The sequence below is a fragment of the Hippoglossus stenolepis genome, chromosome 17 (assembly GCF_022539355.2).
Source record: "Hippoglossus stenolepis isolate QCI-W04-F060 chromosome 17, HSTE1.2, whole genome shotgun sequence".
Classification (NCBI taxonomy): domain Eukaryota; kingdom Metazoa; phylum Chordata; class Actinopteri; order Pleuronectiformes; family Pleuronectidae; genus Hippoglossus; species Hippoglossus stenolepis.
This window is the reverse complement of record NC_061499.1, coordinates 10,288,910-10,405,516: the sequence shown is the minus strand read 5'-3', so window position 1 is coordinate 10,405,516 and position 116,607 is coordinate 10,288,910. Positions and strand designations below refer to the sequence as shown.

At 42.4% G+C, this 116,607-nt stretch overlaps 10 protein-coding genes across 26 annotated transcripts; 3 read left to right on the top strand and 7 right to left on the bottom strand.

Moving 5' to 3' along the window:
- Positions 1-2,454: 2,454 nt before the first annotated feature.
- klhl38a (kelch-like family member 38a) lies at positions 2,455-11,632 on the top strand. Of its 2 annotated transcripts, none has more exons than XM_035182872.2 (4): positions 2,455-2,577; positions 4,663-6,019; positions 6,488-6,593; positions 7,068-11,632. In XM_035182872.2, exons 2-4 carry the CDS (start codon positions 4,664-4,666, stop codon positions 7,355-7,357), a joined length of 1,752 nt encoding a protein of 583 aa, XP_035038763.1. In that variant the 5' UTR covers positions 2,455-2,577; position 4,663; the 3' UTR covers positions 7,358-11,632. The 2 variants fall into 2 exon arrangements, with proteins under 2 accessions (XP_035038763.1, XP_035038762.1); XM_035182871.2 differs by lacking the exon at positions 2,455-2,577 and adding an exon at positions 2,589-2,877.
- On the bottom strand, positions 10,580-41,334 carry spire1a (spire-type actin nucleation factor 1a). Of its 14 annotated transcripts, none has more exons than XM_035182854.2 (21): positions 40,825-41,334; positions 36,515-36,546; positions 29,359-29,400; positions 27,573-27,833; positions 25,294-25,419; positions 21,844-21,918; positions 21,551-21,724; positions 21,272-21,367; positions 20,867-20,996; positions 19,623-19,664; positions 18,267-18,314; positions 17,549-17,706; positions 17,142-17,223; positions 16,900-17,042; positions 15,717-15,740; positions 15,161-15,190; positions 14,187-14,324; positions 14,038-14,108; positions 13,454-13,481; positions 13,149-13,306; positions 10,580-12,961 (listed from the first exon to the last, which is right to left on the bottom strand). In XM_035182854.2, exons 1-21 carry the CDS (start codon positions 41,171-41,173, stop codon positions 12,688-12,690), a joined length of 2,481 nt encoding a protein of 826 aa, XP_035038745.1. In that variant the 5' UTR covers positions 41,174-41,334; the 3' UTR covers positions 10,580-12,687. The 14 variants fall into 14 exon arrangements, with proteins under 14 accessions (XP_035038745.1, XP_035038746.1, XP_035038747.1 ...); XM_035182855.2 differs by having other exon boundaries at positions 21,272-21,358; XM_035182856.2 differs by having other exon boundaries at positions 21,551-21,715.
- A 1,102-nt stretch (positions 41,335-42,436) lies between these two features.
- Positions 42,437-46,085, bottom strand: si:ch211-215i13.3 (brain and acute leukemia cytoplasmic protein). Its single transcript, XM_035183118.2, has 3 exons — positions 45,669-46,085; positions 45,265-45,389; positions 42,437-43,853 (listed from the first exon to the last, which is right to left on the bottom strand). Exons 1-3 carry the CDS (start codon positions 45,805-45,807, stop codon positions 43,728-43,730), a joined length of 390 nt encoding a protein of 129 aa, XP_035039009.1. The 5' UTR covers positions 45,808-46,085; the 3' UTR covers positions 42,437-43,727.
- An 870-nt stretch (positions 46,086-46,955) lies between these two features.
- Positions 46,956-53,848, bottom strand: atp6v1c1b (ATPase H+ transporting V1 subunit C1b). The gene is made up of 13 exons (XM_035183563.2): positions 53,666-53,848; positions 52,134-52,297; positions 51,970-52,037; positions 51,726-51,811; positions 51,388-51,482; positions 51,173-51,264; positions 50,765-50,863; positions 50,397-50,465; positions 49,398-49,490; positions 48,925-49,018; positions 48,491-48,588; positions 48,262-48,385; positions 46,956-47,866 (listed from the first exon to the last, which is right to left on the bottom strand). Exons 2-13 carry the CDS (start codon positions 52,263-52,265, stop codon positions 47,768-47,770), a joined length of 1,149 nt encoding a protein of 382 aa, XP_035039454.1. The 5' UTR covers positions 52,266-52,297; positions 53,666-53,848; the 3' UTR covers positions 46,956-47,767.
- A 4,067-nt stretch (positions 53,849-57,915) lies between these two features.
- Positions 57,916-65,108, top strand: azin1b (antizyme inhibitor 1b). The gene is made up of 11 exons (XM_035183117.1): positions 57,916-58,121; positions 59,477-59,620; positions 60,041-60,239; positions 60,434-60,607; positions 60,829-61,001; positions 61,102-61,315; positions 61,438-61,512; positions 61,968-62,133; positions 62,368-62,477; positions 63,246-63,457; positions 63,550-65,108. The coding sequence occupies exons 3-11, from the start codon at positions 60,138-60,140 to the stop codon at positions 63,623-63,625; spliced, it is 1,302 nt and encodes a 433-aa protein (XP_035039008.1). The 5' UTR covers positions 57,916-58,121; positions 59,477-59,620; positions 60,041-60,137; the 3' UTR covers positions 63,626-65,108.
- A 2,910-nt stretch (positions 65,109-68,018) lies between these two features.
- Positions 68,019-74,355, top strand: adnp2b (ADNP homeobox 2b). The gene is made up of 4 exons (XM_035182056.2): positions 68,019-68,322; positions 69,157-69,278; positions 70,364-70,468; positions 70,653-74,355. Exons 2-4 carry the CDS (start codon positions 69,171-69,173, stop codon positions 73,368-73,370), a joined length of 2,931 nt encoding a protein of 976 aa, XP_035037947.1. The 5' UTR covers positions 68,019-68,322; positions 69,157-69,170; the 3' UTR covers positions 73,371-74,355.
- A 599-nt stretch (positions 74,356-74,954) lies between these two features.
- On the bottom strand, positions 74,955-80,594 carry ggcta (gamma-glutamylcyclotransferase a). Its single transcript, XM_035182057.1, has 4 exons — positions 80,347-80,594; positions 76,515-76,660; positions 76,277-76,409; positions 74,955-75,574 (listed from the first exon to the last, which is right to left on the bottom strand). Exons 1-4 carry the CDS (start codon positions 80,563-80,565, stop codon positions 75,440-75,442), a joined length of 633 nt encoding a protein of 210 aa, XP_035037948.1. The 5' UTR covers positions 80,566-80,594; the 3' UTR covers positions 74,955-75,439.
- Positions 80,595-81,334: 740 nt separating this feature from the next.
- Positions 81,335-84,220, bottom strand: snrpd1 (small nuclear ribonucleoprotein D1 polypeptide). Its single transcript, XM_035182059.2, has 4 exons — positions 84,070-84,220; positions 83,412-83,488; positions 81,901-82,092; positions 81,335-81,667 (listed from the first exon to the last, which is right to left on the bottom strand). The coding sequence occupies exons 1-4, from the start codon at positions 84,081-84,083 to the stop codon at positions 81,591-81,593; spliced, it is 360 nt and encodes a 119-aa protein (XP_035037950.1). The 5' UTR covers positions 84,084-84,220; the 3' UTR covers positions 81,335-81,590.
- An 824-nt stretch (positions 84,221-85,044) lies between these two features.
- LOC118124374 (ankyrin repeat and IBR domain-containing protein 1) lies at positions 85,045-106,377 on the bottom strand. Of its 3 annotated transcripts, none has more exons than XM_035182054.2 (22): positions 105,723-106,377; positions 100,951-101,299; positions 97,680-97,851; positions 97,417-97,548; positions 96,552-96,743; positions 95,553-95,670; positions 95,201-95,421; positions 94,312-94,400; positions 94,057-94,201; positions 93,734-93,894; positions 93,085-93,173; positions 92,674-92,804; positions 92,381-92,515; positions 91,999-92,019; positions 91,536-91,622; positions 91,334-91,400; positions 91,042-91,187; positions 90,511-90,689; positions 90,317-90,368; positions 90,095-90,148; positions 89,855-89,978; positions 85,045-89,520 (listed from the first exon to the last, which is right to left on the bottom strand). In XM_035182054.2, exons 2-22 carry the CDS (start codon positions 101,136-101,138, stop codon positions 88,055-88,057), a joined length of 3,969 nt encoding a protein of 1,322 aa, XP_035037945.1. In that variant the 5' UTR covers positions 101,139-101,299; positions 105,723-106,377; the 3' UTR covers positions 85,045-88,054. The 3 variants fall into 3 exon arrangements, with proteins under 3 accessions (XP_035037945.1, XP_035037943.1, XP_035037946.1); XM_035182052.2 differs by having other exon boundaries at positions 106,162-106,377; XM_035182055.2 differs by lacking the exon at positions 91,999-92,019 and having other exon boundaries at positions 106,162-106,377.
- A 1,142-nt stretch (positions 106,378-107,519) lies between these two features.
- On the bottom strand, positions 107,520-110,234 carry LOC118124378 (receptor-transporting protein 3). The gene is made up of 3 exons (XM_035182058.2): positions 110,076-110,234; positions 108,709-108,880; positions 107,520-108,380 (listed from the first exon to the last, which is right to left on the bottom strand). Exons 1-3 carry the CDS (start codon positions 110,089-110,091, stop codon positions 108,026-108,028), a joined length of 543 nt encoding a protein of 180 aa, XP_035037949.1. The 5' UTR covers positions 110,092-110,234; the 3' UTR covers positions 107,520-108,025.
- Positions 110,235-116,607: the final 6,373 nt, after the last annotated feature.

Genomic DNA, 116,607 nt, shown 5'->3' with positions numbered 1-116,607 from the left:
AATTTGTTTTATATGACTCAACATTTTGGGGTTTTTGAGTTTAGTTCAGACAAACCAAAGCAATTTGAGTATGTCAACTTGGTGGTGATCATCATCAATCTAATAATGTATTAAAATAATAATTGTTAGATTTATTAATAATGGAAATAATCACTGGCTACAGTCTTATAGTGTGTCTATGATGGAATGATACCGCCTTTCTTCAGGTTTTCTGTGTTTTAATGACTGCACAGAAAAAACATAAAAGCAATTTGATAAATCACAACTTTGCGACAAACAGTTCAAATATAAACTAAAACAGTAAAGGTCTTGAAAGTAGATTTTGACCCATGGTCCCTCTACACGACCAGGGTCACTAGATAGAGGTCCGAGAATCCATCGTCACTTACGTCACATTTTAATGGTGCAAATTTCCAACAAATTTGCGTTTAGTCGAATTTTGTAAGTGAAAGTCCACACATCCCTCTCCCCAGCAATGTTTTTCTCCTTGGGGATCTTAACGCATTCCAGGTGAGATACTGTATAATGTCTCCAGCATGACCTCCAGAGTAAGACGACCAGGAGGCAACTTGATCAGATGCTGAAACCACCTTAATCTGCCCCTGTCATCATGAAGGAGGCCACAGCTCTACTGTGAACTCTCTCCTGATGGCTGAGCTCCTTGACCTACAGAGGAGAATCTTTTCAGCCACTTCTATCTGTTGGAACATTCTTCCAGTCACTGCACAGCTCATGACCACGGTGTTGGAATATTTTTATTCTTTAAAAAGGCAAAGGCCACAGCAGAGCAAATCTAGGTCTTAAAAGTATGACATCGGGACCTTCTGGGTACGGACCTATAGGGACCCACTTTAACATCCTTACTTAAATTGTTCTAAAGTTGTATTCTAGAACAACCTTTCAATCATCTTTATTTCTTCACCTACCAAAAAAACATTTAAAACATGAGAGCATAAAACATACTCACAAAATAACCCTAACCCTAACATATAAAAAGTGCTGAATCATTCACACTTTTTTTCGGCCTGAGCTCCGTCATCTTCAAATTTATTGCCCCAGAGGGAAATTTGTTTTGCAGCCAGGCAAAAAAACAAAAACTCACAGGAAGCACAGGCACAAAGACTTTTTTCTTGGAAACTGCTCTTTGTCAGGTTTTCAGCTTCTTCCCTGCAGGAGTCTGCAATGCGCACGATGACCTACGAGCAGGAAGCCGTCACTTGCTGACTGGAAACAGAGTTTAGGGTTTCACTGTGTGACAAAGTCCACCAAAGCTGCTTATGCTCACATGTCATGATGTCTGGGTTGCTGACAGCTCATCTTCCGCTAGATACTGTGTGTCATTCAATCTGTCCACATGTAACTCTGGTTTCTCGTCATACGCCACTAAACAAACCCGACAATAATTCATCTCAGCACCTCAGGAGCAGCAGCGGGTGCAAGAGAGGGAGAGAGGCTGCAGATGTTCTCTCTTTGTGAGATTCAATTTATAAATTTGAGATATGAACCATGAGGAAAAATAGTCCTTAACAATTCAGAACTATATCTCTCTGGAATTTATCGGTGGAAACTAAAATATATATTTTATAACTTTTTTTCTCCTAAAACTGTTGGATTTAAGAGGCCTGAAGAGGTGAAGGTAACAAGTATTAACAACAAAGGAAACGTAAAAATAAAAATAGAACTTAGGGAACATAAAGCTGTTAAACATCCTTATTTTTTATCTTTGAATAAATCATAAACAAATTATAAAACAAGAGTTTTAATTTGTTCCCAACAGAAAGCCACTTGTCTCAAGACTTTTAGTATCTTGAGACAAGAAAGAAGACATACATCCTCATTTATAACGAAGGAAATAACAAACTTTTGGCTTCAAAATACTTAGCATTAACCAAATCACAGTACTCACATTAACATTAGAAACATTAATATGACAAATATGTTAAAGGTCACAAGCTAAATTAACTTAATAAGACAGTGATTATTATTGTTTGCTTTTAAAGTGTTGCCTTTAATTTTTTTACTTGTAAAGCACCTTGTGACTGTGTTTTGAAAAGTGCTACATAAATGAAGTTTATTATAAAGTTTTACTCTAGATCAGTCCTCAATGCCGTATTGTGTCACTTTTGACTGGGCGGTATTTCCTCTAACTCTAACAATAAAATATAGACAATGAGACAATGTTCTAGGACAAACAGTAAATCTCCACTACAGGATTCAGGGGAGTGGGTGACACACACAATGCCCCTGAAGACCTGGCACCTCACACAGGTGACTGGTAGCAGTAAAGCAGCAGCACACCTTGAGGTAAACTGAGCCCAGATCTTACAGCTGTTTCTCCTGATCAAGCTGCTCCATCAGCGCTGCTCTATATTTACCCTCATCTTGTGTTACACACATGAGGGATGGGAGGAGGCAGCTTATAGGCAGCACAGGGAGATGGACAAGGGTTAGCAGCTCAGGGACACTTTGATTAAACCCCAGCCTGGGTGGGCCCGATGGTTAACTCAGGACCCCTTGATGACTCTCCCTCCCCTGGCTATTATAAACCCTCCCTCCGCCGGACCCTGGCAGAAGCTGGTAAGCCGGCAACTGGGTACCAAACAGCTCTGTGTCACATGAGAGGCCTGGCTGGAGTCACAGTGGCCCAGGATACTATTCTTAGCTGCAGGAATGTACACAGTGGCCTCATGGCGAGCGCCGCAGCTCCTCACTGCAGAGCCTCGTCGTTTCTGTGTGTCGTGCTCCTTCTCGCTCCCGGAGAACACGACCCACTCTCTCTTTCTGAACCATGTTTTTTATTGTGTGCTCGGAGATGATTCTTTTTCAGACCACACTGACAAGATATCTTGGATATTGTTGACTTTCTGAGGGCGGGAGGTAAGGATTCACCCAGGCACAGATGTTGCTGATGGGCTGACAGCAGCTTCACCAGGGAGAGATTTGACTCCAATTTGGAGTTTGACACAAATCTTATTTCATTGAAAATAGGCAACAACAGTAAATGATCACAAACAAATATGTTATAAGAATAAATATATAAATATGTACTTTTAAATTAGACACTTCTACTGTAACATGACTGGAAGGAGTCTGTGCCACATGTTGATACTTAATAATAATATAAATAATAATAATGATTATAATAATAATTGGATTTTGTGATGATCAATTAATAAATCAGACTATTTTTCGGACACATATTATCGTGATACTTTTGAAATAAAGGAAAAACTGTTATTAAAAGTATTTTGAAAAAGTAAAAATTGGTAGAATTCTACCTGAATAATGTACAATAACATTATTGATAATTTGACTTATGGTAACTTGTAAATTCAGATGCAGTTTATTAAAATGAGCCCTCAGTTTCCACCTGTAGTTCTTTCAAAGCTCTGAGAGAAAACTGCTGGTGGAAAAATGTCACTCACAGCCTCTGGCATTTCATTGTATACAATAACGATTAGTGGTCCAAATATATCAGACAGGCCAGGACCGTAAGTGGGGGTAAACCAGTAGCTGTCCTGGGAGTGATTAGAAGACTAAGTGTTGCTAATAGCCCAATGAAATTTCTGCTATTTTAACAGCAGGGTCGTCACAAACCCGACAACCAGGGAGAGACGGACTGAGGGGAGGGGGTAGGGTTAATCAAAAAGAAAACACTACAAATAGAAAATAACATAGAAAGCTCCAGAAATATAAGTGATGGAAGAACAAATACAGATAAGTGTGTTGATGCAGCCCTGATAGTGTTTTGCAGTAATGAGCAGCTTCATAACACGAGATCTGGCTTACTTGGATGCATCAGGGTAAATTAGAAGGTGTTTGAAATAGAAACGTGTGAGTCAGTAATTCACATTAAGAGCAGCTGCCCGGCAGGAGCAAATAAATAAATGTGTTTACCATCCCAGGGATCCACATGGTTAGTATGAGGAGCCAGATAAAAGTCACACGAAACAAATAGACCAAATAGTTCCACAGTGTATGTTGACATCCATTTTTTAATAGCTTACAAATTAAACTGGTAAACAGCACATGACTCAACTTGAACATAAAGCCCTTCAGGACACAGGCACAGGTCAATAAGATGTGTGAGGGCTTTGGTATGTGCAGCTGTAGCAGCATTAAATAAGAACATGAGCCGGCCACTAACCCAGCTATTTACTGCATGTCAGTGTTTCACATTAATGAGATGTCCTTGTTTGTTACTGTTGTTATTGTGTAAGGATGGACGTGGTTTGTCAGGGAGAACGTGAACGTGCAGAGCTGTCAAACTGAATTTCCCCTATCTGGAACAATAAACTGACTAATTAACTAACTTTAATAATATAGTAATTCACTATAATCATTTCTTCATTACTTGAGAGCATAACCCATTATACACAGTTTGAAATAACAGAGACATACCTGTATTGATGAAACACAAGATGTGTCATGCCAGGTTTACAAGCAAAGTAGCATTTTAGTAGATTTGCCATTTGATAGATAGACAGACAGACAGACAGACAGACAGACAGACAGATAGATAGATAGATAGATAGATAGATAGATAGATAGATAGATAGATAGATAGATAGATAGATAGATAGATAGATAGATAGATAGATAGATCCTTATCAACCAACAACCATTTTTTTTAACCATTCTAACTTTTTCCTCTGTCCACAGAATGGCCTGTGGACCATGTGAAGTTTTCGCTTTCAAAGACTCAGAGCTTCCCTCCAACCTCCTCGTCCAGCTCAACATCCTGCGGCAGGAGCGCATCCTGACCGACGTCCTGCTCTGCACCGAGCATCAGGAGATCCCCTGCCACAGGAACGTCCTGGTGTCCAGCAGCCCGTACTTCCGCGCCATGTTCTGCAGCAACTTCCTGGAGAGCAGCCAGGCCCGGGTGAACCTGAAGGGAATCTCCTCGAGCGTCATCAGTGGCATCGTGGACTACGTCTACACGGGCTGCATCTCCATCACGATGGAGATTGTGCTGCCGCTCATGCAGGCAGCATCCATGCTTCACTACGGAGGTCTCTTTGAGGCCTGCTCACTGTTTCTCCAGGGGCAGCTGAGTCCAGAGAACTGTCTGAGCATGATCCGCCTCTCTGAGATCCTCCACTGTGAGAGCTTGAGGGAGAGGGCCAAGGAGATGGCCGTGAGGTGCTTCTCTGACGTTGCTGCCACAGAGGACTTCTGCGAGCTGTCTCTCCCTGAGCTCATGTGTTACCTCGAAGATGACCGTCTTTGTGCCGAGGAGGAGCAGGTGTTTGAGACCCTGCTGGCGTGGATCCACCATGACCCGTTCTCACGACGCGGCGCGATCCACGACCTCTTCAAGAAGGTCCGTCTTCGCTACATCCATCCAACGTACCTCTTCCAGTTCATAGCCAATGACCCCCTGGTGCAGTCGTCCACGCTGTGCACCGAGATCATCGACTCGGTGCGTCGCCTGATGCTTACAGTCAGCACTAAGTGTAGCCGTGAGCTCAAGCCGCTGTGGACCACACCTCGACGCTACACCTGCAGAGAAACACTGGTGGTGGTTGGAGGACGCAAGAACAACGAGCAAACCTCACGTGAAGCACTGCTGTACGACGAGAGGACCCATCGTTGGCAGTGGTTGGCCAAGCTCCCTCTGCGGCTCTACAGAGCTGCATACGTGTGCATCCACAGCATCCTCTATGTGCTCGGCGGCCTGAGCCTGTGCATGCCGTCGGGCGACAGCTCGGTCAGCGCCACAGTTTACACACTCTCCCTCAAGACAAACCAATGGAGGACTGCCGAGCCCATGTCGGAGCCACGGTACGCCCACCAGAGTGTGTCCTATCAGCACTTTATTTTTGTGTTGGGAGGCATCGGGGTAGACAAGCGGATCTCTCAGTCGGTGGAGAGGTATAACAGTATGTTTAACCAGTGGGAGGCGATGGCGCCGATGCCCACAGCCGTGCTGCATCCGGCCGTTGCAGCCAGTGATCAGAGGATCTATGTCTTTGGAGGGGAGGACGCCATGCAGAACCCAGTCAGGCTGATTCAGGTAGATAAGAGCAATGGATCAACACTCAAGTGCCAGGGATCGTTGCAATACAAATTCAGACATGGCCTACATAATTTAATTGTCAGTATATCTGCAGTTATTTAAAGGGATAGTTCACCGAAAAAAGAAAATTCACTCATTATCTACTCACCCCTTGGGCTTACGGACCCTCGGATGACATCACAGGAGCAGTATGGAGTTATTTTATGTTTATTTCTGTTGTTTTTTTGCATTTAAAGAATTGGTCGCCATTTATATCAATTGTATTGGATTTGGCTGCAACTCTGTTTACCTCTGAAACTCCAAAAGTGTTTTGTGGACTCAAACACTTCACCCACCCTTCCATCGGCATAGTGGAGAGTGGATAATGAGAGAATTTTCATTTACTATCCCTTTAAGTTCTTAAAAGTCAGCACATGTTGAATGTAGAATGTAGAATGAGTGTTAATTTTTGTCGTCTGTCAAAAGGTTTATCACATCGCTCGCAATTTGTGGTCGAGGCTGGAGACGAGGACGGTGAAAAACGTCTGTGCCCCAGCTGCTGTCATAGAGGACAGGATCTACATCATAGGAGGTGAGTTCAGACTTAATAAGTTGTTGTCCCCAGTGTTTACAAAGTGAAAGGCCAGATATTATATTACTTACTTTAGGGCTGTTGGAGAAGCAAGAGCTCGGAGAAAAAAACATGTTTTATTTCCTAATTCCCCGACATGGGACACCTGAACTCCTCACAACCAAAGTGGCACATCACATCTTCCCTCATATCACTTCGCCAATGTTTAGCAACACTCGAATTACATGCACTATTTCCAGGACTATTTTCAGCTTTGTTCTGATACACATTTGTTGTCTTGTGAGTATTTCCCCACAGTGTAATCAGGGTTGACTGATATTAACAGCAGTGCCCATATTAATTGCGCTGATGACACTCCGATGTTGTGTGTTTGATCGTTTTCAAACAACAGTGGCTCAGAGGAATTAGCCACGACCAGGCAAACAGGCGTTGTAGGTTTAAACACCTGACCTCACCTGACAATCTCATTTCCAGGGTACACCAGGCGAATGATCGCCTACGACACCAAAGCCAACAAGTTTGTCAAGTGCGAGAATCTGAAGGAGCGAAGGATGCACCACAGCGCGACCGTGATCAACAACAAGCTCTACGTCACCGGCGGACGCATCCTCAACGGCCAAGATGTCATCGAGGACTCGGACTGCTTCGAGTGTTACGACCCAAAGACGGACGTTTGGACGTCAAAAGGCTCTTTGCCGTACAAGCTGTTCGACCATGGCTCTCTGCCACTGGTCTGTGTATCCAACAGACCCAACCCACCATGACCTTTCATCCAATCTGCCACTTTTGGCAAAAATTGGCTACAAGTTCTCCACCTCCCTTTCGCCATGATCTATCGGCCTCTAGCTTCACAAATGGGAAACCATTTTGTAACAGACTGCATTGTCTCACGCAGCTCAGTCTCTGCCACAGCTTAGCGGCACGTTAATCCAGGCTGACTTCACCGTGTCAATCAAAGAAGAGCTCGGACCGACGTGCAGAGCCGTCACGTCTGAGGCACCTGGGGTGGAACCGAACCCCGGAGATGACAAGAGGCCGTCTGCACAACAAGCAGCTGCTCGGACACAAAATCCAAAAAGCTCTCTCCGCAGACGGCTGCACGCGTTTGATACTAACTTAACGTGTTAATGTGTTTATTTCACCAGACGTTTACACACAGCAGAGGACTCACTGAACTGAACACATGTTATATATCTGTTCGTGTGTTAACTCAATATGTTTAAAATGTCCAATCAGACATTCGCACTTTGAAGAAAACACATTCCTCCATGACCCTCATGCTTCTAACAGGGTTAACATGACGATGATGAAGTGTGACAAGCTCCCATGGCAAAGTCCATCATGGTCGATCTTTATTGGTGTATATGGCTGACATGTTGCCAAGAAGAACAGTTTTATTGAAATGACATTATCCTGTTTTGTTGGTTTAATCCATGAAGCTGAGATCTATTCCTATTGCCCCCTAACAAAGCGTGTTCTGTGTTTTATTCTTCATCGCGTGTCATTGTTACATGAAGAAAATGGCTTCTCAGGCAGCTCCGATGATGTGAGGGAATGTGACACTGCTATATTTGAATGTAAAGTGCCTGGTGGGTATGCAGTGACCTGCTACGCGCACTTATAACTGAAAAAGGGTTTTGGGGAGATCAGTGATCTGACATCAATCTTCCAATCGCCTGAGGAAACAACGAGACAACACAGGAAGATGCCAGATGTCCCAGAGGAAAGGAGAATTCAAAATAGCATCTCTTCTATGTCTTTCCTTTTCCTCCCTCGACATAACTGAGCTCCATTTAAGGATCAATATGAGATTTAGACTATTTTCTCATACGTCTTAAATTTAGCTCCTGAGAAATAACTTTCCTCTTGTCTCAGCCTGATCCTCAGTTCAGATCTTCAAATGCTCCCATTTCTGTCGCCCTCCGGGTTGGGAGAAACGGATCAGAATTGAGTAATACTCAAAAAAGAATGTATTTATTTCTCATGAGACAAAGAAAAGACAGTGAGCCAATGAGATTGTGAAGACATATCTTACCCAGGGGCGTTTCACAAAACCTGGGAGGCCGAACACAATTGTTGTTGCTGTGGAGAAACGTAATCAGTCGTTCTCGGGGGCCCCCTTCTCAGTTTGGGGGCCGAGGTAACTGCATGGCATCTGTACCCTGTTGAAACGCCCCTGGTCTTATCATCACTGCGTCTACTTCCTGTACCGTGACCCCAGGTGATGGTTTACATGGAAAACCTGTTGTCACCCCAATGGATCATCTGTGTGTTTGAGACTATTTAAGACCCTGATCCTCTGCATCGTGCACAATGTGCTGCTGTTACTTGCACAAGTGAAAGAACTTTCTTTTTCTTATTTTACTTCTATAAATGATCATTGATTTCCCTGCGTGTGTGTGTTGAAATGCTGACGTAGGTTTTTACAGAACGTGGTGACAAAACAAACACAATCCTGTTTTGAATTTATTGCTTTGAATGTCCCAACGCACCAGAACAACTGGTGGAGTCTCTGCTTACTGGTCCCCAGTTGAACTTAAACGCTCCCCCAGTTGTCTGCAGAGCGTCTGAGTCATGTTCCCTTCATACACAAGAACACATGGTTGACACAGACACACGTTGCTATCAGGTGACGCGTTTGCTCGCCGTTCATCCCGAAGCCCCGCGGGCCTTATATTTAACTTTGGTGTAATAGTGTAAGAATTATGACAGAAAGTTTGTCTTAGAGGTAAAGAACACAGGGTTTATGTTACAGTGAGACTGACATGTGGCGACCTCTTGATCCTCCAGAGCACATTCCTCTCATACGGAGCGTCGGCCAGCATGTAGGAGCTCCACATGTGGGCTAAATATGTAGCTACACCCCCAACACACACAAACAACCACCCCCAGGCTCAACATGTATACAGTCCTTCGGTGAAGCGGACTTAAGGGGAAGAGATCTAGGATCAGATTTCTGTCTTAGCATTTTAAACCACTGCCTGTCAGTGGGTTTAAGTCGCCCCTCGTTAGCCTGGTCCCTCTGAATGTCTCAGAACAGCCCCTCTGTGTGTGTCCATGTGCTGGCCTCTGGACCCAAAACATCATCTGGACAAAACTAAGACTTAAAAAATCTGAACACTACTGAGTCAAGTGTCATCTGCAGCGTTTAGGACCGACACTGTGGGACTTTTCACTGAGCTGCTGCTGAATGCGAAGCCTATTCAGACTTTTTATTGAGTGTGTTTGCGTCGCTGTCTGAAAACAGTCATAGAAAACAGTGTGAGGGTCACTGCTCAGCCAGGTTATTTTCAGGGTCTGTTACTAACCCATCATGGGGTAACATTTCATTGCTAGGCTGCACAAACACACACAGGCGCAGCATGCATGAAGCAACACACACACAGTACATACAAACCAATCTACCACTATAAACATTATACTGTATAACAACTCATGTTTACATTTGAACTTTTTTACCTGAATCTGAAAACTCCTTTTTATATTTAGTTGCTGGTTGTAAAATCAGTTCTACTTTAACAGAACAGTTGAGTTTTTTTTGTTGTGTAAAGAGAAATGTTACAAGCAGAGGAACCACGTGTTGCCAGTCTGGACCTTTACCATTGCCCCTGTGTCATTGTGATGGACCGGGCTTTTAAGCCGGTTGCACCTGTACGGCTGGGAATGATTTAGAAATGTCAAGAAAGTCCCACAATGATCAGATTATTACATTGGTCACCTCAAAAGTTTTTCCTCAACTCATTTTGAGCATCAGTACTAAAATGCCTGCACAAACAAGACAATTACAATTCACTTAATTCAGAATTTAACAAGGAAGGCACTCACTAGAGTACATACCTCCAACAAGACCCAACCATCATTCAATCAAGTGGCACCCAATTACACACACTCATCAGTTCATCAAGATCCAGGATTTATTCTCTGAGAAATCAAGGAAAATGTTAAAAACAATCTCACCAGAGGAAATAAAAGAAACGCACACAACATTTTAGTGAAAATAAGCAACAGGTTTAATTTTATTTTCAATACCAGAGTAAAACTACATAAAAACCATGTCACCCATCATGAAACCAGGAAATTCTTCAGGCGATAGCTTCAGCTGATGAATCTAGAGCTACTTGCAGGTGAAGGTCATACATGTAAAGTATTTCAGTTTGAATGGACACATTTTTAAATGATTTCTATTGTAGTTAGTCAGCTGTAAAGATAGATTTTGAATGGCAGCATTTTTACAGTGTCAACATTATCCAATATATCAACTCTGGAGAAGTGGTGCAATTTAACATGGGTGCAGTACACAACTCGTACCACAAGATGTCGCTAAGACAACAGGATGAGGCGAGGACAACAGAGGTTTCCCATCACTGCCCTCTGCTGGCGATATCTTTGAAATTCTGCATTAGGGTACGAATGATGAGGATTTTATTATAATTTCTTTGATAAAAACAAATAGGTCACAGTTCAGCATGCACACATTCATTACACAGGTCCAAAGTAAAACTGATCAAAGGGACTAATCTACTGGAACATGGCATCGGTGGACAGGCGGGTCAGGCTTTGTGATCATTTGGTGAAAACTGTCACAGGTCGGAATATGAACACGAGATGTTTTAAATGTGTACTTTATATGCAAGTTGGACTATAATGTTCACGGAGCTCATTCAATGACAGTTATTAACTTAAACGTTTCCTACAATCAAGTCAGTGGAGTGTTTTGTTTAAGCCATTATTCTTCCTTTGGAAACAAACCGCAGACATTCACACACATACCTTCATTCATGAGGAACCCTGGGAAATGGCACTATGGACCCAGATGTAACAAATAAAGATTAATTATTATTATTATTATCATCATCAATTAATTAAGACAAAAAAAAACTCAACATAAACAATAAATTGGTCCAATAAAAGTGCTATTTGCGATTTAGGAGTATCTTAACACTGAGGAGTTTATGAACAATACAATAGAAATAAAATAAAAGTACTATCAACACAAATATAAGGACACTAATAATAAAAAAGGTCTGAGAAAAAAAAAAAAAAAAAGAAACCCCAGAGGCAGGAATCCTAGAACATGGTAAAATTATATTTCTACTTCATTTGAGTTTATTTTTATATTAAATTTTGGAATAATTAAGATATACAGCATGTACACATTCACAACCCACGTTTCTGTGCTTGATTTGCGCAGCTTGGAACATGGAAGGGTGAAGACACCAAGAACAATGCAGTACCCTCAAATGTCCCCCATTGAGTTTATATATCACACATATGTACAGTAGGTCCATGACTACAAAGGCATTCAAAGAAAAATACATTTTGGCACCAGGCACAGAATTTGAATATACATTACAACTAAAAGCTGAACCCCCCACCATGAAAAATAAACCTGACTCTTCTTAAACCCACAGTGTGTTTGTGATAACAGTGATTAATGCATTAAATATGACTAAAAAGGGAGTGATGATGTAACATTTGGCATACTTGTTGCTGGAAGAATAAAGGAGGGGAGGGGGAGGGGGCGGGGATCGACCCCGGCAGACCTGACACGAGGATCAACAGTGCATTTCTGTCACAAAAGACAATCGGTTGTTCTTCCTGAGTGCTCCAAGTAAACAGGAACTGGAAAACGTATTGAGCGCTAAGATCAGGATCAGGTTCAGGGTTGGGCCTCGATGCTATTTACACAAACATCACTGCAGCTTTTGGCTTTCTGTGTCGTCTAACCCTGCTCTCGAGTCACATATACATTCTCTTACCTGGTTCACAACCGCGACATCGGCAGCTCAGCGTGTCCATCACTGCCGCTGTTAGAAACATGGCTCTCCTTCGTGATCTGGCAGCTACTGTGGAGTCCTGACTATTCAAGACCAATCAGAGCGTGCCATCTTTTCCTGAGATGGGGAGGGGTGGTTAGGTATAAGAACATTTTCTACCTTTGGGGTGGGACAGACTGGCTTCATGGCTTCATTTTTTTTTTTGAAAATCACTATTTACATAAACTGTGGTAAACCAGTCCGTGTCGAGTATGAGGAGATTTTTATTCTTCATGGAATGAATTAACTCGGCGTAACAAAAGTGCACAGGAGCAGTGCTACACCTCGCTGATGGTGCGCTCCGAGGGCCGGAAGTTGACGGAGTTGGACGATGACATGTAGAAGGATTGAGTTTTGCGATTGCGATTGAGGCGGGCGCGCTTGCTGGCCACGCACAGGCTGCGCCTGCTGGAGGAGATGATCTCCGTGATGAACTTCTTGCAGTCTACACACACCTCCATGGCGACCCAGTCCTCCGTCAGCTCCTTGGGCAGCTCCGGCTCCTCCTCTGACCGGTCGTCTTTGCTGCTGCTGCCGCCATGTTTGGACAACCTGAGGATGAAGAGAGAAAACGACGACATTTGTGCCACACTGCCATTGTATGTGTCTGCCAACCAGTGCAGTTTCTGTCTACACATTTTATGAGATCACCGTGACCTTTGACCACTGAACTCTAAATTATATAACAATCTGAAGAAATCCCCTAAAGGCAGAGTTTGCGAGCTCCACAGTAACATACTTGGAAACACTCCTGCGTAGGCTGTGTCGACTTGGTCCGGAACCGAACGGGTTCTTCTCGGGCTCGGCAGACGCATCCTTTGCCTCTTCTTTAGCCATAGCGCTGGGGCCCAGGGAGTAAATGGGCAAGGTGGAATAAGGCTTCGATGGAAGACGCATCTGAAGGAGAATGATAGACAAAATGATGAAAACCGTTTATTCAGTATTTATAGAAAAACACGACAGTTCTCATGACTCAGTCTCAATCGTTTTTACAGCAAAGTGATTGTGAGTGTGTTAAATATACACGAGTTGACAGCCTCCTACCTTTTTACAGCACTGGGAGCACACAGGCCTGGAAAAGATAAAAATTAACCGTTAAGTTAGATATTACTGAACAGTAGCTGTACTTCAGACGAGTGCAGGTTGCAACAAGTTACACTTTAAGACCATGATGAAAATTGTTTAGACCTGTGTCAAGTACGACAGATACGAAGGAATATCGGAGTCACAGAATTTTTTTCACTTCCCTATTATTAAAAATAAGGTGAAGCAATAACCCTTGAAATGTGATGTTATTTCTCAAACTACAGGCAGAGGCCACTCAGTCGTTCCCACAAACAAGTGTACTGAGATAGATTCTGACCAGGGTGACTGGAGATGATCAGTTATTGAGACGATGGTCTTGTTTGTAGTTTTATTACAGCGTCCTTCATCAAATAGAAAGAACTACAACACAACGCCGAAACGTTTCAACTGTTCATTTAAGAGCCCTACAGAGGTAGCACAACATAATTAGGACCTGCCTTAACATATTTATGACACTGTACATAATACTGTAAAGTATTTAGTATTTCTAAGATCCTGCAGGACCCATGCAAGTGGTTCTGGAGAAAAATTATTCAATGTACCTTTTGCAGAATTGGCAGGTGTAGGACCAGGTGAAGAGGGAGAACCTCTTGGTCCGACATGAGAAGCAAAGCTGGAGAGGAAAGAATGAGGTGAAGTCACTGACATTTAAATGAGTCCGAAAACATCCGGCTGAGGGAAGACAACCTACTTTTCCTTTCTTCAGAGCGTTGTAGATTTCTTTGTACTGCTGGAACTTCTCCAGCTCCGCCTTGACCAGAACCTGTCTGATGTGCATCACCTCCTCCACCGTCAGGGCCAGACACTCCGCCGGGTAACAGAACTCCTCCTGGAAGAAGAGACGCCACACTTCAGCAAACTCCCTCAGTGTTCACAGATCAGTGAACAGATGATGTGAAACAGATGGCTAAATGCAAAACTAAAAAAATACTGAGAATCCCACAAAACACAAGCACCAAGCAATCACCACTTGACCAGAAAAGCAAACATGCAGTGAGATGGTGCAGGTGAGAGCAGGCGACAATGTGAAATGATGCCTCCAGCGACACACACAACACCTGCCATGTTGGTGGTCCACAGCTTTTCACAATAAGTTTCCTCCCTTCTCTTCACTCTAGTCCTGACTAAAGCTCCATTTAGCTCCAATCTAAAATAAGACTCGAGAGATCTCCTGTTCACACAAATGGTCACGACGCAAGGTCTCATTTATACGTGAGAGAGAATAAGACGAGAGAGAAGAAAAGGATGTAGAAGAGAGGAGGAAGAAGAACAGGAAGAGGAAAAATAAGAACAGGAAATAGAAGACGATGAGGAAGAAGAAGAGCAGGAAGAGGAAGAAAAAGAGAAGAGGAAGGAGAAGAAGTGCATGTAGATGCGATTATCCCTGACTGATTGGAATTTAATAAACTGGTGTGTGAGAGTGCACGAGAGAATAAGGTAGTGAGAGAGTTTAATAAACCCAACCAGTGGTTATTAACCCCCCCCGATGTGCCTCCTACTTTCTCTGCTGCATTGTTACTGTTCATCCTTGATTCTGCCTTGATTCACCTAACACTTAAGTCTGCTGCGTTACGTCTGTACTGTATTCTGGATGAGTTCCCCCACACAGTGCTCTGAGCGTTTGATGGTAACATGGGATCACATGCAGTTAAAACAGTCACATACCGAGCCCTGCGCACCACTGGCAGCTTCCACCTGACCAGAGGGAACAGGACATTCACACAGGAGCACGGCCTTGGATTTTAACAAGCTAATCACTTCATGAAATTTAATACAACTCAATGAGCTCGTTAGGGTCTTTTTCTGAGAGAGAGACTGTCAGTTATTTCATTATTTACAGGAAAAACTGTTTAATGATATAAAAAAAAAAAATCTACAAAAAAGACAAGATCATCAGCCTCTACCCCAGCATCTGCTCATAACATTAACTAACTGGTATTTTTTTTCACATGCGGCATGAAGCAACAGTCAGTGAGTAACAGAGTCTCATGATTCATCATCTGACAGCGTCCATCTCAAAAGGAAAACTGCTCGCTAACATGGCAGCCGTCATCCTTCATCTCATTTCTTCTGCTCCTTCATGGACATCACACATCACAGCTGGTGTCGACTAATGCTGCAGAAACATCCCTGTTCCAAATATCTCCTGTGTGGACCCTGAGACTAATCCTACACAAACAATATGGATGGTGATGGATAAGGAGGGTTTTGACCAAGTTACCTTGGCGCTGGGATCCGCCATCAGCTGCAGCAATTTATAAAAACAGAAAATAACTGCGAGTAAGTCTTTGGGACACGACAGTCGAGCAGTGTAAACACGTTATTGAGACATGAGCACCACAAGGGGGGGGGGGCGGGGGGCTGCAACAAAGATCTTACTGTTCAACAGCAACTAGAGAAACACAACACCTGGTATCAATGTGAGACCTGAGCTTGAGCTTGAATCACACAATTAAAAGATGCCAGACTTATTGTGAATTCAAACATTCTGAACTAGAAAACTGTAAATGCTATTTTTAGACTAGAGCCTTTCACAGACATCTGTGTTTATATTTGCAGATGTGAAAACTTTGCAGAATAAACCCCAAAAATCGGTCGGGCTCCACTTTAGTCTACTGAGATCTTTCAAAAGTTTAATTATTCTCATTCTTGACTGGTAAGTTGTTTTAAAGTTAATCATCAGCAATATCAGACTAATAAAGTAAAACAAAAGTACATAAGACAAGTGGTACTCAAGAGCAACTTTCCTCTGGATCATAATTTAAAATAGCAATAGAAGAGAAATCTATTTTAAAACTTAAAGTAGGAGATACTGTGAAATTTCAAAAACAGCAAGTTTATGTCCATGAGAACCGTCTTATTCTTCTGATGAGACGACCTTCAGCTGCTTGGAACTGGGGCCTCGGCCATTTAACTAACAAGTGGTGAGAACGAACCAATTCCCTCTAAATCTCCTTCGCAGCAGCGGCCTGTCCTGTGGTTTCAATTACATGCATCAGCCTCAGTAGAATCATACGACCAGCACAGAGCGGCTCAGAGAACCAGTGACCTCATGCCAAACAAATGACCAGTCACAGGACGGGAGCAGCTTCAACAGACATATATTGTGCGTCCAGTGTTGTTGGGAGACGTAGCCATGGTAACAGGCTGCGTTATATAATACACGATGTCCCTGTTCAGGACTAAACCCCTGCTTTTTATAGAGATACATCTTATTATTGACTACTCTGATCAGATTAGTGGATAATCATTGGTACAACAGTAAAGAATGTAACATCATATTATAGTTTAATAATGCAACAAAGTGTTTTTCAACTGGTGCAGTAAAATCTGAAATGTAGAAGATTAAACACCTTCATTCATTTATTCTTTCAGGTCTTATTAGAAATTGTTGGTTAACGTACCAGAGACTTGGAGCTCTGTCTGGATGGAGGCGCAAAGGGCCGGACGCTGGTGGGGGCCTCCTTCTCGAGGGTGTGCCTCCTCTGTGGAAGCCGACGCTTGTCTGGCTGCGGGGTGGCGGAGATGGGCAGGAAGTTTGGAGGAGCTGGAGACACGGGGACAAAAAAGTGAAGAGAATACAATGAATATCTGGCAAAAAGTTAAATATAATGTTGATACAGTATATTCGAGGTAACACTCCTACCCTTCTTCCCTGTGACGGACTCGGGCGACGTGTCCTCTATTAGAGACGTGGACATACTCGAGCTGCTCCGTGTGGTCTCCTCCTGTTACACAGAACATTTAACACAGTCAGTTTCCGCTGTCAATCATGACGTTTCACCTTGTTTTTTTTAATGGCGTCAAATAACAAATTAAAACCAAAATTACCAAGAAAATGAGGTAAAACTACGTAAAATGAAAGAAATAATCTTTGAGAGACACTTTGGCTTCACTTTAGAGGAGCAGTCATGTCGTCCATCTTTATGAGCAGTCCAAGAGTTAGAAGATTATAATTTAAGTCCAGAGTGTCCTATTTCTTAACTGAAATTTGCTGTAACTTCATAGGGTTTGATCTTCTTGTAGAAATTAATATTTTAGCCATCATCTTACGTCCGAGTCGGAGCTGTCCAGCTCGGCCAGCGTGGGCGCCCTGAGCAGCCTCTTCCTCTGGCAGAGCGGCTGCACGCCTCCACCTTGACCGGGTCCCTTGGTGCCGCTGGCCAGAGACTGGGTGCTGACAGCCAACTTCCTGGGTGCGTCAGGAGTGTCTGTGTGTCAAAGGGGGAACAGGAGAGGATTCAGGCTTCGGTTTCACGAGTGAACCAGAAATGAGCTGTCTCCTTATCTGAACAGCTGGCCAACGCAACTACTGTGTAAACTATGGCTGTCTTTGAAATGTTAATATATGATACCACACAGAGTCAGTCTACACAGACCACATGTCCCGAGTTAGAGTTCTCCTCAAGCAAACAAAACTAAAAAGCCTCGAGTACATTGGGTTACAAAGAACAAACTAGAATTTCTGCCATGCGGTTGTATGCCATCGCCAGCCAGTGCAGTTTCAGTCTACATACATTTTTTTCCAGATTCATGAGACCTGTCAACTTTGACCCCTGGAATTTAATCAGTTTCTTTTAGTCCAAGTGAACATCTGCAAATTTGAAGAAATTCCCTAAAGGTGTTCTTGCGATATCGTGTTCACAAGACTGGGACGGACAGCCTGAAAATATAATAAGTACTAATGAAAATGTAAAGCCAAAACAACAGATCACAGCGTTGATGTTCACTTTAGTTTAAACCACGAGTCGCTGCTTCACGTGTATTTTACCTGAGCTCCGGAACAGGTCCTGAGGAGTGCTGATGCTTTTCCCTGCACCTGAAGAGGAGAGAAGAGAAGACAGTCTTCATCACGACCACACACACACACATTAATATCAAAGTCCCTAACAGCAGACTGGAACCACAGGGAGGGCACGACAGCAAGCATCTGTCAGAGCAGGTGTGAAGTGAGGGGCGACAGGGACACACAGATGTTTTGTGCACAGCTGCGAAGCACAGAGGGAAGTGAAGGTAAGACGATGAGCCACAACACAAAATAAAAATATATTATTATTCTCACATGTCCGTCTGGATTAGGTGTCGTTCTGTGAACTGCGGAGCCACAACCAGACTCTCGTCTGCCGGTCAACTATTTATCTGAGGTGTTATGTAACTTTTCATATTCCACAGTGAGAGCGGATTAGGGTGACGAGCAGGTCACACTGGCTGCAGACTGATGATCTGTGATTTCACTCTACTGGCTCAACGACTCATCACCAAGACCACAGATAGTGACTGTGAGGAACTACTACACCCAGAGCTTTTCAAACTCTTAATATAAACCACTCATAACATGCTGAATATGCTGCTCTTTTGAAGAAGGGACTAAAGGGAATTTCTGATCCGAATATATCAGCCGATACAAATACATCAAAAACAGCATTGGTTCCCAAGATGACGTTATCAAACCCTTATGACGAAATATAACAGAGGCTTGATATTGTACAGTTCAGCCATAATACTTTATTATAAATAACTATAAATACAACCAAATATATAGAACTTGAATTTAGAAAATAAATATAATTTTTAATGAGAAATATAATATATTTCTCTAATCGGCACATATCAGCAAATATAAACGCCGCTCTAATCAGATGTGATATTTGATATTTTATAGGGAGGTCATGTTTAAATTTCTGTCACATTTAGTGTGTTTATTCGTATATTGTTTGAAGGTACATTTTATGTATTTTTACATTTAAAGAACTTTGTTACCATGTTTTGAGAAGTGCTATATAAATAAAGATATGATTATTATTAGTAGTAGTGCATTTTTATCTGCCAAGCAATAAATCATTTGGGCTCTAATAAATAACAACAAAACAATTTCACACAACCTGAGATTAAGTCGCACTCTCCGGACCCATGTTTCCTTTTGGGTAGAGTAGCTTTACGCATCACAACATCTAACAAGTGACAGCAGTGTATCATACACACAATTTCTATGACACAAGCATGAAATGAAAAAGGAGGTGTGTGCGTGTTTAAATCAGGGAGGAGCAGGTGACTTGACCTTAATACAGCCTGGAATGAAACACAAAGGAGCAACAGTAGGAGCACAACGGCTGACGTTCAACTTTACCTGATGAGTCAAAACTGTAAGACATGCTAAGAGGCCGCATGACTGGCAGAAATGCCCATGTTTGGAAAGAAAAATGGAGGCAGAGAGGAGGAAAAGAAAATCCACGAGAGTTAAAATGGATGGAAGTCAATGAGTCATCCAAGTTTATAAAACATCATTCAGAAAAATAATAATGTTCACCCACTGCACATGAACTCTGATTGGCTTTCTGACAATTCATCATTTTCTTAAAGCCAATTGCTTGTGTTAGAATTGGCGACACTAGCATGAAATATCATCAAATTGCTGAGATTTGAGTCTAGTTGTCATGTAGTCATGTCTACTTCCTGATTTTAAAAATGTTGCATTCATTACTTCAACATTCTACAGCTATAACTAATGGGGCAAAACACCACACTATTACTTCCTGGAATATTGCTTTAGAAGAACGGTCTCAAAAATGTAAGATCCCTGTATTTTACCTAATGCATTTGACTTCTTTACTTTTGCACCTCTCTATTGACCAATAAAAACTGTGAATCACATAAAATGGTAGTCCTAAAGAGTAATACTCTTTAATATCAGCTTTTCAGACAGTATTTCGGGGGTACACGCGTACTGTCTCCTACGTATCTGATTACAAAACAACTGCTGCATGTTTCCCTCCTTAAGCTCCCAACAAAAGGCGTCTTGTGTACTGCAGAGGCACTGTATGGTACTGACTGCTGAAATATTCTCTTGTTTTTATCTGATTAAAGTTCAAATGGTTTAACACATTATCTACATACCCACAGAGCCTCTCGTGCACTGCTGGGTTTTATCGAGAATACCACAAAGGCTGCATTACATAATGGATTAATTTTAGACAAAAGGTCAATGGAGTTGAAACTAGACAACACTAGTCGGTAACTTTAGCGGAGCACATGTAGCTGCTGTAGACAGTCGGCCTTGTTTAAACACTGTGACACGTCTGATTAGGTGAAGAGATCAACGTGGGGAGAGAGCTGTTAGAGTAAATGTCAGAGTGTTTAAGTAAACAGAGTAATGATGGATGCAGTTAAGAGCAGTGAAGTCATGGTTAATGGTTTTTTGCTTTGAGTGGAGCTTCCATGCAGTATGTAAACAGCCACACTCAGAAACAACTGAGGCTTGTTTCAGATAACAGATTTAGTTTGGGAGTTTGAACAAAAAGAACCAGAAAAGAGTTTCACTTCTATTCTTCATGTTCATTTGTGCATGTGTGCTGGGATGTGTCGGCGTCTCACCCAGGCGAGTCCTGCGGATCATGTCCGGTGAGACGGGCCTGAGCTTCCTCTCAGCTTTGACTTCCTCCAGCAGGCGCTCATGGAGGCTCCGGGGTCGCACAGGGTGGGGTTTCAGTTTACGGGCGGCAACCTGCCATGACAACCAAAGAAGTGAGTGCTCGGCTGCAATTACCATGGAGACCAGAATGAGATTTGCGCCCCCCCTCCCTCCTAACTGCCCAGAGAGACTGCATGTTTTGTAACTGATCAATCATTCTCTAAATGTTGCCAAACTAAAGATACAGAAATACACGAGATGTCAGAACTGTAGACGTAATTATAAACTTCTGTACGCAATTTAAAACTGGATGCTTGATAATTGACCAATGGGAACCATTTAGTGGCACAGTGTGGTTTATTACTCACAGGGTTGAGAGGAGGTCGTGACCTGATGAATTCCAGAATAACTTCATGCGCGCTCTTCTTTAACCTCGGAGGGAGGTCTCCATTCACCTGGGACGACAGTGGAAAATAGGATATGGACAACGACTTATTAAAGAAAAAGGATAAATGCAATAAAAACACATGCAGCCATCTGAGATTTCAACGCCACGTGCAGGAGACGAACACAATGTACATTTTGCCCCCAGCTAAAAGAAATCAATGTTTGTGGTTGAGCCTGTGAGGGGTTGATGAAATCCACACCATGACTTTTCGCAGCTTGTAACGTTGGGAGCGGATGTCGTCCATCAGCATTTCGTAGGGCGTGAGCTGGTACTCAATGGGCAGTGGGTTGTACTGGCGTTCCTGAACCTTCTTTAGCTTTACGCCGTCTCGAAGATCTCTCATCACCTGCACCCAGAATCGTGCCTGGAGGGACTTCAAGAATTAATACACTTTGCAGGAACGTTCAGCACACATGTAATGCAATTACCAATGCATGGTTACATAGTTAAATCCAGTGGTGTTTGGTGCAGTACTGTAGGGAGCCTTCTTACCCAGTCTGCGTTTTGCAGCTCATCGAGGTCTTTAACAGCTTCCTCCCGAGTCCCACCTTCCATTCTCCGAAGGTTCTAGCCAAGAAAAGGAACAGGAAATATATGAAAAAAAGAATTTGATATACAGTAAGTGAAGCACTGGCTGGAATTAAGTGAAGGTCAATGGCAAACTTCCAGCCGTCTGGTTAATTCCTCGATGGATGTTGTTTTGCAAGGGAATGTCGATATCAGTCTCATCCTATATTGACAGTTGTACCAGAGGGAAAAAGAGAAGTCAATGACCAACTAATGACTGCTATTAATGGGTCTGTCTGCCGAAGCCTCACTGTACGAGCCGGTTATTTAAAGTTCTACGACTGTTGCAGACACCAAATCCACCTCCATGTGGACATGTGCATCCTGTTCTTTACAGTCTGTAGCATGTGGTGACCCTGGACATGGTAACAAGCCCTCTGCTGTGTGTGTGTGTGCGCTTTAAAACACGCTGTCACATGTATTTTAAACACACTGTCACACCATCCTTTCACTTAATTTGTTTCCTACTGAAGGCACGAGTGTGTACTGACTAAGAGAAGTAGCCACTCTGACTGTGTCCATAATAAAGAAAAACTGTGTTCCTCATCTCAGACTAACTCTTCTTCATTCTTGTCTCCAGTTCAGCTCAGGTTAATCAAAAATGTAATCAGACCTAATCTATGATATCATCCAACAACAGACTTTCAAATCAAAAGACAGAACGTCATGAGCTTCTTTTCTTCTCATCATCTTCACATCTCCACACCCATGTTTCTGCTCGAACCCATCCCTTAAACCGGAGCGTAATCTTTTTTTTTTCTGCTGACTTGACTGATCTCTTCTGATATCTAAACATGTTGGTACAGTATTTATCCTTCATCTTTCTTCTTTTTTTTTTTAAACCAGTGAAACTTTTCTCTCGGTGAAACTTAGCATGGAAAACTAAGGGTTTCAGTGTTTTTTACACCGGCAGGAAAGAAAAGGAGAAGAAGTTAAACTACACTGACAGAGGAAAGACATTGTAAAGGAAATTTATTCTGAAAAAATGACACATCAACTAAAACTACAGGAAACACAGCTGAAAGAAAAGAGGGAGAAATGGACGACATAGTGACAAAGAAGACTATGGAGAGGACTGATAGAATTAGTTGATGACAACTGAGAGAATGGATGGACGTATAAAAGTCTTATTTATTTGTTCTATAGGACTGTAGAAATGATATCAAAAAGTTAAAGACCTTGTTGATCATCCTCCTAAATCCTAGCCATGTGTGATGGTGTGTACTGTTACTCATTAGCAATTACCCTGTAACATCCAGTGCTACAGGAGGGGCAGAGGGGCCCCAGTCGCCCGGCAGTCCCCTCCTGTAAGCTCCTTTAACTGCTGTAATAATGTTACACTTGATTCAATAACCATATATTACATAAGAACGTTTGCATGAATCACGCCTCCCGCTGAAGTCGCAGCCCGTGTGTTCATACTGTGCACTGACGCTACGCCGTCTGACAAGTCAGGTGGACACCTCCAACACGAACCAGTCGGCGCATGAGAGTTTCATATGATGCCTATTTATAGGAAATGTTTTCCAATCTGCTTAATGATGCACTTTTCATGCCTACGTTCTTTTGAAGTTGTTCATTAAAATGATGTATTTTGCAAATTTGATTATAATAGAAACCTGTTTGATCACACCACGTGTTCATCATTGTAGCCAAAGAAAAATACCTAGAGCGGCTCAGGCTGCACTTTTCTGCCCGAACCCGACCGAGCTCGAGAGAAAACTAACCGAGTCCGAGGCTTTCGGATTATGGAGAGAAAATAGACTCAACGTGGTCAAAAATGATATACGATTGAAGAATACGATTTACAAATGTGTACAATGATTTGTATGTCACTTTCGCAAACGCATGTTTAAATCCACAAACAAATACCAAGCAATTTGTCCACACGTAGAGCAGCTTTGCAAATGCAAAAATCACAAATTGATGATATATTAATAATTTTCAAAACGATTTTTAAACTTCAACTTCACAGGTGTAAAAGCTTCTTGAATGTGTTTATCTACCACATGTTCAATGAGTGTAAACAGATCGGCTGCTATGCCTGGACCAGTTTACACGTGCATGTGGGCAGTTGAGACACTTTACACTCCACAAAGATTCACAAATGCACGCTGCATTTCAGCGCTGGTGGAAAACTGGGTCATCTGAGCTTTCAGTGAATTTGTGTGTAATTTCAAAGTGGGAAAGATGTTTTTCTAAAGAGACATTATAATTCGTCACGCCTCTATGAAAACTATTTTTTGATTTTTTTGTGTCCGAACCCGACCAAAGCCTGGTGTTTTCCCCGATTACAGGCATGTGCAGCATAAAACAATAAAGTAGATGGACCAGCCAACGTGACCAAACCTGACCCAAAGCAGAGCACCATTTGAAAATGTTTGAACCCAGCCCGAGTCTGTCGGGTCCCGTTGGATATACACACTCCATTTCTCACACAAGTTTTTCTATTCTATTCTAAGTGGTGCAACTCTCATTAGAATAAAGACAAAGCACAACACATTATAAATCTACACACAAAATATCCATTAATTTCAAGTCTTTTCTGAAATTAAACTCTTCTCTCTTTCAGGTTTTTCTTCCATCTAATGATTTGAATTAATCATGTTAATTAAAAAAGCAAACTCCAACACATCTCGGTTGATTGTCTGAGACATTCTGCCTCAAGATCTCCACGGGGATCCTCTCACTACTCATACTCCATTACTCCGGTAGCAATGCTCTCATTTACAGGAATCAAATCTGCCAGCTAGCAGGCAGTGTGGTGCCAGATCATGTCTATTCGGATTTAAATCAACCCCAACAAGTCTCAGTGATGCAGAGTTCTCAGATGCCCTGAGCAGGGGGGGGGTCAGACAGGGACATCAACACAGTCTGGACCCTGTGGGCAGCCGCTGTTGTTATTTCTGGGCACGACTCTGGTATTTTCTTTTTCCAGCAAATAAAAATCCTGTTGACCAAACAGATCCTAATTCAACCCATTAAATAAATAAAAATGAAAAAAACAAGCAGATTCGTAAAATGAGACTAGAGTTTGGTACTTCCTCAGAAAAATGTTTCTCTTTCAATTTATTTTGTATTATGACGGGTGTGTGATGTGTAAACAGATCCGACATTCTGAGTCTGACCTATGGGAACTTTGGGAAGGAAGATGAGTAGAAACTATTAAAAGCGAGTGTCTAAGTTTCTCTATATTTCTTAAAAGGGTGTAGATGACTCAGTGTACATGTCAGACTATAATCACGTGTCATGGCAAAAGAAAAGAAAGACTCAGAAGGATGAGCAGATGGAATGGTTTGTTTTTCTGCTCATCTGTGACTTATCCTCACCGGATTCCTCATTAACTTGCAGCGGTCAGATGCCGGACTGTCTTACCTCTTTGGCATTCTTGATCTTTTCCAGAAAGGTGCGCAGCTCCCTGGTCTCGGCATAGAGAGCGCGGCACACGGCCTGGTAGTGACTGGGAGCATCTGACGGGCTGGGCAGGTGGGAAGAACATATCTGGAGGGGAAAAGAGCAGTTTGTGTGACCAACTATTTATTTACATTATAGAAAAAGAATATATACACACCACAAAACCTGCGCAAAGTTATTTTTTGACAGATAAATATGTAATCCTAAAAACTTTTGTTTTAATGGATTTAACAATCTGCATTTTGTCCAAATGTCATAGAATTACAATGATGATAGCCTGAACTACTAAGCTACATGCTTATTGACTTTAAATCTTCTGCCAAACCCAAATTATATTAAACAATAAAGTCAGTACTTTAATGATTTAAGTGAATGTTCTAAAGCAAAAGTACATTCAGGGTGTGACTAAATTCACTTTTGTTTGTTTAATTGTGGAAGTGGGTGTTTCGAAAGGTTTTTATTTACTCTCTTTATTAACCATGGGTGTGTTTGGGCACAACATGCAATAAACCAATCTCTCATTCCATTTAAATGCCATGTGCACATGCATCATGGTCATAATGATCATAAGTGTCTCTGCAGAGGAAACAGAACAATCGTATGTGTGCACACCTTGCGCACCTGCCTATGTAGGTGCATATTACTAATGGTGATAATAGGCCCATAGAATATCAGTGAAGTATTGTGAATCCCCACGGGTCACCTGGTGGTGTCGCTAGATGAAAAGCCAGGGTGTGTGTACCCACCCCATGAACGTTTCTAGAAATTGTCATGGCGATCCATCCGCTTAACATTTCTACCATCCACAGATCAACAACACTAGAGCAGCTAAAACTGGGTGAAGCAAAACAAATCAACAACAGCGTGAACCTGATTGTCCAGTATAGCAGCGACATCGTGCGAGTGGCATCACCTGAACGGCATTTAAAAGATCTGACCCTTATGATTCGCCTGTGATAATAAAAGGCTGCCTGCATCAGTAATGGTTGAGCCGTCAAACCATCTCCAGCGACAACAAAAGGAATAAACCGGACGAATGACATTTTTGGTGTTCCTCTGAAGGGCTTGGTGAGCCACAGGCATGTCTGACTCAGCAGAAAGTGGCTTCTTCCTTCTCATTGAGGGGAATTTCTCCATGTAAAACGACACCTGGGGAGTGAGAGTATTTGCCGACATGCTAAAATTATTTTCCTATCTGTGGTTTCTACTAAACACAATGTTATTTATCAAGCACAAAAACATATTTATCACCCGAAAAATAGGAGGCACAAAAGAAGTTAAACCGCAACATGAGTGTCACTCTTTACAGATTTGAGGTCAAACTGATGTCTCCCTGTGCGTGACAACTTGCGATCGTCAAGAGATAAATGTTTGGACAATAATCCAAACCATGAGCCGTGTTTGGACATCAACTCCAAAGGATGTTGGCACAATTGGGTCCAGACCTTTTGCAAAGTTTGCCCTAACCCTAGACAATTTGCTTGCGGTGAATCCTGCGGAGGATCTTTCTGCCGGTTTCTCACATGGACTCATTCAGACATTATCCAGAGTTTTGACAACGGGCTTGGTGGTAGAAAACCCCGCAGACATTTGCGTTCTCCCCTCCGGAGAATGTCAGGAGATTATCTGGAGTTCAGTGCTTGTCTGAAAGCAGCTTCAGATTGACAGCTTTGGTAAGAGGCCGTTGGCCGATGTAGGCACTCCCTCAGTTTGCTCCATTTTACTAATGCACCACTCTGCACATTCACCAGCCAACTATTCCTGTCAACACCAGTCAGCCTCACGTCTCGCTGAACCCTCGTCGACCCAACCTGCCTCTGCCTGACACAACAGCAGAATGCGAGGAAGGTCAGTCAGGAATGTCTCGTTGCCTAATCTGGCCATGTCATATCAACATGTTGCAGGCTACACTCAAAGAGAATCATTGTTGGGAGGAATTAGGGGCCGGGCCGGTGCTGCATTGGAAACAGACCTAACATTTATATCCTACACCAGGTTCATTATATGGAGGGAACAGGCCGTGAACGATTCTAAGCCTATTCCCCAAATACCGGTGTGTTTACACAGCTTTAATTACCAGTCTCATATTCTGAAGCTACTTGGGGAATTTACAGCGTGACGGCCTCCATCAGGGAAATTTGTTTTGAGCTGGAGTGATAATGACGTACTGCTCTGTTTACAGACCTGACCTAAGAAATGCAGGGTGGAAAAAGCAAAAACACTTTTGCAGAACAACCTACCAAGATAATATCTCGATAGCCGCGAATGCTGCCGACTGTGCCGGTAGTGGTAGTGGAAACTAGCTCCTCTTCCTCCTCACACTCATCCTCCTCCTCAGTGGCCTCGTAGCCCTCGTCGGGACAGGGGTCGCTCTCCGTTTCTTCATTGTTGGTCATCATGTCGATCAGGCGCTCAAGCGGAGGGCTGAGTTCGCGCTCCTCATTTTCCTTGAGGCCAAAGTCCAGAGCTTTGTAGATCATGACGCCCAGTGAGTCAATTACCTGTAAAGAAGAAAAAAAACATTTATTAAAAAATTATTATTAAAACAGTTCCTCTGAATTGAGTTTCTACAGTGCGTTTTTGTATGTTTTCTCTGCCCCTGCTGATCTGTAATTAATGGCACACCCGCACATCCTCATGGAGAAAAAGCCCACTTCATTGCAGCCCTGTTTTGGTTGGATAAACAAGTCTATTGACAGTAAACTCCATTCACCTGAACAGACCGGAAGACGGGTCATGTGCCCACAGCAGATGTGAAATGAGGCCAGTGTTCCTCCAAACCGCCTGATCATTACCAGAATCTTAGGATGATTTCATTTAATAACTGCTTCCCCTCATTAATAAGCCGGGTATGACCCAACTTTTTCTGCAGCTTGATCCAACTCATCTTAATGTCTCAAACTACCTCCGCGTCGCTGCGAGACAAAGTCGCTCTTTCACTGCAGCATGTCTTCTCCTGACAGCTTCATCCAACCCATGCTCTCAAATCAACAAGTTTCACGTCTCTTGTCCTAAATGTGCCTTTGAGCTCATCTCGCTTCCAGACATTTTGTTTGACGGGACAAATAACCCAAATTGTTCCATTATTCTGTAGACTACAATCAGAGAAACTCTACTCAATCAGCTAACTGGTTAAAAGTGGTAGTTTTCCTTGATGAGTGACAGCCCAGTGCTGCTTTATACCATATTTGGCACCACATGGCATCACTGCAGCTCTAAATGTAGCAACAACAAACAAAACCTCGAAGCTTTTGTTAAAAGGCAATGAAACGATCCATCAGCGCGGCACACTGTGACTCATTCCTGTACTGTATGTTCTTATACTTAAAAGGAATGGCGCCACATTGTTGAAAAAGGGAGGAGTCTAAAAAAAACAAAAACAGAGCCGATATGGGTGAAGCCGGTGTGGACAGGCACGGCTGACTGCTCTTGGGTTTGGTGCTCGGCTGTGGGAGTGCAGAGAGAGAGAGGGTGTTGACTGAGCATGTTTGGGGTTAATTAATTCAGCAACCAAGATGTTTCCACTGGATTGTTTTTGTCATCCATAAACAACAGCTGTTCATGAGATAATAAATAAACACAGCCTTCTTCAGGTTTGTGATGACCCTCTTTCAGGGTATTTCAATGGTTAATTTATCTTTATAAAAAAGAAAAAAATATTTTTCTCAACCCGTAAAAGGAATAATAGTTTTGTTTAAGAGTTCAAAACTATAAAATTCTGTAAATACAGCATTTTCCCTCAACAGGGAAGACACTTAAACAATTAAAGTTAGTCATTCCAGTTAGTCAGTAATTGCATATAATTTCATACTCATTTCAAGAACCCAAATCTTTCCACTAAAACTGCTTTCAGAAAAATCGAGAGCTTTTCACAATAAGGGCCACCACCAGAGTCAATGTGCTGTAAACAAAAACATGTGAGTTTATACGTCATGTCCGTCCTCCTGCATGCTCTGTTGTCACAGTCTGACAGTGGGACAATCTTGACTTTGAAACCCTAAGACAAACTACAGAGTTCTGCATCACCTGACTCAAAGAGCTACGTGCCCATCTTCTGCTTTGTTTGATCTAGAATGAAAAAGGTGAAAATGTAATAAGTCATGTCTGAAACAGAGAGTTGGACCAATTTCATGTCAGTTCTGTTCAAGCTACAGGGGCCTTTGAGTTGTAATGATGTATATAATCAAAAATAAACATGACATTTTTATTTATTCACAATTTTGTGTCTGGTCAGAACTGCTCAATACTAAACAGCAGTGTATCATGTCTTTGTGCCAGTTGTTTCTGAATTTGTGTCATCAGTAACTGCCATGGCATTGTGGCTTTTTTAAATTTACACTCCACACCGTCTTCCTAAAAAACAAAAACACTAGTTCTTAAAAACACCAAAACAATAAAAGTAACCAAACCCATCAAAATTCCCCAACACTAATCTACTAATCCTAATCTCATTGAGCAAAGATCAATGTTGTGGCGTTCTATGTTATCGTTTATCAACGGTCTCTGTGCGCGGCTGGTAATCCTGTTCCAGGGCTAAAATAAATATCCTATTCCTTAGTGTCTGATTATGTAACCTCATAATCCATCTGTAGGACAACATGCGCTGTGCGATAGTCGGGGAATGCTGCAGTGACAGACAGTACAAGGGCTCTCATTCACTTGATTCAAATTTTCACGCTAAACTATGGTCAGTGATGAAATATGGAAAATCCTCGAGTCCATGTCCAATATATCAGTTGCATTAGACTACATTTCCAAATGAGCAATATTTATTATACCTAATGGGTATAATTTGTCAGTTTGCCAAATATAGACCATGGACTGTATATTAAGACAGACAAAATGAATGCCCCCTATAAGTGAAGCCAATGCGTCTTGATTGCCCCCTGGTGGCATTATAGATAGCCTATGTTACAGACATGAAAGGAAAGAAAATATATATATAATTCAGTTCTTTATAGTGAAGAATATTATTGAGTCTCATTTGAGTTTATGTCTGAAGGAATGGGGAAAAACATCTGAAACAGGAAGGAGGGGAAGAAACAGTTTGATTTTCCAATTACACGTGATGATCTCATATGAAGACTTGTGACAGAGGAATGAGGAAAGGAGGCAAAGCAAAAGGCAGCGAGGCGGAAGTAGGCGGGGGAATGACTGTGCGGATTAAGAGTTGGGAAAGACGTCCAGAGAACCCACTGCTGGGTTTCAGGAACCGCCTGAGCCACTAATAGAAACCAGGCTCCACCTAGGAGAGGTGGAAGCTTGCCACAGAGGATGCAACACACATAGTGTGTTCCCACCAGTGAGGCCTCAGTCACCCACAAAGTTTCCAGCAGTTTCAACTTGGGAAATGCAGCAAGATGAATCATCTGGGTGTCGAAGGAGGAAAAACAATTTAATATCAGTGCCGACGCAGGTTTTTTACCAGTTTACTAAATAAACGTGTAAATTCTACAAATCCTCCTCATGAATGTGGCTCTTTCTGAATATGTCCATTCACAATATTCTCCAGGCTCCCTCCACTTTTCTCACACTCCACTAACAAATAAAAAGATACTAGGCTCTCATATGATATCATTGCCCAGGGTAAGAAATGTGGTTTTCCCAACAATGGCTTATATTATACTAGAGAATCTCCATTTTTCAGACCGATGTCAGAGGGAGCGTTTCAGGAATCAATGATTAAGATGAAGACAATGTTTTACTCATGAATCACATTTATCTCCTGAAGGAACACATGCGGTCACGTTGAAACAAGGACAAAAAGCTAATAAGTTATAAAACAACATTTCATGCTGAAATTGACCCTTTTTTCTCCCAAACATGACATTATTAAAGCTTTGTGCCCACACAAAAAAGGAAGTCTTGTTTTTTCCACTTCAGTGAAAATGGGTCAAGCCTTAACACTGGCCTTTTGATGACCAAACTAAATAACGTCAGACAGATAATTAAGGACATCTGTTTGGTCTGCTCCAAGGCTGAACAGATCACAGAGGCAAGCAGGCGAGTTTGGTCACTGAGTATAAATACTGACGATGGTTGTGGCTCGAGGCCCTGAGGCTGTGTGCTACTGTCGGAGGGAGGTTTTCTGTCTGTGCTTCAATCACGGCAAGAAATTGCAGCTTCACCTATATTAGTCCAGTACAAGTTTTACGTGCAACTATTGCAATTTTATATACCATAATACCATCACATACAGCTGGTAATATCCATGAAATAAGTAAAGGATAATACAGGATCTGTAATTGTATTGGCAGATATGTAAAGCCCAGGTATCGGTATCAGAAAGAGAAAAATGTAACAGCTCTATTTATAATTAACAAAAAGTTCTGATCGTCTCCCAGTTTAGTTTAAAAGAGGAAAACTGCAAATACAAATAATCCTAAAACAATAAATATATGTATCTTCAGTTGTATACAATAGCTAATCAAACAGAACAAGAAGAGTATCCATGATGGAAGAAGAACCAATGTGGCAACCAGTACACAGATGGGATAAGAAGGCGTTTGTGAAGAGCTCAGTTTGTCAAATGTAAAGCTGACATATATCCATCCATGCTGTTAACCAATATAACTGGTGAACTATGGGCAGCTTCAGATTCAAGGTTCATTTAAAGGTGGTGCAGGACGGGGAGGGAAGCACAGCACTAATTTCCTGCAGTAAAAATGATGAGCTCATATTTTCATGCTTTGCAACTGACCAGATTTTGGGGTAAACTCGCCTTTGGAGTGTCTCTGTGGCCAGCTGAGTTCACAAAGCAGTGGGATAAGCAGCCTTCAGCGTTTGATGCAGTAGTAGAGCAAAGCCACCACTACACAGACAGTTACATAACCAGAGCTAAATCTAGAGGTTTCCACCGCAATAGCAGATGCTCTGCCTCCCCCGGTCTGCAGCATCGCTGTTTCCCTGTCTTTCATGGACGGACAGAACACGATGCTGCTCTTTAAATATCTGCTCATGGTTAAAGGCTCTCTGTGCTCGTTCGTGGTCAAAAACTGTCGAGTCTGCATCCAAGGCAATTGAAGTCAACTGGAAATTGCTGAGGACTGAGAAAATGTCCCCATGGAGTCAACATCCACCTATGATGTTACAGGTCATCATTCGCAGCCATCAGTGTGATATACTGTACATATTGAAGATGAAAGATGCTTTTCTTTATTTTTTTAAAGGACCCAAGTCTACTTTATTTCACCACAGCCTTTTATTAATCTGCTGCAAAATAACCCAGTTCTTCCTAATGGGTTAGTCAAAGTGGCTCTGAACATCACACAAATGTGATTGGCAGCTTTCATGACAAGGAGAAAATCTGGCTCCTTCACACAAACCAATTTATCTCATTCCAGTAACCACCCTGGACTTTCTAGCAGCTACTGCAAAACATCTCCAGTAAAAGATCTGATCGCTCCATAAACTTGGCCGACTAACAAAGGAAATTCAACTCATGTCTCAGGCCTGACTGGACAAGAAGATAATGAGGAATATGTTTCTTCTGTTGTGGATATAAATAAATACCCTGACTCAATTAGTTCAGATTACTCGATAATGTGGATTCGTTTGGGCTTATTGCTTTCTGTGAATATGCCTGTATATGCAGAAATGTAACCTCTGGGACTGTAATACGAACTGCACTGGGGATTTTAAGTAAAGCCGTCAATGTCACAAAAATCCATTGATGGATTAGGATAAAAGCAGAGTGTAACATAAAGAGGTCACTGGTACATGTCAGGCAGACAGGGATCAGATTGGGTGTCACTCCAGGGGTTGCTGTCTGAACTGAATCCACAAACAAGCAGGCAACTGACCCAGAAAAGAATCTGACTAAAATCAGGAAGGAGAAGAGGGAGAGCCAATATTCGTAAAGAACCTGGACTGTATGTACGACGCGTCTCTGATTCCTCCTGTTTTACAAAAATTAAGACAAACTATTGCAGATAAGGATGGTCCCAGCAACATATGCGCTCGAGCCAGCCAATGAACACGCATCAGTTTGATAAGAACAAACTAAAATGACAGAAACCAACTTGATGTGCATTTCAACTTTTTAGTTTGGTTAATGGAGGGGGCAGGGTTTATGACACCAGGGGGCGATCAAAATTATTTGGCTTCACTTTAGGGGAGCAGTCATTTCAACAGTCTATGGTGCAGAAGCCCCTCTTCATCAGCTGCATCCACATATCTCACCTGAATTAATCACTTTACACCAGAACTGAATCAATCAAAACTGAAGCTCTATTAGGATCCATTTCAAAATCCAAGGCTTTAACCCTGTGAATTGTGCCGGCCGACTAATTGTCTTGGCCCTAAATTGCGCTACGCAGTCCTGAACAGATCTGGCAACCTGGAGAACCTGTAACAGGATACTCTTACTAATCTCACCTTAATCTTCAACTGCAGACAAACTGGGTTAATCTTGTGCTGTGGGCTGCAGCAGAAGGTGCAAGTCTCACATGGAGCCTGGTTTCCAGTTAGAAATATTCACCATCAATCCCCAAAATAACAGCACGGCACCAAGAAGGAAAAGCTAACTCATGACCAGCGACCAGTTTTAATGTAATAAACCTAAATCAGAATCTAGTTGGACATCACTGATGATCATTCCAACACAAGTTATTTGGTGTAAGTGAGCAGGACAGTGGGTCAATTCCACACAAGCCAGTGATTAGCTGCAAAACACTTGTGTGTAGAAGCAGAGGTATGCGAGAGGGAGGCAGTGGCTGACTGGCTTGTTGGCTGACACAAGAGACTGAGACACAACAAACCCTTCAGGCCAAAACACCACGAGGGCCAAAATGTGTGAAAGCATTGCTCTGCATTATTACTGATGTTGACGTGCCAATATCCGCACTAAACACAGAGGTTCAACCATCAATGGGCTTCTTCCACTAGGATGAACACAAATGTCATGTCAGTTCATCAGTTGAGAGATTTCCTGGTTATGCATCGGACGATCTCGAAACCCATCAGCTATCATCAGATCATGAATTAGCCTCTGGGGCAATGGCCAAGCCAATATTGTGGGACTTCCTGTCTAGACGGTGGATATCCAAGCCAAGAGCCCATCCTTCGTTTGCTGCACTCTGCGTCTGACTAGTTTCTGTTATCACACAGGTCGAACCTTTCTCCACAAAGAACACAAACAGCTTTTTGTAGGTGTCCATACGACATTTTGGCCAAATTCTATTCACAGCCATCTGCATATGACTGAAGATAGATTAAAAAAGCCAATAGCCAATGTATTTCAGTCAATGTGTTCAGACTCTTTTGCTCTCCACATGGACTTTTTACCCGTGGGGCAACCAAAGCCTGCTCAAATGTGATTGGTCAAACTAGAAACAGATCGGGTCCTGTACAGAGCTATGTCGATGTGGCAAGTGCAGGTTTGCAAAAATTGACTCGTGTAGGACTCTGAATTCCATCTTGACCACAACAGTGAACCAACTGACAGACAGAGATTACCAGCCACATTGCGGTGTTTGTTTTTTTGCATGCAGGGCAAACAACTGATTTAGAAACAGAAGCCACTGCCTCACACCCGTGACAGGTGGTCATATCTGTACTTGAGCAACATACCAATCAATAAGACAAAAAAAATTAAAAAAATTAAATAACCAAGGTGTGTCCATTACACAGATGCGAAGAATTTATTTCCAAGGAACCGAACACGCCCTGTCCCGAGTATCACAGCATGAGCACGGTCATCACGCGGGGAGCAGTCCAGCATCAACTACCGTGGAAGAGAAGGTTGATGTAATGGAGGTGAGAAAACTCTCATACTCAAACATTTTCACTCCAATGATTGAGTCGTCACAGTTCCGCCATGAGACTTCACTCATGTTCCAGCCGTCAGCTGACAGAGGAATTCTTTTTCCGACCGAGCCACGCTAAAACACACATACTGTGCATGCCTGTGATCACAGGAAAAACGAAAACAAACATGAAGGAAGACCAGATTGCTCGGAGATGACAGAGGACTCTGTGAAATTAGTCTGTGTACACATAAGGAAGCTTAAGAGAGCGACTTCTCCTCCCAACATTATATAATGCACCCAGCTTTGCCAAATACACACTGGCCACATACTCCCCTCACGTGGTTTTGGTGCTGATGTTTGAATGTGTGTTGAAATTTTTTTTAAGTAACGCATTCATGAACTAAAAGAGGAGAAGAACAAAGATGGGCTCTCCTTTAAAGCACTCTTCTGCATTAGAGTGCAGCTCACACAATAAGTACACAACAAAGTGGAGAGTGCCACTTGTAGTGAACTCACTCATGAGCCTCCCAGGTCGGAGCTCAGTCTGTGGGCAAAACACTCAAAAGGGTTGCCATGCACCGTGCCTAACCCTAACCCCTTTGAACAGGTTAACTGATTTGTGATGGACTAAACTTTCGCTGCAGGTGCTGGAAACTGAGATTATGTTGAAGAATCCCCCCCAACTCCAAACAGTCCCATCAAATTCAGTCAAGCCTCAGCAAAATGGACTCACACATAGAAATCTGTCCCTTACATTTACCCGATTTTTTCCCCAGCACCCCATCTCCCAATGTTTGAGAAAGTGAAAGTAAATTCCTGAATCCGCCCTTTTTGTCTGCATCTATGCAAAAATGTGATGGATTATTTCTTCGCCCATACAACATCCTTCCACCAAGTTTCATGGAAATCTGTTTTGTAGTTTTTGCATAATCCTGCTGACAAACAAACCAATGAACGGATCAGGGGGAAAACATAACCTCTTTGTTGGAGGTGAAAGTGCTTATCATGCATGTCTGTACTTAGACTGTACTGATGTGACGTAACAAGCAATGCTCTATCAGTTGCTACAGATAAAATAGTCCCTACACACGAGAACAAGAATACCACCAGAATGTCTTCTTACACCGGCTTGATGCAGAGGAAACATTTTCCTCACGGCCCCGCCGGTCTATTTGTGGTGTAAGTGCTCACTAATAGCATCAATGGTGGGCAAGCTGTGAAACTGTTATGTCTCAGTCAGCGTGATCAGTGAACTAAATAATGCATCGACACCCAAACTTCAAGGTAAAAAAAAAAAAAGACAGCAGTCTCTGTGTTGAGTGTTGCTGCTGGAATGTTGTTATTAGAAAACCGGCAAAACAGCTCCAGCAGCACTCACTGGAACAGAAAACTCATTTTCTACCACTGATGGTTAAGTGACTGGAGGAACTCACCTCTAATGACGTGGGGGCCGATGTGTATTCATCTGTAATGACAGAACAGAGAATGGATGTTATTGACACTCATGAACAGGGATGATTATTACTTACGCATGTCATTATTTTAACAATCAACCAGGGAAACACCCAGTGAAATATGTATTAATGTACTGTACAGTTGTGCGAGTCATCTTTCAATGAACAGACAGCACACACACACACACACACACACACACACACACACACACACACACACACACACACACACACACACACACACACACACACACACACACACACACACACACACACACACACACACACACACACACACACACACACACACACACACACACACACACACACACACACACACAATAAAAGCTTGAACTTCTCCTGCTGCGAGTGAGAATGTAGCCACCCAGGAGCAGATGAAAAGCTGGAGCGCATGATTACAGCACTACAGATGACTGTGAAACCAGGGAGTGAATAAATGATTATGTTTTCTCTGCGAGCCGCCGCCTGAGGCAAAATGAAGTGTCAAATCCTGCCACCGGGAGCCAGTTGTAGGGGAAACACATCCAAACCATTACTTGCATCCATTATTACCAGGGTAACCTCTTTCAAAATGGAAAGTAAAAAATAAAGAAACCAATACCTCAACCATGACAGTGACCTTTTAAGACTGAGGCTGAATGTGGCCTCTTAGCTTTTACAAAAACCTGTTTTTAAATATAAATTATTGATTACAAGAAACAAGATTGAGAAAACAACTACTTTCATAACTTTATTAAACAAAAGACAGATCAAATATAATGAAAAATATAATATAATAAATCAGCACCTGTCTAAATCAAATATTAAACTTGTCTACTAGATTTATTTTAACATTTGACGAGTTATCATGAGCAACTAACGATTTGAAGGTTGACTGTGAGAAAGAGTAACGTCAGGGGTGAAAGTACAAACAGAGCCATAGATCTGCAGACTTTCACCAGTTCAAAGTGTAGGATCAGGGCATCTGGAAAAAATTTGCTACTTTGCTCCAGTCTGGCATTTCACTGAATGCTGAAACCATTCCGGTTTGAATTCCATCGGTTGAGAAAATGATTATGTTTTTTCCAGTAGGACAAGTTCGTTTTTTAAATGCAGAGCTTCAAGACAGAAGAAAATACTACTACAGTTTTTCTGTAGCTATTCTGTGCAGGTCTCCAGACATCAACCGTCATGTTCCAACGCTCATCAGGGAAACACTGTGTCCTCTGTCCAAGCGAAGGAGAGATGTGGCGTGGCCAGGGCCCTCGTCTCTCATAGGAGCAACTAAATCGCAGCGGCATATTTGGAGCAGAGCTCAGTGTCACCCTGACTCTGTTATTCAAAGAAAAAAATCTAAATCTCTGCTGCTGGAAGGGTTCAACAGAGAGTGAGCTATAGACCAAAGATAAAAATGGAAACTTCTGTCTCATCCATCACTGGCCTCTAATCTAATAAACAAATAAGGAAGAGGAGGCTCCATCCTAACTTAAACCCTTTCAATGAGATAATTAACCACATTAAGAGTACGAATATCATTTCAGTTAAAATACAGCATGTGCCAAATCAACAAAAAAAACCTCCTGTAGGTATGAATCACTAGAAATCTTGGGGTAAACAAGTTTCATCTTGATGCATCATTCAGGCTCCTTCCGGCAACGAGGAGTGGGAGTGAATACATTCTCCGACGCTCTTCATGTGAATTGATCTGACTGCAGCAGGAGCAGTGCATCGATAACACTGGACTTGGGCTCTGTGCCGCTTGTTAGTGGGATTCTCTTAAGCATGCACCACAAAAAACATGAACGCTTCCTTGTGTGCCGAGATTACATGAAAGTTGACCACAACAGCAAGGCAGAGAGGCTGTGGGGCTCGATCGCCGGTGGTCTGGGTGCCGGCCAAAGCATGATGACACATTTTCACTGAGTCATATATATGCAGGCCATACGTAGGTTGCATAAGCTTATATTTTCTGCTGGGGCAAGTAGATTCTTTAAACCCAGCGCTGAGTTGCTGGAGGCTTAATAAGACTCAGGTCTCGCTCATCGCCAGGTATAATAATAATAATCAGGACGTGGCCAAGCTCACCCAAAACACACCATCAACTGGAGAGAGGCACGGCAGAGAACTTTCCCCATTAATCTCTAAACTCATCTGCGGTCAAAGACTTTTAAAGCTGTGCCTCCAATCATCACATTTGTTCTATTTCAGGCCGAGCGATGACACATGGGATGACACGAGTCTGTTTATACTGAAAGTGTGGTTTCCACACATGGCAAACGTTTCTGGTTAGCGTGATACTCTGAGATGAAGGGGGACAGGACCGAGACGTCGGCTCGTGGGGGGGAAGAAGTAAACAGGGGAGGGGAAAGAAGAAAGCAGGTGGCTAATAGGTTCCCATGAGAGAGAGAGAGAGAGAGAGGGAGGACGTTAACTCATGCCTGAGGCTCCACTGACTGCCACACATCCTCCTCCCACACCCACCTTTATCTCTCACATATTAATGGAATGTAGTTGAAAGGGTGTGAGGCTCAGAGACATTGTGTTCACCTGCACTACACACCCGGGCTGACGTAGAAGGTTATAATCTTTGCTGGAAGCTTGAATAGACAATACACTCAATATTACATTATATTACACAAGAGCCCCCTTGGTTTCGTTAATATCCAAGTCTGGATTATACTAGATTTAGTAGGTTGGTCATTCTGTATCAAATCATCAAACTTTTAGTCTGTCACAGATTTCAATGAAATTTATTGTGCTGATTAAGTCATATTAGAAACTTAAGGAACCAAAATTCCAAGCATCTTGGATCACGATTAAAGGCTAAGTGTGTAAGATTTGGGTGAAAGGGATCTATTGGCAAAAAAGGAATATAAAGAAATCCTAGTGTGTAATCATCTAAAATTGTACGAATTGTAGTTTTCTTTAACCTACAATCGGCCCTTTATATTTAAATACTTTATATTATCGGGAGCGGGTCCTCTCTCCCTTTTATTGGGATCAGAGAAAGATGGAATTTTGCTTCTCATGTGACCAAATCAGCACGCCAAGATCTGTGACACTGCCACCCAAAAGTGTGGTGATTCGACACGAGTTAAAAGGTGCTCAGACATGTGACTTCAACTTCCACCACAGGCGTAAATCCATGCTGGGGCAATTTTAAAAAATGTATCCAAGAAAGTCTGCCTCTTCCTGTTGTCAGGTTAATTAGAGCTGATAATTTGTTGATTACTTTTCTTTAGGGTTTATAATTTGGCTTTGAAATGTCAGAAACTCATGTTGACATCTCTGTATCGTTTGCTTTGTTCAACCACAATGTAAAAGCTATTCACCTTACTACCATAGAAGACTATAAAAAACAAGCAAATATTCACATTTGAGAAGCTGGAACCACTGAAACTGTGCAATTTATAGTCATGTTTCCTACTGATTCATTTATCTACTAAATAACTTCAGCTCTGCTGTGTAAAGTTAAAGGTGGAACACGAACTATTCCTTCAGAACTGAGTGAATGAATTCTATGCAGCATGTGTGCACGCTACCTTTGACCGCTAACGTGCATTTCCTTGTTTTAAACATCAGATGCACACCCTGCTCTGAATGTACTGGACAACTGAACCTTTACTCCACTAACAACAACAACAACAACAACAACAACCTGTGCGTCTGTATCTAAAGGACACAAATCAAGGGGCTTTTAGCCGCAGTGACTCATCTGCATTTAGCGTTTTTTTTGGACCCCTTTCGTTTCACTGCAGGCTCGTTTCTGGCTCCCACGGTGCTCTGCAGTTCGAATGCATCACATGGTCCAATGTTTACTGAAGCTAACTGACCTGCTGCAGGAGCTGGATTTCAAACACGGACCCAGAGCCGCCATACTGGAGCCATGGAGCGTGTTTATCATGCAAATAGCAGATTCTGTTGTGAGAACAAAGCCTGTCTGTTTTATGGTGAGATGATAACACAGCCTCCCTGGCGTTTGTTTATTAATATTATTATTAGGATTCCCAGGAGCTATGTAGCGATGATCTACGATGCATTATTAACAAGCGCGTCTGTAAACACATCCACCACATGGCTGGAAGCAGACAGCCACAACAACATGGCCTCTTTGTGGGGATGCTCCGCTCCTGGCCTGCGAGTGGAGGAGTCGGCCGGGGAAGCGTTTCATTTAATGGCAGCCTGGGAAAGAACAGGGGGGGGCTTTGTCTTTCAGAAAAAAATGCGGTTACTCGGCCCTCGTGTCGGGGTAAATAACCGACACCTGCCCCGGGGCCCGGTTCGTTTACCTGCGCTGTCTCCGAAGCGCAGCTCCACGGTGCCGTCTCTCCCGATCCTCACGTCCCCGGGTCCCTCGATCCGCCGCGGCCACCCAGGAGCCGAGGCAACCGCCGACTTGGGGCTTTTCCTCCGGTGTCTCTGCGCTAGCGTCCGGCAGCACTGGTAGCACACTGCCCAGGCCTGCTCCTCGTTTATCGGCTGGCTGTACAGGCTCAGGATTTCTTCCAGCGACACCTCCTCGGCTCCGTCGCCGCAGTCCATGTTCAACAGATCCCCGGCGCTCAGGTTGGCGGCGAAGTCCCGGAGAAGGGTCGGCGATGTCAGCATCCCGTCGTCGGTGCCCGGTCGCTTGGCCATGGTGACATCACCGTGGCCACATATCTCTAAGGAAGAGTTTCGAGTTTCCTGTTAAATGTGTCGGAGCCACACGGCCGTGAACCGTCCGACTTGTCTCCGCGTCTCAGCTGATGTGTCCCCGCTGAGAGACAGGAGCACCAACGGTTCACAGGGAGAGACAGGGAGCTCTGCTGGGTCCCAGCGCCCGCCGAGTACACGGCTTATCAACCACACCCATTAACCTCAGCCAATAGAAAACCAGAGAGCTTCAGGTGTGCGGGAATCTGATTGGTCCCCGAGGTGCCCCTCTCCTGTCAGTTGTCTTAAAAAACTGGTCTTTTGATAACAATGCTAACTGTAGCTGTGTCTGATATTTGAGGCTGCATCCTTCGGAGGCCGCATGCTTTCAAGGCCGCATCCTCCTTCAGAGGTGCTTGATTACTGCACTACAGATGACTGTGAAACCAGAGTGTTAAATCCCGCCACTAGGGGCCATTTGTAGGGGTCAGACGTTGAAACCAATATGCGCCATCTATTATTAAATGATAACTTCTTTCAAAATGGAAAGTCAAAAGTAAAGAAAGCATTAGCTAAAGTGCCCCTGTCCTGTCAGTTATCTTAAAAACGAGTCTTTTACTATTAATACTAACAATAGCTGTGTCTAAATTCAGGGAATACATCCTTCAGAGGCCGTATCCTTCGGAGGCGCTTGATTACAACACTATTATATACTATTATTTATTTATCTAAAGCACATAGTTCTTCTTCCCTCTTCTTACCTCTTGGCCTCTTATGTGCTGATAATTCCCACTCCACGGTAAGTGAAGTCTTATTTCATCTTACTGTGTTTTGCAAATCTTACATTAGATAGATAGATTATTTAGATAGATACAGACAGATTTTAGGCTCACACAACATTTGTAAACGATTATGCATTGCAAACTATTAATCCACGGGTCAGGTCTAACAGGATGTAGGATGCAGTGAATGAAACTAGCTCATCTCAGCCACCTGCCTCATTAAAATGATGCTTACATGTTCTGGCAAGTAATCAATTACTATAAAATTAATAAATTATGATAGGCAAACAAAAACAATCTACTGCAATTAACTTATGTGATTGTGGAGCTTGGGAAAAGAAAATGAGATGGATGTATACCTAAATGTATTTAGCTAGGCCTTTAAGATATATAACAACACATTAATTATTAATACAAATCCATCCATACATAATTAATGAATAGCCCCTGCCTGTGGCTAATGAGAAATGACGGCACATGTCACTTTTGTTGGTTCCACAACTCCAGAAGCTGACAACAATTTTAATACAAAGAGGGAAAATTGTGGAGGATCTTTTTTGATAAAGTTCAAAGTTGGCCTGTACAAATTTCATCATCATAATCATCATCATCATCATCTTCATCATCATCATCATCATCATCATCATCATCTCAGTGAACACTTGGCGAGGACATAATCATCAAATGACAAGAAGTGAGCAACAGAGTGACTTTAATTAACTTTCCAGCAGAGACGAACTGAAGATCCTTAATTAAATGAATAGTTCTCTTTAAGAGGCTTTTGTTGTCCTCTTGTGGATCCTCCATTAGTAAGACCCCAGCTTGTCAACAGCGCCACCTGGTGGCTGCAGAGCAACCTGGCGATCCATCCTGAACTGTTTCCATGTGTACTGGTTTATGTTATATTTGTGCACAGACTTATTTGTCATCAATGCAGAATCAATTTATGATCGATTGATACATGCAGATCAGTATAAGCCACACAAATGAGACATTGTTACAATACTCTGTGGTTAAAAAAAAGTGTCAAATAATACCACATAAAAAGAAGACGTAAGAGAAAAATACAGCACTGAACAAAGTTTGAAAAATAAATAACTTCTCAAAGTGAACACAGGAGCAGTTCAAATTTAAAATGAATTGTAGGCACATGCGGGTGTGTTTGTTTTCTTTATCCTGCAAAGGCTGGAAAAAATAGCCTTCAGCCTTCAAGACTCTTAAACAGCACTTCAGGTTGTCCTAAATGAAAATCATTTACAGCATCGACTGAGGTTAAACATCATCGTCATCATTGGTTCCCACACTTTTGTTTCTCATTCGCAGCAGAAAGGAAAACACTTGCACAAAGAACTGAAGCTAATTCTTGAGGAAGGCCCCACACAGAATACATTTGATGTGCAGATTGTGATTATCATGTGCATATGGGACGGCCCGCTCTTGTGGGTTGTTTTTTTCTTTTCGTAAAACTGGCTTCACATGGTGACGCGTTCCCTGACCGGGCACCATAAGCATGGCAGAAAAGCTCGGTGTGAGAGTGTTTGCGGACCACTCTCTGCTCCTCACATGCATTCGCAATGGCACAGCAAAGACGCAGCATCCCGAGATCTTTGGATGGAGACATTATGTAGGTGCTTTTGTTGTAAATCACTGAGCTCAGCAGTCACGATCTGGCAAACGTCATCCGCACACATCGGTAAAAACCTACCCTCCCATCTTTTGGTAAACTGCTCACAGCTTGGGCCAATCTTTTCTCCTCGCAGAGCTTCGGCTCTTCTTCATCTTTCGTCACACACGTTCCCGGGTTCAGCGTCTTCGCTGCTGTTGATGTTGACAGGCTGGCCATCCTTAGACAAAACGTTGGCCTCCTTTGACGCCCTCCTCTTGGAGTCACGAGCAGTTTGCTGTAAAAAAAAGAAAAGAAGTAGGATTTTGAAGGTCATGTCATTTAAATGTCACTAAACTGGACTGGACAGAGAGCGAGTGGGCGAAGTTGGACAACTCAGGCCTGAGTCACTGAACATTGAATTGTTGAAGCCCATAAGTGGAAGTTTAAACAGCCTAAATAAAAGACAACGTTTTTTGTTTCTGAGATTCTGGAAATTGTAATTTGTTCAGCCAAAGGAATTGATTTTACTGATCTTTTTGAATTATTACATAAGTTTTGTAAAGGACAAAAAAACATTTGTAACATTATCCTGAATAACAGAACCCAAACTGAATCAAAGACATGCGTAATAAGAGTATTTCTATCTCTATCGCATTATAGTGTTACAACCCATATATTTGTATTCTAAGAGCAGATCTCTTAAAATAAAAGATTAGACAAACAGAATATTTTTATACTAATTATTATTCTCAATCTTCACTATAGATATTTATGAATATTAATAGATTGGATAAAGTGTATATAAACCTCTGTATAGCTTCTGATATTTGAATCATTTCAGGTCTAAACCTTCTTCCAATGAGCCATCACTGAACTGTGATGAACACTCACCCCCCCGCCCCCCCACTGCCACATTCTCTGCATCATCACAATATCTCAGGACTGACTCAGAGACTATTTATCTTCAAGTGCAATCTACTGGTTTTACTCATGTGCCAATATTTTTTACAGTTCCCATTACGATGCTTCTGTTGTGATGCTCCGATGGTTTTTATCTTTCTTACTATTAGTTATTAATTATGAATGTGGACGGATGAGTGTGTAGGAATGTATGTAGCGTTTTGTAGGTGCTGCACAGCAGGGTTCGTTGTGCTATTTTGTGCAATGACAATAAAGCTTTCAGATTTCTGATTTGTAAATAGAATGGCGGATTATTCCCCCACACAGCAGTTTATTCCAGTATCATTTGTGCTACTATACGCTCTAGCTTTACTTCATCAACAGATTTTGCATAATGGCACTGACACATGCTTGTTTTCCAGCTCTATAGTCTGTATGTATGTTTGTTGTTCTTTGTGTGTGTCTATATGTGTGTGTCCCTGTAAATTTGGACTATAAATGTCAGCACTGCTATTTGCTGGCGACCTGTCCCCGGTGTACCCCACCTCTCGCATAATGTCTGATGGGATTGGTACAAGCTCCCCCTCCAACCCTCAAAATGATATACATAGAATACATAAGGATAGATAATGGACGGATGCACATTTAGCCCACGGAAGCCGTCGTGTTTTAGTACATTCTGGAGTCAAATTCCTCATGAAAGTTGCGTCTGATTCTGCAGAGCAACGCCGGAGCCATGTAAAAATGCAGTGATGGTGTTAAAAGCAGAGCGGCCACATGCTGTCAGACCTGCAGGTGACACCTACATCACTCAGGGAGCGTCTGGGTCTCCTCTGGTGGTTGGAGCCGGAGGTGTTGAGGCCCTGCTTCCCACACTGGGTCCCTGTGTTCACCGTCCTCTTCTCTCTCAGACCGGCCTCCAGAGCTTTACCTTGCAGGAGCACAGGATAAAGCAGCTGGATTATTTCACACAACACAACACAACACACACACACACACACACACACACACATTGAAGATAACAACAAAACTGCCATGTCAGGGAGTTGACAGCTGGGCAGTTGTGTTTTGAAGGGTTCACTGGATCCTATCCGTTGTATCATATCACAGAGCAGCAGAGGTTGGATTTTGAGTGTAATGTGGCCTGTGGTACCTACAGTGAAGGATAAAGAGATAAATAAAGAGGGAGAGGGAGGAGGGGGGGTCTTACTGTTCGCCACCGGCAGAGGAGTCTCTATGTCGGTGTTGGTGAGCCACGTCGACTCCGTCTCCCTGGTCCAGCTCTCGTGGTACCTCGGCTCGATGATCGCGTCCGCCCGACTCCCTCCGCAACCCATCGGGAAAATCATCCACGGCAGGTGACGCCGCAGCTGGACACGGACTGAACGCGGCGCCGCTCGGGCTCGTGTCTCAGCACAGCCGCGGCATCATCCTCCTCTTCATCCTCATCCTCCTCCTCCTCCTCCTCCTCCTCCTGCTCCTGCTGCCCGGGTCCTCTACTGCAGCTCTGCCCGTGGACCCGTCTCCATCATCGGCCTGGAGATGCTGCTGCTGCTGCTGCTGATGGTTGATGGCACTGTTCCCCCTCCACACACACAGCTGAGCAGCATGAACACACACCACAGCTGCCTGCGTCATCACAGGGGGGTGGGGGTTAAAACTGCATCCAGTCTGAACGCTGATTGGCTGCGTGTGTGTGTGTGTGTGTGTGTGTGTGTGTGTGTGTGAGCATCATCCCCACCATCATCATGCAACTACAACACCAAACATTCACATTTTCAGAAAATGTTATGCTGTTTGTATATTTATGAGAAATGTATTGTTTCCATAGGTTAGTTTTAGTTAGTTTAGCTACTGTAGCTTTATTTTAGAATCCACTGGGATTAAAAATATACAGACGTTTGTTCCATTAGTTTTCAAAAACAAATCTCAATTAAAGGGATAGTTCATGAAAATCCACTCATTAAAGGATATTAAAGCTAAAAACGTGGTGTAAATGTCGAAAAACTCAAGTTGAATTTGAACGTTTTTTGAAGAAGTGGTCACCATTTAATTCAATTGTATTGGATTTGGCTGCAATGCTGTTTACTGTTTACCTCTGAAACTCCAAAAGTGTTTTGTGGACTCAAACACTTCACCCACCCCTCCATCGGCATAGTGGGGAGTAGATAATGAGTGAATTTTCATTTTGGGGCGAACTATCCCTTTAAGGCCCTTGTAAATTGAATGTTTTCCCCATGTCTATAGTGTCTCCAAGCTTTCTGGCTTCATCCCTCAGTTCAAATACATGCAGGTTAGATCAATTGGAGACTTTAAACAGCCTGTGGGTATGAGTGTTAATTGTGTGTCTCTGTATGTCGTCCGTGTGATACGACATCTGACATCCTGCCTCTCGCTCAGCTGGGATTGGCTCCAGCCTCAAACAATAAGCAGTATAACCTATGAATGGATGGACTATGAATATAATAAAAAATAAACAAAGTGAGCTGAAGCCAAATATTTTTCACACAGAGTATTTATTCTCACATTTATTTTTAGATATATGGTTCAATCTTCAATTATACTGACAATATAGTATTTTCACATAGACCTATCATTATTATTCTTAAAATGCTTCATATACAGAAATCAAGGGAGCGAACAAGCAGCAAACATATTTGCGTCTTCATACTGTAAAATGACTCAGTATTTCACAGGATCACAGCTGGAGGGGGAGGAAACAATGGTCAACATCTACTTGTAAACAGACAGTCCTTATGTGGAGCTAAAAACACCTCACCTACAAAAACTCAACAAACAAAAACACATTCACTGATCTTTGAATCTTTAAATAAATACTATATTTAACATATATTCGTTTTTTTTCTTCCCGTGTTTTCCCATATTTGCTTTGTTCAGGTGACTTTAAATAAAGCAGGACGACAGGGGGGGGGGGAAACGCCAATAAAAATGCAGCATTTTACATGACCTTTGTTGAGGGGAATGTCAACCGTTTTGGTGGGTGCTGTTCACTTCCACAGCGCGGCACAAACAGGAAGTGACGACAGAGGAACCACATTCAAGTATATTAGAACAGAAGATACGATTGGAGACCAGTTCACTCCTGTGATTTATCTGACTTTACGTAGAGTCACTAATAAATCCTCTGGTTTCTCACAACCTGATATAATTACACCCAGGAATGTGCCAGGAACATGAGAGGAAACACAGAGAGGTTGTGGAAATAAATTAAAGCTCAACAGATCACTGCAGTATATGACGAGGATGATGATGATGATGATGATGATGACGACAATTATGATGATGAATCTAGACTTTGAAGTCCAGCAGGTTGCAGTCGATCTTGTAGTAAACATAGGGGTAGTACTCCTGCTGGCTCAAATTTAGGCCTGGAATGTCCATTGCGGCCTGCAGGCACAAAGGAGAGATATAAAAACAAATGTTTAGTATATAGATCTTTCACATATTGATATATTTCAATATTTTATGTATTGTCATATATTTGACACCAGACCATCATAATGCATGAATAGAAAAGATGAAAGACGAACAGCAAACTGAAGTCCAGCGAAGAAAATGTATGGTGGGATGTTTGTCCATAGCGACAACTAAAAATAATAGTTTTGTAATTTTGTTTTATATATATATAAATATATAATCTTGGCCACTGAGGCCTTTATTGATAGGACAGAGTCTAAGTGTGAAAGCAGGAGAGAGAGCAGGGAAGACCTGCAGCAAAGGGCCGGGTCAGAACCGACCCTGCCGACCAGATGTTTGTGAGAGTGTGTGTGAATGAGACTCACATCGATGACAGAAGCACTGCTGTCCAGATGTTTGTACAGGTCGTACAGCACCTCCCTCATCTTCTTCATGTTCTTCTTGTTGGGCTGAAGCAACATGGCCTGGAAGTTGACTGGCAGCCCGTATCTACGACACATATCCATAGCACAGGTGCACAGATGAATGCAGGAATGAAGGGAACCATACACTTGCTGGTAAACATCACTAGCTGTCAGGTCTTAACTGTCTCACCTCAACACTGACTCCACAAACACCCGCAGAGCTTTTATGTGAATCCACGCAATGAAGGCTTCACTGAAATTCACTTTCAGCCATCGCACCAACGGCCCCTGAAAGAACAGCAACAGCAGTTCAATCATTTCTACATGCATCTCAATGAACACATATGAAACTCAATTAAGACAAATGTCTGTAAACAGCGCTTTGGGACTCAGGTCGGGTATCCTCACTCTAATGGAATTTGCCATTGAGAAGGTGGAGAGGGAAACACAGAGCTTTGAACACCGTTATTTTAAGTTAATTCTGTGTCCTACAGGGGGGTAAGAAAAAGTAGTGTATGATGTACCATGTTTCTTTCCTGTAATTTATATACAGTATGTATAAATACAGACCATATTTTCACAATAAAATACTGGGGAAAAAAAAGAGGAAAACAGGAGGCGTACAAACTGCTTCTTCTTGTCAGTGGACAAACGTGTCATCTCTTCTTTGTCCGCCTTCAATTCCTCCTCATTGTACTGGAAGTCACGCACTGTAAACCTGGGTCAGGACACACAGCACAGACCTGGCAATCAGATGTCAGCAAACATAGATTGCCACGACCACACACACACACACACACAACACACACACAACACACACAACACACACACACAACACACACACTCAAGTGCACTCCAGAAAATAGGCTATATATGAGTGCATTCTATGTGTTTATTTTAGAATGGCTGTCTTTTTTAGCACACAACAAGGCAGTGCATGTGTTGACATATATGCGTTCGATTTCCCGAAAGGGTAATCGAACCTCAATCACGGAAAGATCAGCTTCAGTTCAAAACAAATGGCTAAAAGCAAAACCACACGTTGACCCTTTGCACAGCTCAAATTGTTGTGATGAAAGTGAAGTGGGGTCATTTACTTGTTTTCTCTGGCCTTGTGCTTGAAGTCGTCCACAGCCTTTCTGAAGAGAGTGACGCTGAACAGGCCGCTGTCGTGGTCTTCGAACAGGAGCCTGGAGGGGGACAGGACACAGGACGACAGAGCAATGTGAGAACGGGAACACGCGTCGCACACATCACACAAATCAGCAGTATTTGTTACGCGGAAAAATATCACACAGGTTTCCTGAATACTTCATAAACCAAACTACAGTCTCCATCTGTACCAGGAAAACTATTTGACAAATGTCCTCCAGTCTTGGAGACTCAAAATTTCTCTCAGGGATCAGGGGAAGTTTCCGGTTTCCAGGTCGTATCCTAAGATAGTGCTCAGTATCAGTTCTGGAGATACATGTTGCTAGGTTACCACATCCAACTGACCCGTGTCCATCCTGACGTCTCAAATCATCTGCTCATGTCGGCAAAAGGTCAATTACTTTCCACAGGTCAACCACATTATGTTTCCTATTCTGATATGAGTCAATTGCGTTTTGCAGGTCAACCGTGTAATGTGTCCAATTTGCAAAGCACAAGGAGGAAAACCGAGTGGAGAGCGGCGAGTGAGCGAGAGGAGGGGTCAAACCGTCTGATCTCAGGATGTTTAGAAGAATTCAGATTTTAAATTGTAAACTAAAAAAATGACCAAAAAGTACTGTTTACATATTTTGTTCAGTTTTTGTTTTTTACAAATATTTTTTTTACAGTGCATAGGGACAACTTTATATGGATTTTCTTTTTACACTTGCATAAATCCTGGGAACTCACCATATTGAAAAAAAGGTAGATTAGTAATAAACGAGATGATGGAGATAATGGATTGTATTGAGACAACAGGAATTTGCTTTATCTTTGGCAAAGTTGAGGTCAGTTAAAGAAATAAAGAAAAATAAATCAAATAGGACTTTTCTCTTCTTCCTGTAGCTGGTCGACCATAAATTTGGCAAAAAAAAAAAAGAACAGACTCCTCTAGTGATCCTTACTTAGTGGAGCGAGGTACAACCATCTCAGCCAGCGTTTCATACATCTTCTGCCAATCGGCGTAGCTGATCCTGATGAGGGAGGAGAGGGAGAGAAGACAGCAGCGGATTTTACATTTGAACGTGGAATTTTAGGGCCGATAGCAGCACTGATGTTCTCAAATAAAAACTTAAAAACAGACACCATTTTAATGTAAGAAGATGCATGTATGGAATTTGATGCATTTCATATGCAAAATGTTGTCGGTTTGCTGCATGTAACACACATTGTGTTGTTAAAATGGCCCTTTTGTTAGAATAAATTATTAAAAGAAAACAACGTCAGGAAATTTGCATATTGGATGGACACATAGTGACGTGGGTGCACTTACTTAGGGACGACTACCAGCATAGTGATCAGATACTCTGAGTCCAGTACAAAGTCCTCCTTCTTCACTATGTCAGCCAGACTCCTGGTCATCAAGCTCCCCCTACAGGACGACACATGACAACACACAGGAAACATGAGAAAAGTCTCTATGAACAACCTTCAGTAACTACTTTAATCTCATCTTGCATTGTGATACAAGGAGATCTAACTTTATTTATTATATTATAATCATTACTAAATTGAGAAGAGAAACAGTATTTGACTTTTGACACAATCAGATGCAAGGCCGCGTATAAAGAAATTTGATCTTGTGTAAAATGACATATTTAAGGCAATATTGTAAATGGAAAACAAACATACTAAAGATATCCTCCATCGTGTCCTATGTTCTAAAACATGTTGTACTTACGCGTTCTTCCTCTCCAGGTTCTGCAGATTTCCCTTCAGGTTGTTGTAGGCTGAAGCTCTGGCCTTCAGGTCATTGTCGATCTGCGTTCCTTGCTGTGAACAGGAGAAGGGGGCGACTGTTAGAGGCCGGTTCCTCTGAGGAGCATTTTTCCGTTCTGACCAGAGAACAAACTGTGTGTACAAGTCATCAGATGTTTTTGTTTTTTTTAAACAAACCTTAGCGATGATCTCAGAGATGTTTTTCAGGGACTGTTTGATTGGGTATTTAGCCATGTCCCACTGAAATCTGGTGATATAGGTGACCAGGTCAACTGCAAAGAGTAGAAAATATACATCAAAACAATAATCACATCCACTTACAGTACTTAGGTGTTATGTGCTATAATGATTGTAAAGCTGCATATATAGAACCCTATCAGTTGTTTTTAATTTATGTTCATTTATATAAAAAAGGAACAGTGCAGGCTAGTTTTCCTCTGCAGATGGTAAATTAAAAAAAACGTACAATAACATATAGACACATACGTAGACACTTAGCATGTTGACGGGATTACCTCCATTAGCCAGTAGGTTCTCCTGGACTTTGTCTCGGCTGTCCTCCAGAACGTCAGCCATGTACTGAGCGACCTTCTTCACCACACTGAAGCACACGATGATGATGATGATGATGAGGGTGAGGAGGAGGGTTGGAGATCAACATGATGGAATCAGAGATATGAAGAGGAGAGAGGGTCAGTAAAATGTGATGTGTGTTCATCACAAATAAACTCTTGAACAAGTGCATCTTGTAAAGTTTACCTTTCCACGAAGGTGTCCAGTTTAGTCAGCTCATCGGACAGACCCACTAACACATCTAGCGTTCCAACCTGAGGGAGACAGGAGCACAAGATTATAACGAAATGCCTCATGGCCTCTTTTCCCATCCTCTCATGCATTTCCTACAGAGGACAGCTGTGTTTAACCTTGAGGTCGGGGATGTTGAACTTGTTGTTGGTGGACAGGTTGTTGGTGCGGGAGGTGGCGACCATCAGCTTGTCCCACGTCTGCTGACACGTCTTCTCCCCCGGAGCTGAGATCAACCAGAATTCTGTCATGGCTGCGGGCAGGAAGTTTGTCCACCGGGTCTCTGATGGCAGGAAGGTAAGAGAAACATTATTTATAAATCTTTTTTGTCCAGGATGCTGATCTGCTGCTGACTCTGACTGAGGTTTTGCTTTATTTTTAGAGATGGATGATGATGATGATACAGTGAAACTAAAACAATTGACAGCCATCAGAAATATTGCTGTTTTATTCATATCATGGCAGCTGTAATAGACCATTATGGGCAACGTTTAAAAAAAAATTGCAGGAATGTATCAGACATTTAATTTGAAACACCAGGGATTCATGTCAGGTTTTATCAACAACCAGCATCACCCCAGATTTTTCCAAATGCATTATTATGACATAATATCATTACACTATAAATTGATACAATTGATGACAAAGGCTTTTATCCACACAGCCCACACCTACATGGTTTGATGATGAATACTAAATAAAACTATTACTAAATGTAATGGTATAGTTTTTCCATGAAAACAAGAGTAGTTCGGAGGATAGAATAATTTGACAAGACCCAACAAGGGGATATTCTGCATCTTTTTAAATTAAGCATTTGTACTTGAATGTTTAATTATCGCTCCTTAAACCTTGTACTCCACTAGAATTCCAAAGGAAAACATTGGATTTTTACTTACCCTTCACCTTTATCTCACAGTTTAAGTTACCAGTGACTGCAGAGGCTGACTCCATCTCAAGCAGGATTAAAATGCTCATTCTAAGTTAATGCATCAATAACAATAACCCAATAATTTAATGCAGGATATGATAGTATTAAACAAATGAAAGGGTTTGATTAATATATATTAGTTTTGTAGTTTTACTCAACAAAAACTTGTTACAATTCATCATTAGTCCATTTGATTAAGTAAAGACTTGTACTTTTCCACCACTAAAACCACCAGTGTACTTGTCCCTTCATGAGTCAGAGTCACATTATCGAGGCCTGTGTTCCTCTTTTCAGTTTTCCTTTGCCTCAGATTTCAGGACTTCCTCTCATGTCTCTCAGTGCAGCTCTGAATGATTGTATCAGGACAACGGGGACAGACGTGTCTCCGTGTCTGCTGATTGTTTGTCATATGATCAGTGTGTGTGCGTGTGTGTGTGTGTGTGTGTGTGTGAGTGAGTGTGTGTGGTGGCTAAACACTGATCCAGCTCATCGTTTAAAACAAACACAACCACACAGGCTGCTGCTGTTGTTCAGATCAGTTTTGTCGATCATCCTCTAAATGAAAATCAGATTCAGAACGCAGGTAAATAAAGCTGCTGCTGCTGCTGCTGCGTGGCTGGACGCAGTGTTAGCATCCCGCTGAGGACACGAGCGTGTTTTTGTATCGCAGCCTGTCGCCGTCACGACGTCACGAGTCGGTGTGTGTGTGGTCGCACTCACCGGTGAGTTGAGCGGCTGCAGGGATTCGGTCCGCGCGGTTCTGTTCAGGCGAGAGAGCGCAGCCTCGGGTTCATAGCGCGGATCGCGACAGGTTTTCAATCCTCCAACACGGATCTAACTCACCGTCAGCTGACCGGGCCGCTGCTGCTGCTGCGCGTGCGCACCCGCCGCCGAGCTCCTTCTGCGCTGGATTCACGCGTTCGCGGACCGTCGTTATTTTCAGCATCCAGACGTGAAGTCAAAGGCCAGAGACAGAAACAGCCCGTGTGTCGAGCAGGGGTTTCATTAACAAAATTAATTCACACCTGGACACTATAGGTGCTTTAAGGTCATAGAGTGCGATCCCTCAAAACCATGAGCCCTTTCATTTCTGTCCACACTAAAACTCTCTGATTACTCCTGCAATAACTGTGAATGTTTGCACATCTTATATCTACATTTTTATTTTAGTCATATGCCCATTCTTTACCTTTGCAAACAACTACTGTAACTTTGCACGCGTGTCTCTTATTCATAGTTTGTTATCTCTTGTATTTAGTCTCTTGTTCTTCGCTCTATGTGCAAGGCCCCTGACATGCTGCTGTGAAAAAATAATTTCCCAATTTGGGATTAATAAAGTACATCTATCTATCTATCTATCGAAAGTATTCATAATGTATATAGCTGTATATCAGCATCAGAATCTGGTTTTATTGCCAAGCAGGGTTACACATGATTACTTGCTCTCCATTTGTTACAATGTTGATTACATAATTTTCCGATGGTGCTTAAAAGCAGCATGATTGTTTGTTTTGACAGCTCGGTCAGTCCGTCTCAACATCGACCTCCTGTGGTAAAATGTAGCTACTACATTATCTAACAGTTCCTCCCATAGACTTTATATATACAGTCGAGTTGCTACCGTTGTGTGGCAGTAAAGCACAGACTGTATTTAAAGCAAATATCTAGAAGTCAACTGCTCTAAACAAGTCCTGTCCATAAATCTCAAATGAAATGTGAGTTTAATTATATACATATAGTCAATTATTTTCAGTGAGGTCAAATTATTTACAGGACAAATCGTTTCTACATCAATTCAAAAAGATCTGTGACATTTCTGATGTTTCTCTGCCACATGTACAGTTACTGGCTGAAACCCCCGGCCACTCCTGCATTCCTACAATTTGATCATTTGTCCTGGTGAAGCCATCATATCTTGGAAAATGTTTTAATTTTGGATTTGTGGGTTTGCTGGGGTTGTAGAAAATCGATTATTTATGCTGTTTGTTTATATCTGTTACTTCTGGTTGCAAATTAAATTTCGGAAACCTGAGGACAGTGGAGGCATTTAGTAAAACTGAGTGGAACTGAAGCACAAACAAAGTCTCATTAGCTCCTGTCGTCACGGACCCTGATGTGAACCATGTAGCACGATACTTTACACTCTACACTGTGTTGCATTGTTGTACAAGCATCAAACCCAATAAAAATGATTATCCAAACTTTCATTTCCACTGTTCTTGATACTATAATTGTACATTCATAACCCAAACATCTGTTATTTGTTACACAACACAGATTTTTATTTTAATCATAAATATAAAAAATATAATTACTAAATTGAAGTATCATTTTATTGGCAGATTATTGCCTTGTTTTACTTGCTCTGTTATGGACTTAATCTTGTTTTTTATATTGCAATTATTATATCACTTTTCAAATAAACCTTCACTTGACTTCCACTAGTACCAAACAGATATCCTTACAAGCCAGTTCCTGGAAATGACTTATGGCCCAATTTGATCAGTTATTTATAGTATGCGCTTCAGGGCCTTTAGCAATAACCTCATAGAATGAATCCATACATTGAACCATGTCACTTGCTCTCTAAACAGCAATGGAGGCCAGCCAACTGAGATATTTCAAAAATATTAATGTCAGATTGCTGCCAGAGGACTTTCCTTGTTGTGTAGACTCCAGTGTTGTGTGCACTGTTTAGTGAACACAGTGTCCTTTGGAGTGACTGTCATAAAATCAAGATAAGAGCTATAGGACGGGCAGACGGATACACACACTGCACCAGCACCACAGCAACACAAGTCATACGACTTAAGGAGGCTGCAGGCGGAGTTTTTTAAGCGTGGTTCCAAACTCCTGACTTCCATGCTTAATCAAAAATTTTGCTCAATGAATTTCTTCCCATCAAACTGGATGGCATGAAACATTCAATTATCACGGTTAAAATGAGGCTAGAATTGAGTGTGACGGAGGCTTAGGGACTAATCAACAAAAGTATTCAATAAGCTCTTAAATCTTAGAATTCCATCAGACACAACAAGGAACCTGGTGAAAGTCAAAAGGCAAAGACAGATGGAGGCATACTTTTTCTTTTCTGTGTCCTGAAAGTTCTGTCAGGTCCACAACATTGTTTTTAAAACTCTTTACGTCTCTATGTGAATGCAGGAAAAGGGTGTACAGGTGAGTCGGTCAGTGTGATCATGATGACAACATGCTTATTGATTGAGGGCTGTGATTAGAAGGCTTTTGGCCCACTGACTTTCTCACCCTCCACTTTCTCTGTCAGCTTATGGACACACGATTGGCTTAAAGGCTCATGAATGCTCTCTAACGAAAGATAAGGATAAACATCTTGGCATTTCATTCACTGAACGTAAAGATGTCAATGAAAAGGAGTGTATGTTGGTGAATATCATGGTGTGTGGATGTGTCATCATCAAGGAAACAGTTGTAACCAGCATCTAACTTGCATTCTCAGATAGATTTAAGTAAAACATATGGAGGTATATCCTCGATTGTATTAAATGGATTTGTAAATGAAATTTTGACTAGTATAATATTCTAATGTGACAAAACTATATCTGAGATATCTTGAATTTAAATGATTACATTGAAATGTCATTTCTATGAGTGAAAACATTTACCAGCTGATGCAAGAGCACGGCCAGTGGATGAGCTGTGACGGACCCATTAGACCAGTGTGCACAGCAGCTAGCTGAATTCTATTTGCGGGCTATTTGTTGTAAATTAATTCTGTTTTGTTTATCGTTTTGCGTTTAAGAGCCATTTTCACTGGTCCATGGACATCCATGGACTGTGTTGAGCATCACTTTGCTTAGGACCGAAACGACGGGCCGACGAAGCTTCCGTTTTGAAGCCGGTGCTGGGGCGACACCTAGTGGCAAAGAATAATGCATACATAACCTTTAAATATGGATAGTCCAAAGTACTGCTTACAGGGTAAACAAACAACATTAAAGCTTATCCTGATACCTCTTTCAGACAAGAGGTACAGAGTTTCATCCACTCCTTCATATTTACAGCAGACTGCTTAAAGTCACAAAACACTTCAGGGGGAAACAGCGTTGCAGCGAAAGCCAATACAATTGAAGTAAATGGTGATACATTTTTCAAACGTAAATAAACAAAAGAAAAAAACATTTAATGTCGAAGCAGTGTCATTTACACCATGTTTTTAGTTTAAATGTCCTCTTTTATCCTTGTCTGGAGCCGCATTCGTTCGTGGATCACAGCGGACATTTAGGTTAAAACATGGTGTAAATGACCCCGTTTTGAGTCGAACATGAATATCGGGGCTTACGGACACTTGGATGACACCACAGGAGCAGTATGAAGGTATCTTTTTTTAATTTTTCTGTTGTTTTTTAATGTTTGAAGTAACTGGGGGACCGATTCCCCCAGTTACTTCAATTGTATTGCATTTGGCTGCTTCACTGTTTACCCCTGAAACTGTGTTTTGTGGACTCAAACACTTTCACCCACCCCTCCATCGGCACAGTGGTGAGTAGACAATGAGTGAATTTTCATTTTTTGGGTGAACTATCCCTTTAATGAACTTTGGTAATCTAATCTTAAAAACCTGTATGGTCCAGTGGGTACAAAGTTTTGTTCTTATTTGTTGGCTCTGATTCCAAAAGTAAAAGGAAGGAAAATCTTACTCAACGTTCTGTTGACTTTGTGAAACAAGACTTCTTCTTCCCATGAAGTTCCATCTCCTGTATCTCTCATGCGAAGCAGCACAAGTGCATCTGTGTTGTCGGATCACAACACGCGCGGCGGAGGACGATCAGCAGCGGAAAGTTTACGCTTTTTATGTAACGTGAACAAACATCGCTGATCCTTGCGTGCAGCGCCGGAAACGCATATTTGGCGTGCGCGAGGAAAAACCCCGCGCGCTCATTGGCGGAACCGAACGCCTGGTCCCGCCCCCCGCCGGGTCGGTTGATGACCCTCCCCACTTCCCGTGCTCGGCTCCAGTCGATCTCCACCCACCAGCCCGGAGAGAAGACATCGGCCCGACCCCCTCCACCGTCCCTCCGCGAGAACATATGGCCCCACCAGCCCTCTTTCTTTCTTTCATCGCTGTGCCCACTACTCTTTAAAAATTCCGCCGAAAAAGAGAAGACGATTTTCCAAAACATTCTGGCCGTTATCTCACGTAAGTACCGCGAAGCAGGAGGGAAGGAGGCGCTTCCCCCGGTTGAGCTCCGTGGATTCGCACGTAACATGGCGGGCTGGTCCTTCTGCCTTCCTGCCACACATGACAGACCGATTCATTGAGTTGGGGTTTTCCACGCGTCTCCCCGCCGTGTTTCGCTTCGCCGGCCATTCCCGGTGTTGTAGTAGCACCCGAGTCCACCTCCTGTCCGTGTGTTGTGTCCGTGCTGCGGCTCGTCTGTGGTTTATGAGTCAAAACCCAGCGCTAACACGAGCTTCGTCTGTCGCCGTCCACATTAACCGCTCTCTCGCTAGCGCCATGTCCTTCGCCATGACGTTCGCCGTGTTCGCTGTGGCTACACGTTTGTATGTGTCGTGGGTACAAATGCGCGTGGGGCAGCTAATGTCCAGTGTGTTGTCTTGGTGACACGTTGTTGTTTTTTTAGCGATAATAGTGTTCGTGAATATATCTGCTGTCAAGTTGGGACTCCATTTGCGCCGCTAGTACGCATGCGCGGGGCTGTAGTTAGACAATCGCAGTAATGGGAAGTTATAGTTATTAAAAGCAAATAAATCAGACAAGATATGATCGTAAAGTTATATTAAGATGAATGTTTTCACATCAAGCAATGTTGATAATTATCACAACAGATGTTATTAAGTTTAAAGACTGATTCTTTCTACTGAGTGAAAGTTTTAAACTCTTCTTTATGGGGGGTTTTCCCATAAACTTTTTCTTTTGCTATGGTGTCATTAGCACTTGAATATATTTGTTGTTTTTTTAACTTGTACCCCACTAGATTTCAAAGTAAAAAACGGGACTTTTAACCTCACTACTTTCACATCACAATTCAAGTTGAAGCTGGGAGATGTGAACAAAAGTTATTTTTAAAAAAGGCGGATATTGATAATTGTCACGGTAGATGTCAAATTACTATTTCTGTTGGGTGTATAGACAGCTGTTTGCTACTGGGTGGTTTTAAACTTGCCTTTTATGGGCAGAGAATGACAGCCACTGTATAACTGCAGATCAATTATGTGTGTCACCTCCTCACTGTGCTTGGATAATACACGGGCAATATATCGACATTTATTGAACTTAGTTATGTTCTGATAACTGTTCATATTGTTTCATTGCTCACACTCTAAGCCACGCAAAGAGGCGTGGGAGATGCTTAACTGAACCAGTCAAACTTTGACCACAGTGAAGACAAATGTGAATCCATGGGTGACAGACAAGCTTAGACAGTGCACCACAGTTTCTTTTTTCTTGCTGTGATAAACGTTGTACAGTACATGCCCTCTTTATACAGTGACTGTGTGTTGAGACCTAATATTCATGTGTTTGTCCCTCAGGGCTCCCCTGTCTCTGCACAGGTGTATGAGCGCTACCCAGAGGGCTTAGGGGCAGCTCTTTACCGGGAGCACTTTGACTTCAACGCTGAGCCACCTTGGGATCCTAGCTGATAGCGGGACAGGTCCATCTCCTGACTTGTCCATGTGAGTGACTGAGTGTCTGTGTGCACACATGCATACATCTCATAGCAAAGTCCAGGATCACTGTCCTGCGTAGAATTTGGCAAACCTCTGTGTGAGTTAACAGGTTTGTTTTCTAAATCAATAGATTTAAATAAAAGCCCAATGAGGGGTCTGGAGTTTACACAATTACTAATTGCACATAAACGGATGTGGCTTTTCTTGTTTGGAGAGAAGTTCTGTGAGACTATAAATAAAAGAACATTATTAAATTCATAAAACACAGCTTGCCCAGATGGACTACACTCATACATTGTGTAATGTGTAGATGCTTTGGCTAATTTTTAAGAAGTGCTATGCCTGTGATTTAATCTGATTAAATCACTAAACATATTTATTCTGGTGACGCTAATGTTTTTTTCTGTCTCTCTCTGTCTTTTCCAGTTTGTTGCATACCGGCAGGACCCCATTGGCTCAGTCGTGACCCCTTGACTTGTTTATCTGTTCTTTATGATTGTCGGATTAGCGGAATACGGTTGAGATGAAAGGACTCGCTGACAAACCCAGCTACATCATTGAACTTCTGGAGGGAGGAGTGACCCTTGACGATGTCGTTGACGGACACATCTGCGAGCAGACTCTGGTCAGTTCAGCTTGTAGAAGAAATTCCCTAAATGCTCCAGACAACTTTCGTGACACCCTCATTCGTAGTATAATGTGCAGCAGTTTTTCTCCTGTTGAGACAATAACCCCCTTGTCAGGGTATGATTTTAAGTAGTTTGACCAGTTGCTTTTTTTTTAATCTTCTGCAACCTTCAACTTCTCTTGTGTTCACAGGTGGAGAAGAGCGCGTTTGTGGTGGGCGATCTTGGTGCCCTGATGCGGCAGCATGCGTGCTGGCAGAGCACAGTGCCACAGCTGCAGCCCTACTACCCAGTCAAGTGCAACAACAGCCCTGCAGTCACCCAGGTGCTGGCTTCCTTGGGCCTGGGCTTTGTTTGCACCAACAAGGTAAAAATTTCAGTTTTCACCGGATCTAATTCTGATTCATTTATTTACTTTTCAAACTGCTCGGTACTTTATCCTCTTAAGATGCCTCTTAACATTTTTGGGCCATTACATTACAAGCACCTAATTGATTACTGGTCAGGTGACGCCTTTTTCAACTTGCACAACACACTTTGTTTTTGTTGCATCAGTTTATCTAACATAAGTGTCCTCTTTCCCCTCAGGCTGAAATGAACCTGGTTCTGGAGCACGGGGTGCCACCAGAACACATCATTCTGTCAGGTGTTTGCAAACAGCTTGCCCACATCAAGTACGCTGCCAAGAACAACATCCAGTACCTTGTTTGTGAGAATGAGGCAGAGTTGTCCAAGATTTCCCGTCTACACCCGAGTGCAAAGTAAGTGATCAAATTCTGCAGCAAACGTTATTTGTCGTGCTCGGACAGATTATTCATTCATGTTTTGATCCCTGGCTAATGAGGTTTTTGTCTCTTCTAGGTTGCTGCTGCAGTTGACCACTGAGGCCCACGCGGCTGAGACCAGCATGACCATCGGCTCCTCTCTGAAGAGCTGCCGGCACCTGCTGGAGGCAGCCAAGGAGCAAGGCATCAAGGTGGTGGGCGTGACCTTCCACATCCCCAGCTCCTGCGAAGACCTACAACAGGCTTACACCCATGCACTGTCAGACGCCCGCTGTGTGTTTGACATGGGGGTGAGTACAGTCTAGAAAATATCTATACCATGTAGTAAATATATCAATACAAGATTCTTTATTGAACCTCTTTTTCTTTTTAATGAAGGATAATAACTCAGCGTTTGTCTGTTTCTGTTTAGCTGGATCTGGGCTTTAACATGAACATCCTGGACATTGGTGGTGGATTCACAGGCACAGAGTTTCAGCTCAAACAGGTTCGTGTGAAACAGCAGGGACATGATTCATGATGCTTCAGTCAGACTTTACAGTTGAAACAAAAAAACATAACCTGAACTTTACATCAACTTTAGAGAAGATGCCAATTATCAAAGTACATATTCTGCAAATTCTTGGCTCAAATAATAAAATGTAAAACCTCCTTAAAATATGTATAAATGCATATTAGTGTGAAATTACTGTCACACAGGAAAATCTTAATTTTGTTAATCAACCATCAACAGGTGTTAGAAGATTTAACAAATTTACAATTTAGGCAACACAATGACATGAGGTATCAGTACACCTGCACTGCTAGATCTCGTCTTTTTTTTATAGCTCAATCATTATTTCTATTACCTGCCACTAAAACACACAGAAAGTAATTTCAGGTTGCTTCCTTTTTCTGGAAACACACTCTGACTGCGTATTTTGTTGAACATCGTGTGTGCAGGTTGAATCTGCAGTCAGGCCGCTGCTGGATGCTTACTTCTCCCCACTGTCTGGTGTGCAAGTGTTGGCTCAGCCCGCCAGCTTCTACGTGGCCTCAGCTTTCAGCCTGGCTGTCAACGTGATCGGCAAAAAAGTGGTGACCCACTGCTGGGACAGCCTTGTTCAGGGTGAGTTGCTTAATTCTCTTGCTTCATTTTCCTCCCCAGTCGGGTTAATTCTGACTTTAAGAACTCTCTGCACCCTGGTTGTGAAAATGTGTAGATGGTAATAGGGTAGTTCTCATATTTGTTTTGTTTTTTTTTACACATGCTGTTACATAATAAGTCATGTCAATCAAGGTCAAGTCTGACTCTTGAGACCTCAGTTTGTAGGTCTGACACGGTGACTCACTTCATTCACAGGTGAGAACAATGAGGATACTGAGTTCCTGTACTACATGAATGAGGGTGTTTATGGCCCATTCAGCCGCAAGCTGGTGGGAAACTCCATCACTGCCCCGTCAGTGCACAAGGTTAGTAGGCCTCCCAGTCAACCCCATTCAAGAATGAATGGAGCAGCTCAAATTGTATTGGGGAAAGTGGGTTAATTCATTGTGAGCGTTTAAGGAAGTGGGATCGGTGTTGTTTCAGAAAGTGAACTGTGTAGACTCGAATACTTTGAGTCGGGGTTTAAAATGGCGTCGTCCTGATTTGACATTTAGTCAAACAAACAGCGGATTGATACCTGAAGTGAAACTCCTGCTAGATCAGGACCATCAGCGACTGTTAATAATTAATTTCCTCTAATGCGCTCTGTGAACCTCACATTCACAAAACAACTAAAAATAACCCTAATCACACGGCGTTATGTAATAGCTGTGTAGGGCTGCAGTTCGAGGTAAAATAGACTGACGTAGAAATTGTGTTGTGATGCTTCAGGGTAATAATTTTTCCGTACACACCCTGACCTCTTTTACTTATGGGCTTGCAGTTGTAGTTAGTGGTTAGTGGTTATTGACATTGTGTTTGTCTTCTAGATAATAAGCAGTAGACAGATAATCATTAAATCTACTTTTAGCCACCACCGGAATACAGTTAATCGTCCATGTTTCATGTAATGAAACTGTTTTTACAAAGCAGAATTTCTTCGCTTGCAGACTGAAATGATTATCATGTGTATAGCTCCTCTCCTATTTTACAGGGTATTATTTTATATGTGCAGTAGAGCGTTCTAACTGTGACAGAAGTTGACTATTGCTTTCCTCATTGCACATATTCACGACACTGTTTCCTCTCTGCAGCGTGGGCTGTGTGCTGAGGAGACGGTCTATCCCAGCAGCCTATGGGGCCCGACATTGGATGATCTGGACCAGGTGGTGGATCGCTGCCTGTTGCCCCAGCTCAGTGTGGGAGACTGGCTTCTCTTCTCCAACATGGGAGCGTGCAGCCTGGAGGAGTCCCTCTCCTGCTCTCCCCAGCTGCCTGTCTACTACACTGTCTCCACCTCTGACTGGTGAGTACGGAGTGATTCATCACTAATGCAGGCATTGGAGGAATATGAATAGTTTTCCAAGAATTGATCGTGATGCTTTGTGTTGTTCACAGGTACGAAATGCAGGAGGCTGGTGTGGCATTGGACAGTGCCATGAAGAATTTCTCCATGGTCCAGTACAGTGCGTAACTACCCTCTGCCCCTGTCCTGTATTCTATTGCACAGACCCTCCTTTGCCTGTCCTTTCACCAAGTGAGTCAAGGGGTCAAGCGTGGTATTTAGGACCAGGGGCTAAATGTGGTCAACATTCCAGCCACCTCAGAAAACGCAGCGTCCGATTATTTCTTCCAGGAATTTGACTTTCTTTGCCTCCTTCAAATGGTTAACAATTGTAGTTTGATACCTCAATTGTCTAAAATGTTATCTGGAAGAAATGTGTATCTTTACTCCTCCCTCTGATGGACTCCAAAAACTTGTCAGCTAAAAGAACTCCAGCCCATGCTCAAATGACATTATGCAACAAAATGGACGACTCTCTGGAGATGGAACCCTCCAACTTGTTTGGGGTGGTTTATTTCCTAATTCTAAAAAGATCCAGTTTACAAAATGTACAATTGATTTCAATCCTGTTCTTTCTTGATTATCTGTTGACAGTCTTGTAAATCCTGTATCTGTTCAACACACATTTTGTCTGTAGATGATTTTTGAAGCGATTCAAAGGATCAATGCCTTGTGTCCATTCTGTATTTCAGACCCCTCACTTTGCAGAGTTTAAATTAAATTATGACAATGATGTAACCTTTTTCTTTATTGCAGTTCACCTCAATGCATCTTTATTTATTGGATTCAGATATTACCGGGACATATTTAATGCTCCGTCTTTGTGTGTTTCGCCCAGGTATTATGCTGTGGCCCATCTAACAGTGTTTTCCTGATAAGATATCAATGTTTTGTTTTGTTTTTTTAAACGCTACATGGATATAAGTGTGCTGTGATTGCCATGTGACCTCAGTGGTTTCCCTCTACTCAAAGCGCTTGAAGGAAATGCTATGGGAGATTCTCTTTACGCTGAGCTAGAGCTTCAACACGGAGAAGCTGCATACACCCAAACGCACTCCTCACCTCTAATAGAGAGATGCTAATCTGGTTTTATATGCACAAGATCTTTTTGTAGGTGAAAGAAATACTGTGACATTGAACAATGCAGCCCTGTTTTTTGTTATAAGTTCGTCATATCAGTGTCTCTTGAATGGGGATTGGTCCCCATTCACCCAGGAACTGAAAAACCAGCAACGGATCGTTTTCTGAAACATGCTCGAACATGTATGTTGTGTATGCAGCGGATATAGACTGACATGTCTTTATCTTTGAAATAAGGACATGTTAGTTGTACACAAATGATGAATAAAACGCCTACATTTCCTCATGCCTCTCTAAAGATATGAGGGACATATTGCAGTCACTTGTACAGCTCAATCATGTCTGATGATATTAAAGATGACCTGACTCAACTGCAGTTTTTAAGGAATCCTGCCCTCGTGTTAAAAATTACTAATGTATTAATTACATGCTTGTCTAAGGCACTAATGGACCATAGCCTGTTTTGACTGTAAATTGTGCTTGTTAAAGTAATGAAAGTGATTAATTTAATACATTTCTGACTGAAATCATTCATCTTGTGTTGGTGTGATCTTTGGAGGTGGAACAGTTGTGGATTACTACACATGCTCTGGATAAACTTGTCACTGTTTAGCTATGAATCTAGTGTGTGTTCTGAACATAAGAAACAATCTGCAGCCCAGATTTAGGGCTGCTGGGTTTTTTGCGGGAAGGTCCTGAGATCTTTCCTGCTGTAACCAATTTACAGCAATTTAATTTATGTTATTAATCTTTAACTACTCCAGTCAAACAAAATATTTGGATATCAACATGGGTCATTGAAAGTGCTTCAGTATATATTTTTTTCTCCACAAAAATAGACATTTAAGTAAAGCTTTCTCCCACCATCTCTCAGCTTTTCAACTCGTAAATGCATCTAGTCAACTCTTAAAAGTTTTTTAGGGAATTGGGCCTTTAAAATAAATTGAAAGTGCTTGAAGTTGATGTTTAAGGTTAGTGTTGGAAACCTGTCATATTAATGGTTCAAGCTGGTTAGTGATTTGTATTTTACCAGGGTGATATTTGGTTTTATTGTCTGTTAGATGCACTGTTTGTTCTATTTAATTCAACTGGCCTTTGTGGTCCACTCATCCTAATAGTATACTGATAAAATGTTTTTGATGATAGTATTATAGAATAGTTTTGATTGTTATCAAATAAATATTTATTCTAAGCCACCGGCTCAGTCCCTATAAAAGCACTGGACAAAAATAAGTATCCTTGGGAAAAAAATAAACTGCTTCTATTTCAGTGTTAATGAGACTGGTCACCACTAGATGTGAGTAAATTAGTCGAGTGGAATCAACTGTTGCTGTGTTTTGTCGTAATAAAAACCGACATGCCCATGGGCTTAGATTACAAACACAGTATGAAACACAGCTGTTACAGAATAAGAGCTCAGCATCTACAGTTTGTCATCTCCACCTTCTTGCACCTGTGCATTTGAGTATCTAATCACTTATACGCTGCCGAAGCCTTTTTGATACTCAGCCCCCGTTTGCATCTCAGCAATCAAAGAAAAGTCGCAGGTACAATTTAGATAACAGTGAGTAAAGTGGAGATTTAGGTAATTTCCATGACTGAGTCTAAATGAACACGTTCAGTCAGCTCTCATCTGTGTTCTCTAGCTTCTATCCTCGTCTAACTGTTAAGATTTTGTCTTGACATTAACATATTTCCAGAGTCAAATATTGCAGCAGATGTCTTTAGCCATTACTCATTCTGAACCTCAACATCATTAGATTAGGAAATACTGAGGCAAATGTTTGCACACGTGTCTGATGTCAGCGAAATGATGCCATTGATTTCTCCATCATCTTTATGAACTATCGCCACAGAAACACTTCCTGTGTGTTATATGGGAGAGAGGATAACAAGTCAAGGAATCACTTCTCTAAGAGGAGCTGTTATACCTCCAATCATATGTCTCAGTCACTTTAGTCTGGCACTCATCACATGTCATCATGGGCTGAGTGAGCGCACAGCATGAAGCAGAGGTGGTCATTCTCTATTTGATCGAGGTGGCGGTGATGATGATGAATAAAAGGTGATTTATTAGTCGGCCAGGAACAAAGCTCTCACTCACGTCACAACACAGAGGGGATGGAGTCGCAGTTTCATGATTGAGGAGTTCTTGATTCACAGCCTGTTCAGTGTGACAGAGTACGATTGCACTCAGAGCTCTCGATTTGGATTGGTGGCTCTCTGATTGGTTTAATTGCGTAACCTTGTATTGGTTGGACAAGAGGGAATCTCGCTGTGAAAAATCCGTTTTTTCACCACTGGGTCGACGTAATGGAACTGAGTCATCCCGACCTTTGGGAGACGACTCCTTCTGCCCAGAAAATCACATCATCCTGGTTTGCGTTGCCTGACCAGAGGGCCCAATGGCTGATGTGACCTTATCAGTCAAATGTTGGTTGCAATGGTTGCATCACTCCCAACACAGAATTGCTTCACGCCATTGGATTTCGATAAACCTTTTCCACAGTCAAATTTAAAGTCGACAGATGATTAATGACATGTGCCTTGTGTGAAAGAATCGTGATGAGTCATGACACACAAATTCGTAGGTATGAACGTATGTGCTTGTGCCACTATGTAATAGCTAGTAAAAGGATCCGTAGCTCAACAAATGGTCCTGTCGTTTCGTAACGCCGTACATCGGAAATCGAAAGCGCACCTCGGACGAGCTTTGGATTGGCATACCGTCACACTGACGCTGTATAAACAAAGTGAAGGCTGTGATTCTAACGTGGGGCTCTGGCTTCGCAAAATTTTTACGAAAGTGAACATATCTGCAAGATGTCAAGCGGGAAGGCCGAGTACAAGATTGAGTATTCAAAAAGTTTTGAATTGACTCACAAGTGGGCATAAGTATATCCGCACATACAAATTTTAAACTTAGCATTGCTTTGGCTAAAAATGGCTTTACGGCCATAGCTAGCTCCTCCAAGTTTTTCTGATCAATAATTGAATCAAAAAGTTCTAACTTTTGACGCTATGCTAGCCCAGCTACTTCTAACTGTAATTTCCACTCCCTCTCTGTTCAAAATGGAGGGTCGATGCTATAGGCTAACAAAATGGCATGAGATGACATCATGATCGAGGGACCGCCCATTTAGCTCAGTTACTCGACAGCTCATTGGTTTGCCTTGGTCACATGCCACGTGACATCCAGTAGGGGTCGCAGGAGCCACGCCCCCCCGGCCTAGCCATGTGGTGTAAGGACCAAAAGCCCAATGGACAGGTGACTTATCACATGAAAGGCACAGAGTGGAGGATGAAAGGTATCACCTGGAGACCCCGGGCGAGTGTGCGACGGTGGCGGCGGAGGAATAAAAAAGTTATTCCGTTTTTAGGCAGAGGCGCCTCCCATTGGTCAGTTTGTGCTGTATGCAAATGAGCCCGGCTACGTCAGATCCTGAACTTGTGCGCCATATTTTTTCCTCTCAATAGAGGAAGAAAGGGACAAAAGCGGCGGCGACATTAACGTAGCATCGCAGGTGCTTCGCAAACATCGCGCATTCTCCCGGAGGCGTGCGCGCTTGTGTGTGTGTGACCGGAGGATGCTGCTCGGATGAGTGTGCGCGCGCGGCGGTGGCAGCGGACGCAGCTTGTCGACACACACACACACACACTCTCACGCACACACACGGGCCGGTGGAAGTGGGGATCGGTGGAACCTGTCGGATCCAACGCAGACGTTCACGGGAAATAAGACGAAGGTAAATGTCCGTGCGGGGCCGAGGAGGAGGAGGCGCATCCCGATCACAACCCGCTGCTGTGGTGACCCCGATGTGGGCAACACACGCTGACACACGCACACAGCAGCGTTAGCATCGGTGGTGACTGGGATCCGAACACACACCGTTAACTGGCTGCAAGTTCTCGTCTTGTCTCAGTGAAGTGCGAGTTTTCATGTATTATTCACGCAGAGGCTCGTAGTGGAATCAGCTGTTGCACAACAACTGTTGTGTCGCTGTGATTTGTACACAGGCATGTGTTGTGTTTTTTATTTATACAGGAAAGTGTTGATCCTAATGAGGATGATCTTAATGCTGCAGTTTATTATTTCACTAATTAATGATGGTGACTACAGTACACTGATGATTTGTCTTTTTCAAATCATTTCATTAGCAGCATCTTGGACATTTAACAACGATATTTCTAACTATTATTAGATGAAATCAAATTGATGTTGCCTTCTTGGTTTATACACACACACACTCACATAGATCATGGATTAACTGACCTCAGCTAATGACACTGATTGTGTCTCCCTTCATCTTTTGTTCCCAGTATTTCCATTTCCTGTTTTATTCTAATCCTTTATTTCTAGTCGTCCTTCACCAAGCAGCTGAATCTACAGCAGAGTCACAAACTGTACAATTAAGTTGCCATACTGAAAGAGTGGTTAGTGTCCCGTGACCCCACTGTCACATGCATTTGAATGCGCCTTAAATCTGTACATACATTATTTAGTAAACGTATATTTATCATAGCGTTGTAATAATTGTGTATTAATGCTCTGTCCCATTACAATTTGTGTCTTTTACCAGGCCTGTGAGGTAAAATGTATCAGGTTCCGGTGGGAAACATTGAGAAGATCAGAAAGGCGCGCAAGGCGGTGAAAAACATTCTTTCTGAGATTGGCCTGGAGGATTGTCAAAACCTGCTGAAGGTATGTAGAGTTGTTTTCAGGGTCCAGTTGTTTACAGATGAATAACGGTCGGATGCAGAGTGCGGGTCAGAATCTTAACCATCAGTATAAAAGAAAGTGACGGATGGTCACTTATCAATTAATGATGATTTAAGTTTATAAAATCCGTCATGTTCCATCATTGCATTGATTTCTAACGTCAGCTATTAACCAATCAATTCTAATCCAAATGCAGCATCAACCACCTTACAGTTTCAAAATAATTTTCAGTTTATAGTTAATTTCTTAGGGTATTTTGAGTTTGATTGTTTAATTACAACCACCAATCAGATTTAAATTTGATACATTAAAAGAAAGATGCTCACAGGTTTTTCTATTGGGTTGTTATGGCAACAGGAGGGGGGAGCTGGGGGATATGACATCATGTCTACTGGCAGATTTTCCGTAGTATTCGTCTAATGTGGAGAATGTCACAAATCCATGAGCAGGACTAATCAATGGAGAGGTTGTGTTAATGTTGAAACTCGTCAGATATGTTCATGTATTTTGATATTCCCGCATATTTTTATTAGACATATGATTTACTAAGATAAATTACGTCCTGAAGAAATTAAGTGAAATTTTTGCAAAAGATTAGAGACATGATCACCTGCTTGTTGAGATTAACCAATCATTCATCATTATATGGTATAAATATATGACCCATGATGACATCATTGTAATCTTGCATTACTACAATAAAAGGAGTCGTCAGGAGGTGACATATCTCCATGGAAACCACAAAGCCGGGGGTAGGGGTAGTGGCCAACTCCTGGTGGGGGTGGGGGGTTTGGATGGATGTAATTAGGTCAAAGGGCAAATAGGAACATTTACCATTCAAAAGTGGGAGCCATTTTAAAAGTGACACCACTTCTGGTTTCCTGATTTTTGGAAGTTAACAGTTAATTTGACCCGATTGGGGTATATACAGCAGGCTATGCTATATGCATCCCCCCTCTGTTGCTTTTAATTTCCTTATTAACCATTTTGAATGTTGGTTTTTCGCATGCTTTACATTGTACTGTTTCTTACGCTGAAACATTGTTTGTGTGTTGTTTACTGGGCAGGATCTTGATGAAAACCCTGAGACAAACCAAGATGAAGAGGAGGTCTTCCAGGGAACGAAGTGGATTGATTTGGCAGAGGGATACAGTACGAGGCTACAGAAAAAGGTGATTGTGACACACATTAACAAAATATCACTCATAATGGATTATTTGCTTATCTGTTAAATAATGAATACCTCATGTTAGTGGAGTATTTATTCCATATTGTTAAAGATATGTAAGTTGCTGAGAATGTTATAATTTGAACTTGATTCACTGAGATATTGACTGACTTTTTCTTTCTGCTCAGTGGCCTTATCGGTCCCGTTCTCTGTGCTGTAACCTCTGCAAGTACTCGTCACAAAACATCTACAACTTCAGGAGTCACGTGTCCCGCTGCCATGGATACGTCCAGTCCTTCTGCGCGCTGGCACCCTGCTCCCAGTGCCTCTTCATCAGCCACCCCAAGGTCGTCAAGAGGCACATGCTGTTCTTCCACGCCAAACTCGGCACCCACATACAACCCGCAAGGGACCCGTCTTTACCCACCCACCGCGGAAACGAGAGGTATCAGTGTCGAAGGTGTGGATTTCCGAACTCTTCGATCTTTGCAATGAAGAAGCACATTATTCTCAAGCACTTGGACAATTTGGCAGAACAGTATATAGGTTACAGATTAAATATTCAAGGAAATACGTCTGTAAAGATCTACTGCTGCAAAGTGTGTAAGATGAACACGGGGAATCTAGACCAAATGTTGCATCACATGCTGGTCGAGCCATCGCATTATTCGGTCAGCACACAAGTTCAGAGCCTGATTTACGAGAACAAGAACTACACCATCAAACCGACACCCAATGGAAATGGTCTGTTTCTTACATTCCCAAATATCTCTCCCAAAATACAGCAAGCTCAAATATTCAACAGTAAGTCCTTGGTTTTACCAGCTAATGGCCAACCTGCTGGGACTTTGGTGACATTACAGCAACTACAAGGAACTACAAACACTGCAACTCTTTTCTGTGCCCCTGGAACCAACCAAGCTTTTCTGCCCCCTCAAGCGTCGGCACTGGTGCAGCTAGCTAGTGCCGAGGCTAAAGGTCTTCTTCATCCTGGTGCCACGATATCGCTTCGAGGTACTTTACCCCACGGACAGTCCATGCTCCAGCTGCCCACAATGTCTACCGTGTCTCTGAAACAGGGACCGATGGTTCTAGCTCAGGCTTCTGCTCAACCACATCAGACTCACCAAGCACAGCAGCTCCTGGTTCCGTCAGGAATGCAGGCCCACATGGCAGCTGGAGCTGTACCCAAGCCTGCTGTGGTTGCACAAAATGCATCAACAAACCAAATCAACCTACAAGGCACCATGCTGACTTCACAGTCCCTGCTGAATCACCTGATTCCGACCGGCAACAGGGTGAACGGCATGCCCACGTACACGTTTGCTCCACTGCAGGGAGCGATGCCCGTCTCGCAGAGCACAAGTACCCCTCTCAAGGCCGTAGAGCAAACAAGTAACTCCGTACCACAAACTAAGAAATGGATTACCTGTCCCCTCTGTAATGAACTCTTTCCTTCCAACGTGTTTGACATTCACACAGAAGTCGCCCATCAGGCAAAATCCCCAACGTCCAAGTCAGAAAGTTTAGCAGCACGAGCAACATTCCTCAAGAAAATGCCAGACAAAACTGTCAAATGTCTAACATGCAAAATTCTTCTCTCAGAGAAGAGCGTCTTCCAACACTTGCTGCATGGCCTGCATTGTTTGTACTGCTCAGCCTTGTTCTACTCAATCAAACAACTTGCCGAGCATGTGAAGCAGCACAATCCCGCAAGCAAAGCATACTGTGATTTCCTAAGGGAGAAGTTCAGGGTCTACTCAAAAGGTGTCGGAGGAATCCTATTCCCTTACTTTGACGTCCACACCACTGCACCGAAAGAGATCCTCGGAGACACAGAGGTCAACCTTGCCCTGGTCACAAGTACGCTCGACCTGATCTTCTTTAAGTTGCAGCCGAGCAGCCAGTCAGAACTCTGCTCAGCTCCTGTGAAAATCAACAGCATGTACTGTCCCTTCTGTGATGAAAAGTTCCCGAATGAATCCAAACACCTGCAGCATCTGAAACAGAAACACTTTGTTGCTCCTACTATCCATGCCATCCTCAAGACGGAGGCTTTCAAGTGCATATACTGCAACGGAGTGTACACGGGGAAGGTCACCCAGCAGGCGGTGATGCTCCACATTCAGCGATGCCGGTGTTCACCAAAACAACCACAGCCACCCAAACCTACAGCACCGCCGCCGCCGCAGCAGCCTCCAAAACCAGCTCAGCAGATCCTTCAGCCGTCCGGGCTCTACTTTGTCCAAATGCCACAAGGGCTGACTATGAAACAGACTCCAGCAACCATAACTCCAACTCGTGCGATTCGACCTGCACCTGTGGAAACCGCAGAGGAGCAGCAGTCAAAGAAGCGGCTGGAGGCTGCGCTGAAGCAGGCCATGGAGGACAACAAACGAGAAAGAGAGGTCAAGGCGGCCATGCGCAAGAAGCGGGAGCAGGAAAAGCTGTTGCCTCCGAAGCCCTCCGAGCCCGAGGTCCAGAGCGACCCCACGGTGAAGCTGGTTTTGGAGCCGACCCCGGTCGATCGCCGCGGTGACGAGCGCAGAGACTTCATATCTAAATACTTCAACCTGAACCCTTACACCACCCGAGCGGAGACGGACGAGCTGTGCAGGAGGCTTTCTCTCACCAAGCCGGAGTTGGCGGCCCTCTTCAGCAAGAAGCGCAGCAAGTGCATGAGAAGCCTCAAGAGGAACACCACCGCCATTCTCATGGGCTTCAACATGACTGAAGTGAGGAAACTCAAGCACAACCTGCTCTTCCCACAGCTGCGGCCCACCGAACCCACAGAGCAGCCGCACAATGATAAAACGGCGCCGAAGGCGAACAGTGAGGACGCACCGGAACCGATGGATGTGAGCGGAAAGGAGAAAGTTGCAGGGGAGGTGGAGCCGGTGGAATGAGTTCAGAAAAGGACTCAGAAGCCGACCCCTCTGATTGAACTCTGGTACTTTACCGATGGCCTTTTGTGTTGACAGTCACTGGAAGAGTTGATCCTGGTGCGGCTACAGTGTATTTCCTAACGTACACCTGAGCAGTTTCTCCAAGTAGCCGTCATTAATAGTGTTTCATTTGACTTTAGAATGTTGTCAGTGGCCCATAACATTATTTCCACATAAACAGTCATGTCGTGATACTCCCTGATATATAATATATACAAGCATATTGAAGATACAGTTTTATTATGGTGCAGATCGCTGAGCTGCAATATCGCATTCAATCTACTGACTTCGACATAATCACTGACTTGTGCCTGGTAGCTGCTTTTTTCACCCTTTATTTAAACCCCTTTGTATAAAAAGTGTGATTTCAGTTCTTATCTTCTAATATTAAAACTTAAGTGCACACCTCCAAGTAGAGTTCAGTTATTTGGCTTTTTCTTTTGTCCTTTTTTGTAACATATTGGACCTATTTCATTCATGTGCACGGCTTTATTGTTTTTGTTTCTTCACGCAGTTTCCCTCTTTGTATTGACACAGTTTAAGGGGGAAATGTGTTTTGCTCACCAGCTCCCACAAACTGTTAAGGTGGACGTTCTTGCTCGATTCCCAGAACACTTGGTTATTACTATTATTAATCTCAATTGAATCATGTCGCTTGCATGAACTTTTCTTTTTTTTTTTCTTTACTGTCGGGTGAAATTACGATTTGTGCCATTGTGAAGAAGTCCACAAATTTGCATAGATTATACTGTAGATTCAACAGAACATAAATGTTATCGAGTGTGGATTCTTTCACTGTCAAATCTTCTGTTCTCCTGGTTGTTTTTTTTTTAACTTGTATTTTCAATAATTTTCGAGGTTCAAAAGTGTAGGGAGAGGTCAACATTCTCATACTGTCCAAGACCACTGTGTTGTAAAAAAATAAAGTGGCTTCTTTTTACATGAATCATTCATTACTTTGGTTTTCTATTTGTAATTAAATATATATATGTTTTTACTCAGGCTGTGTTAAAGCCCTCAAATGTATCTTTAACATGAAGCTGACTGAAAAATTTTTTAAGACTTCAGGCCACTCTTAATGCATTTATCGGCAGGAACAAAACCATACGACAAAGTACTAGGGGCAACTTGAAGAGGGGAAATCTGAGTTTAAAGTCATATATGAGTAAATTAATATTTCATGGTTAATATTGTAATTTTACAAGAATAAAGTTGTAAGTTCAGGATACGTGTCATTTTAGAGGGGACATATCAGAAGATCAGTTAATAATAATCTCCACATTCCTCATTTTAAGTTAAACTGTATTATAGGTTTCACAAGTAACAAAATACTTAATCTATTGGCTCATCAGCAGCACATTATCATACATTTCAGGACTTTGAAAGATGAATTAAAATTTTTTTATTGTAATATTACGCCTTAATTATTAAAATGACTTTTTTTTGGTAATATTACTTTATTATTAACATGGTTTTATTCTCTTTTTTCAATATGACCATAATACAGAACAGAAAGTAAAAATAAAGGCTGGCAACAGTGAGGTGTTAAAGTTATTAGTGTGTTTAATATTCCCCTGAGAAACACTTATACTACTTATACTACATACAGTTTCATTCAGTTCAATCACCCATTATCTCAGCTCTAAAATTAAAAATACATGCGTCACCATAAGTCTCAGAAGGATAAAATATTAGGTGTGTGTTGGGTCCAGCCAAATGTGTCATTATTAGCAGCATGTATTATTATCATCTGACCCCAGTGCTACAGTTGGTCTTGACCTAAAATAGTAGTTTGACTAAAAAAATCTAAAATCAAGGTCCACTTACTAGCTTTTTCCACATTCTTATAGCCTTCATCATCACTTTTACATTTTACATCATTATTATTTCATTTGAGTCTTACATATGTCATGATGAAGAACAATAAGATCTGGTTGAAAGCCCCAGAAACTGCTGTGAAGTGAACCTCGAGACCACAAGGTCCCGTCATTAGCTCTTCTTTTTTTCCCCCCAAGTTCAAGAGTAAACTTTTAAAACGTTTCTTCCACAGCTGTTCTGATTTCATCGAGGACCGAGGGGCCACTGTAGTTGTTGGTTTGAATCCACTCCAGGCTCTTCCTGTACTCCTCTGGGAGGCCGTTCTGCTTTGCACCCAGACACACCACCTAATCATGAAACACAGCGAGAGGGACGTTTGGTAAATAAAATGATTAAAAAGATCGAACTGGTTAGCAAAGCTGTTTTCAGACATGAACTTTGGAAATGTCTGGAAAATAGGGTGCGGGCAACTTCCAGTTTGTCTTTCACACATGAAGAACGCAGCAGGAGATTGTCACTGTCAGATGCGTTCACAACAGCAGGAAAGTGTCCAGAAAATTCAGGCGAGGGGGGGGGGGGGCACCTGGGTCGAGCAGCAGGAGGGAGGACATGAGGCATAAAGTCCGCTCCAGAAATCACATGTTTTTTATTTGAAGCACATCTGCCCCTATCACTAACAGCTTTCAGATCTGTTGTATTTCCAAGTTGACATCTTTGTCTGGTTCTTCCCTCTTTCTCATCCTGAGATATTCAGTTCAGCTTTGCGTCCGTCACGTGTTAAAAACATTATCGACACGCCCACTCACAACATTTTCCTGCTCTATTCTCACATTTTTCCGACATTATACTAGAGCACTGGCACCAAACGTTCCGGGAAATGTCCAGAGCAGCTGATTCGGAGATTCGGCTTTTTTACATACTGACCTTTGGAATAATTTCTGGATAAAAGTCTGGACGTCAGTGCAGGTCTGAAAGCAGCTCGGGCCATTTGTAACATGTCATCACGTACAGGTACGGTGTTTCTTAACCTGTGTTTTGTGGCCACAAACCTCTTTATACTGAGGAGAGGGGGGGCAGGCGTGGAAATTGTTCATCTGGTACGTCCTGCAGAATATCTGCCCTCTGTCTGTCTCCACGGTAACGCTGAGTGGCGAGTACATCCCCTCACTCACTCCTTCCTGGCTGAGGTCACAGAAAAAAGAAACATGCAGACACTTATAATGACAAATATCAGCCATCGGACTGATGTAGCAGCTGTGTTTTGATGTGTGTGTGTGTGTGTCTCACTTGTCGAGACTCCTGAGGTTTTCATCGCTCAAAGCCCAGATCACCCCCCACACTTCAGCGCCTGGACAGAACTCGATGGTGGCCACTCCGCCGTGCCAATTGTTGTCCACGTGTTCCTCCCACAGGCCAAAGCTCAACTTGTAGTCCTGTACACACACACACACACACACACACACACTTGCATTCATTTCCTGGAGACTTTCTATAACCATAACCACTACCCGCCTAAATCCTAACCTTTGTCCCAATTGGGGAGAGTGTTTATCTCCAAATGGACAAGCTGCCCTCAACTGGTCTTTACTCTGACAAAGGTGGCCTGTGACAGAGACACAGACACACACAAGGGGGACAAAAGGCTGTGATGTCTGCATTTCAAACATAATGCCTTTTATTCCACTGTACATGTAAAGAGCTGCTATGTTTGTGTTTTCAGCCGAGTCCCAGCAGGACTGTTCTGCTGTTGGTCCCAGACCCTGTTGTTGCAGCCGGTTTAATGGGGGGTCACTCAAAAGTCTCATCATTTAAAAGGACCAATATTAGACAATAATAATATCAACTTTATAAATAAATGAGAGGCACTGTTTATTCTTCTATTATTATTATTCTGTTTGTTAATTTATTTGACAGGGTGAATTCTCATCAATCAACAGACAAAATACTGCAATACAGCAAGCCGATTGGTCAGTGCAGGGCGGAGTGGGGGGGGCTGGCGTGTACGGTTTAACCATGTCCTGGATTGGACTGGGCCCGATCCCTTCGCAGCGTGGTACACAAGTACTGGTGTCCTGAAGCGGATGCACGCAGCCACAGCCACTGGTCACCAGTGAAGGGAGCGGAGGAGCGGAGTGGTGTGAGATAACTTCGGTATGTTGAAAACCAGTCGAGCTGCTGCATTCCGGATGAGCTGCAGAGGGGGGATAGCACCAGCAGGCAGACCAGCCAGGAGGGAGTTGTAGTAGTCTAGGTGTGAGATGACAAGAGCCTGGACTAGAAGCTGTGCTTGGCTGTAAGGTAGATTTGACTGTGCTCTTCCCTGGAATCATTTTTCCTATGGTCTAAATCACGTAAGGTCCAGAGATCTCATTTGACCCCCCAAGAGTCTACGCTCCCTGCTCGTGCTTCCTGATTCGTTAACTACTCGACCACGTGTTCGTAAAATCTGTCTCCTTACTTTTAATCTAGCATTTTTTTATACACTACCGTTCAAAAGTTTGGGGTCACCCAGACAATTTCGTGTTTTCCATGAAAACTCACACTTTGATTTATCAAATGAGTTGCAAAATTAATAGAAAATATAGTCAAGACATTGACAAGGTTAGAAATAATGATTTTTATTTGAAATATTAATTTTGTTCTTCAAACTTTGCTTTCGTCAAAGAATGCTCCATTTGCAGCAATTACAGCATTGCAGACCTTTGGCATTCTAGCTGTTAATTTGTTGAGGTAATCTGTAGAAATTTCACCCCACGCTTCCTGAAGCACCTCCCACAAGTTGGATTGGCTTGATGGGCACTTCTTGCGTACCATACAGTCAAGCTGCTCCCACAACAGCTCAATGGGGTTGAGATCTGGTGACTGCGCTGGCCACTCCATTACAGACAGCATACCAGCTGCCTGCTTCTTCCCTAAATAGTTCTTGCATAATTTGGAGGTGTGCTTTGGGTCATTGTCCTGTTGTAGGAGGAAATTGGCTCCAATCAAGCGCTGTCCACAGGGTATGGCATGGCGTTGCAAAATGGAGTGATAGCCTTCCTTATTTAAAATCCCTTTTACCTTGTACAAATCTCCCACTTTACCAGCACCAAAGCAGCCCCAGACCATCACATTACCTCCACCATGCTTGACAGATGGCGTCAGGCACTCTTCCAGCATCTTTTCACCTGTTCTGCGTCTCACAAATGTTCTTCTGTGTGATCCAAACACCTCAAACTTTGATTCGTCTGTCCATAACAGTTTTTTCCAATCTTCCTCTGTCCAATGTCTGTGTTGTTTTGCCCATATCAATCTTTTCTTTTCATTGGCCAGTCTCAGATATGGCTTTTTCTTTGCCACTCTGCCTAGAAGGCCAGCATCCCGGAGTCGCCTCTTCACTGTAGACGTTGACACTGGCGTTTTGCGGGTACCATTTAAAGAAGCTGCCAGTTGAGGACCTGTGAGGCGTCTATTTCTCAAACTAGAGACTCTAATATACTTGTCTTCTTGCTGAGTTGTGCACCAGGGCCTCCCACTTCTCTTTCTACTCTGGTTAGAGCCCGTTTGTGCTGTTCTCTGAAGGGAGTAGTACACACCGTTGTAGGAAATTTTCAGTTTCTTCGCAATTTCTCGCATTGGAATAGCCTTCATTTCTAAGAACAAGAATAGACTGGCGAGTTTCACATGAAAGTTCTCTTTTTCTGGCCATTTTGAGAGTATAATCGAACCCACAAATGTGATGCTCCAGATACTCAACTAGCTCAAAGGAAGGCCAGTTTTATAGCTTCTCTCACCAGCAAAACAGTTTTCAGCTGTGCTAACATAATTGCACAAGGGTTTTCAAGGGTTTTCTAATCATCCATTAGTCTTCTAAGGCGATTAGCAAACACAATGTACCATTAGAACACTGGAGTGATAGTTGCTGGAAATGGGCCTCTATACACCTATGTAGATATTTCATTAAAAACCAGACGTTTCCACCTAGAATAGTCATTTACCACATTAACAATGTATAGAGTGTATTTCTGATGAATTTAATGTTATCTTCATTGAAAAAAACAGTGCTTTTCTTTGAAAAATAAGGAAATTTCTAAGTGACCCCAAACTTTTGAACGGTAGTGTATATATTTTGGTACTAGTGCTCGTCTCTTTCCTGATCTCCCCTGGTCTTCAGACCGCAGTGGAAACTGCAGGCACCCTTTTAGTTCCAAGAAAAAGGTTCATGCAGTGAAAGTTCCAGGCTACTGTTACTTTCACTGAAATGACTGACAAGCTGAAAAGAGAGAAGGAATTGGGGGAGATGATGATTACGACCACTGGACAGGAAGGAATGATCTGACCAGCTACCAAGCAGACCAATCACAGTTGTGGTGCAGGCTACATGGCTAAAACGTATCTATGCCAACACAACAGAAAAAACGGTTTTTTCCCCGGTTCTATGTAACCCATCTAATAGTATCTGACTGGATAACAAAACACACAGCCAACAATGCTGTAATAACAATGATGTAATAACGGACATAGTGCGCGTGCACGTGGTAGCCCATGCAGTGTGTTATGTGATTGCCAATGCTGAATTCAAGTCCCGTCGGTTAAACGGCTGCTGTTCTGGCGACCAGAGAATGTCATAGAACAACAATGTGACATAAAAACTAAAACACCAGTTTCAATGTCTAGGATATGACACAGACATGACAAATATATAATTATATTTTTGACTATTTTAGCAATTACATGTTATTACAGAAAGTTACATAATAGTCACAGCAGAACTCGAACTACAGCCCTGAACCTGGCTAACTATTTACAAACTATATGTATTATTAATGACTATGGACAATCTCGGTGCAGACAGATGACAGCAGCAGACCGTAATACAGTGGAAATGCGCGTGCACGTGGTAGCCCATGGTTATGCAGTGTGTTATGCAATTGTCAATGCTGCGTTCACGTCCCGTCGGTTAAACGGGTGCTGTTCTGGCGACCAGAGAATGTCAATTATTAATGTTAATTTTTCCAACATGAACGGTTGATTTGATTTGTGCCCTATTTGTCAGGGTTGGCGGTAGAAGACAAAAACACAATAGGAGCTCGTCGCTCCTGGAGTAAAAGGCGATTTGAACAAAGCAGCGCTCGGTTACCTTGAGTCTGGCGGTGGAGCAGAACATGGCAGAGGGATTCGACAGTTGCAGCCGCTGCCTCAACAAGTTGCTCCCGAAGGCGAAATACATGAATTGACCGAGAGCCGCCATGTCGGTGTGTTTTCTCCTCAGCTGGGTGACAGACAGGATGTGTGGAGGACCGTCAGTGGACACAGGTCTGTCTGTTCTGATCTGTTGTGACCAGAGTAGCCGGCTCATCTACATAGGACTACAACTCCCAGCAGCCACACGCCCACACCGTTCACAGGATAGTCACTGCCGCCTGTAGGTGGCGCTTTAACACTAAGGCTACAATTACATAAAATTAAAATACTATTAATATTCAATTATACAAGTTATTATTCCATCATTTGTCTTTTGTTCCCTATAAAACTTTAGTCAAATTCTAAATATTTACTTACAATATATAAATATGTACATTACACTGTATGGATATATCATTTTATATATGTAGTTTGCATTTTTATAATTTTGTTTTGATCTTGTAATTTAAAGCAGTCAGAGCCATTTAGTTGAATGAATGTTTTCTAAAGCTCACTGTGGTTAAAGCTCACATAATAACTGCATGAATAAGACGCAAGTTCAGATGTGGAACAGGTTTTGAATTTCTGTTCATTTAGAACTTTTGAAAACCATAAGGGGAGAAATTTAGAACCTTTGTCCTTCAGATTAAATGTTTAGACTCCTTACAACCCAGTGAAAATCCTTATTACCAAATATTTTAAATACAAACAGTGAATAAACCCATCTACATTTTCTACGGTCATAGGTTTCTGATAAGTATGACCATATAGACATTTAAGCATGCACATATTACGTTTTTGGATTCACCCATCGTTGTGACCACCATGAATGATGGTAAAAATGTACAGTAACTCGTGATGAGTTCATTTTTACCATCATTACACAGCTATTATTTATCCCTTTGGCATTTTCCCAGTTTTTGTAGCATTACTCATGGAAAACATTTCTATTCAAAGACACTTTATTAAATGTAATGAAAATGATTAGAAAACAAAAGTATCTGACTGGATAACAAAACACCCAGTCAACAATGCTGTAATAACGCCCAAAGTCCAGTTGATCCTCTTCATATGAAGCACTTTTAATATACAAAAAGGAAAAATAAAGAAAAGACACTGAAATTCAAAAAAGGTTTCCTCTGAGAAAAAAGATCCTGTACAAACAGCTGGGAGGTGAGAAGCAACTGTACAGCCTGGTGCTCATCTCCTTGGACCGCCTCGGCCTCGTCCCCTTCCTCTGCCGCGGCCTCGTCCTCTGCCTCGTCCACGGCCAGCCACTAAAAGACAAGCCAGTAACAGTCAGCACACCTATCAAACTTTCTCCAGCATATCAAATAAAATATAGATGTGGACCAGTCAACGTTTAGACCACAACAACGAAAAACTAGATACCAGGGCCAATGATTCTCTAAACTAACAAACACAAAGCGTTTCACTAAATACAAAGACACCAGTGATGGTGTGTTCTTCTCATGTTTTTGTTGGCCTGTGTCGTTTCTGCCACACTCACCGGCTTCCCTCTTCTTGGACTTGACCTTTGGCTCGATGTCGACCAGCAAGGTGTCCAGTGGAAGACTGTCAGGCAGGATGAAGTAGCGAATGTTGTTGCCACGGATACTAAGAGACTCGAGCTGAGTGGGCTCCCTGTTTTTCAGAGTCATTTTCACAGCCTTCAGGTGAGTGTTCATGCTAACGTCGACACCTGAATGAGAAATAGAAGAGGGTCAAACGTGAAGATGAACAAACATGTGACATGTTATTTGCATTCACACAAATCCTTTGATCATAAAGTAGCTGTACAATGACGAGTAATAAAATTACTACCGTCTACTACTCCAGTTGACTGGAGACATGAACGGGGAGCCAAATCAATCAAAGAATCTTAAAAACAAAAAGTTTAAAACACCAGATTGTGGTTGTATGACACATATCCCGCCTCTTCCCAAAATGCCATCATCTGCTTTACAACAGCCAAACCAGGAAACACATCAAGCCAATCGTGTTATTGCACTAATGCAAACACACAGTTGAGCTTCATGAGAAAAACAAAACAAGCAAGTAAAAGCAAACTAGTCAAACTTGATCAACTCTAGTTATGTGCTCTATGTGCTTCAGCTGTTAAAGATAACATGAAACATTACAAATGCAGAATATGAATGTAAGCTGGAAACAAGGGTTTTAAACTGTATTTTGGGACAGGGTCAAACTTTTTTAAATGTTTTTTTTTTATTAGATCCGGATAGTGATTTCACATTGCATAGACTCATTATCTGAGTATATAGTATATTCATATCTTTATGTCCCACTGACTATTGAACATTCAGTTAGATATGAGCCAGGTTCTCTCAGGGAGTGGATAGCAGGTTTGGGCGATGGGAAAAAACCGTATCACGATAATTGTTTTCATATCAGTCGATATCAATATATATATCGCGATATACATCAAATCAGCTTTATAAAAACCTGCTGAATTCATATTTATCTTCTCTGCGTTCAAATTTGACTTGAAACGAGGACATTTACATGACGCTTTCAGCCTAAGTGTCCACTGTGATCCAAACACGAACGCAGCTCCTCAGGAGGATATCAGAGGACATTTAGGTTAAAACATGGTGTAAATGACCTCGTTTCGAGTCGAATTTGAGTGTCGGGGCTTACAGACACTTAGACACCACAGGAGCAGTATAGAGGCATTTTGTGTTTTTTAATCAATTGTATTGGATTTGGCTGCAACGATGTTTACCCCTGAAACACCAAAAGTGTTTTGTGGACTCAAACACTCCACCCCCCCCTCCATTGGCATAGTCGTGAGTTGATAATGAGAATTGTCATTTTGGGGTGAACTTCCATTTAAATCTAATCACAACATGAGCATTACAACTACGTCAGCAGGATAATTGTTTGCATGCTTAACATTAAGCTATTGCATATTAATATCATAAAAAAAAGATCACGCCCCAACTCTGCAAATAAACTTTGCAAAGACCATCACATCTTCGTGCTGCAGAAAGCTCCTCTCACCTGTGATGGTGCCGTGGACCTGGGTTCCATTCTTCAGTTCGATAGTGACTGTCTCATGGCTGAGTTTCATCAAAAACCTGCGGGAGGAATCATCGAGTGAGAACACAACACAGTTCTCAACTCCATGGAGTGTAACCTGAGGGCAGCTAGTGTTAGCCGTTAGCCGTGGAGCTAACAGCACCAAAACAATGGCGCACACAGGCGAAGCGGGGCCTACATTTAATATAAACAAAGAGCTACAACTTCTTTAAGAAGTCACATTAATAAATAACAACAAGCTCATTAAAGTTTAAGTTAAGTTTAAAGCCAACAGGAGACGCGGCCTACAAGTGATTTAACGCTTCGTGTCGATGCTAATTTAAGCTAGTTAGCAGACATAACTGCTGAGATAAGATAGTGGCTCGATATTTAATAAAAGCACAATGCATGTGTGAGTCTGTGTGTGTCTGCATGCGTGTAACTATGCGTTTGTATTAGTGGGTTTGATTTGGAGCCTGGAGCTCAGCGGGGAGCGGCGGAGAGGAGCCCGGGACCAGCCTCCATTCATTCCGCTTCCCGCCTCACTCCAAACATCCGCATCCATCCCGCGGCGTCTCGGCACTTTTCTCCATTTTTAACCCCGGAGCTGCACAGACGGAATCTCCCCATGTCCACGTACCTGACGAGTTTCATGATGGCGACGGACTGAGACAACGAATCCTCCACCGATGAGAAAAAAAATTACAGCTCAGTTTTTACACTCGGGCCGCTGTCGTATTGTTCACGTTTCCGTCGCGGGGATGTGACGTAAATACCGCGACACGAGGAAGAGGAGGCGTAACGTCAGATCGGTCGGACCACACCGCCGCCTACTGGTGGAGTCAGGAAGTTTCACCACCACTTTCTTCACAACTACTATTATACTGTATTCATAACTATATTTTTCCTGTTTCAATAATTAAAGACCCTGTAGCTCTGCAGAAATATTATGAAAACACACATGATCAAACTTTGTATAAGGGCTCACCTGAATCAGTTTGTACCTGCTGGGATGTTAATATTTCATAGAATGTTATTCAGTAACATGTCGTTACAATAAAATCACTCAAGTTAGAAATTTTTCCACTGCAGTGTTTGTTTTAAAAGGACAGATGTTAGCAAAAGACACATTTTTGGGGGTTTGTTATTTATTAATAAAATTAAGACCTGTTTGGAATTGATTGGCATAGTACCATTGTTAGATGGAATGTCCAACAGCTGGGACGTGAATTAATTCTTTATAGATAGAATTTTCTGTTAATTGACAGTATTGACAGTCAACGGTTCACTATTTAAATAATGATCATGTTGTCTCTGACCAACAGTGAGTTTTTCTCCTGAAATTACCCCGAATCCACTGACCCAACTGTTTTTACTACTGCAGAATAAATATGAATTTATAGAATATGAGACAACTTTACTTGATCGTGTTTGACATGTTGTTGATGACCGGAGTCAAGTAGAACCGGACTCACAGCGCAGACAAGTCGTCCATGTCCAGAATAAGATGCTCCATTGATCGTGTGGATCAGCGAAAGAAGAAGTGACATCTGAAGCAGCCTCTTCTTTCCTCTGCAGATTTCTGCAACAGACAACTTGACACCGAACTCGTAGCGACACGCTTTCAGTTCTTTTTTATTGAGAGTTAACTTTGCACTGACACTTTCATTTACAGTTTTTGGCCACACATCAAACCGCTCTCATGGACCGACTGGGAATGTATCAAGTATTATCAATGAGAGTGCAAATTTCATTTTTTATTTCATTGTTGAAGTCTGATGTTGTTCATTAATGGACCATTAAAATAGACAAATTATATATGGATTACAAAATGGCACAGGACCATTCCCCTGAGGCCATGAATCCAACTCTAATAAGGAAAACAAAAAAAAGAATATTATAATAATAATAATAATAATAAAAGCATCACTCGTCAGTTCTCCACATCTTGCCTGTCAGCACTGGATTAGTGCAATGCATCAACAGCATGCGTGTGCAAATTAAAAAGACCCCAGACTCTGTGCTTCCTCCGTAGCACCATGCAACCGAAAATCAGTCCTGTTGTTGAGCAGTGAAAAGAGTCTGAGACGTTGGCGGCAACACCAACGTCTCCGGAGGCTTCATGAAACGTCTCCATCAGAACCTACGCCCTGTTCCAGCACCTTCACAGCTTAATGTTCCACACAGAGCAGAGAACATTCTTTTCTGTGGAGGATTCCACTTAAAAACAAGCCTCAAGCACATGATCAGTTATAAGTGATGCATCCATGATTGCATGTCACGTGTGTCTGGGTAACGTAGAGCGAGGAATTTCAACAAGTCAGATTTCTTTCCTCTTGGACAGGATTTGATTTTTTTTTTTTTTTCATGCCACCAGATTATAATTAAAAACACTCCATTAATATTACCATCCCAGTCCCCAAAGCACCATATCATATCTCAACGCAAAAGGCAGTGTTCAATTCTCTTGTAAACATCAATGTGGGGCGATAATGTTTAAAGATAACGTCTGAATGACCAGCCAGGAGTCAGAGTTCTACATCACGTTTGAAGAAGTAATCAGAGGGCGACTAGACTTGAGCAACATTCAGATAAAGTGGTTGTTAATGATCGTGGAAACTCAAATAGGTGAATAATTAAGCAATGAATTCATTAATAGAGCCTCAAAAACATTTCTGAATAAATAAATTGGTCGAAACATGAACCTGTTCTCTCTGGGGATGAAGTCGAGTCAGATAAATCAGGGCGCAAAGGACAAACAATACTAATGTGCATCAAGAACCTCAGTGTATTTGTGGCAACAGCCAGAGTGGTGTGTCCTCCATTTACGTTCATTAGCAACTCCTTTTAAAAAGTAATGACACGAATAAATACAGACAAATAAAACAAATACGATTAACAACCGAAAAGGCACACGGACCCAACGACTCTGGTCTCAACTGGAAGAGATTTCATCTCCGTCATAAGGAATAAAAATGGATAAATTACAGTAAAATCCCAACGGATCTGCCAACTAACAACAGCACTCTACTCGCCGTCAGTAGTGGGAAAGATATGAGAGAAACAGCAACCGTCTGCAGTCAGAAACACTTGAAGTATTTTTATTTACAGCATTTTAGCTGCTAAAGCTCAGATTCAATGTGAAAACAAACTCATACATTCTAACCTTGAACATGTTGTGGTTTAATGTGACGCTTCTCAGGAATTTGGAGGAGTTTGGAAACATTCTGGTTTAAATTAAACAAATTGAAAGAATGCAGTTAACTGTTGTGTTAAGTCTGACTCCAGACTTCTTCATATGTATTAACATTTTAACAGAATTGTTTAATAGATGTTTAATCATTTTTTTGATGTAATTATTCTCCGACATGTTTTTTAATAGTTCTAAATTTAGTGAATGTTTTACAGCATTAAAGGACATATGATAGATATATTTAAAAATGCAACACTGATGAGAATCTTTTTATTGTGTACCCATAAAGCATTTTGTGTTTTGAAAACTGAGCCAAAGCAGCTAAAATACAGAAATATTAATATGGATGAAAGCTCCTCTCTGATAAAGACAGAAGTTTGTGGAATGAGTAGCAGGATGCTGCACCGAGCAGGAAAAATAAAGGCGATTAATCCCCCCCTGGAAACAAGCACCCATGATGCTGCGGTTCTTTTGAGCAAGACAACGAATTCCTACTGCTGCTCTGAAGCTCAGAGCGACCCCTGACCCTGCAGTGCAGAGGGACAAGACAATTCACCCTCTGTGACCATCTCGAGTATTACAAAAGAATTGATACCATCACAACATACAGATAAAGCCTGTCGCACCAGAGTGAAGTTCACCAAGCAGACGGGCGTATCGTGGTTCTTGCGCGGCCTCCCGAACAGCAAAGATCAGTAGTGTGTTGGCTCTCGTAAAGCAGGCACAGTGTGCGTGAAGGTCCAGAACTCTGAATTAGGCCCCTCTGATTGTACAGTACGCTAACAAGCTCCAAGGTTACAGGTATCACTGTGTTTTGGCTCTTGGGGCTCTGAAAAAGCTTGTGGTTCGGTCAGTGTGTGTGTGTGTGTGTGTGTGTGTGTGTGTGTGTGTGTGTGTGTGTGTGTGTGTGTGTGTGTGTGTAATGAAGTGTGAGTGTTAACAAGGCAAGTTTGGATTTTCAGCAGCACCAAGACTTCACCCTGAACAAACTGAGGAGACAAATACAGTTGGTGGGGAATAAATAAAAATAAGAAATTAAAAAAAACATGTGCAGCATTTTATGTCTTATGTGTGATATCAGTAGCTCTCCATTGATGTAGTCTGTTTTAAACACTCGGTTTCAAAGAATAGTTTGTCTGTTTTCAAAACAGACAAAAGCACTTAAAAAATAATAATAATTATAAATCAAATTGCGTATGACATCATCTTTACTGGACAGAGTCTGCAGGGCTTCATGTCCTCTTTAGATACAGTATATTACATACAGTAAACACTCAACCTGCTAAGACCAGCATCTTTCAGTGAGGCCTCTCTGACCAATGTGTTCTTCCATTAGTGCTTCGCTCTCTATGATGATTTTCTTTCGTCTTTTACTTTCATCACTCTCTCATCTCTATCTTCCTCTATTTAATTCAACTTTCTCTTTACTCCATCACACCAGGTGCACTTGCTCCTCCCACTCCTCAGGGGATTGGTCCACCTCCAGCTGAAGAACGAGATCTAAGTCTGTCTCTGTGGGAGGGGCAGTGTGTGCGGGGCTGATTCCACGTTGGGAGTGTGAGCATGGGTGTGTGCGCGCTTCGTCCAGCGACAGGTCCGCCACACACCCTTCATGTACACCCTCCATTCCAGCCTCTCTGTGTTCCAGCTCCAGAGTGCTCGGCCTCAATGCCTTCGGGGCCTCCGCCCCGCCAGCACCAAAATAAGGACTCACCGACTCTCCGTCCGCTTCTGGCTCGCCCTCCAGGGGCTGCCAGATCGGGGCAGGGGTCACGCCCCTGGAGGTCTGGCTGTCAGTCTCAGTGTGTGTGTCAGGGGAGGACTCGGTCTCTGTGGTGGGCGGGGAGGGGATGAGGGCCAGGCTCTGGGGGTTGTTCTGCGGGTTGATGTTGTTGTTGAACCAGGCCATGATGTTGTCCAGCAGCTGGGCACTGGCTGTGGGGTCCAGGGCCTCCAGACTCTGAGGATCGCTGGGGGTGAAAGGGCCCCCCGGGGGGATCACTGGTGAAAGCAGCAGCTCCGGCTCAAGCTCTGGAGACGGGAGGCACAACTGGGCAGGGTCCTGGGGGTCTGTTTTGGATGGGCGCTCAAGAACATAGGCAGCGGGCCGCTCCTGAGTGTAAGAGCTACTGTGTTCTGGGCAGGGGTTGTAAGAGCTGTCGGGTTTCGGCGTGCTGTCGTAGGTGGCTGCGTGTTCCCGGTTATATGCACAAGGAAGGGCGGGGTTTTGTGTTGGGATTTGGGAGCGTTCTAGTGCGCAGGAGGCAGTGTGTTCAGTGTCAGCCAAATAAGCACTGGAGTGGCAGTAACTCTGATCTTTGCCGTCATAGCGAGGGTTTGTGATGGTGATATGGTCTTGTCTATGGCTGCAGTCGCTGTAAGCAGGTTCAGTGGTGTAGGGAGCAATGAGAGCGCTGTGGTTGTATGTGTGGTGCGAGCAGAGCTGTTCCTGCGTGTGTGTGTTTAGGTCATAAGGAGTGGTTATGTTCCCCAGTTTCATAAGGCTGTCTCCCAACTCCAGCAGCTCTGCGCAGAGAGAGGGAGGCGGGGGCGGGAGGGGGATGGACATGGGAGCCTGGGAGGTGGAGTCTGTCCTGTGAGGGGGCCGAGGAGGATCGAGGAGAGAGGCGGGGAAGGACGAGCGCCTGGCTCCAAGAGGACCGTCAGTGTTGAGGGAGTGCAACGCAACCTCTCCCAGGTCTCCCACCGGACCCGACCTCCTCTCCTGTCCTCTGTCCAGGGCACGCTCCAGCTCCGGCCGCCCATCCAGCGCTCCCTCCAGGCCTCGCTCTCTGCGGGAATCCTGCAGCGACAGCTGGATGGCCAGGAGGATGTTCGGGTCGTCTTCATCCAGCGAGCCCAGCACTCTCCTACGTCCCTCGCTCCTCTCTGGAGCTTCTGGAACAGAAAATGTTGCGTTAAAACAGCACCACTGTTTTGTGGCTTGACCGCCAATTGATCCCAGTCATTAATGCCTGTGTGCGTTTGACAGACATGATTCATGGAGTAATAAATTCAAATCCCATTAGCTGGTTGTCTGGTCAGTCAGAATTTATAAATGAGGCAGGGAATGGAGTTGGACTCTGATGCCATGTCCACACAAATACACTGCTGTAAAAAAATCCGATGTATATGGTACCATGCATGTGTAAATGTTTCCTGTGCAGTATATATACACTTTTTAATAATAAATGTGTCTATATAAGAACATGAAACGATCCGTTTTCCAGACCTGTGTTGTCACTTCTCCTACTGGTCTCTGGTGTGTTACTGTTGCTTCTGAGGTTGTGCAGACTCAGCATGTCTCCTCTGCGCCGCGGCCTGTGTCTACGACGGTACTGAATGTCAGCATAATCCTGCAGAGAGGGATTCAAAGTGGGTTACTACTAAAGCAGCTCCAAGCAGCTGTGTTGCAAATCAGAATTCAGTCCATGCACATGCACAAAATGCCAGGAAAATGACGGTGCGTTACCTGTGACTGTCTCTCTCTTGGATCCGCTCCCAGTACAGAGTGACGACTCCCCATCTTAAAACATACGCAAAATAAGTCAGACGCAGCCATATTCATGCATTATATGACCTCATGAAGAAATACGTCACCAACTGTACTGGCATGTTTTTTTTAGAAAGTAGAATTATGCTAGTAAAATGTAAAGGCAGTGTTTTAGTGTGTGGTGTGAGATTCTCCATTTACCTCAGGAGAGGCAAAGCCCAGGTACTCCCAGTCCCATGATCCTCCAGGGTAGCTGAAAGAAAAGCAAACACAAACTTTTCTTATTAGGTATTTATAACCCTACTTTGTCTCCTAAATTCCTCTCTTCTGTGAATTTCTTAACCTGAGCAAAGAAAAAACACATTTTGTTTATGTATGATCATGTTTGTCCTCACTTCCTGCGGGGAAGCTCAGGAGAGTCGTTGGGAGCCACGCCACGGGCCACAGATGCCAGGAATTCCTGCCTCTTCTGCTGGACCAGCCGGGCTGCACTGATTATCTTATGGCACGGTGTCCTCAGGTAAGGCCGGTTCACCTTCTGCGCCAGATCCTCCACCACCATCTCCAGATCGGTCTGATAAGGAACAATATATATCTTTCATTTAAGCAAAGAAAAGGTATTTGCATTACATATTACACCGCTCTTTTGAAAAATGGCCATAAAGGAAGTTGCTCTGCCCAAAATGTCTGAAGACAAATTATCTATTTACCCAATATGCATAAAAACATTTCATATTTGTTGGTAACTTTCTGAAAGGTGCCAGTAAAGTATCTCAACATCTTGTCAAGCTTCTGTAATTTTTTCTTGGAAATTAACCATCCCCAGAAGATGAGAAAGATGTTGTTGACACCCTGACCTGTCATCTACTATGTCAAAAAAAACATACAAGTACAAAAACAAATCAACAGGCATCTTTCTAGATCACCTGCATGAGCTCAAATATCTCTTTCTGGGTGCTGCCTGGCTGCAGGAAGAAGCCGTATGGGTAAGAGCACTTCAGCACGCGCCGCGTCTTCAGCAGCTCGCACACACCGTCCTCGATGAACCGCGTGTCTGGAGGAGTGCCTTCACCTGCACCAGAAAATAACCACACAAACGCACACTTATCATTACGACTGGATGCATCGTCGAGGAGGAGAGCAATGTAATAATGATTACATTTATTTTGACACAGCTCTTCCCAACCACAGGATGAGGTCAGTGTAGGAGAAGCTTACGGCAAATGAAGGCTCTGCTCAGCTGCTCCATCTTCTCTTTCGCCGTTTTCAGCAGCTTCTGCTCCAACTAATGGAGAGAGAGGAGACGTCTGATATGCAATGATCATGATATTCAGAGGTGTCCATTAACAAGTGCTTTAGAAAATCCAAACAGCTCTTAACCATTACAAAATTGTGCATGTGAGCGTGAAGAGAGAGTTACCTTATAACTGTGTTCATGGTTCTTGAAGCGAGTGTAATAGTGCATGAAACGGTCGAGCTCCTGAAAACTTTTGTGCTTCTTTTCTGCCTGTAACAAAATCAAGTTAGGGTTTGTAAGTACGTGAGAGTATTAAATGTACAATATTTAACTGCGGCCATTAGGGGTCTCTCAATCGGAACAATAACAAAAGACCTATTGGATGATGTCGTGGTTGTCTTCCCCACCATTGCAGATAAAAATTGACCTGACGTGACTCAGGCGCAGATGAGGTAATGTTTCACAGTTTTATTCCTGTTACATTTAGTCACATTAACACTCATCAAGTGATACAATGCAAACAAGTAGAAGAACAAAACAGCCAACTGGTTAGCAGTGTGTTATTTATTTTTGGGGGACGGGCAAAGCCACGGGTAAGGCGGGTATGAAGCAATTAACAGGCGACCAAAGTGAAATATCCCGTTACCTGGAATACAATTGGGGATTTCTCCAGGTTGGAACATTGTTGGAAACATTTTGGATAATGTGAGTAGACAAGTCAACAAAACAAATAGTACAACACATGTCTCTTGTTTTTTTATACATTTTAATGAAGAATTGTTCCATATTAAATCTTTAAATGCTGTTGGTCATATTAACTTATTTGTGTATGTAATGCTGTTGGGGTTATGAACATGTTCCTCATCATGTGACAGGGGATGGCAAAGATGTTGCAGGTGGAAATGTGTACGTTGATTATATTTCATGTGCATGTGAGGGATTTATGTGATCATCTGAGTGTGTATTCTGTGTGTGTGTGTGTGTGTGTGTGTGTGTGTGTGTGTGTGTGTGTGTGTGTGTGTTTGTACCTCTACAGTCATCTCCTTGGACTGCTCCTCTAGCTGTTGGATGACTTCATAGCGAGTGCAGCGATAGTAGCCTCCTGTTGACGAGCTGTGCTTCTTCCACTCCTCCAGACAGATCCAACAGAAATCATACTTACACTACAGAGAGAGTGAGAGAGAGAAGATATTGTAGTAATCATAATCAAACACGGTGCACAGAATGATAAAATATTGGAAATGTTAACAGTTAGTGAACAGAACTATCTAAACAAATGTTCACACATGTTTGCAGCTGACAAAGAGCTTAGTGCATATACCTTGGCACACTGCATATGATTGCAGCCCTCATTCTTCTGAATGGGCGACTTGCAGTTGGCACATGGTTTGGAGTTGGTCAACAGCCACAGACAGTTTGCAGCATCCTCATAGGCCTCGCTCACACCTGCCACTGTGGACAGTACACACAAACACAAACACAGCTCCGCTAAAGCTCAATTGTCCAACACCTGCCCTGCAGATACGCCCTCCGGCACACACCCACACATTTGGCAAATATCACTGACCTGAACACCTGCCATTATGTTGTAAATATAAATCAGACACATCCTGTTAGGCAGCTCTGACAGCTGCTGTTAACTGTGGGGCTGGCTCACTGAGACACAGCTCAAATGATCACTGGCAACACGAACAACTCCTGGGAAGACAAACAATAAGAAGGACAGACTCACACTCCTCAGGCTTCATCTCTGTGACTTTCTGGAGCCAGTTCCTCCACATGTGACAGTCACATGGCTCGTGGGCCTCGCCAAGGCACTCCCTGTAAACAGGAGAAGTTGTAAATAGAGAAGAAGGATAAAGTGGATGACTGGCATATTATATTTCCTTATATTTGAACAAGAGAGGCGTGTGTCTGGCTTTGCTTAGTGACACATCAGTAACACTGTCATTGATATATGTTTTAAGTGTTTATATAAAGAGATGACTTTGTGGGCATCATAACTGAGAAACGTGTGTATACAGTAGGGATGTCACAAAACCAAAATTGTTGTAGTCGATACCAATACCATGAATACCACCCAATTCGATACCAATGCAAAAAACAACAAAAAAAACCATTGGCTATGTAGCCTTCAAGTAATAAATAAAAAGAAAAGACTATTAACATTATGAGATTTCAGTTATCAGGTACAGCTCAATGACTGAAAGAAAACAGCAGAGATCGCACACGCAATGTACTAACACTCACTCACACACACCTATATACTCGAGTGCAAAAACTGCGTTATGTTTTTAGAATTTTGGCATCGACATGGTACCGAAGTATCGGTTCTCGTGACATCCCTAGTTTACAGCTCTTAACAGCATCATAAAGCGTACCAGCAGAAGAGGTGACCCTTGCCACAATCGACAGCTGGGGAGGGAAGAAGGGGGAAGCTGTGAGGGTCACTGTCCCCGGGGCCCGGCCGGGTGAGCCTCACTGCTCGCTCACAACGCGCTGCAGGACACCAGCGGATGGCAGGATTGTTCTCCACAAATGCCTGGGAAAAATGGAAAGAGAGCGAACAGAATAATGCAAAAGAAGTGAAGGAGGACAAATGGAAGGACCGCAACAGCAGATGTGATTGGGCAAGGAGAAAAAACGAATTTCATACAAATATGTAGCAAGAAGTTAGGCGAGGGGCAAGGGGTTGTGTTTCTACCTTAATGTCGAACTGTAGGTACCGCTGGTCCATCTCTCTGGAAACCACACTCTCTATCACATGCACGGGCACCAACTGGTAACACTCGTACGCCGGGCAGAAAATATTGTGTGCATCACCCTCCTGAATCTTCACGTTGAGGAACCTGAGAGAAAAACACACATTTAAGAAAACTGCACGCAACTGCAGACGTACGGTAACACACTGAAGGACGCAGGAATATTCCCATGCACAAACAAACACAGAAGACCGTACCCCTCCCAGCAGGCTCTGCAGAACTCATGTCCACAGGACATGTCCACTGGGTCCTCAAAGACTGAGATAGAGCAGAGACAGATTCCACACTGCAGGGAGACAAGAGAGACAAATAACACGATTTACATTATGTAATGGCATAATAACACCTATAAAAATGATATATATTCCATTTTGCAATGTCACCTCCATCATTATTCACAGGGGAAGGAGAAAATAAAACAGACTGCGACAGTGCGAGACAGGATAAAGTAATTTCCATCTAAATAATCCCATGTTTTACTTGAAATACACCTGCATGTCCTTTATGTTCTAAGTGTTCTGGTAGAAGCAGCCTAACAGCTTGATGTCTGAACATCTTGAAAGTTTGAGAGTTAAACCATAGCCAGGTTTAGCAGGCAGACAAATTAACTGAGGGTGTACAAAGTACTGGATGTGTAATTAAACCTGCCTCAATGGAAAAAGTAGACAACAGGCGGTAATGCGCAACAACAAAGAGCAGACAGAGGAATTCGCTGGAAAGATGACCGATGACCTTCTTTTGCGCTTTTAAGATTAGACATTAACTTCCTGTAATCAGACAAGTGAGACGCTTGGCATTATGTCTAAACGTTAACTAGACTGAAAGATTTTTATTAGAGGTTTGTGGTGTCTTTACACTCGTCTGTCTATTCAGTCTATTCTATAACACATGGCTCCCATTCAAATAAACGGGAGATTATGAGACTGAGATCTAACCACATGGTATCTATGATTTTTAACAATCCTGTCACCACAACCTTCCCCACAATCCCTAAATAATAAACTAAACGAAAAACATCTTTGAGGAGTAACATAAACATAGATGCCACTTAAAAATGTAGCCATTTGACATCACTCTGTGTCTCACCGTAGCCAGGCCTTCCTCCCCAGGTGTGAGGCAGCTGTCGGTGGGAGAAGTCAAGGTGAGCGTGAGGGGCGAGCGCGGGGTCCTAGGGGTGCGGGGTGAGGGCAGGGTGTCCCAGGCGTTGTAGCCGCTCGGCGGTGGGGTGGGCATGGCCACACCAGAGCGCTGACAGCAGCCCTCGGCATCTGACATCCAGGCCTCCAGAAGCTTTTCTCTGTCCCAGTCTGGCAGAGGGAGGACGTTACACACAAGTTTAGACAGGGAAGATTTTTTTTTATAAATATTGAAACCACAGTGGTGTGTGGTTTAGGGAAGTGGTTTAAGAACATCAACTTTCTCTAAAAGACAAACGCACCATGTGCTCGGAGCAGGGCCTCGGCGGTGAAGAGGGGGGCTTGCAGCATGTCTGCCGTCTCCACGATAAGCATGTCCTTCAGCCTGCGCAGGTCCTGAAGCTTGAGTCCCTCGTAAGGCTGAATGGACAGGAGCAAGAGAGAGGAGAAAAACTATGTCAGAAGGAAGGTAATTATGAGAAGAACTAAAAAACAGTTGAGAAGAAAAAGATACCAAACAAACACAAGAAAAGTAGGAGAAGTATGAGATGTGTTTCGTGTTTTGATAGTGAAAGTGAAAACATGAGAAAAATGAAAAGGGCCAGGATGTGAGTCAGTGATCATGGGGAGGTCATGGTGTGAAAGAGTTTAAATATTAGCATAGTTTTGGCTGCAGGATGAAAACATCAAACTGCTATCAATTGGCATCAGCCACTGCTCCACAAATGTGCTGGTGCTCCCTGCTTAACTACGACCATGAGAAACACGAGGTGTGTGCGTTCTCATGTTACTATATTTGTAAGAACCAGTTTTGACATATGAAGAGAGAAGTTTATGAGAACAAAATGGTTGTTTATTGACGATTTGGTGACATATCTCTTAATCTGTTGCTTACTTTCTGGATTAATTGAGTCATTATTTAGTCTACGAAACTTCAAAATGATATTAGAAATGCCGCCAACAACCAGGAATGACAGTCAAGCTCCACATCCTCATATTTGAGAAGCTGGAACCAGAAAATATTCAGTATTTTTACTAAGTCTCATCATTGCAGCTCTTGAGTGTGGGTCTGTGGGAAGTACCTGCATGTAGCTTTTTATTCTCATGTTTCTTCCTTACGCTTCTGTGTGTGTGCTTGTTGTTGTGTTACTTTGGTGCTTATATCTAAAATATATATAAAAACAAAATTAAGTGGCTGACTTACTAAGATTTGTGATTAAAAAGCATAGAAATAACACATTCATTATAAAAGTCACGCCAACAGGAAACTCCCCCTCCAGATCTCGTAACTGTTGTCTCACCTCCTTGAATTGCAGCAGGTTGGTTTCACCATGTGAGTTTGTGTTTGACTGCTGAGCTGTAGAGGAGGAAAAAACCATCTGCGACTCCAGGCTGAGGGCCAGCTCAGTGTGGTGATGCCGCTCGGCGTGGTCACACGGCGTCAGCTTGTCCTCGTCCTCCACAAAAAGGTCTGCCTCGCTCTGGATTAGCAGCTAGAGGAAGGGATAAGGAGGGAGAGGAGAGAGAGAACAAAAGACATTAGAGAAAAATAAAAGGGAAGGGGAAGAGAGAAAGTGTAAAAAAAGATGTGATGGCAGAAAACAGAGATGGGGAGGCAACATTTTAAGAAGAGGGAAGAAAAGAAAAATGACAAGGCCAGGAAAGACAGAAAGCGAAGGTGAGCAAATGCAACGATATACAATCAATACAACAACCCTCCAAAAGTTAAGAGGGTGAAAAAGGTGTACAAGAAGAAAGAGGAGTAAACACACACTTTATGAAAGGTTGCACAAACAATGAAAGAAGAGAACGTAGAATGGAAAAGAAACTTGTTCACTTTTTTTAATGGTGAAAAAGGGGGTTATGTGGGTTGTTTTTCCCCAGACCGAGCTTCATTGTTTTTTAATTCAAGATGCAGATTTTCTCCCCAATTCAAAAGCTGTAAAATCTAAAACAAGCGAGGAAGCACTACTTGGGTCTGACAGTAATGTAACACAAAACAGATGCTCACAACACAAAGACAGACATAATGCTCAGCCTACTTCCTTCACTGGCTGTAAAATCTTTTGCCAAATCCAATCCTAAAGAAAACAGAGACAGATCTGCCGCACAGAAAACGATTACTCGTCCTAATGTGGGTTTGAATTTCAGAGCACTTTCGCTCACCTCCACACAGCTCTTCATGCCTGCAGCCGCAGCGTAGTGCAGACAGGTGCTGTGGTGGTTGTCGGTGGCATTGACATTGGCTTTCTCGTACTGGCCTCCCTCCAGCCTGGCTCCGGTCCAGCTGAGGATCATCTGACAGGGGGGGAAACCCACAAATACACGCACACAACATTACTTGGATGTCAACTTGAATGAAAGCAATGACGTTATACGATACAACTTTTTACAAAGCAACACGCAAGTGTGTACGCTGGAGTTTGTACCTGCAAGCAGTCTGCACGGCGCTGCTCGTCCCTCTGTGGCCGGGCCAGTCGTGGTGACAGCGCTCCCTCTGGCAGCAGTAGGATCTGCGGCCCTTGGCACAACACATGGAGGCACGTCTCATTGTGCACGTTACGCTTGTTGGGGTTCCCCTCTTTGCTGAACAGGAACGACCTACAAAATGCAGGCAAGAAAGAAGGGTAGTTGAACCAAAGTAAGCTGGACAAAGTGGAGGAAAAAAGTAAAGAGACGTAAAACGTATGTTTTTTTTTCCCGGCACATCGACACCAGCATTGGCTCTCATCACTAAACGCTCTTTCATCTTGTTGTATTTCCGTCTTCTATGTGTAAAGCACCTCTTTTTCATCCTGAGATGTTAGTATTTTCTTTAGTTTTTTTTCTGTTCTGTGTCTGTTGTATATTGGCAGTGTATTCTGTAAAAATTCTGCAGATTTGTGTTCTCACATCCGGCCCCTCCCCATAATTTCAGAAGATTATCCTGAGTTCGACGCAGGTCTAAAAAACAGCTACACAACGATGTGGAGGAGGAAGAAGAAGATGGATAATGAAAGTGAGGTGGACTGTGAGATGAATGTCAGTGGGGAGCAAGAAAGCCAGAGAGGGGGGGGAGAGAAGAAAGATGGCAGAATATTGACTATTTCTGTTTAACATCTCTGAGATAATGGACATGCTGGCTGGCGGACGCGAACACACACATACACACAAACACACCCTGATGGTGATGGATGTGCCAGTTGCACTGGGAGCCCAGCTGTGGTTGCAGTTTCCTCTCTGCTCTTTGTCTTTCAAAACCTCCATTTGCTAATTAGCTTTTCCACTTTTTATAATTTGGCCCCACCTATTCTGTTTCTCCCCCTTCAAGTTCCTCTTTTTCCTTTATTTCCATTCGATCCTTTATTTAATTTTCCCACCTCCTCTACAATGTGCTTTTCCTTTGTCTTACTCTATGTCATGGCAGTTTTGTATGTTAACATGCAGAGAAAAAAATGTTTCTATAACATGAACAAATGCAAATTACTACAAAAAAGGAAAACTAATAGGATGACATTGGATTTCCACTCGTTGAATCCATTACTAAATGTTGTAAATCACATTTGGAATCAGCAGCGGCCACTTATGAAAGTGGGTCTGATTGTTGCCTCATTGTGCCGCGCTTCAGCCTATTCTCCCACCGTTGTCCTGCTCTTGCACTCATGACCTTCTTATCCTGTCTACCACAAGCCACCGCTAATTTACCCTCACAGCAATAATCACTTAACTACAACTGAACAACCCCTACGACCCCACAAACACACGCGCACACACACAGACCCACTCACAAAGCTGCCTGTTCAGGATGGATGGCTAATATCTGTCTACGAGAAACAACAGGCGAGGGGTTGTCACGTTGTGCTGCAACAGTCGAGCACTGAAACTGTTCACACGGTGCAATGATTTGACAATGGCAGGAAATCTCAGAGGAGAAACACAAAACATTTAAGGGGTAAATAAAAAAGGGAATAAGAAGCTGTACTGGGAAGAATAAATTTAATAACTTTGCTATTTACATGTTTTTAATACTGTGTAATCACTTTTTGTGGGGGAAGGACAACACTTCCTGAACTACACCCATTTCCCCCAGTAATAGATCTACTTCTTATTTCCCAATTTGCACATCTCATGGGATTACAAGCCAATCCAGCCCACAGAGATGACTGGAAGAGAGAGAAATAAACATGAGGCAGATACATGTTAAAAATAATCTGGAAAACAAGACTCTGCATCCAGCAGCCCACGCACGATCTTTGTGAGTCTTTATTTTGTCTGAGATTTCTCCGTCGTCTCTCTGCCTGCCTCTGTCCAATTGAGCAGTTGGAACAAAGGAGCATTTCCTCTTGATGCTTATCAGCGACTGAGAGCTACATTCAGCACGTCTCTGACCCATTATAGGTTAGTGGGAAGGGACACAAATAGCACACCAATTGATTCACTGCGTTATATCCACGGACTTGGTCACATTAAGCAGATGTGGAGTCACAGTTGCCCTCTCTCCCTCCTCAGAACACATACGCACATGTACGCACATGCAGATGCACATATAATTGACTGGCCTTTTCAAAACAGCTTCCTCTGACACACCCCTCCTCTTCTGATCATGGAAAGAAAGGGCAACAGAGAGGAGGAGGTGAGGACGGCTATTGAGTCACTGAATCAGCTGTCTTGGTCATGGCCAGCAGCTTAATTATCCCCGCAGGGGGTAAAACGACACACTGATGTCTTGCCCTCCATATGTTTTTCAGATTGACCCTTTTCTTTACGGTTATGTTACACTCCTATATAGCTCCTCTCATGACATTTTCCAAGGAAGAGTATGTTGGTTTGGGTTTGTTTGTGTGTGTGTGTGTGTGTGTGTGTGTGTGTGTGTGTGTGTGTGTGTGTGTGTGTGTGTGTGTGTGTGTGTGTGTGTGTGTGTGTGTGTGTGTGTGTGTGTGTGTGTGTGTGTGTGTGTGTGTGTGTGTGTGTGTGTGTGTGTGTGTGTGTGTGTGTGTGTGTGTCATTACTCTTTAGTCTGACCTGCTCTGTTTCAAAGGGTTCCCACATCTTACTCCACATTTTATTTCTGGACAGTGCACCTTTTCCAGAGTGACACATGCATTGAACTTCCGGTTGTTGGCGCGTAAATGGCCATTAACATTTTTGTGTACTTGTTTTTTTACATTTTGGAAACAATGTGCAACAGCGATTTCGTACAAGATGCAGCACTGGCAAGAGGGCCAGGTTTCCGAAACGATGGTTTTGGGCGTGTTTGCGATGTTTAACATGACTCACTGGGGGAGACAGCTCTTCTACTGGCAAAGGGACAGGAATCAATTGCCTTTTGAGATTTACTCACATTTAAAAAGACTGCGTATAGTATACCTGTTAATATTGGTGTAAAAGAGTACAAGTGATGGTGCAACTGCCACTGTTCCCTGTGACTAATAAACTATTTTTGCCTTGAACATCATTTACATTAACAATATAAGCAACCGGCCTTCTTGTGCATCATTATAGCAAGTTGCCTTATTTGCCCTAAAAACCCAATTACAAAAATGGTGACTCTGAAAGCTGACATTCTGCTAAGTATTATTCAATTTAATATGACTCACTGCCTTTGTAACTGTATTAGACAACTGCATAACAACATTATAAACCAGGGCCTCAAGAATGATTCAATTGAATTCTCCAACAAAGCCAAACCCAGAAAAAAAAGAAAAAAGCCACGAGTATTACCTGAGCAGACGTGTCATGGCGTGGCGGCAGACGTAGTGCAGGGCCGTGTTGTGCTGGTACTGCTCTCCATACGATGCGTTTGGGTCCAGGCCATCCCTGAACTGAGGGTTGCCCTCATACAGCTGCCAGGCCAGGGCCTCGTCGCCACCCACCAGGGCCTTGCGGAACTTGGTGGCTGTGTTGCCCATGGCTTCAAGCTTGCGAAAGGCCGCCTAAAGGGAGCTGTGGCAGATGCCCGTCTGCCTGCCTGCCTGCCTACGTCTCCCTCCTCCTCCTCCTCCTCTTCTTCCTCCTCCCCCGTTCACCACAGGTGACAACTTAGAGCAACATGGTTCAGCGTTATCCTGCCCTGCAAGTGAGAGAGAGAGGGTAAGATTGATTAGAGGAAAAGAAAGGTGGAGAGGCAAAAAACAAGAAGAGGAAAGAATTGAAATAATGAGGGAAAAAATGAAGGTATGAAAAAGGAGAAAAAATGAAAATAACAACACAGAAGATTGGAGCTGGAGAAGCAGGGAGGGAGGTGGAAGGAGAGAGAGAGGCTCAATCAATCAGTCCATCCATCGATCAGTTGATGTGCTGCAGCAAGGATGTTATCTTACCAAAAATAGAGGGGGAGAAAGACACAGAGATAATTATACAGCCGGCAGGCCAGAGAGGAAAGTTAATGGTATCCAAGCCATCGATTTGGTCGTCAGTCAATGAAAAGCATGGTCAATATTACCTCAGCTGGCCACTGTGAGTTCAGTAAGGGTTTGAGTTAAGAGTTTAGACGTACTGTATCACTGAAGATACGAGTGTGAATGTGTGAAGCCGTGCGGCACTAACACACCGGGGCCAAAACCAGTTTTACTTTGCCTCCCAGGTGCTAAACCAAAGAATCACAAGAATCACAGCTATGGTTGCTGCAGCTGAGTTTACCTGCCTAGCAACAGCTTATAAACCTCCTGTAAGTTATCACCATCTTTTCATCATCTCCCTGTGAATTTAACTCACTAAAATGACACGATAAGCATTATTTATACCACAAAACAACACTCCCGAGCGCATTAATTATTCCCCAGAAATAGGTGAAAATGTCAACAACTAAAAAAACACCCTATCTTGCATGTTAAAGACAGTGACAAAATTCTGGATCCGCCCCCTGATAAAGATCTGAACCAAAATGTTATGAGTTCCTACTTGACCCATACCTCAACCATCAGGTTTAGTGGTAATCCAAACAGTAGCTTTTGCATAATCGTACTCACGGAAAAACAAACAAACAAACGTAAAGGGGTGAAAAACACAATCTCCTCGGCTGAGGTAATAACAAATGCGACACTAAAGTGAAAACAGTGCAGTAAAAAGAAACAGGTGTTAAACAAACACACAAACTCGCACTCTCTCCTGTCATGTATCGTCCATAATCGCCATCTTTGTCAATATGTTCTGCTTCGTTTCCTTCCCACCTCTCTGTCTTTCCTTCTCTCTCACACGCACAAACATACATGCACATATGTCTTTAAAACACACACACACCATTACACCCTGTAATGAGGTGAGTCAGTGGATGTGCCTGCGTGTGTGTGTGTATTGGGCCGTTGAGAGTATCATTACAGTCTTCATTCTATGGCCATCTGTCTGGCCCTCACAAAGAGCCTCTTTTAGCCCCGGCTACAGTTGGCCACTGGCTGGCCGGGCTGGAGAACATTTGAATAACGCGGCTGGCTGCCTCCCCTCGTCTGCCTCCCATTTCTATGCAGTGACAGACAGGGGAAAACACACACTGACAGAGGAAGACATACGGGTCACACAGTAGCTGCCACCACTGACAAATAATAGCCAATATTTTGTGAGTTGTGCTCCTGTGATGGATGTAGTGGACTGGATCTTGTGTGTGCGTGTGTTTGTGTATATCTGGAGGGGTGGTGGTGGTGCTGACGGGAGTTTACTATAGTTAATAGGTCAGTCTGTCTGCTTGTTTCTCTGTTTTGGTCACACTGGTTTACTTCCAGTTCACTTCACTCCTCTGTGCATCTCTGCCTCTCTTTCTGTCTCTCGTACCAAATAAGGACAGGAAGTCTGGACTGGTGTTGTGCCAGTTTAAAAATGTCCATACCGGTTTGGTTTCAAGCCAAACACCAGACTGAACCAGAAATTTTACCACGAGACATCGCACTTGACTCCCCCCCGAATGGAACATGAGTACACGAATAGTGTGTGGCAACTCCAGTCCACTAGGTTGCAGTAATGCTACTCAAACCTCGAAATAAACATTAATGAAGATGAAGCGGAGAATGAAGCGCGACCACGATCAGCAGGACAATTTAGTGTCATGTTGGCTAACGTCAATAATTATTTTGTGCTTAGGAAAGTTGCTCACTGAGCGAAATGACTGGCAGGTCTCTAAATGCTAGGAAAAAGAGCTTCGCTTCTTCCTGTATTATTTCCTTTAGCTTCAAATCCATTAATATAGTAATGAGTAATGTTGAAGAGCAATTTCTTGTTCACAGTATTGTCACCTTATTAATTAATACGATGCATCAACGTTTCACTAACCCCATTTAACAAATGTATATGAAAAAGTCATGAGTGACATATACTCACATTACTCTGGCCTCCAGCACAATTCCTTAATTAATTCAATTATTATTTTAATGACTCAAGTTTTATGTTTTTTATTAATTTAACATCATTCCAATGTTTAAATCATGTTTGTTATAATTTTCAACATCTATTTTCTTTTCGTTTCCTTTAAGCAAATGATGATTAAATGTATCCAGTTTAAAAAGTCCAGGCTTAGATGGTGTGAATCTGTTTAGGACATGAAACCTGACTTGAACTGTTATCCTACAGTATTGAGTTTGTCACTGTACTTATCTTACATGTATCATAAATACAGTTGGTTTAAAAAGAGGCCCGGTGTGAGAACAGTCTGATTTTCTTAGCATCGCAGCTGTCGAGTCTAAGTCCTCATAAAGTCTCCTTCACTTTCATGACACTTTCCAACAAGCTCGTGGAAAAGTCCCAACAAGGGGACATTCTTTTCAACCACAGCCACTGGGTTTTTGTTATTCTATTTCTCACAACCACTTAACTCTTTGCACTGAACACTTAAATCCTGTCTGGAAATCTTGTCTGAGGATTCCTGCGTAAAAAGTCTAAAGTCATGGCACCTATTTCTAATGCAGACAGCAATATACATTATGACAAGATCACGCAACACATTCTCTTACAAAAAATATGGACATTTATGGTGTAATTTAAGTGTGACTGGGGTTCAACCAAAAGATTAGTAATGGATTAACGACTTGTCAGGAAAACAATCTGAAACAAACACACTTTTACCTCACTGTTTTCCAATCAAAAACAGACTAGGGCTGCAATTAGTAACTTAGATAAATCTAATATTTATTTTTCACTAATTAATTTAGTGCATGAAATAACAGAAAAATGTGAAAAAGGGCCATCGCAACTTCCTAAAGCAGAAGAGAAAATCTTGTTCTGTTTGGGAAGCGCTCTAAAACACAACTATTTCCTGTTTGCTGTGATATAAGAACAAAGAAACAGCAACTCCACACTTTTGTGAAGATTGATCTTGGGAGTGTTTGGCAGTTTTTCATCAATGACCAAAATCACAAAAAGATAAAATTTTAAACAATTAAAACATTGTTGAAAACAGTCATTGGTTGCAGTCCTGCAATGGGGAGAGCCTGTCACACTAAGATAATAATATTGTACTGATGAGCATCTCAGCTCTGAGATAGGTTACAGATACAGCAATGATTGATCGCAGACTTTACTGAAAGAAATCCAAACAAGAACATAGCATTTCAGCTCCAAAGCCTCAAGAGTCAAATCAACAGTCCCTACTCTGGTGCTATCAGCGCATTGGTCTGTTCTGGAAAGCACATTTCAGTTATTTTGATACCATGTGTGCCCGGTCATAACCTGAGCCAAGACGCCACATGTCATTCCACAGTCCCGTCTGAGGACCAAAGGTGACACCGCCCTTTCTGTCAGGGAACCTGCTGTCTGAAACAATCTCCCCGAGGAGATCTGTCAATCAAACGCCATACCATCTTTTAAATAACTCTGAAAAACACGTTTTTTTAGGGTGTGATTTCTCAGGTTTTAATCTAGTTTTGATATAACTGACTACTTTAATCATTACCTCTGCCAAGAAGGTAATGATTGAATGATTTCACCCGTCTGTTAATTTGTAAGCAACGACTGGACGGATAACTCTGCAGATCCAAATACAAATCTGGATCTATTGAATTTAAATATGTTTCACAAGGGGGACTGTTGGGCCTTGGTGGATGTATGCACTACACTGAGTGTTAGTTTAGATTTTTTACTTAGAGTCTATCTAAATAATTTTGTAATGTTTTATTCTATTTGGTTTTTACAGTAACAGTCAAACATTTTGTGTCTGTGCTCTCAAACTGTGTGATCTTCAGGTTGCCTTCGATCGTTTCCAGTTGTCTTCACTTTTACCTTGTAAAGCAGCATGTAACTGTGTTGCTTTAAAAGGTGCCATATAAATACAGTGCATTACTATGAGTGCAGCATGTCTCTGAGACAAAAGCCAGCCACTGTGCTGTCATTGTTCACATCAGAACTTGCGGTCAGCTGATAAACATTAACAGCTTAACCAGCAGTATGGGTGGATCGAGCTGCTGCTGCTGCTGCTGGAGGGACAAAGTCAGGTTGTCAGAAGAGACATCAAACTTATGTGGGAGAGTCCGAGTCCGGCGAGAGGCACATTAATGAACCACAGCGCAACTTACCCCGGCATTTAATTAGCTGGGTCACCGTGTGTGAGCTCAGCATCCAGGTCAGACCTCGTGTGGTTATCCCCGAAGAAGTGTGTCAGCGTGAAATGGAGCACAAAACAAACTGCAGCCGACTTCTCTCTGTGTGTTTCTGTCCATGCGGCCCCTCGGGTTAAAGCTCCTTTGTTCAACACATACTGTCAGCGCCAGTGAATGAGCAAACCAGCTGGACAGCCACCGCTGGGCGAAGCGCTGCCCATAAAAAAAAACCCGCTTCACCTCGGGTGTTGCCGCCGCTTCTCCTGTGCGCCCGTGGGAGAACGTTCCCACCCCGGGAGAAGCCCACCTTCCTGCGGGTACCGAAGCTAGCAACACCGCCCGTGTCAGGTTAGCGCGTCGCGTTAGCCTCAACTACCTCCGGCGGGGACAACACCGAAATCACCGTTTTACTCACACGGTCGTTTCACTCGGTCACTGGTCGCACACTCGGGAGCCGGCGAACGTCGAGGGCCATCGTCCTGATCGCTGTCACTCGCAGCCTCGGTGGCTTTCCCGCTGGACCATCCTCTCTGCCACCGCCGGAGCCGGCGAGGACGACGGTGATGCTGCCGCTGAGAGTGAAGAGGAGCCGCTGGTCTGCGCTGACTGTTGTTGTTGCTGCCAGAAAGGAAGGAGCTCTGCGCATGCGCGGACGCCAACTGTCACACCGAGGGCTCTCACCTGATTGGCTCCTGGTTTTGGTAACACGGAAACCCAAACTCTTTCTTTTTTTTTATTTGGTAAAAAAATTATAATGAATCCAAAAATGCAGATTAACAAAATACAAACCACTTTTCACAGTATTTAAATCTGAATTGAACATCTTTGAAGTATGTCAACACAAAAACCATCTGTACTGATCCAGAGTAGTAAATCTACCGTACTCCATGATTAGACCTGGTTTGTTTGACCTCTGCTCATTTGCTTTTATTTATGCATGAGTAATTTAATTTATTTATTAATTTATTTTTAATAATTTTGTTATGTCGCTGAATCGCACTATTGTCTACTTATTTTTTCAATTTTCAATTTGTATTTGGTCAGTTTTTGATTTGAAATAACGGTGCGTCAAACGGAAACCCAAACTTTTGATATTAAACATATTAAATACATTTTAAAACAATAATGATGTCAGTGGACACAACAACATTTCAAATGAACTAACTATGACACGATAAAAAAATATTATTTATTTTTGATTTATTATTCAAACAATTCAATATTTGAATTTGTAGTGTCTCTAATGTTAAATTTGATGATATAGCAAGTTAGTTCTTCATTGGTTATTTTTAAGTTTTATCATGGAGTTTTTTTAATGTTTTGATCTCATCTCACTCTTAGTTTTGTAGTGGTATTTTTTAATGTTAGTTCATGTCATGGGTCTAACTAGTTAGTTTTATAGTGATATTTATTTTATTTTAATTTGATTAGTTTTATTTCATGTCACTGGTCAATGTTAGTTTTAATTTCATGTCACTGATCTAGCTAGTTAGCCAGCTATGTAAGCGTCTTGTGCAACGTTGATAAATTACAATTTTGTGTATTTTGTGTATTAACAGCAGAAAGATAGATGCTTGAGATGAGAGATTTTTTTTTATTGTATTTTTATTTTTTTAACTTGGCTTTAATCTCATAACTGTACAATTTCATCCATCACAATTTTTTTCTGTTTTAATGGTTAACCAAGCACAACAGTAAGAAAATGAGCAAATGTATGATAAAGTTAAAGTACTTTTTACCACATACTCATACACAAAACTACAAAAATACATATTAAACCAAATAAAAAAACACTTTATTTACAACTTTTTAACTGCCACTTATAATATATATGTTGCTACATTTGACTGATGATGTATTAATGTCATAGCAAACCATTAACATAAATAGTTAATGAAAATCCACCGAGACCAATGCCCCATCTGTCATGCTAAAGAAAAAAAATAACATAACTTCCTGCTGATGTGATAAAGAACATGTGCACCTGCACAAAACTGTCACTGTCAGTCTCTGCACCTGTCATCCTAAGACTAAGACGCTCTCTCTCTCTACATTACATTACATTTCATTTAGCTGACGCTTTTATCCAAAGCGACTTACAACAGATTACACCAGAACAACAAGAATCAAGAAAGTACCATTTTCTTCAAGAAAGCCAAACTACAAAGTGCTATAAGAAAGTGCCAATTAAGTGATACTAATTTTTTTGTTTAAACTAAAGTTTTTTTTGTGTGTTTTTTGTTTATTCAAGGTATAGTCGGAAGAGATTTGTTGAGTGTTTAGTTCGCACACTCCTGGTCCTTAGCCTGAGAGCAAATGCCCGCCTTGCAGGCCTCACACAGGCTGCTCTCATGGGGTTTGGTCCGCTTTTCTTTTCTCGATGAGTCACCATCATCATCGTCCGACTCTTCCCCGTAGCAATTCTTCCGGATTTTGGAAAACAGCCTATTAAAAGCAAGTTCAACCTCATCCTGGGGAAAACCAGGTCGCTCAAACTGCTCGTTTTCGCAGCTGCGACAGGTCTGACCGAAGGGTCGCATGATCACTGTCCCCCGATCATTCTGCAGCCGGTAACGAAACAACACCACTATCTTAGCCGAGTGCCAGGTCTTGGAGCAGGATTCACACTCGAAACTGAGGGATATAAGAAGACAGGCAAAAGTCAGTCTCAGCTGTTAATCATGACCTTGCACCCCATTTTTATCACATCAAATAAGTGATTGAAAACAAACTTGCTGGGAAAATTATCACTTGAACATACATCAGTGTGATAGGAACTACCTGACAGAAACCATGTTTGAGAAAAATGTGTAGTCCATGCCCAATCAACTATGCAGCAGTCGGCCACCAGGGGGTGATCAAGACAATTAGGCTTTACTTTTGGGGAGCTGTCATGTTGTCCATCTTTAGTATATGATATACTGTAAAGTTAGATATCTTGAGAATATAGCTGGATACATACTCTCCATGGGCCTTGTGGCAGTAGACCCTCCAGCCTCTCCTCTTCTGCTCTTTGGTGACACTGTCGTCCTGACTGTAGTTAAAGTTGAGAGTCCACTGGTCTCCATAGTCCAGCTCATTGTCATCACTCAGCATCTCGTCAAAAGTCTCCAGCCATAAGGTTGGAACCCATTCTGCAGGGATGTGAAAAAAGAAACAGGTTAAAGTACAAGTCAAGGTGGTAGTTATAGACCAGTGGTCACCAACCTTTTCGAGCCCAAGAGCACTTTTTAATTCCAAACGTAAGCAGAGAGCTACCACCCTGATATCTTCCAAAAAACCCACTTAGGAGGGTCATATTTATTATTTTTTGCAATTTCTGTTAAAGGCTGAATGTACAAGAAATAAATATACACAAAGAGAGGCAGTTGTGCAACCTTTTCTATTCAATGACAATATTCAAATTAATATCAATTCATATTTACAATGCAAAATATGTAGCTTCTCAGTTCCACATCATGTTCTGCAGAGGAGCTGCTACTGCAGCACAATGTTTTTACATGTAGGCTTTGATTTGAATATGGCCACAAATATGATTATTGCCTTGTATGAAAGAAGTCCCTTGTACTCAGATAAATACCAGTACTACACAGTATGAAGCCGTGCATCTTTCCGCTCCTGCAAATATTTCACAATAAAAAAAACTTTTTAAACAAGGGAATGGATATCATTAACAAACGCTGGAGTGCTTTTATTTTGAAAAGGCTTACAGAAAGTGTTGCAACCATTTGTTTGTGACATAAATTCATCAGATACGGGCCCACGGGCACCGTGTTGGCTACCCCTGTTATAGACTGTTTATAAAGATGGACGGCAAGGCAGCTCCCCAAAAGTGAAGCCAAAGCGTCTCGTTCGCCACCTGGTGGCTGGCTACAGTATAGGCCATAAATCTCGCCTCCCTTATGTTAGTGGTTGGGACAAGGACAAAATACACATGAAATATTTTTTAGTAATGTGGTGACATTTCCTGATTGATTGCTCAGACTGTGTTGCATTTGGTTAAACGCATGTATTGATGCGTAGAGGGAGGAAGTGAAAACATGTTTATTTTCCGTCTATGGTGGTAGCTCAATAATCATAAAAAATGTGTCTCTGTCTTACTAAAATTTTTTTACAAACTGTACGAAAATGAAGCTTCAAATAATTCCGACAATTCAGCATTTAAAAAAAATTTCCATCTTTTTTAATCAAAAATGAACTAGATCTAACATATAAGCTGTAAACTACAAACACTGGAGACGTTGCAGCAATGGCACCAAAATGACCGTAACAGGTTGCACCAAACTAAGAAGAATATTAACAAACTATGCAAAAAGTATTCAGTGTTACCTGTAGATCCCGCCATGGTTCCTCGACGAAGGGATATCTGAAGAGTTTCTGGTCTCGGAGGTTCAGAGCTGAGACGAAAGGACGCTTCAACTTCTGCAGCAGTGTCTGTAATGTCCTCTGCACTCAGCCTCTATTTATTGTGTCTCATCAGCCGATACTCCGGAAAACGAAACTTACCATCAAAGTTTCGTTTTCCTTTCCCCAAGCCCATGGTGCATCATGTGACGGGAAGATCCCCTAAATACATTGCTGACACATGATGTTATGATTGAATTTAATTTGTGCATTCAGACATTAACCTTGGGCAAAAAAACCAAAACAAGTGAGCACACTGTTTTACTTTGAGTAATTATTTGTATGTTATTATTGATCATATTCTGGTATTTAATTTATTTATTCTATATTTGATAATTAATTGAACTTGATTGTTTTTATGTTATTTTACTGACATTTTAAACATAATTTCTGTCTGTCCTAATTACTTGTGTTTGGCTGCAGGGATTTTGTAAAGCAGGCATTGTATCAAACACCTTAAATGACAAAAGTCATTTTTAATATTATTAAAAAGCCTGCCAAGTAACTCATCTCGAGCCCATTTACATTTTTTCAGCTGTTATGTTTTCATATTCATATTTTCCCCAGACATTAAAAAACATTTCCCTATTTCATATTTTCTCCCAGCAACTTTTCTCTATTTTCTTCACCACAGTTTTTTCCTCATACTCGTGTCAAAATGTGTCCTTGCAGCACATTAACCTTTTTTCAGTTCTGTTTTGGTTTCATTTACAGAAACTGCTGTAATCTTTCGAAATGTGATGCAAGAACTCATTCCACACAATCCAGTTCAGTTCACTAGGGAGCAGTATGACACAGCAGATGGTTTTCACACAGACCAAACGCAGAGGGGAACATAATAGCAGAGCGGCTGAACACAGGGGTGGAATCTTCTGGTGCACAGAGGGAAACATTTATTTTGGGAATCTTTTAAGGTTTCTATTAAAACAAGTTACTACAGTGACTCAGTCCCCCTACGAAACCACATTTAGTTCTGCTGGACCAGATGAACAACTTTGTCATGCCAGAGGGAAACTATGAATAATATTTACAGTGATAATAGTGTCATAAGACAGCGGCGGTTACCCAGCTGATAAGAAAGAGAACAAATAATACAACGAAGTTAAAGATAGGCGTCTTGTATCCACCGTATATAAGTTCAGTAGGCTCTTCACAGTAAACGAAATCTACCGGCCTACACCAATTTAAATGGCAGGTTAAACAAATTTCCCTGAACTAATTTCTCAACACTGTGACCTGGTTGCAGACGACATCTGTCCCCATAAGGCTTGGTTTTTACTGCCTCGTTAACCTGTTTTGTTTGGTTACTGATATCCATCAGCGACCTGCTGCATGTTTATGCCTCTATCAGTCCCGTTCGCCTCTCTCATCTACAGCCCGCATTTCACATTCAAGGAAAGATAAATAGCAAGAGTCGTTGCTGCAAACACCGATCTGTGTCACATCTCCACTTTGAATGTTTCGGGTGTGCTGCTGTCTTCTATTTTTGAACCTCTAAAGTGCTTTTCACACCTTAACCTGAGAAGCATGCATGGTTTCAACCTCAAGCACATTATCAATGCTTGAACTTCCTGTAAGAGGCAGGAGTGCTCGCTGTGGTGGTCCTGCGCAGCCGATCCTGCTGAAAGAAAGTCCAAAGGTAAAGACCAAGCCTTCACAAGGACCTTTGTGGGTGTGTAACATTCTGTTATTTACAATGGAGGATTTCCTGTGAAGATATTTCAAAAAAAAAAAAAGGAAAGTCTTGTTTAAGTGTATGGATTTGTTCATGTGCTCTTGAATGATTTACTATTCAAAGCTTCTGTTATTATTAATTAGAGCTAGTAACACTAGTAACAATTACTCATGCCAGAGTCGAGCTGGTTTGATAGATAGAACCCTTGTTTGTGCATCCTGTCTGTAAAGTTATGCATAGTGTTTTCTAAATAATCATTACTGTCATTTCATGAGAAGTAATTATAGATGGAAAATGGCAACACCTGTCACAGGTATGCAGTGACGTTACAAAACTCACTCACTGTGGGTACTTTCCTACTATACCTCGAGCTGTTCATAATTCATAATGATGCTCCACCCAATAAAAATACAACTGTGGGTAATGCATGTCGGAGTCTCCTGCTAAACACACACACACACACACACACACACACACACACACACACACACACACACACACACACATCTAAAAAAAACTAAAGTCCAAACAAAAATATACACACAACATACACCCATGCTTACACATACACATACAGATACATACATACACATGCACACATACACATACACATACACATGCACATACACATACACACGCACACAACACACACACACACACACACACGCACATCACACACACATACACATGCACATACACATGCACATACACATACACATACACATACATACACATACACATGCACGTGCACATACACATACATACACATACAGATACACATACACATGCACATACACATACACATACACACACACATACATACATACACACACCTACAAATTCTCATCTAACTATATTGATTCACTCATTAAGGATCACATTTTACTCTGTTGCTTGTCCAGAAAATCCTTTTGTAGGGTCTCAGTCACTGGACCCGACGCAGACTGGAGAAACATACCGTGAAATATCATTATATGGTGGGTGGTAATGAGGGTGTAGTGTCTCATTGGCATGTGACTGTGTGCACACACACTCAAACACAGTGTAACTCTTACATAAAGCCACTGTATAGTGTCAAACCGGCCATTCGTGTGCACCTCTCCTCCAGGCAGGTTGGTGTAAAGATGACCTCAAAGCCCCAGGCCCCAGAGAGTCACCTTATACTCGGGTGTGACATTACAGCGTGAGAAAAGCATGCTGGGAAAACTCACAGGGCCGCAGAGATGCAGGCCCCAAACAGAGAGAAGAAAGAGAGACCACACAAGAGCCCACTCACAGAGTAACCTCTTTGTATCATCTTTCTATGGAGCAAATTTCTATTGATCGGAGGAAACGCTAATTAAATCTACTTAGGAACAAAAGTAACATGTGTTGTCTATCTTGGGCCTCACTGAGTTAAATTGAAAGAATAAAATATTAGAAACATTATAACATGTATGACTTTAATATGTCACATTCATTCCCACTATCATACACAGTCTATATAGTGATTGGACAATTGGATGTATACAACATCATCATTAGACTAAAGCTATGACTGTGCAAACACCACACAGACTTCATTCTCAATGTTGACATAACTATCTCACCACATGTTCCATAACTTGCTTTCAAGTGTATGTGTGACTTTCCTCGGCTGATAGATATTAAACTGGAGGACTAATAGAAGATGGCTTCAGCTCTAGATCATCACCATCACAAGAAAAGCAATAAAGATAATGGATGTATGTATGGATACATGAATGGATAGATGGATGGACTAATAGACAATATGGTGGGACTGTAAACAAGAAATGCAAAAATTAATAGCCTGTTGAAAATAATCTAAATTCTCGAATCTTCAGTTGCGAAGACAATATACGACTTTTGACAAACTTTAATTCCATGCAATTTATATCTTCATATGTTTAATTGCATTATACCGGTTTCTACCAGTTTATATTTTTAACAATTCACAATTACGATTACAGGAATAGTTTGACACTTTGGAAAGTGCACATGTGTTTTCTTGCTGAGAGTTACATCAGAAAATTGATACCTCTCTCTTGTCTGTTCTATAAATATGAAGGTGTGACAAGCTATTTCTTTTTAAAAGTGACAAAATCCAAAAGCCAAACTATGAAAGATGTGCTATAAGATGTTATAGATGTGCTGGAATATTTTGTGCAGTCACTTACTGGAGTTTCCAATCCATTTTGCTTCCTAAAACTCTCTGTTCAATGCAGATGACTACATTGCAGAACTAATTCATTGTACGAGTCCACACAGTGTTTTCATACTGTGCATGCAGGGACACTGAATTGGTCTGATGAGCATTAAAATGACATAACTTTGAAGTCTCCAGATCTGAACCCAGCGGATCACTCATGGCAGATTCTGAACCACAGTGTTAGATAATGCTCTGCACCACAAACACCAAAACAACTAATGAGGGAACATGTTTTAGAAAGGTGACGATCATTCATCCAGTAAAGTGTCAGACACTTGGACAGTCAGAAATGTAGACTTTTATGGAGGACATATGCATTTGTGCACTTGATCTATGATACATATCTCTGGAGTTTGTACTCTGCTTGCATAAATCTGCATTGTTAACATTGACCTGTAACAGCAAAGTCAATACAGCTTGTTTGAATTCAAATAGATCCAGATAAGACAGAGTTCTCAGCTGGAGGCATGCTGAGGTGCAGGCCAGGATTTCTCTGCTGCCCGGGACTCTGCCTGGACCTGCAAACCTGTTCAATGGCTGCCAGGTTGGGGGAGGGAGGGAGGATGGGGAGAGAGAGGCTGAGTCAGTAGAACAGAGAAAGAGAGAGAGAGAGAGGGGAAGAACGAAAGAGAGAGAGAGAATGAAAGAGAGAGAGATTGAAAACGAGAAAGGGAGAGGAAAGGAGAAGGAGGTTGGGTGTGGTAAGATGCCTTGAGCACATTCCGTTGAGTGGCCGCACCCTGCGTCTCAGTGCCTGTATACCTGCTACTATTTATCATCAGAGCTCGTTCATGTAAGCAGACTTTCTCTATTGGCACTTGCACTTCTGTCACAAATCATTTCACACACTCAAAATAACTTTGTGTTTTATTGCACTGGCATAGTCACCTGCATGCAAACCCTCGCTTCATATCTCTGTCACACAGAATGTTGCACATTTGCATGAATAGAAAAACAGGCACAGAGAGACCTTGGAAACATGGCTCCTACTATGTGTGTGTGTGTGGGTGTGTGTGTGTCCAACAACTCAGTATGAAATAGGTGCTCAGGCAGACATTCAAGCAGCGGGCACACCCGTAGGAGCAGGACTGAACACAGTCACACTCCCAAGAGTGTGTGTGGGTTGTTATCAGAGGCCATGAACAAGGTGTGTTCTGTCTGATAGACACGTTTCAGGACAAAGGACAATCCAAATAAAGTGCAAACATACTGGTGTACATTTTTACCTGTATTACAGCTTGTGTTCGTGTAAGGATTGGTGGCGTATTGTAAATCACACAGAGAAAAGGTGATTTAGAACGACAGAAGAGACGTTGTTCAAAGAAAATGAGGGGAAAGAGAAAAGAACCTGAAAAGTTGATTTTCTTTATATTACACAATCAATAACATCAGAGAGGAATTCACATGAAATAATCATGATTCTTTTTGGCCAAAACTGTGAGAACAGTCTGCTAAATCTAGTACAAATAATGGTTTATATACTTGCACGGGGACATGCAAGACCAACAGTTGAACCCTGGATCTACTTGACTTGCACAGTGTGTTCATGGACATTAGCCATGGGCTTCCCAAATCCAGCCCTTATTATTAAAGGAAGGAGAAAGTGAGCGGTGCAGCCTGCAGCGAGGAGGCAGGCTTTGCAGAGGATTCATGAACAGCACAAAAGGGACTGCCGGAGTCCTGCTGATTCAGCACAAATGTTTTGCTGTGGAGAAAAAACAATTGGTGACGGATTTACACAACGTCTGAGACAGGAACGTGATAATAAAACCAATTTTTTTTTTGGTTTCAGAGAGAGTTTGTACAACTAATGAGGAGCAGAATCCACTGTGGGTACAATTGCTGTTTATAGTATAATGGAAACTGGTTAGTACAATCATTAAGTCTGACGAAAACTGACTCAGTATGTTCCTTATATAAGAATATCGATCTAAAGTCGCTAAAATGAACCAATATTACCTACGATAGGCTACTTGTCTAACCTGAACAGTTATAGCCAAATAATTTAAAATTTCGGGCACTGATTTGGAAAATTGTGCATATTTGTTATTGTGAATCCAACTTTGCATTTCTAAGTGACAGATTTGTGTTATTTCCTCTTTCATAAATCGTGCCGTGCAGCTTGAACCTGGTGCCTGACGCTGATAATCCTCCTGGGACTCAAGACTCAACAGGAGTTCAATGTCAAACAATCCATACATAAGTACACGGCAGGGATGACATTTTGTTTGCCGGGGAACTACAGTGAACCCTTAATCAGTGCAAACACGACGGTCAACATAGGGAACAAATATGTCTTGGTGACGTAAATTACCCCAAAAAAATATGCAAAAGGCCAAGAACAAACACTCCTACACATGATTGTCTACTTCTTATAGTAGAAATATAGAAGAACAAAAGAAGTGGTCTGATAACATAAATGAAGTATTTGTCAATTCAATTTAATCTGTAATCCACAACCACAACAAATTGTAGCGGGCTCTTCCTTGGCCCAGGCCCCAACTTTTGGGGGCGGCTGCGCCTCAGGAGATAGAGCAGATCATCCACAAACCATGAAGGTTCGTGGTTCAATC

What these genes read in the sequence shown, in the direction of transcription:
- klhl38a (XM_035182872.2), top strand. Translation starts at nt 4,664, where the DNA reads ATGGCCTGTGGACCATGTGAAGTTTTCGCTTTCAAAGACTCAGAGCTT. An exon ending in ACCCAGTCAGGCTGATTCAG is followed by an intron (nt 6,020 to 6,487) that starts GTAGATAAGAGC and finishes GTCTGTCAAAAG; the next exon opens with GTTTATCACATCGCTCGCAA. An exon ending in CAGGATCTACATCATAGGAG is followed by an intron (nt 6,594 to 7,067) that starts GTGAGTTCAGAC and finishes TCTCATTTCCAG; the next exon opens with GGTACACCAGGCGAATGATC.
- LOC118124374 (XM_035182054.2), bottom strand. Translation starts at nt 101,138, where the DNA reads ATGGGCAACACAGCCACCAAGTTCCGCAAGGCCCTGGTGGGTGGCGAC. An exon ending in AAGGGTCACCTCTTCTGCTG is followed by an intron (nt 93,174 to 93,733) that starts GTACGCTTTATG and finishes TCCTGTTTACAG; the next exon opens with GGAGTGCCTTGGCGAGGCCC. An exon ending in CCAAGGAGATGACTGTAGAG is followed by an intron (nt 92,020 to 92,380) that starts GTACAAACACAC and finishes TCCAACCTGGAG; the next exon opens with AAATCCCCAATTGTATTCCA.
- atp6v1c1b (XM_035183563.2), bottom strand. Translation starts at nt 52,265, where the DNA reads ATGACAGAATTCTGGTTGATCTCAGCTCCGGGGGAGAAGACGTGTCAG. An exon ending in AACCTGGAGAGGAAGAACGC is followed by an intron (nt 50,864 to 51,172) that starts GTAAGTACAACA and finishes GTCGTCCTGTAG; the next exon opens with GGGGAGCTTGATGACCAGGA. An exon ending in ATGCTGGTAGTCGTCCCTAA is followed by an intron (nt 50,466 to 50,764) that starts GTAAGTGCACCC and finishes CTCCCTCATCAG; the next exon opens with GATCAGCTACGCCGATTGGC.
- snrpd1 (XM_035182059.2), bottom strand. An exon ending in GGTCCACGGCACCATCACAG is followed by an intron (nt 82,093 to 83,411) that starts GTGAGAGGAGCT and finishes TTTCTCATTCAG; the next exon opens with GTGTCGACGTTAGCATGAAC. An exon ending in GTCCAAGAAGAGGGAAGCCG is followed by an intron (nt 81,668 to 81,900) that starts GTGAGTGTGGCA and finishes CTTGTCTTTTAG; the next exon opens with TGGCTGGCCGTGGACGAGGC.
- spire1a (XM_035182854.2), bottom strand. Translation starts at nt 41,173, where the DNA reads ATGGCCAAGCGACCGGGCACCGACGACGGGATGCTGACATCGCCGACC. An exon ending in GCTATCGAGATATTATCTTG is followed by an intron (nt 25,420 to 27,572) that starts GTAGGTTGTTCT and finishes TTTCCCCTCCAG; the next exon opens with ATATGTTCTTCCCACCTGCC. An exon ending in CTACGCAGGAGTGTTTCCAA is followed by an intron (nt 12,962 to 13,148) that starts GTATGTTACTGT and finishes CTTCATCCTCAG; the next exon opens with GTTGTCCAAACATGGCGGCA.
- ggcta (XM_035182057.1), bottom strand. Translation starts at nt 80,565, where the DNA reads ATGAGCCGGCTACTCTGGTCACAACAGATCAGAACAGACAGACCTGTG. An exon ending in GCTCCACCGCCAGACTCAAG is followed by an intron (nt 76,661 to 80,346) that starts GTAACCGAGCGC and finishes GTGTGTGTACAG; the next exon opens with GACTACAAGTTGAGCTTTGG. An exon ending in AACCTCAGGAGTCTCGACAA is followed by an intron (nt 76,410 to 76,514) that starts GTGAGACACACA and finishes CTGTGACCTCAG; the next exon opens with CCAGGAAGGAGTGAGTGAGG.
- azin1b (XM_035183117.1), top strand. Translation starts at nt 60,138, where the DNA reads ATGAAAGGACTCGCTGACAAACCCAGCTACATCATTGAACTTCTGGAG. An exon ending in CGTCTACACCCGAGTGCAAA is followed by an intron (nt 61,002 to 61,101) that starts GTAAGTGATCAA and finishes TGTCTCTTCTAG; the next exon opens with GTTGCTGCTGCAGTTGACCA. An exon ending in CTGCCCCGTCAGTGCACAAG is followed by an intron (nt 62,478 to 63,245) that starts GTTAGTAGGCCT and finishes TCCTCTCTGCAG; the next exon opens with CGTGGGCTGTGTGCTGAGGA.
- si:ch211-215i13.3 (XM_035183118.2), bottom strand. Translation starts at nt 45,807, where the DNA reads ATGATTTTCCCGATGGGTTGCGGAGGGAGTCGGGCGGACGCGATCATC. An exon ending in TCCTCTGCCGGTGGCGAACA is followed by an intron (nt 45,390 to 45,668) that starts GTAAGACCCCCC and finishes TGCTCCTGCAAG; the next exon opens with GTAAAGCTCTGGAGGCCGGT. An exon ending in CCAGACGCTCCCTGAGTGAT is followed by an intron (nt 43,854 to 45,264) that starts GTAGGTGTCACC and finishes TTTTTTTTACAG; the next exon opens with CAAACTGCTCGTGACTCCAA.
- LOC118124378 (XM_035182058.2), bottom strand. An exon ending in TGCCACAAGGCCCATGGAGA is followed by an intron (nt 108,381 to 108,708) that starts GTATGTATCCAG and finishes TATATCCCTCAG; the next exon opens with TTTCGAGTGTGAATCCTGCT.
- adnp2b (XM_035182056.2), top strand. Translation starts at nt 69,171, where the DNA reads ATGTATCAGGTTCCGGTGGGAAACATTGAGAAGATCAGAAAGGCGCGC. An exon ending in ATTGTCAAAACCTGCTGAAG is followed by an intron (nt 69,279 to 70,363) that starts GTATGTAGAGTT and finishes TTTACTGGGCAG; the next exon opens with GATCTTGATGAAAACCCTGA. An exon ending in GTACGAGGCTACAGAAAAAG is followed by an intron (nt 70,469 to 70,652) that starts GTGATTGTGACA and finishes CTTTCTGCTCAG; the next exon opens with TGGCCTTATCGGTCCCGTTC.